The sequence below is a fragment of the Leopardus geoffroyi genome, chromosome C3 (genome assembly GCF_018350155.1).
Source record: "Leopardus geoffroyi isolate Oge1 chromosome C3, O.geoffroyi_Oge1_pat1.0, whole genome shotgun sequence".
NCBI classification, from domain to species: domain Eukaryota; kingdom Metazoa; phylum Chordata; class Mammalia; order Carnivora; family Felidae; genus Leopardus; species Leopardus geoffroyi.
This window is the reverse complement of record NC_059338.1, coordinates 56,365,163-56,509,341: the sequence shown is the minus strand read 5'-3', so window position 1 is coordinate 56,509,341 and position 144,179 is coordinate 56,365,163. Positions and strand designations below refer to the sequence as shown.

Genomic DNA, 144,179 nt, shown 5'->3' with positions numbered 1-144,179 from the left:
TTTTAATTATCATAGTTGGTAAACTTCTGGTGATCTTCTGAATTGCAAGTATTTTTCCCAAATAAGTTCTATGAATGTTTTGGGATATATTATGTGTAAATATTTAATATTTTAATATATAATAGATGATAGATAATATTTTGTCATTCAAAAAATTTAATTTTTGTATCATCAAAATAATTTTTATGCTGCTGAGTCTCTCCTGTCCCTGGATTATACTGTTATATACTAAATTTTCCTGCTCTATTTTATTATTTTTATATACTTAAAGGTTTTAATCCATATGGAATTAATATTTGTATAAAGTTCAGTTTCATTTTTTTCAGATGGGTAACTTTTTGTGCCAGCACTATTTATGAAATACTCCATTATTTTCCCTCTTTTCATATATCAAATCATGTATTTTCCGGGATCCTCTATTCTGTTCTGCTGGTTTCTTTGTTTCTTCCTATGCCTATAACCATATTAATTCAATGTCAACTGTTTTAACAGTATGTTCTGATTGTTAGGCAAGTCTCTATTCACTATTCATCTTTGTCAAAACTTGTTTGGCTATTCATTGAAATGTTTTCTTCATGGTAAACTTACAAGTTTTTCTATCCGCTTCCCCTAAACTTCTGTAATGTTAAAACTGATATTACATCAAATTTAAGCAATAATTTTTGGCAAGTTGACATTCTTATTATATTTTAATCAAAGAATATGGAAAGATTTCATTTTTGAAAATATATCTTTCAATTGATTCTGTTTTTTTCATGTATGTTCTATTTCTTTAAAAACATATCTACACCTATTAATAGTTTCTTCTAACTGATTTACTTGCTAGTGGTTACCTCTACAATAATGTTCCATAATAACAGGGTTTGTACCCACACCTATCTTGTTCTTGATTTTATTGAAATGTCTTTAGTGTTTTGTCACTTAGGATAACCTTAGCTGCTGGTAAAGTTTTTCAAAATTGGGAAATACTGCCAAAGTGATGAAATGACTTTTTAACATCTAATAATATAAATAAATTAATATAATTTTACCTTCAGATTTCTTATTATGGATTATCTTGATAATTATTGAAATATCCCTTCATCCTTGCAATGAACTGTCCCTGTAAAAATAATTGTTTGTTCTTTTCATATAGCACAAGATTATGTTTGCTTATATTTTGAATGGGTTTTTTTTGCATCATTATCTATGGGTGAGATTGGTCTTTACTATTACTCTTTTGTATTTCTAATTATTAGATTTTAATATGAAAGCCATGTATAGGCTTTAAAAAATAATTTGGAAAATGGAATAGTAAAACCAACATTGGAATTATCTTTTTAAATGGTTAGCTAAAATAGTTATTAATCCAGCTGTTCCTGGTACTGTTTTAATGGTAAATCTTTAATCATTTGATGATCTCTTCTGTGGTAATTGATTGTAGTTTTCCTGGATCATGTTCAGTAATTTTACTTTGCTAAGGAATTATTCTTTTTGACATCTCCAAATTTATTGTTAAAAGTTGTATGAAATACTCATTTATAATTCTTTTTATCCTTCATGAATATATGATATGTCTTTTTAAATTCCTGATCATTATTTATTTATACTTTATCTCTTAAAGTTTTAGCAGTTTTGTGAGAAAATTTTAATCATATTACTACTATTTTTCTTTTTAAAATATCTACTGGGTTTATGTCTTCTCTCATCAGTCTTTTTAATTTGCAGATTAGACCTCTATTTGAACTTGAGGGAAATCTTCTATTTTTTTTTTTTTATTGCTTCTCCTCTTTTTGTGCCTCCTTCTTCCAGAACTTCTATCATTCACACGTAGGGCTCCTGCTGTATCCTTCAATTTCCTGTGTGTGTGTGTGTGTGTGTGTGTGTGTGTGTGTGTGTACGCGCGCGCGCACGCGCACCCGTTTTCCATATTTTTGAGATACGATTTTGTGCTTTGAGCTATTACCTTTACTTGATATTCCAGGCTACTAATTTGAGTCTCAGTGGTAACCAACCATTCCATCATTCTTTTACTTACTTGCCTAGTTCAGAAATTAGGATTTTACATACAGGAAGTATTCGAGCGCTGCCTGAATCTTTACGAATTGTCATCTGTCCTTCAACACCTGTGTGAAATGTACACTGTATTATGACCTACCGTGTTCTTGTGAACAATTGGACTCTCCTCAGCTGATTGTTTTTCACGATGAACTCATTGTCTGGTTATTGGAATACAAGTGATTACAGCTCTTGAACTGTAGAAGCAGCCTTCACAAACAAGAGGCTGACTGCTCTTGAGAGACTGTGAAAACCATCCTGCTTCTAGCTATCCTCCTCTCTTCCAGTCCTAGGGATAATGAGAGTTTAAACAATCTGCTTTGCTCCTCCTTGGCTCTTTTTTTTTTTTTTTTAATGAGAGAGAGAGAGAGAGATAGAGAGCAGGAGAATCTTAAGCAGCAGGCTTCACAATGAGCATGGAGCCTGATGCAGGACTTCATCTCACAACCCTGGGATCATGACCTTAACCGAAATCAAGAGTCAGATGCACAATCGACTGAGCCTCCCAGGGGCCCCTCTCCTTGGCTCTTACAGGCCAGAAGACAAGACACCTTCAAAGGAATAATACCACACTTCTTCCAAGGATCCATGCAGGCTTAGAACTAGGTGCTTTCCAGGATCCATAGTTTCTCAGTTTTTACCTCGGGGATCTCCAGGTTCTCCCAGACACAGAAAAAAAAGCCCTGTGTGAGATTTCTCCTCTGGGTGTCCCCTGGAGCTTGGGTTTATTAGCACATGAGAGTATATCCGTCAGCTTTAGGGGTCTGGAGGCTGAAAGCAGAATACACTGATGCCAAACTAAAAGGGAAAACAGAATACATTCAGGTTGCTACCTTCCTAGAAACTTTCCACTCTTTTCTGTAGAAATCATTGAAATTCGGAGAACAAAGTAATAGATAGGGACTGTGAAAAATGGGGCACACCATCCAGTTATTGCCAAGTGACAAGGAAGGCCCTGTTGTGGCATCTTCTCATTTTTCTTTGTAAAAAAAATTTTTTTTTAATTCATATTTATTTTTGAAAGAGAGAGAGAGAGTGCAACTGGGGATGGGAGAGAGGCAGAGAGAGGGGGAGACACAGAATCCGAAGCAGGCAGGCTCCAGGCTCTGAGCTGTCAGCACAGAGCCCAATGCGGGGCTCAAACTCTCGAACCATGAGATCATGACCTGAGCCGAAGCCGGTCGCTTGACTGACTGAGCCACCCAGGTGCCCCAACATCTTCTCATTTGTAAAAGAGAAATCATAAATCCAGAATTTTGTGTATTATCTTCCCATTTCAAAATATTGATGACTTCTGTGTGTGTGTGTATGTGTGTGTGTGTGTGTGTTTTGTAAATACTTTGTGAAACAAGCCAAATATGTCTTTAGGTTGAATTTAGCCTGTGGGCTCCCAGGTTAGGATTTCTGGAGCAGATGGTGGATCTCTGGATGCTAGATGGCCGTATCTAACTCTGCACTTCTGCATCACGAAGGATAACTACCATGCCTTCTTTTTAGGCAAGCTTCTTGCAGGCAGAACCATATCCTCTGCTTTGCATTCCAAGGTTCCAAGTGTAGCAGAAGGTAGGCACAGAACACTTAATGTACATTTATGGAACGAAGAAGGACAGTTGTTGGTTCCACCATCAGGAACTAATGGACCATTGGTCTGGCTTTTGTGAATATAAACAGTCCTGCAGTAAAGAAGCAGCTAATGTGGCGATCGAAAATGAAAGAGGGATGAGGCCTGTGTTGTGGAAAACAAACTCCCTGAAACTGCTTTTAGTGGAGGTGAGTGGAACGTATACTTGGGAGTTGTGCAGAACACAGAATGTTTGCAAAATCTCAGCTGTCCAACTTTTCTGTAGCAAAGAGCTAGCTGAGCAGTGAATACTGATTAAGGAGAAGGACAGGAAGTTTTGTCCCAGCCATGTGGATTTGAAGATTTTAGAGTCTAACAACCACCTAAATGCAAACTCTTGTCCAGTAAGGTAGGGTCTGAGGATGAACTCAGAACTGTTGTTTTGGTTTTTTTTTTTTTTTTTTTTTTCCTATTTGCCATGCTTCTCTCAAGAGACTTCTGTAGGGAAAGAAAAACAATGGAATCATTGTCAGGAATCTATTATAATGCTGCAAAATTGATTGTCTGAGATGAGGGCTCAAACATGATTTCAAAATTTGAGGGAGAAAGGCCAAAACTCCAGGGTTTGAATTGCAAACCTACTTAACCCCTGATTGGGCTCTGATGGTCTATTCACCATAGTTCTGCCTGTATTAACCTGAGCCCCAGTCCTAATTACAACCTGCCTTTGGTGTTCCTAGACAACATCAAGATGTATGGGATTAATAGAGAGTACCAGGCGCACTGAGTAACATTTGTGACAAAACACCATTTTCCCCCAAGAGCATGGAGAGAGGTCAAAATATTAATGTCTAGACTTTCGAGGCTGCTGATATTATTCTGAAAAAAAAAGTGTCATTCTGTTGAGTTAGTAGACTTGTCCTGGGCTTACCATTGAACCCATCTCATTTTACTCTCTAATTTTAAATTTCTTTGTTAATTTTCTCTCTCCGAGAGTTTGAAACATGAGTTTCAAAACAGACTTATTAACCTCAGAGACTATTGGATCCACTTATCCATGAGAAGGAATATGGAGTGTATAATAACACTACACACTTATAATCTGCCTACTTTCAAAGAAAGGATTTGAGGCATGCTATTCAGAATAAATGAAAGAGATTCAATCAGCCCTTTCTGTCTGGGAATTTGAGAATCTGAGTGTACTCAAAGAATGCCCAACATGGCAGTTTTCTCCAGGACTGTCACATTGCCCTACTTCCAAAGTCTATGACACCCAAGGAGTTCACAGCTGTGCTGTCATCACAGTTTCAGATTTGATACTGGTGATATCATAAGCACGGAAAATAATTTTTTAGAAATGTCATAGGTGAGTGTTTACGTTACGCAAATTGTCCTTAAGAACTGAGCTCCATGGAGTTTGATAGAGTCTACCAACGCTGAAGGGATACACAGGAAGGGAATTTACTTTATTAAAGAATCTGCCATGTCAAATTATGTTAGCCCCGATCCCATTTAGCTTCCTAAGAATCCCATTAACTAAGTGCATTATTATCTTTATTCTATACATGAGCAACTGGCAGTTTGAAGAGGTTAAATACCTTCCCCAAATTCGCACAGCTGGTAAGTGACAAAACGAGGAAGCCGACCTAAGTCTACCTGATTCCGAAGCATGTGCTCTTTCCATTACAATCGGAATGTTTGGAATTCAGACTGAACTCTGTTCGGGCCTGAATTAAAGACCTACCCTGTGGCACCTCTCAGGAATCGAATGAAATAGAAGCTAATGCAAAGAGCTGATTCACCTCCTAACAAAGCATAGCACAGCACAGTAGCAAGGGATAGGGTCTCACTACTGGCCATAAAAATTAAGGCAGGAATGAAAACTCTCTCAGCCATCCCTATCATAGATGCCATGAGTTCTAAAAGTCCACTGCGAGTGTCCCATCCTTATGCCCTTTTTAAAAAAAAAAGAAAAGAAACCACAATTATTTCTCTGCAGAACAGGAAAGGCTTATACATGAAATAAATTCACACTCAGGTATTTGGTACATTCTCGGGTGTAAATATGTCATCTTATGAGAGGAGAAGAAAAGGTGGTCGAACACATTTTGGTGTATAGAAGGCGGTGGGGCAGAAAAGAAGGATGGAAATCTGGAAATGAGAGAATGTCGTTTTATCTCCTGCTTAGGTCAAATCTTAGACTCAGTACTTGGGGAAAAAAAGGAGAAAATAAGATTCTGGTGTATTTTTCTGTGGGTAACCTAAAAACTTGCAATGGGTCTGAAATTTATAGCCATGTCCTTAATTTGAAGGAAGCCTGCCTGAAGATAATCATAATTTTTTTTATTCTATTCTAGTATTCACTGATGATTTGTATCGTTTTAAAAGTCAAGCACTAGCATCAGGTTTTTTTCTGAATTATTTGCCTTTACAACTTTTATAATCCTTTACACGAAAGGTACACTGTGAAAACCTAGGAGGTGATATCTTCCCCGCAGCCTTGTGAATTTGGCCTTTGAACTATCATTAAGTTTGAAGCCCAAATTATGGATTTGACCAAGACAGGTACTACACGGCAAATTATGTAAAACCACAGGGGAAAAGAACCCAGTGAGGCGTTCTGTCTCACTGACTTTCCTACTCAACTGAACTTTGGGTGTAACGGAACTAAAAATAGACGGTACCACAGACCGTAAGGGTTAAAAGACAAGAGGCAAATTCTGAGCGCTGCCCATAGTTGGCAAAACGCAAAGTTCCAGTTTGCAACAACTTTTTTCAAGGCTTCTAAAGAATTACTCTGCGCTTCAGGAAGCACTGCGGAGCCCTGTCACCACGAGACAAGCCTATGGGGCTGGCAGCCATCTTGTGCAGTGAAAGACGAAGTGCCTGGCCCTGAGCCAAGGAAAGCCAAAGTGATCAATATTACATTCTGAAAGCACCAATGGGCCCTTTGTCCCAGGACTAACGCTTCTGGGAGATGTGCCAGAAGATTCACGTGTGCACATATGTGCACACACAGTAACATGATGATTCAGGAAATCCAGTCATATGGGAAGATCAAAAGCACAGCAGGATATTCCTGTGACTCTGGCATCGGTCAGCAATAGTTCAATGTCCACATCCAAATATGAAGGCAGCTTAAAGAGTCTACAGATGGAAGATAAACAGAAACTTGAAAAAAATGCACCAAGGCAGCTTATTTTTCTCCCGTTGTCCTTCCACCCACCACGAGCAACCCCGGTGCATTGTCAATCACTCCCTCGCGCCACTTTGAAGCATGACTGCGTCCCCGAATCCTACAGAGTGGATGCCAGCCTGGCCTGATCTCACCTCTTTAAGCCTTCTGCCCTCCAGCGCGCTCACAAGTGTTTGGAACATATATTGGGGGTGGAAGGGAATCTGATCCCAGACCCAAGTCCAGACGGCTACTAGAACATGTCATGTGTCTGGCACTAAACAGGATCACATTGCCAATTTAAAACCAACTAAATGACCTCAGTTTGCTTGGGAAAGAAAAAAAGACCGTGTGGCTGATGAGCGAACAATGAAAAAATATCTGACACACACAAAGATCATTAATCTGAAAATCAAGGCCACATTTGGGGTTGAAAAATTCATATTTAATGGATGGCGTTATCAGAAGGGCCTAATGAGATACCCTTGCTACTGTTGTCCTTACGAATAACTTTTAAGGACACATTGAGCCAGGGAGGAAATAGATACTCAATTAAGAACTTTTTCATACATTTAATATCTGCGTCTCTCATCATGTTCACAATTTTTACAGTCTTTGTTATGAATAGCTTCTCATCACATTTCTGTGAGGGAGAACATCATAATTACAACCTTATGTTATGGGAGAGCAGAAAGAAGTGACTTGGCAAAGGTCATGTGGCAATGCAATGTCCTAGACAGGAAGGGAACCGAAAGATCTGGAAACCATTGTGAATTGTACATTCCAGTGTGCCTGGCAGAAAGCTACGCTCAGGTTGCCCCAGCCAAAGCTTTGAGCTTACTGAGAAACATGAGTGCTTGATGCGGATGTGATGTCACTAAGCAAAAGAAATCAGACTTTAGTAGTAATAACTTGAGCAAAATCTCATTGGAAACAATTTCCAAAATTACTGGTACCATTGTGAGCTTTAGAAAGAAGACAGGGAAAGGATGAACTGCCCTTTAATACTGGGGGCATTTGATTTGGTATTTAAATTGCTACAAAATCTACCCTTACCTAACAACCACCCTTTGCCAAATCGTTACACTAAGTTTTGTGAAGGTGGTATCTCTTTCCTGAGACTCGCCAAGGGGCTGCTTCCCTGTGTTCTAGTGTCATCCACGTGGCCTTTGGATTAACTAAAGCTTCAATCCTGAAATGCCACTTAGCAGTAGGAACTAGGTGTTTAAATAGTTTTAGAAATGAAATATGAAGTTTGTAATTTCTGAACAGTGAATGAGCCTTTTCTTTAAATCTTGCTCAAACCGATAGCGTTCTTTTCCCGGCAGAGACTTAAATTAAAAAAAAAAAAAATTTAAACAAGCAAAACAAAATCCCAGAAAACAACAACAAAAAGAAACACACACACACCCCCAAACTTCCCCTGTAACGTAGAAGAACGTAAGATTGAAAACTGAAGTGAGAGAAACATAAGGAGCCTTATAATCAATATCATTTGGGAAGTAGCTAGAAATCCCTGTTGTCAGGTGCGTAAATCTCCTTAGAAATAAAGTTGATTTAAAAAAACTGCACTTTCAGGGTGCCTGGGTGGCTCAGTCTACTAAGCATCCGACTCTTGATTTCAGCTCAGATCATGATCTCGCAGTCATGAGATCGAGCCCTGTGTCTGGGTCTGCGCTGAGTGTGGAGCCTGCTTGAGTCTCTCCCTTCCTCTGCCCCTCCCCTGCTTGCTCGCTGTCTCTCTCTCTCAAACAAAACAAAACAAAACAAGACCAAAAAAAAACAACAACAAAGCCCCAACAAAACAAAACAACACTGCACTTTCTGTGTGAACTCAATGTGTAAAGTGGAAAAACAAAAGTTTTCTGTAATTAATATTAAAATTCTGATGTATGGAAGTAAACATTTAAATTCTAAGGTACAGGACAAAAATTTCATTGGATAAAGAAAAAGTCTGCTAAAGGAAAATGTGACTCAAATTGGACAATGAACTCATCTTCCTCGACCAGCTCTGAACAAGTGGCTTTCCCCAGGTGTTCTGTGCAGAGGAGTTAAATGTCAATATCCCATATAGTTTGTGTTTCTAATATTTTTAAAAAGCTGACTATTAAATATTGCAAACAGTATATAGCAAACAGTATACTATCGCCAGCTACAGTTTACAGATCTTAGCATCTTGCCAGTTTGCTTTAGATGTAATTGTTTATAAAGAAGAGGACAGAGCAGATACACTTGAACCCCACAATGGAATACCGCCCTCCACACGGCACCCTGCAATTCAATTTCTTCTTGTCCCTCCTCAGCAATGACCTGATACTGGTGTGTATTCTTATTGCTGTTTTCATGCTCTACTTGTATGCAACAAACAATATTATATAGTATCGTGTGCACATTTTTAACTTTGCCCAAATGGCATAATGTTTACATTCTTTTCTACTTTTTTTTTTTTTTTTACCTCTCCACAATGTTTTTAACATTTATCCAAGTTGGTATACGTATCTAGTTTAATCATTGTGACCATTAACACTGGTCTGCTTATGTGTGGGTAGGGGTGGGGGCAGGGAGATACCATCTAATGATAGTCCCCTATTATCATTTTTCATTTGTATTGTACATTTTATTTTTCTATTTTATTTTGTGTTTCCTTGATCATAATGATGGTTTGTTCTTTCTTCCCCTGGGTTTTCTTCCCCTGGGTTTTCTTCCCCTGGGTTGTTTTCTTCCCCTGGGTTGTTTGACTTTTTGAAATTAGTTTGCAGCCGTTCTTGATAGATTCTAGATATCAATTCTTTGACAGTTATGTGCCTTGCAAATAACTTCCCTGTAGTATGCCTCTTCCTGTACATAATGTTTACATATTGATATGCCCCACCTCTCTTCTTTAAGACAGCCCAATCCACCAAGAAGAAATGCAACAATTTCACTTTGCTTTTCTGTCAACTCTTTTCTTGTCAATTCCAGTTACACCTTGCGTTTGACCCTTGGCTCCCTATTCTTTCTGTGGGCCTCAAATGATTTTTTGTTTGACATTTGAACTTAGATATTTGATGTTCTATGGCCCCTAAAAATGTTGTCCAGTGCTTAAACTTTGTCATCTCATCTTTTTTCCTCATTACGGATTTTTCTGGATTTTCTATAACTTGTGTCCCATGTTCTCATGATTGTGGTAAGCTAAGTCCTTTAGTCTAGCCCTGAACTTCTTAGTAAATGCTCAGTGTTTATCAAGCTGGTTCGTTTTCTCCAGACACACCACTATCCTAAATCATCTTGTCCACATATTCTTTCATTCTTTATTATCTGTTTCATTCCTTTCCATCCTTCTACCACCATCTAAGCTTCATGAGATCAAGGACTTTGTCTTTTTACAACTGTATTCTCAATATTTGTGGAATGAATGAATGAATCCAGATGTTCTTTTAAAAAATTTTTTTAATGTTTATTTTTGAGAGAGAGAGAAGAGACAGAGCATGAGTGGAAGAGGAGCAGAGAGAGAGGGAGACACAGAATCTGAAGCAGGCTCCAGGCTCTGAGCTATCAGCACAGAGCCCGACGTGGGGCTCGAACCCATGGACCGTGAGATCATGACCTGAGCCGAAGACGGACGCTTAACCGACTGAGCCACCCAGGCACCCCTGAATCCAGAACTTCTTTGCACTCCTTCTGAATCTTGGAAAGCTAATTCTAGCACAAGTCTTTCCAACTAAAGCTCCATACGACTCTTACACCATAAAATGTACCTAGTTGATCTTAACTAATCGTTTTTGTTATTATTTGATTCTCTCAACACCTTTAATAAGTATAGCAGTTTTTAAAAACATGGCTGTAGAGTCTTTGGTATTTTTCCCATAATGAGTCTATGTCCCCTCCCCTTGATTTGGGTGAAACTGTGATACACATGACTTCTCAGAATAGGTGATAAAAGGGCATTACATTCCCACCTTGCTGGGACACTTGCTCATGGAATCCTGAACCATCAAGAGGTCCTGCCACCTAGAGGCCTCCCTGCTGGGAGGAAATCCAGGCCATATGGTCATATGTAGGAGTTCCAGCTGACATCCCCAACTGAGTCAGCCTTTGCATTATCCCCGATGAGGTGCCAGACATGTAAGAAGCCTCCGCATGATTCTGTCCCCCTGCCGTTCAAGTCACTCCCAGTCATTGGAGTGTCTCCAGCTGAGGCCACACATACCATGGAACAGAGACAAGCCACGTCCACTGTGCTCTGCCTGAATGTCAAAAGATACCTGGATGAGAGGGATGCCAAATTAATTCTTGAGGTCAACGTTCTGGTATTTAAAGTGGATAGACCAGATAAATAACATCTTAAGATTTCTGACCAAGTTGATGATCATGTGGATTTACCCCAATAAAAACTCCACTGCAATAGATTCACCATCTGAAGAGGAAATACTGCTTCCTATGCTTTTGGGCTATTTTCCTACTTCAGGAGGTATAAAAGAAAAATAAAAAATAGAAGAGCTCAGAAGATCTAGGTCTGCGTCTAAGATTTCTGATTTAAACAAATCATCCTGAAAGAACACCTCATCAAGTTGACTATGACTATGATTTGCTGACGTGACTATGCCTCCAATCCAAAAACACTCTAGAGCTTGTGTATTTTAGGTGCAAGACCTCATTATAATGATAGAAACTCATTGTTTATCGACACCGAAAATTCCCAGAAAAGTTTCGTAATATATACATGGATGAAAGGTCAGGATAAGTGAACCAATATTCGGGTTTTCCTGATACCTGTCTGGCTTTTTCTTCTAAGTCTTCTGTGGGACACCCCTTCCTAATGCCTACTCCAAGCACTATTCTCAATCTTCTGTTTTTCTCAATGCTATTCGCATGAGTGGCTTAATCTACCTCCTCTATGCTGATGACCTTCACTTTTCTACACTTCCAGCTCAGAGTTCTCTTTAAGCCAGATACATAGTCCACTTCTGGGCCTGTTCTCCTAGGGATAGAATCTCCTTTCCCCCAAGGGTGGCTTGCTGCGTGGTTACTAGTCAGAGACCAGAGCCTGGTTCTGTGTGTGGACTTGCCTAGACCTGAGAGAAGGTGAATGGAGTCTGAGGCATATTTCAAGGCTTAATTCTGGACTTGGACTGGACATCTAGAAAGAGGTTAATTCTCCAATAAATTTTAGAGAATCAGCAGGAAAAAAAGCTATCTACAAAGCTGCTTCCTACACATGTCTATATTGATGATCCATAGGTGCCTCAACATTTCCAAAAAGTTGGATTTGCTTTTAGACTGTAAGGTGTATGAGAACTTTGTCTAATTCGCTCAGTATTATATATTATCCAGCACTTAACAGAATGCCTGAGCTTTCTGTAGGTAGATTGTCAGTATTGATGAACAGAAGAATGAACAGATCAAGAATGAAGTATTCTCAAAACAGTTTCCTTCCCAATTTTCCCTGTTTTCAGAATGGAGTCATCAGATCCTTCCATTTTCCCATGCCAAGGACCTCAGAGTATTCTCAGTCGTCCTCCTCTCCTTGTCCTCCCATACCCAAATGGTCATCAGTTCTGTCAGTTCTGTTTGCCGAATATCTGCCCTTCCTTCCTATCTCCAAGACCACTGCTGCCCACCTCGTCTTCTGCATGACTATCAGAGGGTAACTCTAAACAGAAGTGCCACTCTGTCACACTCCTACCCAGCTCTGCCACTGAGCTACATGACCTTGGGCAAGTAATTTAACCATGCTGTGCCTTAGAGTGGGATGTGGTGGGGCTTAAGTGAATTATTATGTGTAAACCATTTAGAACCGAGCCTGGGATATGGTCAAGAGTCAATAAATGTTACCTAGTATTTTTGTTATTATAACTCGGTGTTCTTCAGCGAACCTGCACTGCCTGTAGAAAAACAAAAACAAAAGAATACAAAACAACCCCTTTGCCAGGCATGCAAGACCTTTCCCATCTGACTCTGCCCACTGGCCCAGCCTCACTTCCCATCCTTCTCCTCAGTCGGAATTCTAATCATACCAAATCGCTTTGCTTTCTCTATACATTTCATGCCATCTTTACAATGTGTCATCCCTTTGCAGGCTCCTCCTACCATTAAAGTCTCAGCTTTAACGCTGTGTCCTCTCATCAACCTTGCTAGACAACTCTAGATAAAGTCAAGCCCTTCCCAGAAAGCATCACTTCCCTTTGTGCTTACGCCACTTATAGCTATTTATTACCTTAGCGTACTATTAAATTGTAAGCAGTATTTCTCTGTCTTCAGTAAATTGTATACTTCTTTTGGGTAGACATAGTTCTTTTGATCTATTTTTTTCCTTTCCCCTAGTGCCAGGGTCTGGCATTTAGTAGATTTTCAATAATCATTCATTGAACAAAGAAATAAAGCTCCAGGAATGACCTATAGTATTGATGGGGAGTAACATTTCGAACAAAGGAAAAACGTATCATTGTTATTCATGACTCTCTGCTGAGAGAGCACATCCTTTGAAGAAGATCCCACAGTTTGTGATGTATTTTACCTTCATACATTCCTTCTCTAACACTTTCTTTCTTTATGTAGATCCAGGTTTCTGAGCTCCATCAGTTCCCTTCTTCCTAAAGAATTTCTTTTAATAAGTCTTGCAAGGCAGCTCTCCTGGCAACAGATTCCCTCAACTTTTGTTTATCTCAGAAAAATCTTCATTTCTCTTTCACTTTTGAGGGCTAATTTCACGGGGTAAATAATTCTAGATTCGTAGATCTTTTCTTTCAACACATTAAATATCTACTTTCTCTCTACTTTCTTCTTGGTTGTGTGACTTCCGAGGAGAAGTTTGATGCAATTTCTACCCCTGCCCCTCAGTAGGTAGGGTGGATTCCCCCCCACCTTCCTCTGGTTTCTTTCAAAATTTTCTCTTTATCTCTGATTTTCCACAGTTTGTATTATAAGCCTTTGTGTAAATTTTTGGTTTTTATCTTCCTTGGTGTTCTCTGAACTTTCTGCATCTATGGTTGATGTCTAATTTTACAAAATGCTCGGTCATCATCGCTTCAAATGTGTCTCTGTTCCCTCTGTATGTATGTTACGTGTTTTTTATATGTAGTAATATATATAAAATTGGCAACTGCCCCCATGGTTCTTGGATATTCTGTTGTCTTTTTCATTCTTTCTCTTTGCATTTAAGTTTTAGAAGCTTCTATAGACGTGTCTTCAATCTCACTGATTCTTTCCTTGGTTGTGTCTGGTGTATTGAAGAGCCCATCAAAGGCATTCTTCATTCCTGGTGCAACGTTTTCACTTCCTGGTACTTCCTTTTGATTCTTACTTGAAATTCCCACTTCCCTGCCTCCATCACCCATCTGCTCTTGCATCCCGTCCACCTTTTCCATTGCAGCCCTTTCCGTAGTGACCGTGGCTGTTTTGAATTTTCAGTCAAACAATTCCAGCCTCCTTGCCATGTCTGACCCTGTGGTGCTTGCTCTGTCTCTTCAAACTGTGGTTTTTGGCTTTCAGTATGCTTCGAACATTCTTTTTTTATTGAAAGTTAGACATGATATACGGGGTAAAAGGAACTAAGGTAAACAGGCTTTTTGTGTGAGGTTTTACATTTACCTCACTAGGAGTTAGGTTGTGTTTAGTGTTTGTTGTATCTGTAGGTGTCAGAAGCTAAAATTTCCACAAGGTGTCCTTGTGTTTGTCTCCCCGGCTGACTTTGGGTTTTCCTTCTTAAATAACATCTGACGAAGGCTGTTCTTTCCATTGTATTCCCCACTTATTATACATGAACTTACTGGTATGGTGGTAAGGTGTGGGGAGTGGGGAGGGTCTTGTAGTCCTGTGATTAGGTCTCTGTCTTTGAGTGAGCCTGTGCCCCTGGGCTGTGACCTTCATAAGTGCTTCTCAGTCAGACCCTCCCCCCACTTAGGTAAGTCAGGAAGACAAGAATGGACTGGGTTGGGAATTTCCCTTCTCCCAGGCCATTCAGTCTCCGATAAAGACCCCACTTAGCTTGGGGGAAAATAGTTTATTTTGAGGGCAAGTCTTGTTGAGAAGTACAGAATACTCTGGGTGAATTTCAAAATGGTCCATTTTCCTCTCCCTCCGCTGAAAACACAAGGAGAATCTTACTGGATCTTCACTGTGAGAACCCAGCAGGACTGCTGGAGGTAAAACTCTCAGAAGTGTGAGGGATCCCCTGAGATCAGGCCCCCTGGAGTTTCTAATGCTCAAACTTGCCACCAAGACTAAGCCTTCAACGATTTGTCAATTACAGTGTAAACTCTTATGCTGCCACTTGTTCTCACAGAGGTCGTATGCTCCCGGGCTTCTGCTCTGGTAAACTGTGATTCTCTGTATTCACTTGTTACTTCAGTTTGGGGGACAGTGGTTTGCCCTGTGACGTTAATTTTCTGATGGATCTAAAAAGAGTTGTTTTCAGTTTGTTCAGCTTTCTCCCTGTCGTGAGGATGGGAGTTGTGGTTTCCAAGCTCCTTACATGTTGGACCAGAAACTGGAAGTCTAATTTATGATACATAAAATTACAAATACATGCTTGTTACAGTTGGCTAATTGTTTGTTCCTGAGATAACAGTGAGCCCTTATTTATCCATCTGTGCCCAGATGACATTATTTCTGAGAGGTGAAAAAATAATATTTCAGTGTTATCTGTAATTTCATCTTAATTTCAGTTCCACTGCATCAGACGAATACTTTTAGCAACAGTGCTTATATCATATACACTATGATGTCAGAACAGAGATTCTAAAGTCAGCAACTCTTTAACAACTTAAAAATGGTTCGTTGGGGGGCGCCTGGGTGGCTCAGTCGGTTAAGCGTCCAACTTCAGCCCAGGTCATGATCTCACGGTTCGTGAGTTCGAGCCCCACATCAGGCTCTGTGCTGACAGCTTGGAGCCTGCTTCGGATTCTTTGCCTCCCTCTCTCTCTCTGCACCTCCCCAGCTCATGCTCGCTCTCTGTCTCTGTCAAAAATAAACTTAAAAAAAAATTTTTTTTTAAATGGTTCGTGGGGCACCTGGGTGGGTCAGTCAGTTAAGCGTTGACTCTTGATCTCGGCTCAGGTCATGATCTCACAGTTCATGAGTTCCAGCCCTATATTGGACTCTACACTGACAGTGCAGAGCCTGCTTGGGATTTTCTTTCCCTCTCTCTACCCTTCCCCTGCTCACTTTCTCTCTCCCTCTCTCTCTCTCTCTCAAAATAAATAAACTTAAAAAAATTTAACAAGACGGTTCTCATTCTGGTGAGTCAAATGCTATGGAATGACTTTTTCTGGTAGACAATGAAGCAGCTAAGGAATGTGTGGCTTTTGGAGGGAAAAGTATGGAATAAATGAGTGATCCTTATAAGGCCAGCATTCTTTGCATACACACACACACACACACACACACACACACACACACATCTCACACCTTTCACAGGGTGACTCCAGTGCAGACTGAGACATGCAAGTCTGAAAAGCAACTGTAATTTCCAAATTACTTCTGTTTTTACCGGAAAATCTGATGCTTTGATAGAATGGAGAGTATTCCATTGGCCCATCCTTTGCTGATGCTATGACCAGGATGTCAATGGTATACAAGTTACACATAGAGTCTAGAAAGTGGGGTCTCAGTGAAGCACTGGGGAATTCCGGAGTCACCAGATTCTAAACTGAAGGGACTTAGCACATGCTCAAAAGATGAAAATAACTATTGGTAGGTTTTCAATTAGGTCAGATTTCATTGGTCCTTACCCCAGCGAGACAATAAACAACTTATTGGCTAACTCTGGATATGATCTCTTTCCACGATGTTAGCTTTCATATTAGTCTTGGTTGTCACTTACCGTGGATGACAGTAACTGGATTGAAAAGCCTGTGCCTTAATTGTGTACCTAGAATAGTATTTTGTGGTATTAACTATTTTTTTCTCTTTCCATTTTCCACCATTTCTTCTCCACATTCAAGGTTGCCCTGTTTTCATCACTTCAGGGGAGATGACACAGAGTAGGGAAGGAACCAAAAATGGGCCCAAAGGCATTTTGCTTTTCCAAAAGCCTACCCTTTAAGAGAATTGATTGGTTATGGAGTTTTATGAGGAAGTGGAAAGAAGGAAATTCAAGGGCACAGAACAGCATGGTGCAATGGAAAATGATTTCCACCAAACTGAAAATAATCCTCTCCCCCCCCTCCCCCCACACTGCAAGCTAGGGGATGGAAAGAGAAGACAGAGATTTGTGAGCCCACAGAAAAAGGATCTACATTCTGCTTCTCAGTAGCAGCACAGGGAACGTGCTGATAGCTCCCGAGAGGGAATGGCTGGAAGGTGGAAGAACAGCCCACCTCACCAAGAAAGAGGTACACCCCCCAAGATGTAGGGGAGCGGTAGGAATCTGCTGGTACTTTCTGAAAAGGTCATGCAGCCATTTCAGTGGCTATCAGTGAAGCGGAAAGACTGAAAACCAGATGCCCCCCCCCCACCCAATATCTTCACTCTATATAAAATTTAAGAACAAATATAACACAGGGTGGAGAAGTCCAGGTGCTTATGTTTTCTGCCTTATGGAATGGAATCTGCTTAAGACATGAATTAAATTGATTTATGATGAGGGAGAAGGAAGTAGCAACATTTCTTTCTGACCTGAATTTGTAGACATATTTACACTTTTATAAGATCCCTATGCTCTTGTTCTTTAAAATAAAGGTACACATGGGGCGCCTGGGTGGCGCAGTGGGTTAAGCGTCCGACTTCAGCCAGGTCACGATCTCGCGGTCCGTGAGTTCGAGCCCCACATCGGGCTCTGGGCGGATGGCTCAGAGCCTGGAGCCTGTTTCCGATTCTGTGTCTCCCTCTCTCTCTGCCCCTCCCCCGTTCATGCTCTGTCTCTCTCTGTCCCAAAAATAAATAAACGTTGAAAAAAAAATTTTTTTTTAAATAAAGGTACACATCTAGCATGTAGCGAATAGTTTCAGAAAGTTGTTTATCTTTCTTTTATGCAAGATTTTTTAAATGTTTACTTTTTGAGAGACAGAGACAGACAGACAGAGCGCAAGTAGGGGAGGGTCAGAGAGACATGGAGACAGAATCTGAAACAGGCTCCAGGCTCTAAGCTGTCAGCACAGAGCCCTTCGCGGGATTCAAACTCACGAACTGTGAGATGATGACCTGAGCCGAAGTCGGATGCTTAACCGGGACTGAGCCACCCAGGCGCCTCTCTCTAACTTTCTTTTTACAGGATTCACCATTGTCAGAAAAGTAATAAATATGGAACACAGAGGGCTTCAGCAAAGTAGACTTTATTTCTACAAAATCCCCTTTGGATTAAACCCAACCTAAATTAAATCAGTGTAAAGCTATAGGAAGGAGCTCAAAAGAAACAAGAAAAAAACCAAACAACCAAATTATAACCAATAAGGAACTCAAAAGGGTCAAACATGCTAATACCAAACGGTATTGTCATCTCCTAATTATGAACAGTGCCACAACTTGGCCTTGTTTATGTCATTACTACCACAGTTCCTCCTCCTGTCCAACGTCTCTGCCCCTTCAAATGCTCTTAACCCAAACATTACAGGGGCTATGTGCATCACATAAAAAGTTATTGTAATCACTGCCATTTCAGCCCAGGAATTATTCCAAATTTCTGATCATTCTGAACTCTTTGAGCCCCCTCGCAAATTGGCTATCTTAAATCTCAAATCTCCCCTTGCCTTTGGATCTGGGATTTCTCATCTGTTGGTCACCTGACATCAAACCAACCCTCATTGTGTCTTTGTGTTGCCCCCTCCCAAAGATGTGTTGGAGTCGCGTCTCCCAGTAGCTCAGACTCTGACCTGATTTGGAGAGAGAGTCTTTAGAGAAGCGATCCAGTCAAAATGACTGGTGTTGACCATGACTTAGTGTCCCTACAAAACGGGAAAATTTGGACACAAAGACACAAGTGTATGGTGGGGAGATGATAAGAGACACGGAGGGAAGAAGGCTAGCTACAAGCCAAGGAGGAGCCTGGAACAGAGCCCTCCTTCCCAGCCCTCAGAAGGACTCAGCCCTGCCAACACCTTCATTTCAGACTTTAGCTTTCAGACTGTGTAGGCTACACAATTTTGTGGCACTTTATTGAGGCAGCACTAGCAAACTAACGCACCTGTCTTTATCCGACATCACCTTAGGATGCTGCTTCTGATAACTTCGTTTTTTTTTTTTTTTTTTTGCTCCAGGCACAGAAATCAGATGCAGGATGCCTCCCAGCCCACGAAACACAGCAGCACAACAACATTCCTTAGGCTCCCACTTATCAGGAAAAGTAAACTGAATAACCACACCTTGGGCTTCAAAAGCATTTTGCTTTATGCCTACTTACTACTGATAGTGACAACTAGTCTTTTTCAAGACACATGACGGGCTATTGTATTTACTAGCAACTGTGGTCGAAGATGTTGTTCGCCCATCACCATTATCCACATGAAATCCCGTGTGAGAAACTTGGGAAATTTCGTGCTTCACAATTTGGCAGTATCTATAAAAATGAAAAATGTGATGATAGTCTATGAGCAAGCAATTCCTCGTGACCCTCACGGTGAATACAAGTTTGGAGTGTGTGAAGATCAGGGAAAAGGCCAGTCTTCGTTTTTAGGTGTGTCACGATGTGAATCTTTCAGAAACGGTCCGCTCTTCCCCTTAGTGAACGATCAAGAGCAGAATGGAGTGGAGTGAGAAATATCCCTAAAACGTCAAATATGTTCTGCTCGACCCTTTTGGCTCCGCGGAATTTAGAAGGTTTAGAATGAAGCCTCAGTTGAACGTAGACCTCTCTCACACCAGGTAGCTGTGACCTTTCACTTTGCAGTTCCTCAAACATGAGAGGAACGATGACGCTGAGATAGGACTGAAATGTTCAGTCCCAGACCCCCATTGGGTGTGTGTTTCGAAGGAGTTCTATCGTGTAGCTAAGACAGCACTCACCCCACACATATGACAGTAATGATAGGCTTCTCATAAATTAGTAATAGAAAAACTCAGAGGCCTTATTACACACCCAGAAGAAACAAATAGTGTGCACCTGCTTCTGTAATCCTTACGTAAGTGAGGGAAGAGCTGTGATTTAGACCGTTTTGTGGTTTCTTTGGCCTCTCTTTGCCCCCAAAGAAAACAAATACACACACAGCTGTTATAGCACTTGCTTTCTGCTCCAGAAAAGGGTAAGCATGGAATAGAAATTTTGAGTGCCTGCAGACATTGCCTAATAACTAAAAAGTGACAACACAGCAGGTCTCTCCTGGTTCCCAGTAAGGAGGCAGTAATTCATTATAAAAGCATCTCTGCACCTGCAGTGATGGCTGTTTCATGTTCATTTGTGCAGTAGAAGCTGTCCTTGCATAACTGCGTGAGTCTGAAGCTGAGGAAATAACATCACTACTATAGACCTGGACATGGAAAGCACAAGGATGATCCCAAGACCAAAAGAGGAAGGCGTCCCAAGCGTCTCCGGTTCAGAGGTAGTGAGCTGAGATGAGGTCAGTGCAGCTTCTAAGAAATTAAATATAAGCCAAAGATTTGAGAATTCTAGACCGTGACCAATTTCAGTCCTTTCAAAGGGCTGTACAACTGTGATACAGTATGGTACTTGGCTAAGATCGGTGAAGTCAATGAATTTAACCTTTATTTTGACTCTTATTTCTTGTTGCTTTTGGTGGTATTGGTCAAAGACTATGGATGCTATTTTAACAAATCCCATTGATTATGGAGAAATGAAATAGCCTTCGAAGATTCCTTTGGAAACCTCTTGTCTTTTTTTCCTACTATGAACTAAATAATCTTGTGGCGGTTTTTAATAAGAATCACTTGACATAAAATGAAAGTTTAAGTCACAGTGCCATGAAGCATTTCAGAGAAATGCATTTATGCATTCATCCAATCAGCTCCAAACGATCATTGAGGGCCAACTATATGTTGTGCTAATGATGGGGAAAATAGAGATGAATGAGAGCCATCTCTAGGGGGAAAAAGACATGTGAATTAATAAAAAGCAATTGAATGATAGATTCTGAGAAGACGGTGAACTGTGATTCAGCAGGACACAAAGATATGCATAGTCAACACTACCAGCTTTTCTAAAGAAGTAAAACTTAAACCCAGTCATGAAATATGACCATGTATTCATCAGACTTTCCAGAGAAAGACATGAATGGTCCAGATGGAGGAAACTGAACGTGTGAGGGTAGAGGCTGAAACAGCTCAGCACATTCAGAAAGCTGAAGCTAGTGCCATTTAGAATAAGGGCTGATTCATTTATTAAACAAACTCCTTAAAACAGTGAAGAAGATGTGTTCAGCCCATGCCCACCCAGATTTTAAAAGTACTATGTAAATAAATATGTAAAATTTTAAAGCACTAATTATAAGTGCTTATAAAGAAAAAAAGTGAAGGCTAAGGTGGAGAATAGAGAGGAGATGAGGAACAGAAAAACTCTTTGAAGTCCAGGAAGTACTCTTGTGAGAGGTGACTTTGGAACTGACACCGGAAGAACGATCAGAAGCTAATCTTAAGCAAAGTAGGTGGGATGACCATTACGGATGAGTAAATGGCTTAGGTACTGATATGTTAAATGGAGGGTGGGAGGTAAGGTCAGTCTAGTTCATGAAAGGAAGTGCATGCAATCACTTTACTAAGGTGTTTATCCTCCCGTAGGTAATAAGGAACCACTGGATAATGCCAAAAGAGGCAAATATGATCATATTTGCAATTTAGGAAATTCACTTTCTTGGCAGAGTAGAGGGGTATTGGCCACAAAATAACCAGTAAGGAAATTGCTGCAATGGTCCAGGCAGTGGAGAAAGGATGAAGACAAATGATATTAAAGAAAGAAAGGAAAAATAAACAAAAAAATAAATGAAAAATAAAAAAGGAAAAAAAAAGGAAAGAAAGGAAAACTGACATTACTTAGTCTCCTATAGCTATAGAATGGCTCCTTTCTATTTCCTTTATTTGCCTTTTGTGTTTTGTTTATAATACAAGAAATATATGTAATTTTGGAAGAAATAAACAATCAAACAAAAAATAAGACAATTAAAATCACTAAAAGATTCCGGCACTTAAAGATGACCCTTCAATATCTCGTGTGCTTTCTTCTGGTCTCATTTTTATGCAAACAGAGATTTGGTTTATAAATATTTTTGCCTAATTTTCACAAGACTCCTGCATTATGGAGAGAGGCTTGGGGCAATGATGGAGTAGGAGGACCCTAAGCTCACTTTCTCCCACGGTGCCAACTAGATATCACTCACATCTGAGTAAATAAACCAGACTGCGATCTAAACACTGGCAGAACAAGGGCCACAACTAAAGGTAGAGAAGAAGCCACATGGCAGAGGTTAGGAAGGGCAGACACAGTGCTCGAGAGCTGCCCACAGACAGGAGGGAACCGCAGGTGCAGAAAGGGGAAAGCACCAGGGAGCCCACATATGGAAAGTGAATCCCCATAACATCTGGCCTTGAAAACCAGAGGGGTGAGTTTTGTGAGCTTGTATATCCAGCGGGACTTGGAGCCTGGAGCTTTATTAAGTCAGCTGACATGGCACCAGGCAAGCCGAGAGGGTGAGTGATCACTGGCTCCCTCCCATAAAGAGACAACAGCCTGAGGAGAGGCAATGTGCAAGCCATCGTTTACACAATGGGCAGGAAAGCTGTTTATACAGATTTCAGAGCAGGTCGGGATAACCTCTCCAGGAGCAAAGTTGCTGGCAGGTGCCATTTTCCTCCCCCACTCCCCTCCATCTGTGGGAGGTGGCACTGCACAGACATGAGCTAGTAACCTGCTGGTGCACCCCACCCACGAGCTCCCACCCACTCCAAGCCTGCTGGCCTTGACCCTTAGGCTCAGCACAAATTTTGTTAACGCTGTGTACTCCCCACCTCCTTGCTGCCTCCATGTCATGCCCCTGGTGGCCGTTGTATTTCAGGGGATCTGGCCTAGGACCAGTGGCTCATCGCACACACTGCACACTGCCTGCCCAGCCACCAGGTGCGAAGACACCACACACGCCCCTGCTGCCGATGCTCCTGGCTGCCAACACCAACACCGAGTGCTGTGCCCGCGGCAGCCACCAGGCTGTGGAGGATCTGACCTAGGCTCAGCAAAAATTGTTCTACACCACCACCCTGCCTCCAAGCTCTTTTAATGTCGCACCCCCTCAGAGCTGGCCTGCCTGGGTATCACTCGCAACACAGCAAGCACAGCCACGACAGGCAGAGAGTCAGTGCATATGCCTGAACTGAAAGGAAAAGTGACTCAGGCACAGTAGCGGGACACAAGGAACACACATATGAGACTTTCCTGAAGTGCCAGGTTCTAGTGAGCAAGGGAAACTGCACCCCAGGGCATTACAGGACCTCTTCCTCATAAAGCCACTATTTTCAGGAGCAGACGATGTAGCTGACTTTCCGAACACACAAAACAGAGACCTAGACAAAATAAGGAGACAGAGAAATATGTCTCAAATGAAAAAAGAGAACAAGGGGCGCCTGAGTGGCTCAGTCGGTTAAGCGTCCAACTTCGGCTTCGGTCATGATCTCGCAGTTTGTGAGTTCTGAGCCCCTCATCGGGCTCTGTGCTGACAGCTCGGAGCCCGGAGCCTGTTTCGGATTCTGTGTCTCCTTCTCTCTCTGCCCCTCCCCCACTCGTGCTCTGTCTCTCTCTGTCTCTCAAAAATGAATCAATGTAAAAAAAAATTTTTAAAAAAAGAAAAAACAGGACAAAATCATAGCAGAAGATCTAAGCAAAACAGATAGAAGTAATCTGCCTGATACAGAATTTAAAGTAGTGAACATAAAGACATTTGCTGGACTTCAGGAAAAGGTGGAGGATATCAGTGAGACCTTCACAAAAAGATAAAAAATATCATTTCAGAGATGAAGCATTCAATAAATAAAATTAAAAATACAATAGATGGCATAAAATGTAGGCTACAGGAAGCAGAGACATATTAGCGACATGAAGAATAGCGTAATGGAAAGCAACCAAGCTGAACAGGTGAGAGACAAACAAATATTGCATAACGAGATAGACTTAGAGAACTCAATGGCTCCATGAAGGGTAATACATTTGTATTATAGGGATCCCAAAATAACAGAGAGAGAACGGGGCAGAAAATGTGTTTGAAGGAAAACTAAAAACTTTCCAAATCTGGGAAGAGAAGCAGAGATCCAGATTCAGGATGCACAGAGATCCCCAAACAAATACAATCCAATGAGGTCCACACCAAGACACATAGGAATTAAAATGGAAAAAATAGTGATAAAGAAAGAATTTTTAAGATTGCAAGAGAAAAGGAGCCAATTACATACGAAGGAAACCTCATAAGGCTATCAGCTAATTTTTCAGTAGAAAGTTTGCAGGCCAGAAGGGAGTGGCATGATGTACTCAAAGTTCTTAAAGGAAAAAATCTGCAGCCAAGGATAGTCTATCCAGCAAGACTATCATTCAGAATAGAAGAAGAGATAAAGAGTTTCCCAAACAATACTTAAAAGAATTCATGACACTAAATCAGCCTGATAATAAATCTTAAGGAGGACTCTGTGAGTGGAAAACAAAAAGCAGAAGTAAGAGTAAGAAAAATATGGGGCACCTAGGTGTCTCAGTTGGCTAAGCATCCAACTTCAGCTCAGGTCGTGATCTCGCGGTTTGTGGGTCTGAGCCCCACGTTGGGCTCTGTGCTGACAGCTCAGAGCCTGGAGCCTTCTTCGGATTCTGTGTCTCTCCCTCTCTCTGCCCCTCCCATGCTCATGCTCTGTCTCTCTCTGTCACTCAATAATAAATAAACATTGAAAAAAAATTTTTTTAAGTTTAAAAAAAAGAGTAAGAAAAATAGGAAGCAGAAAATCAATAACAACAAAAACAAAAAAAATTAAGTATATCTATAAAAGTCAGTCAAGAGAAGCACAAAATAAAAGGATGTAAACTATGATTCCAAATATCTGAAATGTGGAGGGGAGAGAAGTAAAAAATGAATTCAAAATTAAGTGACCGTCAATATAGATTTCTATACGCAAAAGATGTTATATATAAACTGAATGGTAACCACAAATCAAAAAATTAGTATATATGCATAAAATAAAAAGTAAGGAATCCAAATATATCACTAAAGAAAATCAGCAAGTCATGAAAGAGAGAAAGAGATAAAAGGATCAGAGAAAAACTATAAAAACAACCACAAAGGAAGTAACAAAATGGCAATAAATACATACCTATCAATAATTACTTTGAATGTAAATGGACTAAATCAAAAGACATAAGGTTAAAGAGTAGATAAAAAAACAAGGCCCATCTATATGCTGCCTACAAGAGACTCATTTTAGACCTAAAAACACCTGCAGATTGAAAGTGAGGGGATGAAGAAACATTTATCCCACAATGGAATGTAAGAAGAAAGCTGGAATAGCAATACTTACATTGAACAAAACTAACTTTAAGACAAAGGCTTAAAAAAGAGACAAGGACAGTATATAATAATAAAGGGAACAATCCAACAAAAAGATATAAAAATTGTAAATATATATGCATACAACATGGAAGCACCCAAGTACATAAAACAGTTAATAACAATATAATAACAACAACAACAATAATAGGAGGAGGTTAACACCCCACTTACATCAATGGACAGATCATCTAAGCAGAAAATCAATAAGGAAACAATGGCTTTGAATGACACACTGGGCCTGATTGATTTAACAGATATATTCAGAACATTCCATCATAAAACAGCAGAAAACACATTCTTTCCAGGTGCAGATGGAACATTCTCCACAATAGATCACATATTCAGCCACAAAACAAGCCTTAACAAATTTTTAAAAATTGAAGTCATACTGTGCATCTTTTCTGACCACAATGCTATGAAATCAGAAATCACCCACACAAAAAAAAATCTGGAAAGAGCAAAAATACATGGAAGTTAAATAATATGGTACTAAACAATGAATGGGTCAACCAAGAAATCAAAGAGGAAATCCAAAAGTACAGGGAAACAAGTGAAAATTAAAACAGATAGTCCAAAACCTTTGGGACAAAGCAAAGCTGTTGTAAGAGGGAAGTTTATGGCAATACAGGCCTACCTCAAAAAGCAAGAAAAATCTCAAGTAAACAGCCTAATCTACACCTAAAGGAGCTAGAAAAAGAACAAAAAAGAAAACCTAAAACCAGAGAAAGGAAAGAAATAATAAAGATTAGAGCAGAAATAAATGATATAGAAACTAAAAACAAAGACAAAATAAACAAACAAACTAAAACAATAGAACAGATTAATGAAACCAGGAGCTTGTTCTTTGAAAAGATCAATAAAATTGATAAACCTTCAGCCAGATTCATCAGAAGAGAGAGAGAGAGAGGGAAAGTACCGATAGAAAGGAGAAATAACAACCAACACCACAGAAATGCAAAGGATTATAAGAGAATATTATGAAAAATTATATGCCAAAAAATTGAACAATCTAGAAGAAATGGATAAATTCCCAGAAATATATAACCTACCAAAACTGAAGAAAGAAGAAATAGAAAATTGGAACAGATTGATCGCCAGTAATGAAATTAAAGCAGTAATCAAAAAAACTCCCAAGAAACAAGAGTCCAAGACCAGATGATTTCATAGTCAAATTCTACCAAGCATTTAAAGAAGAGTTAATACCTATTCTACTCAAGCTATTCCAAAAAAAATAGAAGAGAAAGAAAAACTTCCAAATTCATTTTATGAGACAAGTATCACCTTGATATCAAAACTACATAAAGATACCACAAAAAAAAAAAAAAGAGAGAGAGAGAGAGAGAACTATAGGCCAATATCTCTGATGAACATAGATGTGAAAATCCTCAACAAAATACTAGCAAATATACTCCAAAAATACATTAAAAAATCATTCACCAGGATCCAGTGGGGTTTATTCCCAGGATATAAGAATGGCTCAGTATTTGCAAATCAATCAACATGATACATCACATCAACAAGACAAAGGAGAAAAACCATATGATCAGCTCGATAGCTGCAGAAAAAGCATTTGACAAAGTACAACAACCATTCATGATAAAAGCCCTCAACAAAGTAGGTTTAGAGAAAACATACCTTAGCATAATAAAGGCCATGTATGAAAAGCCAACAGTGAACATCATAGTCCGTGGGAAAAAACTGAGAACTTTTCCCCTAAGGTCAAAAACAAAACAAGGATGTCCACTTTCACCACTTTTATTCAACACAGTACTGGAAGTCCTAGCCCCAGTAATCAGACAACAAAAATAAATAAAAGGTATCCAAATTGGTAAGGAAGAAGTAAAACTTTCACTATTTGCAGATGACATGATACTATATGTTGAAAACTCTAAAGACTCCACCAAAAAACCTACTAGAACTGATAAATGAATTCAATAAAGTTGCAGGATACAAAATCAATGTGTAGAAATCTGTTGCATTTCTATACACTAATAAGCAACAGAAAGAGAAATTAAGAAAAACATCCGATTTACAATTGAACCAAAAATAATAAGATACCTAGGCATAAACTTGATCAAAGAGATGAAAGACTTATATTCTGAAAACTATAAAACATTGATGAAAGAAATTGAAGACAACACAAAGAAATGGAAAGATATTCCATGTTCATGGATTGGAAGAACAAGTGTTGGCAAAATGTTGATATTATCCAAAGCAATCTATGCATTTAATGCAATCCCTGTCAAAATACAACAGCATTTTTCACAGAACTAGGATAAAAACAATCCTAAAATTTATATGGAACCACAAAAGACCTCAAATAGCCAAAGCAATTTTGAAAAAGAAAAGCAAAGCTGAGGGAGCCTGAGTGGCTCTGTCGGTTGAGTGTCCAACACTTGATTTCAGCTCAGGTCATGATCTCACGGTTTGTAGGATCGAGACCTGTGTCAACCTCATCGCTGACAGCATGGAGCCTGTTCGAGATTCTCTCTCTGCCCTTCTCCTACTTGCACACGTGTGCTCTCTCTCTCTCTCAAAATAAACATTTAAAAAAGAAAAGAAAAGAAAACCTGGAGGTATCACAATTTCTGACTTCAAGTTATATTACAAAGCTCTAGTAATCTAAATAGTATGGTACTGGCACAAAATAGACACATAGATCAATGGAAAAGAATAGAAAACCCAGAAAGAAACCCACAATTATGTGGTCAATTAATCTTTGACAAAGCGGGAAAGAATGTGCAATGGGAAAAAGTCTCTTCAATAAATGGTATGGGGAGAACTGGTGAGCTACATGCAAAAGGATATTGGACCACTCTCTTAACACCATACACAAAAATAAATTCAAAATGGATTAAAGACCTAAATGTGACACCTGAAAGCATAAAAATCCTAGAAGAGAGCACAGCCAGTAATTTCTCTGAAATGGGCCATAGCAATTTTTTTTTTAGATATGTTTCCTGAGGCAAGGGAAACAAAAGTAAACTATTGGGACTACATCAAAATAAAAAGCTTCTTCACAGCAAAAGAAACAATCAACGAAACTAAAAGGCAACCTACTTAACGGGAGAAGATAGTTGCAAATGACATCTGATAAAAGGTTAGCATCCAGAATATATAAAGAACTTATACAACTTAACACCAAAAAACAAATAATCTAATTAAAAATGGACAGAAAACATGAACAGACATTTCTGCAAAGAAGACATTTGGATGACCAACCAACGCATCAGCATCAAAAGATGCTCAACGTCCCTCATCATCAGGGAAATGGAAATCAAAACCACAATGAGATATCACCTCACACCTTGCAGAATGGCTAAAACCAACAACACAAGAAATAAGTGTTGGCTAGCGTGTGGGAATGCAATTGGTGTAACCACGGTGGAAAACAGTATGGAGGTGCCTCAAAAAGTTAAAAATAAAACTACCCTATGATTCAGTAATTGCACTACTATTTACTCCCAAAATACAGAAACACTAATTCAAAGGGATATATGCACCTCGATGTTTATAGCATCATTATTTACAATAGCCAAATTATGGAAGCTGCCCAAGTATCCATCGATAGATGAATGGATAAAGAATGTGATATTATATTCAATGAATGTACTATTCAGCCATAAAAACAACCATAAAATTTTTTATTCAACCATAAAAAACAACGAAATCTTGCCATTTGTGATGACATGAATGAAGCAAGAGAGTATATTCTAAGCGAAACAACTCAAAGAAGGACAAACGTGAAATGATTTCACTCATATGTGGAATTGAAGAAACAAAACAAATGAGGAAAGCCAGAGAGAGAGAGAGAGAGAGAGAGAGAGAGAGAATGGCAAACCAAGAAACAGAATCTTAACTGTAGAGAACAAACTGATGGTTACCAGAGGGGAGGTGAGTGGGAGGATGGGTGAAATAGGTGAGAGGCATTAAGGAGGACACTTGTGATGAGCACTGGGGTGATGTATGGAATTGTTGAATCACTATATTGTTCACCTGAAACTAATATAACACTGTATGTAAACTATCGTGGAATTAAAAGTTAAACATAACAAAAAAAACCCTCCTACCTTGTGAACATCATCCCAAACTAGTGTACTCCAATGACTTCATTATTTTAATAGCTGCATAGTATTTAATAAATTTATAATGTATTTAATCATTATCCTATTACTTAGTTCTTTTCACATTTTTCCATTATAAAAAATACTTTTATGAATATTCTTGTATATACATTGCTGTGCTCCTGCCTGATTATGTTTTAGAAATTTATTCCTGGGGCGCCTGGGTGGCGCAGTCGGTTAAGCGTCCGACTTCAGCCAGGTCACGATCTCGCCGTCCGTGAGTTCGAGCCCCGCGTCGGGCTCTGGGCTGATGGCTCAGAGCCTGGAGCCTGTTTCCGATTCTGTGTCTCCCTCTCTCTCTGCCCCTCCCCCGTTCATGCTCTGTCTCTCTCTGTTCCAAAAATAAATAAACGTTGAAAAAAAATTAAAAAAAAAAAAAAAGAAATTTATTCCTAAAAGCTGAATTTATTATATCAAAGCATACATTTTTTGATACAATTTGCCAGAATACACTTTAGAAAATTGGACTTGTATCTTTGTTCTAGCTTAACTCTAAAATAATTTTGGAAATTGAAAAAAAAGTAACTATTGTTGCAACTACATTAAATTTACTGATTTATTCAGGACTCGTCAACATTTTTAATTTATTTTTTTAATTTTTAAAAGATTTTTAATGTTTATCTTTGAGAGAGAGAGAGAGAGTGAGCACGAGTGCGGGAGGGTCAGAGAGAGAGACACACAGAATCTGAAGCAGGCTCCAGGCTCTGAGCTGTCAGCACAGAGTCCCCCATGGGGCCCAAACTCAGGAACCACGAGATCATGACCTGAGCCAAAGTCAGATGCTTAACTGACTGAGCCACCCAGCGTCCCCCCAGGACTAATCAACATTTTTAACATATTGAGTATTTTCATCTGGAGATGTGCTATGTTTCTCCTCTTCAAAGCAAGTCTCCTTTGATTTCCTTCAAGAGTGGATTATAGTTGGCCTTTTGTAAGTCCTATACATGTCTTTTTCATTTTGTCATTAGGCATTTGACATTTTATTACCATTATGATTAGGGTATTTTATTTAATATTGTATATTGTATCTGACTATACTTGAAATGTGGGAAAACTATGGAACTTTTAAATTTTAATTTATAACTCAAAACAGTATTGAACTCATTGGTTCTAAGGGTTTTTTTCTGTTGATTTTCTCAGGCTATTCAGGTGGACAATCATATCATTTTATAACACTTGATAAGTGTGCTTCCTCTTTCCAACATTACACAGTTCTCTTATTTAATTGTGTTAGCTGGCATTTCTTGGACAATCCTACACAACCTTTGTGATCATAGGCTCTTTTCATTATTCCTGACTTTCTGTAGAGTTACATCATCATAAGACATGATATTGTTCAATTATTTTAAGCTGTGTATCTTATCATGCTAAAAAGTTACTCTCTAATCTTATTTTTAAAGCTTTTATGAGAATAGATGTTGAATTTTATTAACTGCCTCTTCAGCATCTCTTCTGATGCTTTTCTTTCGATGAATGATAGTAATACATATCCTAATATCAAACCACTCATTTCTTCTTAGAACAAATCCTGCTTAGTCATTATAGCTTAGTCTTTTAAGAAATATTTTAGGTTGTTTGGGAAATTGGTGAGTCCTTTGGTTTTTGCACTTCTCTATAAAATTTTGGTATCAGAATTTTGTTAGCTATCAAAAGAAAAAAAAATAAATTGGGAATATTCCCTCTTTCTCTATGTTCTAGAACAATTTAAAAAGCCCAGAATTATTTGTTCCCTGAATGTTTGGATAAATGCATCCATAAAATTACTTGGCTCCAGTGTCTTTTGAAGGGACAATTATTTAACAAATGTCTTTATTTATTCCATGAATTTTGATCCAGTAAATATTTTTACCATTTCTAGGGGCGGTACATTTTATTTTCATTTTCCTGAAACACTTTGCTTATTTACTTTCAAGTTATAGGATAACATTATAGGATGTATTCTCTTACAATGCTTTTACATTTTTTAATCAATGATTATAAGTTCCTTCTATCGTTCTTTATTTCTTAAATAACTTATATAATTAATATTATATATATATCTGGCACATAGAATATGTTCCTTGATAATAATGTTCCTATTATTACTACTTTATTAAATAGTGTATTCATTATTTTAGTTTTTACTTTTTCTTAGGATTTGGCAAAAATAAAACATTATGAAGTTGAAGTTGTCTTTGTTTCTTGTTCCATGATAATTTTTCTCCTTTTCACAGAGGCAATCATCATCATGAATTTGATATGACTGTCAATTCCACACCTTTAAATTTACAAGTCTACAAATTCATGAATAATATACATATACATAACATAACATACATAAAATAATACAGTATTATTTTATGCTTTAAATTTTTTTTTAACGTTTATTTATTTTTGAGACAGAGAGAGATAGAGCATGAACGGGTCAGAGAGAGGAGACACAGAATCTGAAATAGGCTCCAGGCTCTGAGCAGTCAGCACAGAGCCCGACGCGGGCCTCGAACTCCGGACCGCGAGATCATGACCTGAGCCGAAGTCAGCCGCTTAACTGACTGAGCCACCCAGGCGCCCCTCTTTTATGCTTTTAAAGCACTTATTAAAGTAGTTATAATACTACCATACCGATGTATACTTCTGCATCTTTTATATTCAATTTTCAAAAACTATACTAATGGACCTATATAGATTGATTGATATATTGATACATCTGGATATGGAGAGCTCATTTGTTTTTAGCTGCTGCATGGTATTTTGTCATGTGACTAAACCAGCGTTTATTTAATCCCTTCATTTATTAATATTTCCATCCTCTTATTTTTTAGTCTTTAGGTATAATCTACTCTTTTAAACTGAAGTATAATTGACTCATAACACTGTATATAGTTTTAAGCATAAAACATAATGGTTTGATATAGGTATATGTATTGTGAAATGATTAAAATAAATTTAGTTAACATCCGTCACCACACTTAGTTACATTTTTTTTCTTCTGATGAGAACTTTAAAAATCCACTCTCTCTTTCAAATATAAAATTTAATATTGTTAACTATGGTCACCATGATACCTTACCTGCCCTGGACTTACTTATCTTGTTAGTGCAATTTACTTTAAGTGTGTCTTTTGTTGGTATCATAGTGCTGGATTTGTCCTTTAAATATTGTCTGACCAATTTGGACTTTTAATAATTAATTTAAATCTGTTTGTAATATTTTGAGTATTGATATACTTGATTTTGTGTTTTATATTTACCATGCTTCTCTCTATACTCCCCCCCCCCTTTTTTTTTGCTTTCTATTGATTTTATTGAATTTTTTAAATTCTTTATTTTCCTCTAGTGGTTTTGGAATTATACATTCCATTTATGTTCTTTTAGTGGTTAACCTCAAATCTGTAACATTAATTTAATTTAATTTAATTTAATTTAATTTAATAGTTTAAAGTTTAATCATTATCTATATCTTCCTATTAAACAGTCTAAAAAACCTTAGAATGATTTAACTCCACGCTCTTATTTTCCATGTAATTTTTGCCTAGATTTTTGGTCAAGCTTGATTTTTAATTATAACAATTTAGTGATTATTTTTATATTTACTCATAATAAAATCACAAACATCAAAAATGAGCAAACCAACTTGAGGGAAGGCACTGGATGCATAAGTGGGAATTTTTTTGCCTTAACGAAAGATAATAATCTAAAAGAGATTAAATAAATATGTTCAGAGTATTTCAAAAAATAAAAGATGTGTTAGAAGTCATTGGGCAAGAATAGGACAGAATGGAAAAGAATCAATTAATGTAGGCAGTCATTGAAATAAAATAACTCAGATAGGTTGAACAACAAACCAGACCCTGCTCAAGAAAGAGGTCAAGAACTGGAAAATAGGGGGTGCCTGGGTGGCTCAGTCGGTTAAGCATCTGACTTTGATTCAGGTCATGATCTCATGGTTCCTGAGTTCAAGCCCTGCATCAGGCTCTGTGCTGACGGCTTGGAGCCTGGAGTCTGCTTCAGATTCTGTGTCTCCCTCTCTCTCTGCCCCTCCCCTGCTCATGCTCTGTCTCTCTCTGTCTCAAAAATAAATAAAACGTTTTAATAAAAAAATAAAAAATTAAAATTAAAAAAAAAAAGAATTGGAAAATAGGTCTGAGGAAGTCAAGTTTCTCAAAACACCATACCGAGAGACAGAGACAATATAGGATAGAGAAGTTAGGAACATGAAGGATGTAATCACCAATTCTGATATATGTTGCTTAAAAAAATTCCAGACAGAGGGCACAGAGAGAATGGGAGAGAGCCAATTATGGTAGAGATAAGAACTAAAAAATTTTCCAGAATTGAAAAAAGACATGAAAAGGAACATATCAAATCCTTAGCAGGAGCTTAAAAGAAGCTCACACATATTCAAACAGTTGTGAAATTTTTAACAATTACAGCAAAGAGAGAGGATCAAGGCACCAGAGGAAAACTCAGTGTAAGTTATTTTTCAGGAGCCTCCTTCAGGGTCTCCTTTCTGACTCAGTCATTCCTTTCATTGGTTTGGCGTTTGCCTACTCAACTTGCCATGTTTACCAGGAGTCTATATAACTTTCTAAATATTTTATAATTCTAGTTTTCATTATGCTTAGGTTCATGTATTTTTACAAATTTAAAATGTTAATTTTCTGCGGCGCCTGGATAGCTCAGTCGGTTGAGCATCCAGCCCTTGATTTCGGCTCAGGTCATGATCTCATGTTCCTGCGATTGAGCCCCATGTAGGGTTCCACACTGAAAGCACAGATCCTGCTTGGAATTCTCTCTCTGCCCCTCCCATGCTCTTGTGATGCATGCTTGTACACACTCTTTCAAATAAGTAAATAAATAAATAAAATTTTAATAAAGATTAGTTTTAATTGTCATAATTTATGTTATACTTTTATAAATGTAATTTTTAATTATATTGTCTTATTGTCAAAAAGGATCTGTTCTATTTCTGCTTTTCTATGAGTTTCTGTTTGGCATAAACGATAGTAATAAATGGCACCTGATTGTGATAACTACAGCCAGTCCAACTCTTGTTTGTTCACTCAATCACAGAAGCCAATGGAATATTCTTTGACTGTTTTATTAAACTGATAAGAACAGATACTACACTTGATCTTAGCCATAAGGCTGAGAAGCAATCTTTGACTGTTTTATATAATAGCATATAACATATTATAAAACTACAAATATGTAATCTATTTTAAATTTCAGAAGATGTATAAATATACATAATATATAATAAATATGAAAATGTGAAGCTTTCTTGTTATATTTCCATGAATGTAGCTTTCTAGTTATTTAGCGATATCCATCTACTGGAGATACCAAACAGGAACAGCAAAGAAAGAGGTGATATTCAATCACTGGCTACCCAAAATGGGATTTTTGAGTAATCTTTACGACAATATTCTTAGAAGCCAAGCATTGTAGAGGGAGCAAAATAAACCTCTAACTTTTTCTACTCTTTAAAAATCATCAAGGGCCAGGAAAGGTTGACCTGAGCATCAAATTCCCACGGGTAGAGAGAATTCAGAAGACACATGTCCTTTCCATATAGGAAAGTGAAAAATCCCACCTTCTGGAGTAAGAGATCGTGGGAAAAAAAAAAAAAAAGAAAAGAAAAGAAAAAAGAGATGGGAGGAAGTAAATGGTCAGAATCCGTTTCTCAGGCATTCTCCCATAGAGATTCCCCCCCCCCCCCCCCCCATCGCTCCAACTCCAAGGGCTTTTCTATTTCCTATTTGGAACTTCAGGAAGAGATGACCTCACAGAGTTTTATCCTGTATCAAGAAAAAACAAACAAACAAAACATGGAAAGGCTTGGTTTGCTTATGAGGCCTGAGTTAGCCCTCTGAAGGAAGACTCCCTCAATTCCTTAAGTGTATAGAAGAGACCCAGAGGTTCACATGCCAATGGTGTGGACGATGGGGGGTAAGGAAAGTAAATGAGTTGAACCATTGCACCTGTATGGTATTGTTGTGGCAAGTGATGAGGAGACTTGTAAAAAGGATCCCAGTGCTGGAGAGCTGAACCCACGGGCTGAAAACTGAGACAGGTGTGCTGGATTGCACCAAAGTGTGGCTTAGGAAGCCATGGTGAATATTGGCCTACCCATCTAAGACCAAGAAATCATACTTTCATCAATAATACCTGCAAAAGGGAAGCCAGGAATTGGTCCCAACCAGAAGCCTTGTCACAGAAGACCTAGAAATAAAAACGGGACTTATTTATGGATTGTGGATCTTATTTGTGGGTCTTAGGATCTCTCTCCTCTTTGAGATTTGAAGCCCCTCCCTGATGTGCTCAGACGCTATCCTAGAAGAAAGCCAGGGGGATGGAAAGCAAGTGGAAAGATTGAGTATCAACATCCCCAAAGAGACTGAGTTATCTTTAAGAGACTATTTGCTCCCCAGGAGTCTGAGATACCATTAAATGTTGAATTTAAGTTTTTCTTTTGGCCCTGCTGGATGAAGGGCGGGGGACAGAGGGGTGGACTAGGGAAATAGATAGATTTTATAAATTAAATAAATTACTTTTTTATTTGAAAACTATAGTTTTCAGAGGTGCCTGGGTGGCTCAGTCAGTTAAGAGTCTGACTCTTGATTTTGGCTCAGATCATCCTCTCATGGTCACGGGAGGGAGCCCTGCATTGGACTCTGTGCTGGGCATGGAATCTAGTTAAGATTCTCTCTCCTGCACTTGACCTCTGCCCCTCCCCACTCATTCTCTTTCTCTCTCTTTCTCTCTCTCTCTGAAAGAAAGAAAGAAAGAAAGAAAGAAAGAAAGAAAGAAAGAAGAAAATAAAGAGAAAAATATAGTGTCCAATCATCAACTTTGCCACACGAATAAGTTTTTAATTATGTGTTTATATCTTCTGTTTGATAGTGAGCACACTGTAGGCAGACCAGTTTTTTTGTTTATCTGTTTATTTTAATCCTCAGTGTTAGTAGGCACTCAACACATGCTGAGTGAGTGAGTGAATGAATGCATATTCAATGCAGAAAGGCCTGAGAAAGTGTTTTAAAAGTACCTATTTTGTTGGCGAGGATTGAGATAGGCATGAAAGGTACAATGAAGACAGACATCTTATCGGGAAGTGAAGGTCAGTTCTGGGTGAAGAGGTGAATAGACTCTGCAGATATAGCAAAATCAAGCCTTGCAAAAGTCACTGTGTTGAATTCTATCAAACCTTTAATCTCAAATGCCATGAAAAGCAATATGAGCGAAGAAGAAGGCTGGAATCTTCACTTAATGTGCTGCCTGACTCTCTATACTTTTTATTTGATTTTCAATAAAGGTCTCTTTGTTCTCATACATGAGTAATGGGTTCAAGGTTTTTATTAGTACTCTTGCTACAGCGGGGTGCAGGAGCTGAAATTCTTCTTCAACCTATGGAAGTGCAGATTCATTTTTCAATGAGACTGTTATCTTCAGAAAGAACATATTTCACCAACACAGTCCAAGGTCATGATAACACGTCCTTCCTACTATCTAAGGACAGGAGTCTGAGTCCCGGCAACTGAGGAACATGGGTATGACGATACTCTTCCCAATGTGACACGACAAAGGAATCTTTCATTAGACACCAAAGATTGGAACCTTTCAAACAAGAGCTGAGTAAAACGGTAAAAAGAAAAAATAACCTAAGTACAAATATCCTTTGATTTATAGACTATCTAAGCATACGTTTTGTCATTCTGAATGCTGCTGTACAACTTTTCTCTTTACTCCATTCCCAGGAGAAGAAAGCAAAGACAAGGTCCAAAGTGCTTGATGATAACCCTGTTTGGGGATATGGACCCTTTGGTGAGATAAGCAAATGAATTGAGGGCTTCTTCCTCATGATATATCTAGGTTTTTTTTCTTATTACTGCTATAGTATCTCACGAGGGTCAAGTGAGAGTAGAGGCCAAGGGATGGGAAATAGGTACTCTTAGGGCTAAATTTGTACTAAAACTTACATTTACAGTTTCAGACCATTGAATTGACACTCCTTTAAATCACTGCTACACACGCCAACATGATACAACATTTATCAAGGGAGTTACCAGCAGGCACCTGACCATGGTCAGAGTCAACCAGATTCTAATCATGGCTGAGTGACCTCTCCTGCCCTGGAAAATGATTTAACCTTGGCAAAAAGGATAGTAAAACCTACTTTCTGGGATTATTGTGAGGCTTAGCTGAGGTAATGGATATAAACACTCAGCACAGTATTTGGCACGTAGTAAGTATTCATCTAATGATAGCAATTATTACTATTACTGCAGGTCCAAAGTTATGATATCGAGATCAATGTGAACACTCATATAGCTGGAGAAACTCTCATGGCCTGTATGTTCCAGATATCTGATTTCAATGCTATATACTTAGTATATCACTTAATTAAACACACAAAAATATAGTTAAGATCCTGCTAAATGTCAGAAGGCAATTTGAAAAATATTTGATGCTTGTTAGACCAAGTAATATTCAGTTTTAAGTATTGTTTTTTACATGTTTCTACTCATCCTTACAGAAATTCTCGGTCAAAGACAAATGATAGATAAATGACACCCATTGGGCCTCCAATTTCTTCCTTGAATTATAGTTTCTGTGGAAATGTAACAAGGTATGTCTTCAGCTTGGGAAGCAGAATATGAAGGGAAGCAACTTTTTAAAAAAATAAACAAACAAAATCTGTTCTTTGTGCCTGGCGTTTTTTTACCAACATGATCTCTGTAAGACTCATTCATATTGATGCATGTAACAGCAGGTAATATTCAATTATATAAACCTAACACTATTTATTGATAACACCATTGAATATTTGGGTTATTTGCAGTTTGAATCTGTTGCAAAGAGTATTGCTTGTTTAAGAGTGTGTTTTTTAATTCGTCAATTTTCCAGTTTTCTTCTGTTGTTGAATTTTAATTTCATCCCATTGTGGCTGGAGAAAAGGATTCGTATACCTGTCTTTTCAGATCTATTGAGACCTAATTTGTGGCTTACATATGGTCCAACCTGGAAAATGCGCTATGCACATTTGAAAAGAAAGCAAGTGCTTTTGTGGTTGAGTAGAGTGTTCTGTAATGTCTGTTAGATTTAGCTGCTCTCTGATGTTGTTGAAGACCTCCATCTACTGAGAGTTAAGTATTAAAATCTTTTATTATTATAGAGCTATTTCTCCCTTTAATTCTGTCAGTTTCTTCCTATATTTTGCTGGTCTGTCATCAGGTCCACAGTGTTCATAATTGTTATATATTCTTGCTGTATTGAAACTTTTATTAATATATAGTGTTTTTTATCCTTTTAACCTGTGTTGATATAAAGACCATTTTGGCTAATATTCCTCTAGCCACTTTTGCTCTCTTTTGGTTACTATTTGCTAAAGGAACCAATTTCCATTCTCTCACTTTCAGTCTGTTTGTGTCTTCGGATTTAAAGTGAGTCTCTTGTGGGGCGCCTGGGTGGCTCAGTTGGTTGAGCATCTGACTCGATTTCTGCTCAGATCATGATCCCAGGGTCATGGGATTGAGCCCCCAGTCGGGCTTCACGCTGGTCATGGAGCCTGCTCAAGATTCTCTCTCCCTGTGCCCCCTCTCTGCTGCTCACGTGCTCTCTCAAATTAAAAAAAAAAAAAAATTCTCCTGTAGACAGCATATGGTTAGATCACGCACTTTAGCTTTTTCACCAATCTCTGTCTTTTGTTTGATTGGAGAGCTTAATCCATTTACTGATAAGGAAGGACTTCTGTCATTTTGTTATTCATTTTCTTTAGACCCTACAGCATTTTGTCCCTCATTTCTTGCATTACTATCTTTTTTTTGTGTTTAGTTGATTTTTTTTTGTAGTAAAACATTTAAATTTATTTCTCATATCCTTTGTATATATTCTATAGCTATTTTCTTTGTGGTGACGATGGGGATCACACTGAACATCCTAAAGTTATAGCACTCTAATTTGAATTTATAGCAGATTAACTTCAGTTACACACACACACTCCGCTCCTTGACAGCTCTGTCCCTACCTCTCTAGTTGTGGATGTCACAAAATTAGATCGTTTACATTGTGAGTCCCCAAACCTAAACAAATAATTCTTTTGAATGCATTAGTCTCTTAAACTATATATAAAACATGTAGAGTTACAAACCAAAGTTACAGTGATACTAGCTTTTAGACAATAATTTTTTAAGTTGATTTATTTAAGAGAAAGAGAAAGAGAGAGAAAGAAAGAGAGAGAGAATCCCAAGCAGTCTCTGCAGTGTGAGCATGGAGCTTGATGTGGGGCTCAAACCCATGAACTGTGAAATCATGAGCTGGAATCAGGAGTCAGATGCTTAGCCAACTGAGCCACCCAGGCATCCCTAGACAATAATTTTTTTTTTTTTTGAGACTAAGAGACATTAGTCTCTTAAACAATGTAGAACAGAAAAAGTGAAATTGCAAATAATACTAGCTTCCATTTAACTTTATATATATAATTTTTTTTTCCTTTAAATGGCTTCAGTTTACTGTCTAGTTTCCTTTCATTTCACCTTGCAGGATTCCTGTGAGCATTTCTGGTAAAGCAGCTCTAGTTGTAATGAACTCCCTCAGCTTTTACTTGTCTGGAAATGTCTTAATTTCTCCCTCACTTTTGAAGGACAGCTTTACCAGATATAGGATCCGTGGTTGGCAGGTTTTTTGTTTTTTATTTTTCCTTCAGGTGCTTTGGATATATTGACCCTCTGCCTTCTGGCCTCTAAAGCTGCTGATGAAAAAATCTGCTGATCATTGTAGTGAGGCTCCCTTGCACGTGATTAGTTGCTTCTCTTGGGCTGCTTCCAGATGATCTCTTTATCGTCGGCTTTTGAAAGTTTGATTATAACGTGTCCTGGAGTGAGTCTCTTTGAGTTCATCTTATTTGCACAGTGTTGAGCTTCTTAGGTGTTTCTATTCATGTCTTTCCTCAAATATGGGAAGTTTTCGGCCATTATTTCTCCAGAAAATGTTCCCTGTGCCCCCTTCTCTTCTCCTAGAACTCGTATAACATGTAAAGGGCCTGCTCGATAGCACCCCACAGGGCACTTAGACTGTATTCACTTTGCTTCTATACTTTTTCTTTCTGGTCACATGTGATAATTTTCACCTTCCTACCTTTAGATTTGTGGGTTTTTTCCTCTGCTGGCTCAAATCTGCTTTTGAATTCCTCTAGTGAAGTTTTCATTTTAGGTATTGTGCTTTTCGGCTCCAGAATTTCTTTTTGGCTCCTTTTTATGTTTTCTATCTCTTTGTTAATGTTTCCAGTGTGCTCATATATCTTTTTTTTTTTTCTTTTAACTTTCTCCACATCTTTCTGTAAGTCTTTGAACATCCTCAAGGCAATGATGGTTTTAATGGCTTTTCTAGCAGATCTTCTATCAAATCTTTTTCAGGAACATTTTGTGTTCATCTATTTTTTTACTTTGAACAGGCCTTACTTTCTTGTTTCTTTGTATGCCTTGTGACTTTTTGTTGAAAGCCAGACCTTCGAATCTAATTAATTGGTAATCCTGGAAATCAGATTCTTCCCCTTTCCCAAGGTTTCAGTTATTGCTTTTGTGTATTGTTTTTTTTATTGTTGCAGGCTCTCTGTTCACGGATCAGCCTGAGGTGCAAACTTAAGATCTTCTCAGGTCTTTCTTGAGCTTGCACCTTTCCTTGGGCATACATGGTCACTTTCTAATTTTCCCCACATAGGCAGCTGCTTTTGAATGTCCTCGTCTTTAAAAACTGTCTATCTCCCAAATGGGGAAAAAGAAAAATGAAGGGGGAGAAAGGGCACTGGCCACTTAAAACCCCTAGAAATCACTTTAGTTTGAGGGGAGGGGGCTTGCAACAATGCGGGGAGTGGAAAAATAATTGCCACCCGCCCTCTTTGTCTGCACCTCTGTGATCAGAAGCCACAACCAGCAATTAGAGCACAAATCCCTGATATTGGAGGATAGGGTCCAATAAACTGTGTGTAGCTGCTCTGGGAACATGTGCACAGCTTCCTGCCATGGGGCTGAGAAACTGACTGAAATTAACCTCAATTTACCATCCAAGCCTTACCCCTGGAAGTTTCAAGCCTTTAATAGACTCTGGAGTTTTAAATTAATTATATTAGACAGATTCTGCCAGTGCAATTGTTGCCTAGGTGGAGAGACAGTTTCTGGTGTTTCTGACTCCTCCAGTCTCCCAGAATCCTCTCTGCTTCCCAGTATTTATTTCCCTCCATGCCTCAGTCTAGATATTTTCTTCTGGTCTATTTTTCAGCTCATTAATTCTCTTTGGAACTGTGTCAAATATCCAGTTAAACTTATTTACTGGGCTTTCAAGTTCAGTCATCTTTTTCAGTGCTAGAAATTCTATTTAGTTTTTACAATTCTAGTGGTGCAATTCTCATCTTATATGTTCCTTTGGTTATATGAATTATTAATGTTTTTAATTTAAAGATTTATTTTTTTAATGTGTTTATTTATTTATTTTGAGAGAGAGAGTGCTAGCAGGGGTGAGGGGCAGAGAAAGAGGGAGAGAGAATCTTAAGCAGGCCCCATGCTCAGCACAGCGCCCAATGTGGGGCTCGATCCCACGACTGTGAGATCATGACCTGAGCTGAAATCAAGAGTCGGGCACTTAACTGACTCAACTACGCAGGGGCCCCTTAATTATTAATCAAAATTTTAAGTCCATGCCTGCTTTCCCTAATACCTGGGCCACCTACTTCTGTTGTACGTGTCGTTTCTCTTGGTCTTGTCTCTTAATATGTCTGGTTTTGCTTCTCTGTTTTAGGATCAAATGCTGGACATTTTGTATGAAAATTACGGTGACTCTGGATGTGATATTTCTTCATAGAGGATTCAACCTATCTTAAAGGACAACAGAGAGGCAAATCAGCTCAATTCATTTTGTGACTGAACTCAATGTTGGTAAGAGTCAGCCTACATCTAATTTGTTTTCTTTCTTAGGATATAGTTATCTAGATCTCCTAACAGAGAGCCTGAAGTGTTTCTCATGGATTCTCCTTGGTATGCCATGAACTTCAATTGTGGTCTTCTTGGCCCTTGTCAGGTTGCCAGAATCTCTGATCTGCTTTTTATTCACATTGCCTCTTAACCTTTGGCCTTGTGCAGCTTAACTGGCAACTACCTCGGGGCGGGGGGCGGGGTGGGGGAGAACGATTGTGAATATTGGTCTCATTTGTCTCAGTCTCCCTCTTTTATGAAATCTCAACAATCCCGGATTCACATGTATCTTCCTTTAAGGTCATACAATTGATAAAGCTCTGCCCGGACTCAAGTCCTTCCCTCTTGTTGCTCTATGCCAAAAGGTGGCAGAGAACCCAAGGATAAAGAGAGAATGGATCAAGTTTGGTTTACCACAGAAAGCATTCTTTCTGGAACATGATTACTTCCATGAGCCAACCACTGAGTTCTGGTTGCCTTAGAAGCCCTCTGATATTTAAGGTGAAGACGACATAAGTAGTTCAGATTTTTCCAGTTGCTCTCCGAGGGAACAATGTTGGTCTGCTACAAACTACCATGTCATAGCCCAAAGTGGAAATGCTGAACTATTGTTGAGTATTTACTATTTGCCAGGCACTCTGATGGATCCTTACCTGTGTTGGCTCACATTTTTTCAGCAGTTCTTTGAAATGCTGAAGCTCGGACAGACTAAGTAACTTGCTCAAAATTTTTGAGAGGCAGAACCAAGGAACGTACCTCCACAGCCTCTAAAGCTCTACTCTCTCTGTCACGCTAGGCTCAAAATAGCCTGTCTGGTAATGGCTAAAGATTAGTGGTCATTTGGTCCAAAAACAACATAAAATTGGATATCCGAGATTCTGTGTACTAATTTTTAATGGAGAAACTAAGATACCTGACAAATTAGAGCGCTCAATAAACCACACCCTTCAAATTTTGAAGGAAATGATTCAGACTTCTGGCTTAAAGAGCAGAAGATACAAGAAAAATTTCAGAAAGAGGAAAGGATCAAAAGGTGAGTGTTTTTGTTTTGTATGTTTTAAATATGTTCTGGTGTTTTAAATATGAAGCTGGACACCAGGTTCCTGAAAAGCAAAGATATGTATTGTGTAAGAGAGGTGAATAGTGACTTTAAGTGAATGGGTCCTGAGCTGCAAAGCGTTGAAATAATACATTATTTCAGACTTTAAAATTCAAAAATTCATAAATCCCGCTCTATCAATTCTTCCTTCTGTAGTGATGAAAATGAGAAAAGAGTGTCAGGAAAATGTGAGAACTAGAGGTATTGGTAGCTACAGCTGGCCTTATCTACAGTCATATCTTTTATATTAAGTTCTTCACACACCTGCTATCTCACGGTACCCTTTCGAGGTGAGCCAGGAAAAAAAAAAATGTCGCCGAAATGTGTTGCTACTGTTTACTGTAAACTTAAAATAAGGCATGATAAAAAAAAAAAATAGATATGATAAAAAATAGAAAAAAAAGAAGATAATACATATACACCTAACCTAACAAGTGTAACTGGCCAATAGAAGACACAGCCAGTTTGTTTACGTATGGGCCACTGTTAGAGGCAGAGGGGACAATGGGAGAGGAGAAGAGAGAGCCCCGTCTGGGAGTAGGGGTTTGTGCAAGGGCTCCAAAGAAGAAAGCAGGTGGAGAATGGGCCGTGCTTGGCTCCAGATTTATGAAAGCAGCAAGCCAAAGAAGGTTATCCAAAGCGGCACACCCACTGGGTATGCTATAAATAAGCACTCAAGTCAGCTGAAGGGCCTTACGGGTTTCAAATCAGCCAAACTTAGCCGGGCCCAAAGCGTTTTGTACCTATCCTGTAAGAGTCCACCTCACTTTTGCTTGGCTTAGAAACAGAGCTCCAGGGCCCAGCAGTTGGGGAGCCCGCAGAGGCAGCAAGCCAGCCTGGGACCTCAGCTCAGATGTCTTGTGCGGGGCCAAGAATCCAGCGAGCACGCAGGTTCTCTGGTTCTCAGAGTGTGATACAAAAAACCAGCAGGCTTTAGCTGTTCTGGCGCAGGAATGAAGGGTCAGCAATGGTTTCCCTGGCAGCGCTGTGTGCTGCTGCTTGCCTAGAACCCTTCCCGGTTTTCAGCTTCTTAGTCACATGCGTATGCCTGTCCTTAAAGGATTTTTCTAAAATAAGAAGATAGCAGGAATTTAGCCTCCTGTTTCTCAGTGGTGCCCGGAGCTACCTGAAGCCCCGGCCATCTGAGCCTAAGGGAAAGAGCAGAGGAAGGAAATTCACATTTGTCGAATAACGACTATGGTAAGGCACTTTGCTTTTGTTTTCTTAATGTTCCCAACAGCCATGTGTGGTCCCTCTGAATTCACCTGGTGAGAAGGGCTTGAGTTCCTCAGGAGAGAGAAGGTAGAGTACCTGCACATTCATATTTCCTCCGAGGGCATTTGGCAAGGCATCCTGACGAGTTGTTATGTTTTATGTCACGTGAACACTCTATAATAACCATAGAGCTATGCATTCGCACGTAATGTCGCCTGTTCGTTCGCTCCAGTATGACTTAGTCTTCAGTACCAATGCAACAATCACTTGGTGACTATTTGGTGACAGATTTGATGCCAGCTAGATAAAATAGGCCGACCTTAGCGACTGCCTGGATAAGCCAGAGTTGGTGTCAAAGAGGCAGGAATTTGGGGTAATTCCTTGGTTTCCTACTGGGGAAAGAGGAGAAGCATGGAACGATTAGGTCAGTTTAGTTTTGGACATGTTGAGTTTAAGGTTCCGGAATGAATGAATGAATGAATGTCAGCAAGAAGACAGCAATTTTTTCTTTCAGGGCTGACTATATGCTGAGCACTGTGTTAAATTGCTTGCATACATTCTCATTTAATGCTTGCAAATATATGCCGGTAGGGGCCATGATTAGCCCTATTGGAAAGATGAGTAAACTGAGGCGTAGAGAATTAAGTAACTTGCTCAGTTTGCCCCAGGTGACAGTCAGTAGATGAGAAAGCTTAAGATTTAGATATTAGACTCACTGTCAAACAAGAGGCAGCTAGCACATGAAAATCTATGAGATCTTATAGTAACAACGTGTTTAATGGAAAGGACAGTGAAGACAAAAGGCAGGACTCCGGAGAATATTAATATTTAAGGAGTAAGCTAAAGCAAAGGAGTGCTCTGTGAAGACCAAGAAGTGCTCAGAGAAGCAGAGGGCCAGGAGAAGAAATTTCAAAACGAGAGTGTTCGATACTGTCAATTACAGGTGAGGCACTTAACAAACTGAGGTCTGAGAATATTCATTGCACTTGCCAATGTGATTACAGATTACAGATATCTTTTTAAAAATTTTTTAATGTGTATTTATTTTGGAGAGAGAGAGAGAGAGAGAGAGAGAGAGAGAGAGTGAGTGGGGGAGGGGCAGAGAGAGAGAGAGAGAGTGCCTGCAGGCTCTAGTGTGGGAGACAGAGACCCCAAAGCAGCCTCCAGGCTCTGAGCTGTCAGCACAGAGCCCCACTCAGGGCTCGGACTCATGAACTGAGATCATGACCTGAGCGGAAGTCAGATGCTCAATCAACTGAGCCACCCAGGTGCCCCCAGATTACAGATATCTTTAGCTGAAGCTGGCCCAATGGTGCATGCAAAGTTAGTATCCAGTGGTGAAATGGCCCCGGGGAATGTATTGGGTCTCCCAGCCTGGAGTAGGATGGACACATTATCCATCTTATGGGTATGTGTTTTTAGTCCTATTTTGGAAATGTGTTTTTAGTCCTATTTTCTTTCATTCTTGCAAAATTTCAATATAATTCAATAGGGCTATTGGATGGAGGTGGGTGTGGGTAAAGAGCATTCACCCAATGCATGGGATGTTCCTAAAATGCCACGTATGGTTATAAGAACCAGAATTGGGAGGGCAAAGGAGAGTTTCTTTCAAATCTGGCAGAGAGCCTTCTTCTCAGAAACATTAAAATATGACACCCCTGTGGAATCGATCTTGCATCTCATTTTCTTCCCCTGTTTCATCGCCTATGAATATATAATATATTAGATTGTCAACCAGGAGCAGGAGAACATTTCTACCCCCAAAGCGTATTATTTGCATGAGGGTGGTATTGTCTTGTTTATGTGTCCTGGGACCTGTGACCTGTCACATGTGATTATCACGTCAGCTTATTAACACATCAGGGAGTGCAACTCCTGGTTCCCACCTCAGGGGGAGAAATGCTTAGGGTGGGGGACATTCTGCTAACCAGATGAGGCAGTGTTCTGCCAGTTCCCCGTGCCAGGGAAACCCTGGACAGTGATCAGTACCAAACCTGCCTATGAATAGGACCACCCAAGGGCACGTGGCTAGAAACCAAACCTCCTTCCTACCATGGTCTGATCTCTCGTCATGTTTCCTTGCTAGTCCCAGCTTTGCTCCCACTTGCTTATGGAGGAATCCAGAAACAGGAGTTAGTTTTCAAACAGGGCGGGGCAGAAGGAAGGGTTGCAAAGGCGCGCTCAGATGCTGGAAGGATCATGTGGAAGAGGTTCTGTTTAGCTGCATCACCCAGCGCTTCAGAATTTTAATAAAGATTGATGGATGGATGGAAGTCAAAGTGAAAGCCAAGGAAAGATCTACACATGTTCAGAGATTGTGAGTTCGAAATGCTCTCCTTCCAAGTCTTCCCAAAAGGAAATCACAGGGGGAAAGCAAAGTAGTGATTAAGGAACTAAACAGGCCACAGCGTTCTCTGGGGCCTTCTAAATTCCCAGGCCAGGCCTGCTGCCTGCTTGCTGAGATGGGCATGTGCTCCCGGCCACAGCTTCCCTTCTTCTGACATCTTTCTGCCAGATGGTCCTTCTTGAATTCTAGAGGTGCGTGGCCCTTCTGATTCCTGCAACCTGAGCCCAGAGAACTTTGATCCACCAATTTTCCCCTCCCTCCACCCCTCTAGTGAACAAGGCCTGGCGCCTGGACAGCAAGGGGAGGCCAGGCTGCGACCTTGGGTGCTCTGGAAAGGCATTCTCCTGCCCACCTCTGTGTGCCTAAAAGAGAGCACCTGGCCGCGCAGGCTCTGAGGGTCCCAGAGAGCCTTCTCCGGCCTGGCCGGCTGGCGGCACGAACCCGTGCTTTTCACCATTTTACTTGGGCGAACTGCGCTCTCCAGTCAGTCTTGAGTCTCCCTGTAGGGTTATCCCGATGGCTTTTAATTAAGATCCGGCAAATCCAGAATCTCAGCAAATGACAAATGTATGTAAACATAATCAGGATGTGGATCCAATCCACTAGCAATTGTTAATAGAAAAAAAAAGGGGGGGGGGAGAAAAAAACTAAAAAGGTGTAAACAAGTAAAAAAATATATCAATTCTGCAGGGTCTATGCCTCGGGGATTTGCTTTCTTGGGGATCCTGCCCGCTCCTTCTTCTAGCCCACCCTGCAGCCCCGACTCCCTGCGGTGATTTGGGGCAGAGGCTGGGGGATTCTGGGGCTTGACCCCTGCAACGGCGGCCTACGGGATGCCCTGGGAAGGAGCTGCCTTCGGGAGGGCTGAAGAGCTCCGCGAGCCTTCTCCTCTCCCGCGGCCTCCTCCGCAGGATTCCAGAAAAAGCGCTCTGGGTCTGCGAGACGGGGACCCTGCCTCCTGCCTGGAATCCCTGTCCCAACACTGGCATCTCTCTTTCCCAAGTTCCAGTTTCTGGACCCTGCACCCACTCCCTCACCAAGGTCCTCAAAGGCCACCCCAGTTGCTGGAGCAGGGCTCCCAGATTCGGGCCTCCGGAGCCCCTGCAGGGGCCGCTTCGCCAGCGCTGAGCGAGCCCCACGCAGGCGGCGGTATTCGAGCTCTCACTCCCGGAGACATTTTAGGGAAATGTTGTGCATCGAAACTTCTATATAATATAACATATATACACACATACACATATTTAGTCGGCAAATGTTAAGCAAATGTGTCTGATGTTTTTGTGGAAGCCGTTAGCATCCTCGTTGGTAGTGGTAGGACTGGTTGACATTATTACACGAATGACAAGTGGATGATGTTAAGGGAGTGCCTGATCCCTCCCGAGAACACGGGGGAGTAGAAGTGGAGACTTCCGACTCTGTTTCCAACGGCCCATCCCTGATCTCCCCCGTCGCTACCTCTCGGTCGGTAACCAGACCGCCCGACCGCATACCAGGGACAAGGCAACTTTCTCCGAAGGGCGATCTTCCTCGACTGACAGATCGCTGGGTCGGTCTCCAGGGGCAGCAGCACGTTCCGGGGGGCCGTCAGAAGCCCCACGGCCTCTTACCCAGCCCTTTGTCCCAAAGGGCAGTTCGGTCAGTGTCAGGACGGAAAGAAACGTGAAATTCAACTGTAAATGAGGGCGGAGAAGGCGGGAGAGGCCCGGGCCCGTTCCGGGTCTGAGCAGGCTAGGGGAGAGCGGGGGAGGCTGCCCCCGGCTGCGGGAACAAACCCAGCAGTGCCTCGCGCTCGGCGTGCGGGGAAGGGGGAGACGGCCCCTCGGCCTTTCCCCCTAAGCTCATCCAGCAGGACGTCTGGGGGAAACCTCTGCGCGATCGAGTCGCGTCCGTTCGAGCGAGCGGGTGGCAGTGCCACGTGAGGCGCTCGGCCTGGGCTCCCAGAGGCTGCAGTGCTGGAAATCCCCGCGGAGGGCGTCCGGCGCGGCGCCCGCACTCGGTGCGGGCCCACCCGGGTGCGCGTCCGCCTCCCACCGGCGTCCCGCTAGCCCCGCCGCGCCGCTCGCACGGGCCCAGACGCGGACAGATGTTTACTGCTTGGAGCCCCGACCGCTGGGGAGACGCAGCGACCCGCGCGGCGCACCGCGCGGCGCTGGCGGGGCTTTGGGCTCCCGGTCGGGGGTGCGCGCGGGCCGGTTTGGGGCGGGGGAGGGCGACGGGATGGAAATAGGAGGGGGCAGTGGGTGGACTAATGATGAAAAAGTCTCCTCCATCCCGGCTCCTTAATTAAATGCATGGAAAGAACCGAGGCGAGCACATCTGGTTTCAATCTGCAGCCCTTTGATGGCATCAAATGTTCTTTTCCCAGATCAGGGCTGGGAGTTCTGGGCTAACTATGGCCGTTTGGAGCCCAGAAAGCATTTACACACACTCGGACCCCTCTTTCTCTCCAGTAGAGCCTCTCGGCTATAGGAGGAGGAAAAAAAAAAGGGGGGGGGGGAGTCTAGTAATCAAGGCAGTGGGAAAGTGTGTGTGTGTGTGTGTGTGTATTTGAAGAACATAAAATGCCACAAATAAGCACTTAATATTTTACTTACTCGTCATATAGTAACTCATTTCTAATGAGACTATTAAAGCTGTTACCAAATTCCAACAGGTCATGAAAAAAATCCCTCAGCACCTCTCTGTTCCTTGTCAAGTCAGGGCTCAGCAGACAGACGGCAGAGCATTATCCGTAGACTTGGGGGTTCCTCTATCCCTCCGCGTCCTTCCTCTTACCCCCCCCCCGCCCCCCGCCCCCTGCCCCCCGCCGCCCGCCCAGGCACCCGGGCCGGACCCTGAACTAAGCAGGAGCCTCGCCCGGCCGGCCGCTCGCTCCAGGAGTGCCCCTGCCTTCCGAGCATCTGGGCAACGCGACCCTCCCGGCTTAGCGTCGTCGCCTAGGGAAGCGACCTTGGCCGCACCAAAGAGGTTACGAAATTGGCCAGGGTGGGGGGAGGCGAGAGCAATTATGCTACACTCGCAGAGTCCTTTCCTCCGGCTAAATAAATATGTAAATTTCCCACTGCCCTGGCCCCGGGATTCCTAGCGGCGAGAGACTCGAACCGATTCGGCGCCTTCTAGATCTCCCCTAACCTGCCTTTGGTTCGCGGAAAAAGCGTGGGAGAGCCTCCCACTATTATCGCTCCTGTTAGTTTATTACATTATTTAAGAGGCTGTCTCTACGGAGCCAAACGTAGCTTTAATTTGCTTGCTCTCTCCTTCATTCTCTCTCAGACACTCCCCCACCCCCACTCCCAAAAACTGTTAGAACTGCAGGAAACGCTAAAAAAAAAAAAAAAAAAAAAAAAAAAAAGGCAGAGAGAGAGAAGAAAATTTGATTGAGATAGTTGTGGATTTTTTTCCAACAAGTTTCCCCGCAGCTGTTATCAAAACATGCAAATGAGCTTTTCCAACAAGATCTTAAACAAATCTGGAGGAGTTAATGCCCAAGCAAAATAATCAGTCCGTTTGAAGTGACTGTGGGTTTCAGTTTGTCTTTCCTCCCCGTGATACTATTGCAGGGGAATGATAATTAGACCTTTACTTAAAAAATCCAAAGGGGCTCTCTCGCTTTCTCTTCCCTCCCTTTTCGCTCCCTCCTCCCTCTCTGGCTCCCTCCCTCTCTCTTTCTCTCTTGCTCAGATGTTGGCAAAGGGGGTTTTCTTAATCAGACTGTTTTTTGGTCCGAGGGAAAGGAGGAAGAAGGAGATTGTGATGGAGAAAGGGGGTCTGTAAAACGTCAGGCACCGCACAAAGGCTTTGCCACGTAATTACAGGCTCCTATTAAGTCGAGATCTGCCCTCCCAGGGGTCTCCAATTTTCTTGTATTCCCTACAAAGCCTCCTCTGCATGCCAGTTTGTGCCTTTTGAAGTGCCAGAGAGCTTCTTGATCCAACTGAGAAGGAAAAAGGAGCTCAGCAAGAAGAGGGGGAGAGAGAGAAGGGAAAGGGGGGAAACCCACCGCCACCCTCCTTCGGACTCTTGAAGCCCTTTTTTTTCTTCTTACGAAAAGTAAAGTGAGAATCCTGCTCTCCAATACATCTGCAAGACATCACCCTCTCCTCCTGAAACTTTAGTCACTCCTGAGAATCCACAGGAGTGCAGAGAGGGGGAACACGTTTTCTTGAAGATGTTTTAAAGCTGGAACAAGCCTTCTTCTGTTGGTGCTTGAACTCTTGCCTGGGAATAACTTTTTTAACCTTGAAAAAAAAACCCACTTTGATTCTTCTCTCCCACCCCTTCTTCTCTCTTCTTCTGTTTGCCTAACTCCCCCGCCCTGCTGGCCTCCCCTTTCCTTTCTCCCCCTTATTATTATTTTTAGTGTGTGCGTGTGGACGCTTTTGGAGAGCTGGAAGGAATTTTTTTCTCCTGACTTGAACATAGGGTGACTTTTTAATTTTATTTTTTGGTGTGGATTATCTCCTTGGACCGCGCCGGACTTGGCCTCAGGAAAGCAACCGAGGCTGTCGAAGGCTGTTGGTGCAGAACTCTGCTCCGCAGAAGGGGGTCCCCCGCCCTCTTTCCAATTTTTTTTTTTTTTTTTTGTCCTTCCCCTCCTTCTCTCTCTCTCTCTCTCTCTCTCTCTCACTCTCTCTCCACTCCCCCCTCTCTCTTCCCCACTCGGCTCCTCTCCCCCCTCGCGCCCACAGCGTTTGGTGTTGATTCGAGCGGGAAGAGGGGGGTGGGTGGGATCGGAGGGGGAGACCATGACCTCCAGCTACGGGCACGTTCTGGAGCGGCAACCGGCGCTGGGCGGCCGCTTGGACAGCCCGGGCAACCTCGACACCCTGCAGGCGAAAAAGAACTTCTCTGTCAGTCACCTGCTAGACCTGGAGGAAGCCGGGGACATGGTGGCGGCGCAGGCGGACGAGAGCGTGGGCGAGGCCGGCCGGAGCCTACTGGAGTCGCCGGGACTCACCAGCGGCAGCGACACCCCGCAGCAGGACAGTGAGTGAGGGGCGCATGCCCGCGGGAGTGTGTGTCCGGGACGGGGTGGAGGTGGGGGGTTGGGGATGCTGGGGGGTCCCGGCCGGGCGCCTGCAGCCCGCCAGGGCCAGGGGAGAGAGGGGGCGAGGAGAGGTGGTGGCAGTGGCCGGAGGAAGGGCCGGTCACAGACGGGGAGGAAAGGAGGGCTCTGACGAGGGCGTAGCCCAGGCGGCCGCTGCAGGGAGAGGCCCCGAGGTCGGGGTCGGGGACTCTGCCCGCCGCCGACTGTCTCTGAAACCCACTGGGCCGCCCCTCAGTCCGGGGCGCGCGCGGCGACGCGGGGCAACCGGGCTGGCTGGGCAAGGGTCCCCGAGGGGTGTAAAGGCAGGGAGCCTGCCCTGTTCGGGAAGGCGGAAGGTTAAAGGCGCCGAGCTGGGTCGGGGGGGGGGGGGGGCTCCTCCCTGGTCGCGAGCGGCTCCTCCCTGGTCGCGAGCGCGGGTTCGGAGGCAGGCGGGGCAGAGGAGGAGGAGGGCACGGCGCACAGCGGCGACACCCGCGCGGCCCCCGCGCGCGGGGCTCCCGAGGCCGGGCGTGCGGGAGGGGCCGCTTGGAGCGCCCAGCCCCAGCGGCCCAGCCGCTCTCTGTGCCCGGCGGTGGCCACCCTCCACCTGCGGTTGGGTTCGAGACCCCCGGCGGTATCAAAAGCCTGTGCCTGGGGAAGACTCGGCGAAGCAGAGGGAGTGTCCTTTGGGGTGAAACCCGAGCTCCCGGCCCGCACGGTCCCGCACCCGAGAGATGCGCAGCAGAAGCGCGGGCCCCAAAGCCGAGCCTAGTGTCACACTCGAGGAGCTCTCCCTATTGGCCCTAAGACCTCGAGAAAAGTCCCCGTACAGTCTCCCTTCCCCATCCTTCCCTACTGATATACCGCGTCTCCGTGGATATGTCGCTGGCCTCATTAACCATGCCTTAAAAGGTGACCCCAAATGTATCCCTACGTTCTGGGGTCTGTAACAGACCTGTCACCTGGCTCATCCCAGGTGACATGGGGCTTGATATTTCCTTTTTGAGATTTCAAGGGTCTCAACTTGGCTGGAAGTTTTTAAATGAAGCTAATTCCTTTCCGTGTCATTATTTATTTGGTCTTCAAATTGGGAACCTGTAGACACAGGAGACCCGCCGGCATTCCATGATTTAAAAAAAAAAAAAAAAAGCCAATATCAGACTCTCGGGAAATAGACAAAGCAAACAGGACCCAGAGACAGCTGGAAGCAAGGCCCGGGCAAAGGGCTGCAAAGAAGCAGGCAGCAGGGGAAGCCCCTTGCTCGGGCAGGCCGCCTGCCCCTCGCCCAGCTTCCTGGGTCCAGGCCTAGGATCCCCTCCGCGTTTTTCAGCCCAAATCGAACTGGGGTCGATCCACCCTACGTATTCCCAGAGGCAGAGGGCGACGGGGAGTTCAGGCTGATGGAAATGTGGCCTGCTCTGTTACTACAGAAAGAAGGCCAGCTCTGAGGAATGAAGACCCGGTGTCCCCAAGTCCCGGGCAATGGCTGGGCACAGCGGCGGAGGCTCTCTTGAAGATATTGGAGCCTGGAAGGGGTGGAAGGGAGGGGGGTTGCTCGCGCTGCACGCGTCCGCAGCAGGAGTTAATTGCTGGCGTACACACTTGGAGCTCCGAGAGAATGCGCGGCGGAATGTGATTGTTTTTTAAACGTTTCGCTAGGGAAAATTTAAATATGCAAAGCACAGGGAGACTAGGCTACCGAATCGCCCAGCTTCTCTGATTCCGCACCTTCCGCGGTTGTCCTTTCGCCCTGGTTCATTATTAATCGCCACATTTATCGCTGTTCGGAGAACTGGAGGCTGGAGCCACAACCGAAAACACGGTCGTGAAGAAACGGCTGCGTGAAAAGACCAGGATGGGGCGGGCGAGACCAACCAGTGTGGCTTTACCCCTAAAACAAGCAGAGGGATGTGAAAAGCAGGCCCAAGGCCGGTGGTCACAGCGAGTCCGGGGCCCGCGTCGGCCTCGATGGGCTCCGGATACAAGAGGGCTGGAGGGCTGCCGAGGGAACGCCACGAGAAGGGAGCTCGGGTTCCTGGTGGCCTCCTGGTGCGAATGGAACGACTCTGGACTGTGGAGGCCGCCTGGGAAACGCCTGAGGTGTAGGTGGTGCGCGGTGGTGGCTCCTGTGAGACCCAGACCTGGCGTGGCCAGAGGTCGCGCTGCGCACGTGGCGTCCGCCGTGGTGCGGGAGGACACAAAAAGGGCAGCGGGCGAAGTTGGGGACCGTGTGTCCGGAGGGAAGGGGATGCGAACTTCGGGAACCCGCCCCCTTGATTCTTGAACGCATCTCTGAGTTTCAAGGAGTAAGACAGGCCTGGTGGGGAGTGGGCCCCGGAGAGGAAACTGAGGCTCGGGTGCCAGCCAAAGAGAGGATGTTTAAGGAAGGATGGTGGACAGACGGTTCTGGAAGAAGGTAGCAGAAATGCAGACCGCGCTGATGGGGACAAAGTGACCGACACTTGGGGCTAAGAAAGTAGCAGAGAAACACAACAAGGCCTGGCTTTCTGGAGATGACTGGGGCCTATTCTTCCAACAAATAGTTGTTGCTCTTAGAAGCCCTGTTTCCTCAACCTCCTCACTCATCTCTGAGATGAGAATAGGAAGGTCTGGTGAGTGGGGTGATAGTGTTCAGGAGGACCCTTGTCCTCAGTCCTGGGTCCGCCATCAGGGGTCTCGAAGGAAGCTGTCGTGAGCTGCTCGAGTCGGGCCCCCCACTGGGCCCTGCTGGGCTTCCAGTGGGCAGTGGACAGTGAGGCTCCCAGGGCGAGTCGGAGAAGAGAGGAGTCTTCAGGCAGACACTAAAGCTGGGCTCTGGAGCCTGAAAGGGACGGAGAATGACCCCAAGAATCAGGTGCCCCTTGCAGCCTGCTGGTAGTCTACCCCAAAATGGGAAGCCATAATCTTCAGAGGGATGGGGCACGTGTAGAAGACCCGGGTTTACTCTCTCCGTGACATAGAAACCTGTTCTTCCTAAATATTCTTTTCAGCTCCCGTTAGTAAAAAAGGTTTCATTTACAACGATATTGCAAGTTCTCCAGTTATAACCTGGGCCGACCTTAGTAAGACCTCACTGATCTCTGTCACTCCTCAGCACAATTCTGTTTCCTCCTCGGTTGATATTCATTGCACTTTCTTCTCTGTAGAATGATTTCTTTTCCCTCTTACTGATTTCCCCAGCCCAGTAAATTTCTCAGACTTCTGGGTTCAAATGCCTTAAGTGTTAAAGAAATGGTTCTTTAACAGTTAGGAATCCAGTGGCTAATGGGGCAGTGTGGAGTGTGAAGGGGGTGGAACAGGGGAAGCCAGGGAGAGGAAAGAGGGAACAGGTCATAAAAATAGGCAGACCTACTCCTAGGACCACGGTGCATCCCGCTGTCATTTCTTAATCTGAACTTCTGCAAACTCTTAAAAAAAAAAAAAAAAAAAAAAAAGCGCCTGCCTTCCACGTTCCCAACCTCTAAATTAGTGAAACCAGATTGTCCTAATAAGACCTTTTGTTGGAAACACATGTAGTCATAAAAAGGTAGACGGAAAGTCAATTAGACACGCGTGCACACACGCACACAGTCCCAAGCCGGTGCTAAGTGTGCACCGGGCGCAGCTGGGCCCTGGGCCTCGGCGGGATGCAAATGCAGAACAGCGGCGCGGGAAATCGATTTGTCACAAAGGGAGAGGTGTAAACGCGGCGCGAAGGAGTCGCCTGCCACGCTCCCTGGGCCCAGCTCCGGCGGCTCCTCCCCGCACGAGGTACGCCCAGGGGAGCGGGAATGTTCTCTAGGGTGCTTCCTAGTTGGAATTCACATCAGAATATCAATTTCCCTGGAGTTTCAGCATTTGTAACGCCCAGGGCGCCAGAAATTTTTGCGGCACCACCCTGGGGCCCTGGAGCCGGTGCTGGCACTCTGAATTTGGGCCTCAGTGATCTTGATTCAAAGAGGAGCCAAGGAAATATATCATTTTAAAGGTAGCCTGGAGATTTTTTTCTCTTTATAGGAGGCAGTGAAATCCAGAATCAAGACAGGTCACGGAGCCCCTATGGTCGCAGGTCAAGTCCAGAGGAGAGGTGGCAAATCCTGTTTATCTGACAGGCAAGAGCAGGGCGCTGGATGGCCTCCTTCTCTTAATATTTTGGAGAATTTGACAGTCTGGTGACTTTCACCCGCCCTGGGGAGAAGGGCAGCCCGGAGTGCGAAGGTCAGGGATCCGGGCCTGTACAGTCCGAGGCTGCAGACTGCCAATACTCGCCGGGTCTCCAGACCCCCGACTGTAGAAGACAGTGAGCGAGTGTCTCCACCATTCATTTATCTGACGAAGCCCTTTCCAAGACTCCCAAGCGCCTCTGCCGCATCTTAGGCGTCAGGCACCCGTGCATTTTGCCATGGTGAACTTTAGGGTCCCCCGCATACTTAGATTAGACCGGGGGTCGCAAGGGGCCCAGCAGCTCCTTCGTCTTCCCAGCGGCGTCATTTTAGATTTTACAACACGAGTGAATAAACCATCTCCAAACGAACAAGGTGTCACATACGCTCCCCTGCCCTGCGGGGGGTGGGGAACCCCCAGCAACTTCAGAACCACAGATACCTTCCTACTCCACTGGCTCCGATAAACTGAGATCCGGGTCTTGGACTGTGTGCCCGGCCAGCAGCCACCTCGGAGACCTTTTTTCACTTTTAAATGGCATCTGTAGATTTCAACTAGAGGTCAGTTTGATTTTTATTTTTTTTAAATGCGTTTCTTTTACAATCCCTCCCCTCTACCCTGCTTACCTGCTCCCTCCTTCAGCGGGACCGCCACCCCAGCTGACCGCTAGCCCAGAGAGAACTCGGCTTCGGCTTCTTCGCAGGCGCATCGGGGACTAGGGTAACGGGATGTCGCAGATCTCTGCGAGCTTGTGCGCGCGAGGCGATCCCCGCGTGCCTCCTGTCCGTGGCTGTTCTAAGATCATATATTTATTTTTTAGTCTTTGAGAGATGGAGCTAGAAGAAGCACTAGGAGGTACTTTTTTTTTTTTTTAATAGGGCAAGTAGTGTTTATAGAAAAGAAGATAAGTCTTGAGTTTTGCTTCCCCCCCCCCCACCCCACCAAGGGGTAGAAGAGTTTCTTGGGGAAGAACTCCACCCGGAAAAAAAAGTAAAACTTGGGGGTTCAGCATCCTCTATTCAAGCCAATTCGTAAGGCAACTAACAGGATTCTTGGAGTATTCCTCTGAGCTAGAGATTAGACATTTACAGGAGCTACTTGGATAAGGTCTAACTTCCTGTGTCCACTTGGTGTCCAAACACTTACAGAACTACCTGTGAGTGCACACCATTGTAATCTGATTGGGTGCTCTGCGGTGGAATTCGGTTTTAATTTAACTCAGACCGAGTACCACCCCAAACGGTTTCCCTTCAACTCCCTTTTCAACAATACAGAGAGGATGTCTATGTCAACAGCATTAATGTTTATCCACAAGAATTTGGATTCTTGTAATTTCCACTAGCTCCAGGAGCAGGCTAACAACACTCAATTAAAAACTATCTCAAACATTAATAACAATATCAACAAACTGCTACGACCTTCTTTTTTCTAAATGCTGTTTCTTATTAAATCAAGAAAGGCAGAAATGCATTGCCAAGACATCTGAGGAAGGGACAGTCATCGGTGTTCAGGGTCTGCGGGTTTGCTTTCCACCTGTAGAAGTTGTTGAGTAAGATGTCTCCACCGTAGTCTGAATATTAGTAGATTCTTGGCGTGGTCATTTTGTCTAATATAGTGAGGCAGCCTGGAGGAAGTAGTTGTACAGAAAATTAGGAACTACCGATTTTAGCTTTAGACTTAACAAAAAATCACTACATTTCACTTGCTCTGGAACCACTTTTCTTGAAAAAATATCTAGGAAGCTGATTACAGGGACGATAGTCACTTTAAGGGTGGGGTGGGGAACAAAGACACAACCAGTGGTTGGTGAAGGAAATTTTATGAAAGAAAATAAACTTGTCAGAACAAATCAATCACACACATACACGAGTGACTTCTCAGAAGAGCCCAGGGACAATCGGAATCTTAAGGGTTCTGCGCCCCGCAGTTCTCAGATACAGGAAGAGAGTCATGACCAGAAATCAGTCCTCGGGTATTGGATGTCCCAGCCTCTTTGCTGCACCACGTAATGAGGGAGCTCTAATTCCCAAGATCTCTGAGGCTTATTTTTGCCGTTATCGAAACCCCCAGACTCAGCTTCAAATGAGGAACGAATCTGAAAAATGCGTCTTCATTTGAATCCTCATGATTCGCGTTATTAGAAAGGACAAGGACGGGTCCTCCGGTTGCTGTTTCGTCTGCTTGGAGCTGTTTGCAAGGGACTGGGAATTTTCTTAACGGGCGGGGCGAAGAGACACCATTCGGGAAACTTCTCTGCAGGAATGGAGATCGCACCCCGCCTGAACAGCAGGCTCTCCATTTGGGGGTGGGGGGGGGCGGTAGAGGAGGGAATTGATAGAGCAGAGAAATTAGATTTTAACTTTCGAAACAGAGCTTGACAGTGGCTTGGATTTTCTTGCTCTTCATCTGGGCCGGAACAAAGATGCAAACACCCCCACCCCACCGCCGCCCTCGCCTTCCCAGTTCCCAGGGCGGCGAGGCGGCTGCCCCGGGCGCCGCGGGATGTACCCGAGAGCCTGCTTGCCTTCTCCGGCCGAAAGGAGGCGCATTCCCCCCGGGGCCGGGGCGGGATGGGCCTTGCCTACCAAAATCCTTGGACTTTGGCAGCAGAGCGACCAGCTGGAAGACCCGTCTATGCAAGTAGCAACAGATAGGAAATATCTGTGTCACGAAGACACTCCGGGGACTGCATAAATGTATGCCATACACGCGTGTTCACAGAAACACGGAGTTAGCTGGTAGGAGTTCTGCCTTTCTTGCCTTTGACATGAGGGTGGTCGGGATTCCAGGAAGGCGGAGGAAGGGGGGGGGACTAGATGCCCCTGGTCAGCGGGTGCTAGGGATGAAGCCTGGGAAGGAGAGGCTTTGTCTCCGTGGAGGCCGGTGAGATGCTTCTGCACATCAACTCCAGGTGCTTAAAGAAACCGGGGCAGATGGGAGAGCGAGAGCGGGAGGGCTGGCGTGTTAGGGAGGGGCCGCCGAGCTGTGACACACACCCTCACTGTACCCCAGTCTTCACGCAGGACAGACACTGGCCACCCTAGAGTCAGGCCCTGGGGTTAGCGGAACCCTCTTTCCCTCAAGGGAAAAACAACAGCTACCCCCCAAGTCGTGTGTGTGTGTGTGTGTGTGTGTGTGTGTGTGTGTGTGTCCCCAGATCTGACCCCTGGCTTCCCCTCATCCTCCCTTTTTAGGCAAATGGCTTACAGGACATTTGAGGAAGATTCTTAACCCCCTTCTGTAAATCTTGGGTTTTTTCTACTGGGCTCCCTACCACACCCTGAACTTGGAGGTCAACAAGGCAAGGCAGCAGTGGGAGCAAGGAACGAACGGGCAGAAAGAATACTTTGTCTTCTTAGCAGAGGTGGTGGTTCACACATAGCTTCCAAGATAATCGGAGCTTGGGTGTTCACTAGAAGCAAAAGTGCCAGGCCAGGGCCGCAAGGGAAATTGCTTTCCCACAAACGTTTGTCTGAGAGTAAGAACATTCACCCTATTCACTTAATTACTCATCATCAGTCATGTCATTATATTTTTAAGGACCTCACGGTGCTGGAAGGTGCTGTGGTTATAAATAAGCATAAAAACAGATGGGCGCTCTCCCAGCACTCGAAATGTATATGGGGAGGCCAAATCTTTTCAAAGAGGATTCAGATATACAACTTAAAGGCCAAGGGGCCCAACTCAATCAAAGTTTGAGCCAGGACATGCTAAGTTTAATCAGCTTGACTCTGGGGCAAACTGAAAGGCCTCTCCAGCACTCGGGATTTTTACAGACAAGCCCATTTTCTCCAATCTCCATTGTATTTATCCACACAGATTCATGCTAGGGTGAAAAGGGCTTGGTGGAGTTGGCCTGGGCCTCGTGGGGGGTAGGGGAATCAGTGTCCAGCCTCCTGCCCTCCTCAGCCATCCTTTTCTTTTCATGCCCTGTGCCCCGACTGGCTGCCCAAGGTATGTGTGCTGCCCAGAAGACTCCTGCCTACAGACCCTGGAAATCCCCTAAATGCTGCTTTCTAGAATCCTCAGAAAAGGAGAGGGTCTGTTGAGGTCAATGGTTTATAACATAACCAAGCATTTTCATGTATTTTTTTCTCTCTGATATTTCATTTTATACTAGCGTACTTAGAGACTTCTTGGACATAGAGGTTTGGGGAACTGGTTACTGTTTTGTTTCTTTTTCAGGTGATTCATAAATATATGAAGTCGAATCTTCCAGTGGAAATAGGTATTGAATCTCAACTTTTATGCCTGGGCATTGACATATTGTCATCAATCCAGACTGGGAAGTGACACTAAATAATTGTGTACATTGTGACTTTTCTTTCATTTTCCACCAGGGCTACTGTCCCAAATACCTGTCTGGGTCATAGTAGTCCCATACCACTGGGACAGCTGCTAAACTGTTGCCTGGGCTCAGGGAATGCTTAAGTGAATGGGTGACCTCCCCATCTTTAGTGGGTCCCCTGTTCTAATCCAGCTCAAGCACTGGGCCCCCTCTACTTCCCTTCCCACTTTATACTGTTTGCCTGGGAGATCGCCCCCAGGCTCACCATTTCAGCATAGGTCTGCATACTAATGACTCCCAGGTTACAGCTTCAGGGCCCCCCTTGGAACTGCACATCCATATAGGTAGTGCCCTGTTCAACTGATTTCCATGTGAACATCACAGAACAACAACAAAACATGACACTGTGGCGCTCCCTTTTCCCAGTCGATCCCCTTTTAGCTTTTCCTGTGTTTCTGTATCACAACCCAGGATGCAAACCTCAGAAATTACAGGCTCACCCTGACTCCTTCCTTTCCACCTCTGGCCAATCCATGTTGGGATCCGAGCAAGTTTACCTTCTAAAATCACCAGTGCCTTCTGGATTTCCATTCAGGTCCCAGCAGCCTGCCCATTCACTGTAGATCAGAACTGTTCCCCTACTTTTCCTAGTGTGCTAGTTAGGCTGGGACATTTCACGTCCTCTAGTCTCTTTCCTGCTTCTCTCACTTCTGATGAGATGTCCTTTCTGTGAGCCTCTCTTTGCAAACCCACCTGTGCTCCCTTGCAAGGTTCTGCTCCCATCTCCCCTCCTTGAGACTCTTTCCTTGATCTGCTTCCTTTTGGCCTGAGTGAACCCCTTTCCTCCATGCTTCCGGTAGAAGTGATCGGCACTTTTACAAGTATTGCTTAATTCTTTTCTTTTCTTTTTTTTTTTTTTTTTCAACGTTTATTTTTGGGACAGAGAGAGAGACAGAGCATGAACGGGGGAGGGGCAGAGAGAGAGGGAGACACAGAATCGGAAACAGGCTCCAGGCTCTGAGCCATCAGCCCAGAGCCTGACGCGGGGCTTGAACTCACGGACAGCGAGATCGTGACCTGGCTGAAGTCGGACGCTTAACCGACTGCGCCACCCAGGCTCCCCGATTATTTTCTAAATGAGCTATGATTGTTAATTTACCCTGAGTATTTTCTTAAGATTAGAGAGTTTTGTAGGGAGGTGGGGAGGCATATTCCATAGTGTATATAGCAAAACTGTGTAAGTAAATAGATTTCTTTTTCTTTTCTTTTCTTTTCTTTTCTTTTCTTTTCTTTTCTTTTCTTTTCTTTTCTTTCTTTCTTTCTTTCTTTCTTTCTTTCTTTCTTTCTTTTTTTTTTTTTTTTTGTATAGTGTGGTTCTGCTGGTTTTACACTCTAGCTGAGAGTAATATTTTAGAAATAAAGCATAGTGGCTCAGTCTGGTTAAGCACCCAACTTCAGCTCAGGTCATGATCTTATGGTTTGTTAGTTCAAGCCTTGCATGGGGCTCTGCACAGACAGTGTGGAGTCTGCTGGGATACTCTCTTTCTCTCTCCCCCCTCTCTCTTCTCCTCCTCCACTCACTCTCTCTCTCACTCGCTCTCAAAAAAACCCTAAAATACATATATATATGTGTATATATATATATATATATATACACATACATATACATATGCATATATATATAGGCATAACACCAACGTGCAATTCATGCTCATTTTAGAAACTGTTCTATTGTACACTAAAAAGTTTAAATGGGAAAATAAAGTCACCCATGTTTCACCACCCTGAGGTAGACACAGTTCATAGTTTGGTGTTGAAATATTTCCTTTCTATTTTTTACACAATTTTGTATTAATGTCATCCATTACTGATTTTTCTTAAACCAACGGAGCAGTTTTGTTTTCCGTTGAGAGAGAGAGTAGGGGAGGGGCAAAGGGAGAGGGAGAGGGAGAGAGAGAGAGAGAGAGAGAATCCCTAGCAGGCTCCAAGCCCCGCATGAAGCCAGATGGAGGGCTCCTTCCCATGGCCCTGAAATCATGACCTGAACCAAAATCAAGAGCCGCAGGCCTAACCAACTGAGCCTCCCAGGCGCCCCAACAGACGAATTCTTAATCTCATTTTCAAAGATTATGTTTCCCCCACATTCAGAACATACACAAACATATAACCCACTTGCTCTCATCAGAAAAATTCAACCAGCACACGCACAACAAACAGCAACTCCTCAAGGATTGTGGGAACCCTGACGTCATAGCCATTTCCCAGAATCCTCAGGTGCCATTGGGTCCATTTCCATCCAGCAGTGAGGACCTTCAGAGTAAACAGTTGCTGTTTCTTTTCTGCTTGTTCTAGCGGGGAACCTTCCCTAGACATGAGCACATGTCTCCTTTTAAAATTGGAAAAGCCGGCATAGTAGTTAAAGGACATTCTGGGACCACAGTTGGAGGGTTACTGCTCAAAAAATTAGTTTTTACATAGTTTGGTAAGGAAGAGCTCCACACAACTGGTGGGGAGAAAGTGTCTTAAAGGACTGCACATTTTCTCTTATTGTAGATCTCTGGATCTTGATGTTTTTAAAAAAAATTTTTTGTGTGTTTATGTATTTTTGAGACAGCATGAGCAGGGGAAGGGCAGAGAGAGAGGGAGAGCCAGAATATGAAGCTGGCTCCAGGCTCTGAGCTGTCAGCACGGAGCCCAATACGGGGCTCGAACTCACGAGCAGTGAGATCATGACCTGAGCTGAAGTCAGATGCTCAACCGAATGAGCCACCCAGGCGCCCCTTGGTGTTTCTTTTCTTTTTTTTTTTTTTTTTAATTTTTTAATGTTATTTATTTTTGAGAGAGAGAAAGAGCATGAGCAAAGAAGGAGCAGAGAGAGAAGGAGACACAGAATCCGAAGCAGGCTCCAGGCTTTGAGCTGTCAGCACAGAGCCTGTCGCGGGGCTCGAATTCACAAACCCCCTTGACGTTTCTTTGAAATGTTTTAAAACTCATACATGCTTTTGTAACATAGGAGGAGGAAGGCAACATTTATTTCTCTATATACCTTGTAGAATGATGGTCAGGTAGTTAGTGACACATTTCATCACACAGCAGTGTGTTTTGATAGGAGAAGCACTTATAAAAATAAAAAAATAACGCATTTATCCGTATATGAAAGTCTACAGTACCACAGCCCTTACTTAAAGTGATAATCACAGACAAAATATAAATTGTTATTATGAAGTATACTTAAACATCGTTCCCAGGCAAATTGATGTTAAAATATTTGCCTGATGCATGCAAATATTTTCTTTAAGGCAAGTATTAAAAAGTGATGTTAAATCATGTAGAACAAAATTTTTAAAATATGAATTAGATATATCTTAATAATGAATCTCCTTCTCCTGGGAAAGGGGGGACAGAGAGAATAATCATTACATTTGAGGATTAAAAAACCACACTTGTCCAATAAAAGTTTCTGCAGTTCCCTGCGTTGCCTATTTGTGAGGGAAGAAAGGAGAACCACCCAGAGAGCTCTTTGCCTGTAACCAGATGTGCTGTTCAGCAGCCCTACTCAAGTTTGAGGGAAGACCACAGGATGAATCTTCAACACATTTAAGAAATAAAACGTAATTTAGTTCATTAATCATGAAACTGAAATCTGCAGTTTTGCTCCACATATTTCAAAGGCTGAATCCCTTCTGTCAAGAGCAACAGAAAATCCTACCATGTACACTTGACTGTTAGAAGTCTGTTCTTAGCTTCCCTCAGGGAAGAAGAGATTTTTCTGGGTGTGATCAGTTTTACTCAGAATATATGAAGCTCTATTTAAATGTATGGTTCGCGCCCCCCCCCCCCCCCCGCCTTTACCCTGACATTATCCTTTCTCAGGGTAGTAAGAATATCTGTTTTCTGCCCTGTTTTGCACTTTTTGGCTTGGAGAATCAGGGCTACCTTGAGCAGCCAAGAAATTCCAGATGTGCCTGGGTAGGCCTTAAAGCACGATCATTTTAACTGAATTACTGTATATACTCTGACTGTGGGAGGATTTAATTCTTTTCCCTGATTACTTGTGTAAGTTAATGTCTTAGTTTGTCTTAAAGAATTAATAACATTAATATGAATAAGAAAGCTTGTGGGGCACCTGGGTGGCTCAGTCGGTTGAGCGTCTGACTTCGGCTCAGGTAGTGATCTCGCAATTCATGGGTTCGAGCCCCGCGTCGGGCTCTGTGCTGACAGCTCAGAACCCGGAGCCTGCTTTGAATTGTGTGTCTCCCTCTCTCTCTGCCCCTCCCCTGCGCGTGCTCTGTCTCTCTCTGCCTCTCAAAAATAAATAAAAAACATTAAAAAAAAAAAAAAAAGAAAGCTTGCTTCACAAACTCCAAGAACATATATATCCATGCTATTATGTTTTATAAAACCCGTCCTAAGAAGCAGGTAGGGGTAGCATGATTATTTTCCTTTTACAGTTAAGAAAACTGGCTCGGAGAATTTTAGGAAGCTACTGTTAAGTGACTTGAGGATTTCTCTCTTGACCCCATTTTATTTATTTTTTCATTCTATCTCATCATCTTTGATGTCAACCAAATTCTTGTTAATGCATTATAGTTCAGTGAAACAATGCTGAGTCACGAATAGGGAGACTAGCATGCCAACTTCGTAACACATGACCATGAGGCACAATTCTCGTTTATTTCCTCTGGCTCACATTCTGTGTTATAAAGGGAACGTGTTAACCACTGTACCTGTCTTCCTCGTGGGAATGCAGCAGGCCCCAAAAGATACTGCCTTTGTGAAAACACTTGAGGAATAAAGGGCCAAATTTATCATCATACATAAGGAATCGAGTAGAGACTTTTCTAAATGAGGTCATCAAGCAAAAATTTAAAGCTAAGAAGGTGTCTCAGTAGATTGATGCCCAGCCCTCCAAAAGCAAGAATCTTTCATTCAGATTTAGGGGCATTGGGGGTTTCAAAGCCTTTTACCTTGTATTTAGAGACTTCTGTGCTAAATTACGATTCTACGATTTACTTGCTGCTTGACTTTAGATGCATCTCTGGGTCACGATTTCCTCACCTAAAAACCTGGCGCGTTAATATCTGTTACACAAGTCTGTTGCTTGGAATAATGAGGTAGTGTAAACAAAGACCCCAATACCCTATTTCCCATCCCATTGAAGGCACTCAGATAAATGCTTGCTCTTTTCCTGCTCCCACTTCTGTGACGTGTCTGACAAGTGTCACTCATTCCAGGCTCGGATATGTATTCAATGTGGTTTCCCAATCGATGTCGGAGGCCACTTAATGTCGTTAAAACTAGGAATATTCCCATACTCCAAAAGTCACGCTCTTACAACATGTCCCTTACCAAGCGACCAAATAGACAAATGTTTTTGATCTACGGTCAGGAACTGATGCCTTATGATTTTTAATGACGGGCAGAAGCCACACCATGTGTGCCCGGCAGAGCCAGGAGTCTGGCTCAGAAGTCCCGGACTGTGGTCCACTCCTTGAGGCCACCCCTTCTCCTCATCAGCATGAACCAGTAATCTAAATCTTCTTAAACTTTGAGTTGGCCCCAACCGTTTTTATTTCCACTTGCTTCATCCATCACTGCGGACTGAACGGTGACTAAAGAAGACAAATGCCTCGCCCCAGTTTAGACACTGAGTTTAATGGAGAAGATACGACATATGCTTAGGACATCAGCCATCAAGACTTCTCATCCCAGACCTGACACAGCCACGAGGTTTCCTGGACGCCAGCCCTGTTAAATTTTCTCGGTAGTGTGATATCTCTGACATAGCACTGTCTTACCACCCCTCTGAGATTTCTGGGGTTTATTTAATTTTTTATACATGAATAATACTCGCCACACTGTGATCATATGTGAAGTTGCCATTCTTGTGCCAACTTGGATTTCCCAACCAGGCGAGTAGGATAAACATCTGTCCCCCAGTTTGATATGTGACCTGCTTTCAGATATGTTGCTTCAAAATACGGGAAACCCGGAAGGTATTCAGACTGCATTTCTCTATCTTAAAGCATCCAGGGCTCTTTGTTTTTTTGCCAAACAATTAACGATGCTTGGTAATAGATGAACTTCTTTGGTAATAGATGCGCATCTCCTTGGTCCATGGGGAGAAAACGGGTCACTGGGGGTGAGGGACTTGGACGAGTTTGTCGCATGACTTGTGTGCTGGTTTAGAGAAGCAGTTTACCATACGTTTTATGCAAAAGAGAGGCAAGTCAGCTTGTAAGCATGCTCAGTGGGTATTAGTCGAGATTAGGAGCACGGATCTGTCAGGAATATATATTCTGACATATGGAAAAGTGTTTGTGTGTTTGCTAAAAATGCTGTGTGTGCTTTACAGTATTATGTAGTCTCTGTTTGGGGTGTGGATAGCTGGATTACTGTTCTCCTTTAGAGAACACGGAATCCTTCCTCATGTAGGAAAACTTTCCTTTGGTCCTTGTTTCCTGCATTTCCACCTTCTATGTGTCTCCCATATGCTATTCATTTCTAATGATTTAGAGGAAAGAGGTAAAGAGAAATAACAGATAATCGGATTCTTTCTCTAATGTGCTTACAATTGAATCCTGCATATCTTAAAGGGTGATGATGCCTGGTTCCTCTTCATCAGAATGAACTGAAATGTCTTCCAATGCAGATTCCAGGATCCCAGTCTATAGCCAGTGAATCAGCATCTCCCAAACATGTGCCTTTTGACTGCAGATGATTTTCATATGCCATAAGGTTTGAAAACACGGACGCAGACCGTGTTCTCTACCAATAGCGATTGGTCGAATGACGTCTTTTTGTGTGTGCCGTCCATTGTGTCCCGTGTGGTCCGTTGTTACTAAATTCTCCCTAAGCATTAGTCTTATCTCTTCAACCAGGTATGTAAAGTTTTCAAGACAAGGGCAGACAGGAAGATGTTTTATACGTCAGAGAACAGATGGTGCTTTTCCTATTGTAAATGACTTTAATAAGCAGTTACTGAGTAAATGAATGCATGAAGCACTCACTAGATGCCTGGTACTGTTTTAAATGCTTCACATATTAAAAAAAAAAAAAAAAGAAAGAAAGAAAGACACACCATTTAAGGTGAAACTAAGGTGATTCTTGAAGGTTGTAAAAATCCTAACTGTGGCTAATTTTAGGTGATTGCTATCTCAACTCTTTTTTTTTTTATTTTTTTTTTAAACGTGTATTTATTTTTGAAACAGAGAGACAGAGCATGAACGGGAGAGGGTCGGAGAGAGGGAGACACAGAATCTGAAACAGGCTCCAGGCTCTGAGCCATCAGCACAGAGCCTGATGTGGGGCTTGAACTCACGAACCGCAAGATCGCGACCTGAGCCGAAGTCGGACGCTCAACCGACTGAGCCACCCAGGCGCCCCTCTCAACTCTTATTCTAGAAGAAAAACCTTGTGCCAAAGACAGGGCACGCTATCACACAGACACTAACTAATATTTACAATTTGACTTTAGTTTTAAGTACGTTTTCAGATGAAAGTATGCCACATTTAGAAAGCTATATTTCAGTATTGTGTGTCTCTTTTCTTTACAAAGTCCTTCCTTGCTGTCTGATGGTTGATAAAGCCCAGTTTTCTTCCAATGTTTATGCAATTTTGCTTACTCTTTCTCTACATGATCTGAAAAAAGCCAAGTGGGTTTTTTTTTTTGTCGGTATATAGAATTTTATTAAAAACCATTCAATGAGTAGGATGGATCGCAACGTTTTCTAAACAAGACCCCGAAGCCTGAGTTGATAAGGTGCTGCATAACTTCATAAACTTATACTACAGAGGAAAACCACTGTGGGGTGTCGCATGGTAACTGACTAGGCTATCAATCAGCATGCTGGAGGCACCCCTGAGGACCCGCCAGAAACTCGGGGGGGGTGGGATTTTCAGACGGATACGGTCTTGCATTACCGAGTAGAAGCCAAGTCCAGACTCAGCCTTGGGTGCCGTTAGTTACAGACCTGTAGTTCTCCAACATTAGCACTCACCAGAACCACTGGAGGGTGTTACAACACGGAGTGCTGGACTCTACTCCCAGAATTTTAATTCAGGAGCTTTTGGGTGAGGCACCAAGTCTTTAAATTTACCCTGTTTTTCAGACACTGGCCATGAGAAGGTTGTATTTGAAATTTCAATGTAACTTTTCCAACCTTGCCCTGTTTAAAGACAAGTATATTCCATCCGTGGGGTATTAGACTTGGCATATACTAAAGCTGCATCTGAAATGTCTCCTTTTAAGGTATGCTGCAAGGCTTTTGTATTAAGCGGATTTTCTATTATATATTAAGCTTTATTTTTTCCTAATGAAGTATGTGTAAATTCACAGATTGCTTTCCAAAGAGTGTGTATATGGGGGGGAGGGGAGAATAGAAATAGCTTCTTTAAAAAAAATATTTTTTTATGTTTATTTGTTTGTTTAGTTTTGAAGGAGAGACAGCATAAGTGGGGAAGGGGCAGAGAGAGAGGGAGACACAGAGTCGAAGCAGGCTCCAGGCTCTGAGCTGTCAGCACAGAGCCTGACGTGGGGCTCGAACTCACCGACTGCGAGATCATGACCTGAGCTGAAGTCCAATGCTTGACCAGCTGAGCCACCCAGGCGCCCCGATAGAAGTAGCCTCTTAAATGACAGACCATTTAACTCATTTGGAAAAGCAGGGTTTGTGTGACTTTAGAAAGCTCAGAGGAAGAGAAAAAGAATGGAGGGCGCTTGCAGAGACGAGAAGGGCCAAAAAGCAAAGAGAAAGGCTTTTTTGGAGCCCTCTCTGCAGCAGAGACAACTGCTGTGTAACAGGCCTCCGAGCCCATCTGGGATCCTTTGGTGACATGAACTTTGCTCTGGTGGTTTCTGACATCACTGGAGCCCCCTTGGCGGAATTACAACTTCATAACTCACAGTTAGCTGTTGTTTATTTTATATTTAATCATTTGTGGAGCACACTGGCAGCATACCCAGGGGAACTGTGTGGTTATGGTCCTGCAAATCTTGTCGTTGCATAATTAAGTACGTCAGAAGTAATTCACCAAGTGTCATAACATCCCATATTTCAGACCTTTGCAGATGCTGGCCTCGGCTGTGATTGTCCTGAAAGTTGTCCCGGCTGACTCACCTTCTCAATGAGTTTTCCTTTTGCAGGAACAGTTACCCAAGACAGCTGGGCTTCCGAGTGTGAATGCAGTTTTCTGAGTTTCTATAGAAAGACAGTCCCGAATGTGATACTGACTTTGAGAATGGAACTATAAAATGTGGTTTTATTCCCAGTATCCCATAAGGATACAAAATGAATCAACCAGATAACAAAGAAGGTTTCTGGGTTAGCAAAGGGAAGGTGGATTAGTCTCCGTATTTCATCGTGTTGGGCCCTGTTGCTCAGAAATGACCCCACCTATCTAGTGCCTTGCGGGGGGGGGGGGGGGTCTCTCAATGGGAGAAGGGGAAAAAAAAGGGAAGGAAATTAAGATTCCCTAAGTCTTTTCTAAAGAAAAGAAATTAAGATTTATTGAGCACCCAACATGACCACGTAATGTGCTGGGTGATTTGTACTACTTATGTTGTTTAAATTTTCAGAATAAGGTTGAGTGGTAGATATTGTCGCCCTGATTTACAAATAGGCTTTGAGGCTCCGAAGAGGCTTAGCAACTTGCCTGAAGCCTCAAAGGTAGTCTTGACAAAACCAGAACTTGTCTTGACCCTTCTGGAACACTGTGTTCCATTGTCCTCGCCTTTACCCTCCGGTGGCTAGAAAATTGGAAGGAGCTGGTTGAGCTCAATGGCTTCTCTGCGACATTTATTGAGTGGAACACAGAACTCCGGTGATTGTAGTCCTGGACTGTGTATTGGGATTATAAGTGAAAACATGCAAATAATCCATCAGGAAATTGTATCTTTGTAAAGAAAACCCCTGTGGCACTGGATATTTCAGTGACAGTTGAGCAGCTAAACTGAGGTTAATTACGGGGCTCGGGGAACTTGAATGAAAGAGTGAGTAGGAAGATAGTACGAGAGAAGAAACCGGGTGAACCAGAGGGCTTTCCTGAAGGTGAAGAATTGATTCGGATCACGCCTCTGGCCTTGGACATGCCACCATGCCCCTTTGAACTATAATCTTATGAAGCTGGAAGAATAGCAATGTATTTTTGACAAGTCTGTTGAAGATTAAATCAGGTGTATGTGGATCTGTCTTACCTTACCTCGCAGGTGGCACAAAGCTTTGGATTTGTGTCAGTTCTAATGCTGGATTGGAATATTGAGGGGAAAAAAAAGGCAGATCCAACATTTCTGGTTCAATTCTCTTCCTCTATGGGAATGAGTGGTGCTCGTTTGTTTGTATGTGTGTTTTTAAAGTTGAGAATAGGATTTAAAATGTTTTTTAATTTATTTTTGACAGAGAGAGAGACAGAGCATGAGCAGGGGAGGGGCAGAGAGAGAGCGAGACACAGAATCTGAAGCAGGCTCCAGGCTCTGAGCTGTCAGCACAGAGCCTGATGCAGGGCTCGAACTCATGAACCACGAGATCGTGACCTGAGCCGAAGTCAGATGCTCAACTGACTGAGCCACCCAGGTGCCCCGAGAATAGGATTATATTTGAAAGATTCAGACAGTCTGATCTGGTTGTTTGGAGCCCGAAATTCATTTTCCAGATGCAATGTTGCAAGCAGTGATTAGGTTCCCTGGAAGCCCCCAAAAGGCTGGTAAATGTATGATGCAGATGAACTGTAGTGATGGTGGAGGCAGCCAGGGTGTTGCTTCTAGAAGAAAGCGTCTCAGCGGTGAGGGGCAAGGGGATGTCTTGCCCTCTTTATTGGTGTAGGACCAGTGCCGGGTAAACTTTAGACCTAAATGAATTTAATCTCCGGGCAGCCTGCTGCAACACCCACCCTGACCATCAGTGTCTGTATTTGGTGCTCCTCCTGTGTGCTCTCCCGTCACCCTCCATGGCATGGGCACGTTGCATGGCCTCTTTAAGAATGCCACTGACGTCTCGGTGCCTCCGTCATCCTGCTCACCCCTCTTCTCCAGAGTTCTCAGTGAGGAAGAGAAACAACAGAGCAAGAGATGAGTGGGGATAAAATGCTGAATGGCCATCATCTGGACAAGCGCTCAATCAGCCCTGGCCCCGTCTTTGGGGATGTGCTGATACGACAAAGTTGGAGGCCTAGGCTTAAGTCTGTTACGATTGCAGAACAGATTCCCTGTCTACTCTTTCTGTCACTCACTTTGTCTTACGTTCAGCGAATGTGTATTGAGTGCCAGCTGTGTGCCAGTCACTGTTCCAGGGCCTGGGGGTTCAGGTGAAAAACACAACTTGCTTCTTCTCATCAGCCTCACGCTCTCCTAGGAAAAGAAGGCAATACACAAGCAAATAAACAACTAGATAAATAAGTCAATCATAAATAATAATAAGTCCTATAAAGGAGACGAACCAGGGTTATTTGAGCAGACAGATATGAATGAAAAGAAGATATTAACTATGTGGAGATGAGATTAAAGAGTCTGTCAGGCAGAGCAGAAGTGAATAGCCAGTTTAAAGGCCGCCAGGCATGAATAAACTTGCTAAGTCCGAGCAACAGAATGAAGGACAGTATAGCGGGAAGATAGCAAGTGATGGGAGGTGATAGATGAGGTCGGAGAACTGGAGTAGGGGTCAGGTGACAGGGACCTTGTAGATCACAGTGAGGAGTTGGGTTTATAGGCTAAGAATGATGGCAGTGGGAAGCCATTGGAGAGATTTAAACTGGGGAGTTTTGTAATCTGATTTATGTAGTTAAAAGAACAATTTTTAAAGTTTATTTATTTATGTATTTAGAGAGAGAGTGCGCGTGGGCATGTGAGCAGGGGAAGGGCAGAGACAGAGGGAGAGAGAGAGAGAGAGAGAGAGAGAGAGAGAATCCCAAGCAGGCTCTGTGCTGTCAGTGCAGAGCCCGACGCAGGGCTCGAACTCAGGCACCGGGAGATCATGACCTGTGCTTAAATCAAGAGTTGGACGCTTAACCAACTGAGCCATTCAGGCGCCCCCAAAGAACAATCTGATTGCTGTATTGAGAATGTATATTGGGGGAGAAAGGAGACGTGATGAAGAGGCCTTTGCAATGGGGGCAGCTAAGGGATTATGGTGTTTTGAATGGCCTTCTGGGTGAGGCGCTGAGCAGACTGGGTTCCCAGTGGGCACCCAGAGTGGCCTCGCTGTAGGGGCTCAGAAGGCTGATGAGTCAGCTGGCCTTGTAGCTGCAAGAGGCCTTGCCTGGAGGACTCACTCAGGGTACTTGCTTTTCTTAGCCTCGTCTTTTCTGTATTTCTGTACCCGGGTTTTCTCTCAAACTCAAAAGCCTCTCCCTGGCGGGCTCCCTGGAAGCAGCTGACAAAGGAGAGGGAGTGGTTGGATGCATCGGGGTGTGATATGGGAGCAATGTTTTCTTGAGTTTGTTATTTGAAAAGTTAGAGCCTGTAATTCAGGTACTGCCTATAATTTTCCCAGAAAGGAAGGGTTCTGTTTTAAGTTCTGCAAAAGCAGCCTCTTTGTAATTTAGCAAAAACATCAGAAGGCAGCATCGCTAACAGCTACGATCCGGAGACGTGAAGGCTTGTGTTGCCGCAGGAAGGGATTTGTATTTCCTAGGTTAGAGTTCCTCTGCTTTCGTGTGTATGCATTAATGCCGCCCAAGGTCAGAAATCCATCAGGTCTTTTCTCCAAACAATGGAATAGCAATCCTGGTTCCCTTGAGCTGCAATCAGGGCGTTTTACCTACGACCAGTCATTCAGCTAACAAATATTTATTGTGTTCAGCCCAGTGCGGAGCACTCCCCAGGATCCGAAAGAAGCAAATGGCCATGGGCAGTGGCCAAGAGAGCCAACTGTCTAATTGGTGAGATAAATCTAATACTGGCTCTCATGTGGCTCCCCTCTGTGCAATTTTAACACGTCCAATCCTGAAATCATCAATCCTGCAAACTCGTTCCTCCTCTTTTCCCTGTTATTCAACAGTATCTCAAGCTGGGGGCGGGGATGGGGGAGGAACCAGCTCAAAAATCTCAACAGCAACCCCACCCCCTTCCTGTCTTTCATTCTACAGGCCTGTTTCTCAGGGCAGACATTTTGTGTCACAGGGGGGCTGGGTGGGATCTTTCCTCGCAGTTCCTTACAGATGGAACTTTATGACCTAGAGGAAGAATTTCAAACCTGTAAGAAACCACCAGTTGGCAAACTATCAGGAGAAATTTTGAATAGCTCTATCCTGCTTTTAAAGAAGATTTTGAGAGGCGTCTGGCTGATTCAGGCCATTGAGCACCCGACTTCAGCTCAGATCATGATCTCGAGGTCCGTGAGTTCGAGCCCCGCGTTTGGCTCTGTGCTGACAGCTCAGAGTCTGGAGCCTGCTTCAGGTCCTGGTTCTCCCTCTCTCTCTGCCCCTCCCTCACTCGTGCTCTGTCTGTCTGTCTCTCTCTCTCAAAAATAAACATTAAAAAAGTTTTTGTAAATAAAGAAGATTTTCAACCCCAAGTAGTTTAGGCATTCTGCAACTTGTAGCCCCGGCGACTTGAGAAGCTACTCATAGCTCATCTTCCGGAATATTCTGTCTGCCAACACCCCTCATGCTATTTTGAGTAATTTGGCAAATGGAAAGTTATAGTCAGCATACGCTTATAATTATGTATGCAATCGATTAAACAAACTGTGCAAACAAGTTCAGCGTTTGGATAGAGACTAGGCTTCATATACACCAAACCTCGGAACAAGATGACAGGCTTCCACGCTAGAACTCAGAGGCAATCTGAGTTCTTAATTTCTGTCTTAATTTCTTAGCACAGGGAACTGAATCCATATTTTTCCTGAGGCTGAAACGTTGGCTTCGCAAGAGGGTTTATTTGAGGTTTTATTGGGCTTCTCTCTTCTGAGCGTCCCCAAATGTCTTCATTAATGGTCTGGAAAAAAGAGCAGAGAAAATAGAGTCAGGAGAGAGCAGCTTGCCCCATATGTGACTGACGCCACCAGCCCCGACGCCTCCTGATGTCAGGGGACATGCAGGACAGTGCCAGGTGGGGAAGGCCCGTCAGAGTGGCAGGCGTGGGATGTCCTGTCAAAGGCTGATTCAAGTCTGGACTCACAGCTGACTAGGAAACGCCTCAGCAGCTCTCAAAAGGCTCACTCCCAGCCAGGGGGGGTTCGGGAGACACGTTTAGAGGGAAGATGATTGGGGACTTATAGTACTTTCGCTCAGACTAGGAAGTTTAAAAAATATTTGTTTCCAGAGATGAAGGATAAAGAATTCGGAATCGGAAAAATCTAGATTTCGGTTCTGCCTTTATTTCTGCCTTGCGCATGCCCCTCTTGGCCTCTGTCACCTGTCTATAAAATGGAACGATAATGTCTGCTGATTTTTTTATCATTGTGGCATCTCGGGGGTGCAGTGTGGAAGAAAGGAGGCATGTGGTTCCAGCTCGGATCAATACTTCTGGAAGACTCTAGTACAACAAGTGGGTAACACACTGCTAGGGATTCAGGGGGTGGACTTTTCACACCTGACAGGGACACATGAGGAAAGATTTCATGGAAGATGCGTCACCTGAATGGGACTGAAGCGTACCTGAAATTTTGTTTTACAAGTCAGACGACTGCGAGCTAAGAACAACATAAACACCAAGCAAGCAAATCTCACATGGGCACGTACCTGTTCGATCCCATAAGAACCCTTCCAAGCAGAAGGGCGAGGCCTGTGAGTTTCCTTGGCAGGAGCTGACATTGCTTCACCCTGTTATAGTTAAAAATACAGACTCTCCGCCTCCAGGCTGTCAATCTGGCACCTTTCACCAACATTAAACTCCTTTAAAAATGATTTGAAACAACATTACATTAAAAAAATAGAATTAAAAAAAGCCCGGATAGATTTTTGGTCAAGGGTACAAAAAAAACAAGTTGCTGTTTGTGTTTCAGATATTTTTAAAAAATATGGTCTGCTGCGTGGAGAATGGCAGCTTGGAAAAAATGCCGGCTTAGAGGACCAAAACCCTAAGAGGGCACCCTGCATTTTATAACCCAGCTTTTCTTTAGAAGGAGCTAGAGCGGCCCTGGAGAGGGAGGGGGAGAAGCAGAAGGCGAAGGAAGAGAAGTGGAGAAGAGAATTTCTCATTCAAATAATCCCATGGTTTTCAGCAAGGTCAAAAGTCTGAGAGTTCTCTGGTGCCTTGGGGAGTGGGACTAAGGAAAATGTGATTTGCCAAGGTCAGCAATTTCTGACACTCATTCAAATTCTAGCCTTAGGGGGGTAGCTGGTTGATGAGAGCAGAGGAAGAGAAGCCTTGAACAGATGACTTTTAACATGGGTAGGAGACAGGCGGCTGCAGCAGCTTGCATACTCAATTCCATGGGAGGCATTTCCAGAACAAACAGAATCACCTCTTAATTGCCTGCATATGGGTTCCCCGCTTGGTGGATTCTTCTTAAAATCTGCAGTTGACATTTCTAACGCGCACACGCCGGAGTTCCTTCATTTCGCTGTCAGGGAGGATGCGCTTTGAGAATCCACCGTCATCTGGAAAGTCAACCTAGGTGAAACTTTAGAAGTGTGTACCTTCTGGGTAAATGAAAGCAAGGACCCCATATAATTTCCCAGGCATAAATACGGGCTTTTGTTTGGGGGAATGGAACTAACATTCCCGGAGTACCTCGTCAATGGTTCCACCCGGCTTCTTTCCACTGGTTAGAATAATCAAGAATCGACTGGCCCCTTCCCTACCTCCACCCCAAATCCAGGTCTTTTAAGTTTTCGGACTAATGACAGCCTGTTTTGAGGGTAGCACAGAATTAAACAGAAAGCGTGATTGCAATGATATTGAGAGCTTCTTTTTTTTTTTTTTTTTAAGGTCACCTTGACCATTTGGGATTGTGTCTTTGTTTTTGTCTTTACAACTCAGAACACTGAGTGAAGAACAACACCGATGCTAAACAGGCGGCGTTCAGACCCCATATGTGAAAGCTGGTTTTGAAATGATGAGAACATCTTGGCATCGGACGCTCATAGTCTGTTGGAGTCATATTTGGTGCGTGACTCGGTTGGAGGTGCTCACTGACACTGAACAAGGATTCTTGGTCTGCGAACCCCCCTCTGCAGTGTCTTATAGGAAATGTCTCTGGTGGCTCAGCAGTACCCCATAACTTTCCTGAATTCTTTCTGTTCTTCTCTGTTCTAAGCTAACAGAGTTTGGCTCCGAGGGAGAGGGAGGACCCCGAGGCCAAGACCACGGGCTCTGGGGAGCACTCATCTCTGTCACTCATTGTTCTGTGCAGTTTCTCTGGAACCTCACCTTTCTCTGGAATGAGGATCGCATGGCCTCCCCCAGAAGGCTGTTGTCAGCATGCACTGGGATAAAGTAAGGGACACGCTTAGCGCTGAGCCAGGCATGCGACAGATCCTTACTGGATGGAAGTTGTCTTATAATAAGCACTTGGTTCCCATTGTACAACTGAGCAGACACTGTGGAGTCCTTTATCACTCAGCCATAAAAGCTGTGTGGATATTTCCTTGAAATAGTCGCAAACATCTGGAAGCAATTTAGTCCGAGGACACTTTAGGTAACTAAAGGGACTCATTCTTAAAATGAATATATAGTCTCAGGAGACTCTGGGGTCAAAGAGCAAGTGACCAACTACTTAAAAGTAAGATCCAGAAAGTTTTGTGATGAGAGAAAGGGGGGAAGAAAGAGGGTGAAAAAGAAGAGGCGGGAGAGAAATAGCTTTTGCTTGAGTCTAAGCATCAAGAATATTTTGATTGAGAAGCAACATGGTGTTTCTTATGTCATGTAGGAGTCAGAGCATCAGGCTATCCCTTCACGTGTTTGTGGAGTGACTTCTAAGTCTGCTGTCATCCCTCCCTAGCAATGTGAATTGTTACTATCATTTTTCCTATTAACCAAGAGATCTTGGGAGAGAAAATAAAACCTAGAACCCCCTACAACTTTGGACTGCGAAAGCAATAAAAAATAGCTTGAGAAAACACTAATACTGAAGGTACAGTGTGGGTCAGGAAGATGTAATGTTACATAGTGTTAGTAGATATCTCTGCAATTGGGCCATTCTTGTGGCAAAATTAAGACGTCCGATTTTTTTCTATTTTTCTTAAAAAGATTGCTTTTATTTAACCAATCCATTTGAAAAAGGAATTTGATTTTTAAATTTGATCTTAACGATAACAGAAAGCGAAGTATGTTGCAAGGATTCTGAATGTTATCCCTTCAAAATTAATTTTCGGTTTATGCTCAGGGTTATCTAGTCTTTAGAAATTTATTTACCCAGTAAAGTTTTATTTAAAAAAAATCTGAGTATCCTTATTTATTTAGCTAAGTAAGGATATTACATAAACTTCCTACCGTTTTCTGTGTATATTGTTTTAGAAAAGAAAGGACATCATAGCACCAAAATAACAAAATGACTGTAAACTCAAAACGAATGGATTTAACTTAAGAAGAAACTCACTATACTGTTCTTATCGCCCCCTCCGCATTTTATTCTGGAGTCTTGAAAACTTTGTCTCTGTTCTGAGGATTGTTGACTGGGAATCTCTGATTGAAGCATTTTTTGCTTCCTATACTTCACTATATGGTTGCTGATTTCATTAATGACACTCATTTGATGATTTCGTGGTGACCCAAGTTCAAGCAAAGTTGCTATTATTCTTTAGCTATACGTCTTTTGGTTCCTAGTTCCATGCTAATAAAATGATCATCAATATGCATGAATAACCAAATGCACAGTTAAAACCAGATGAAAGAGAATCTGAGCTAAAAGTAGACATTTGGGACATGAATTATTGATCTGAAGTTGTACTAAATCCACCAGGATGTATATTTTTCCTAATCCACTGATACCCAATCTCATATTCCCCAATGTCTTAGGGGGCAGGAAAGGGAACTTTTACTAATTTTCAGTATTTCAAGATACCTCATAATAATATATGTTTATCCTCTACAAACAAAAAAAAAACTTTAAGATTTTTTTGACTTTATCAATGTGAGTTTAGTGTGATTCTGTGGAGCCCTGAACACAGTAGGGGCTGATCAAAGAACTGAATGGATGCAGTAATGAATGATGATATTCTTGCCTGTCACAAGCTAAATTGTACTGTAGAGAGACAATTTTGAATTTAATTAATGCAAGTGACAGAATATAGTTTACTTGGTAGAAAGGGTTGCAAAACATGGAATCTATGGGGAGAAGGCAATCCATGGAGCTGAAAAGATTGAGAGCATTTCTATGTTGTGAAGATATGTGTAGAAACAAGGCTGTGCTTCGAGGGGGGTTTATACACTTAATCTTTTATGTTTGCGCCCAGAAGTCTATGCTCAGAAGGACGTGGATTTTTTGTTTTTGCTTTTTGTTTGTTTGTTTGTTTAACTTTCAGTATATAGTTCCAGGGTCCTGATATGTATCAGCTTAAAAAAAAATCATTTTCATTTCTTGGGTATTTTTCTTGCTTTAGGACACCAGGGGGCGATATGGGGTGAGGTGTGGGGAGCTTGTGTGGGGGGGGGGGCGGGGGGTGGGGCACTGAGACTGTATCATGTCATGTGAGGGGGGGGGAAGCATGTGGATGGAGATCCGGAGAGCAGATTGATCAGTGTGCATTTTAGAGACAGACAGATGAATAGATCACAAAAGGGAAAACTTTTTAAAGATTTGGTTACCTTTTGGCTGAGAAAGACGAAGTTGGCATTCATCATCTGTATGAAACACTTCTCTCATGAGATTTCAGACAATATTTCACTTGGAAAATTCAGGAGCTACCAGAAGGTCTCTAGTTCCTGCTAGTCACTCTTTTTTTTTTTTTTTTTTTTTTTTTAGTGTTTCATTATGTTTAAGATTCTCTCAACTCTCTTCCCTTCCATCCATTCTCTGCAGAACACCTACAATATTCTATGCACAACACTAGAAATATTGGGACATATAAGGTCTGGTCCCTGCCCCCTAGGAGCTCAGAGGTTAAAAAAAGAAGACGTGTGAATCCTAAATCGGCAGTATGTTATGGGTTCTAGAATGGAGTCAGGATTAGGGCAGGATAAAGAAGGGATGCAAAGGATAGAGTCGTTATCCAGTGGCCAAGCAAAAACTTCATGGAAGATATGAACTTTGAGCTGGATAGTGAAAGATGAATAGATATCCATCGCTTAGAATAGATCGAGAGAGGGAGATTATTATAATAGTTAATTGTGCCACCATGAACAATTCAAGTGTGTGTGGCACATATGAGAAAAAAAAAGTTGGTCGGGTCTTAGCATTTTTTCATAATCATGCTCGAAAGCACAATCAGTAGTTACCATTAGTAGACTAGTTTTTGAATTTGAAAACGGGAGCGAATACACATTTGGCAAAGCTTGACTTCACCACCTGTCATATGTGAGAATTTGTGTGATAAGAGTAATTATAATATAAATTGGGCTTAAATATGCAAGATTTGGGGAGGGGGGAGGTCAGGATAGATAGACACGGGGTACCTGGATTATGTGCCGGAGAGGTCCTAAAAGTATGATTTCGGGAAGAGCATGAGTAAAATAAAATTTAGAAACTATTCAAACAGATGGAAATTTCAGAAAATGCAAGGGCCCAGAAGGAGAATAGTAAGTTGGCCTGACGCAGGCCGGTGATGTCATTGGTATGGGAACAAAGGACTGCTTGAATTGATCAGAGGCGGTCCATTAGAAGAGGCTTGACTGCAGGGAGAAGGTCCTATCTCGGCAGACCAGATGAGTCTGGTGAGGATAATGCCGTAAAAAAGGTGCTTGCCTGATCCAATTTGAGGATGCATCATACCAGTAATGTGGGTTTGGTGTGGCCGTGGAGAAAGTAAGGCAAGCCTTTCAAGCGAGAGATGCGTCTTGCTCACCACTGTTTTTTCAGTGCCAATCAACACCTGGAAAATTGTTGCTCAAAAGGTGTTTATCAAATGAGTAGTGAAATAAAGCAGATGGGTTGGGTGCCAGCCAGCAAGCAGAGATTGGGTTAATATGTTTATCAGACAACCTGAGAGTGAAATATAGTGTTTTTTAGAGACTGCTGCTGGGTATAATCAGGTAAAACAGAGAAGTGGTGAGATCCAACTTGTTTTGAGCTGCCGCTCAAATGGATTCTGACACCACTGAGAAGAAATTTCCTTCCTTCCTTCCTTTTTTCCTTCCTTCCTTTTTTCCTTCCTTTTTTCCTTCCTCCCTTCCTCCCTCCCTTCTTCTCGTCCCTCCCCCCATCCTCCCTCTCTCCTTCTTTTTTCCTTTTTCATGTTTTTTTTTTCAGGTACATGGAATTATGTGTTCCTCAGCTTCCTTCTTTCCTCCTTCTCTCCCTTTCTTTTTCCCTCTCCTTTCTTCTATTTCTCCCCCTTCTGCCTGTCTGTATCCCCTCCCTCACCCTCCTTTTCTCCCTTCCTCCTTCCTCTTCCCCTTCCTCCCCTCTTTTTCCCTCCCCTGTTCTTGTGTGAGGGACAAGTGTAGTACTGAAAATAAATAAAATAAAGGAGTGTAGTCCTGAGGGCTTAATGGGAAGTGGGAAAACATTAACCCTTGTGCTCCGGGTGGCTCACAGAGTTCTGGCAGCAGGTCTCAGGGAACTATGGGAACTTCTGTTGGGGTGGAGGACACGGTGCCTTATCACAACACTTAAGCCTGCTTTATTGCAACATTTATTCAAGAAATATTTAATGTACAACTGTATGTACTTGGTACTATGTTAAGCACTCCGGGGGATATGAAGTTCCTTGTTCTTCAGGAAACTTAAGAGTTGGTTGATGGGTCTAGAATCTAGACTCTAGGTTAGATATGGAAACAAATAAATATAATAACAAGTGGAAAGGGATACTATGAAAGAGGAACAGACTATATGATATGGGAGTTATCTTTATCTTGGCAGTTCAAAATTGGAATAAGAAGGATCTGTTCTGGAAATACATTTCCAGGAAAAACATTTCTATACATTTCCAGGAAAGAATAGGTGTTTATGTTTACAATTGTCCATGATCAGGAAGTCCTTCCAATAACTTCCAATAATCCTTATGAGTTAAGAACTAATTTCTTATTTTTCCATGGTTCTAACACTTTTCATTAAGTTAATTGATTTGAAAGTTTTATTTAACTCAAAAGAAAGGCCTTAAAAACCTCAATAAATGGGAGTTAGTAAATGTGTCAGAATACCCTTTCTTGATTCACTGTTGAATTGTGTATTTTTGTGTAGCTGACTCTATAGAATATAATTAAAGGATAACCTTGCATTATTATTGAGTATAACCTTACATTATAATAAGCATTATAATCTTACATTATTATTAAGTTGCTGTATTACATGTATTTGATGGAAAACTAAAACTTTTTATTTCAGACCACTAGCATTCTCTTATTATTTATTGGTCAGATTTGTCCTGGATGTAGAATCATTTTTTCAAGATAAGAAATGAGAATCTACAACAAGTAATGAGGTTTGGAATGGGTCCAATAGAGAACCTTTGTGGAAATAAGTGAAAGAAACCCTTAAATCAATCTCTCTCCCTCTCTCTCTCTCTCTCTCTCTCTCTCTCTCTGTCACACACACACACACACACCCCTACCTCTCTTACATTTTTCTTCATCTGGGGCTTTTGAAATTTTTATATCATCAAGAAGGCTTACCTTCTGCAGAAAGCCCTTGACCCTGAGGTACCTTGGGAAATTTTAGGAGCTGGCCTAATCCTATATATATTCCAGGCAAATTTTGACAGCCTTATTGCTTTTCATCATTAAGCGATCCTGGAACTTTTCCTAAATAGTCGGGCATATTAACACCGGCATCTTGATTCAGTTCCAACCCAGCCTTCAATTTATTCCACTTGGGCTAGTCACACAGCATTCTCCCCCACCCCTCCTGTGACCTGAGCCATTCCGGGAGACCCATGTGCGTGCTGTTAATATATGTAGAGTTCTCAGGAGACAGAAGCTACAGAAAAGCCAAATACCATGGTTTTGTTATTATTTCTAATCACAGGGCTCTGCCTCAGCGGAACGAAGGTGAGAAAAGATGAATTAGCATTGATAAATGACTTGCAAGCATAGAATATGCTGTAGAAAGGTTCTAAATATTACTCTAAGGAGTGGAGACAGCATGCAAATGTGATTAAGGAGGTGGGGTCAGAGGGCAAATGCTGGAATAGGGGTGCACTTAGGGTCAGTGTGACCGAATTCTGCAATGATGTAATTTCCTGCACATACCGATCTCAGAGGCAGGCTCTCAGGAAACAGGATATTTGATATGGCAGTCCTGCCTTCCCTATGAAGGGGACCAGGAAAGAATAACAGTTGACTTTCTTGCTGGGCTGCGATCCCCCACCTCCCCATCCCCCACACCCACTGAAGTCCACAGTCAACCATCGTAAATAATTTGCAATTTTGTGTTGCCGGGAAAAACTTGCTCAGCCAGACTCTTCAAAGGAAAACTCTTATGAATAAGAAGTTGGGTTGTATGGGTAGCATGATGGAGAATGGACAATAGGGGGAGTGGGTCCATTTATTCCTTGCGATTTCTCAGAGACTGAGCTAGAAAGCTGAGAAACTCAGATCTGGAATTGGACTACATTTCCGGCTGAGACAAGGGATCCAGGAACACGTATTGTCGCCGACATCTGATCTTAACTGAAGGCGAGATGTAGCAGCGAAGCGATGCTTCCACATTCTGTAGAACTCAGGTGAGTTTCTGCCCACCAAGTAAAACGGTTGGGAGCAATAATCATCTTACTTATAAATATTTACTTCCTAACGTTCATGTCTTCTGCTTGTGAGAAGTGGGAATGGTATCGTGTACCACCCAGAGATCCCATGAGGCAAATCCAGTTTTTGTGTTCCAAAGTACTTTGCAGTTTTCATTGAGGAAGGGGATGACCACGAAGGACTTATTCCACGGACTTTGATTCCTGTGTCCAGATGTCAGTACTGAGAAGTTTCCGTTTCTCACATGGGTTCGTTATAGTACAGGCCAACACCTGACACACAGGTGGAAGGTTGGATCGATTTTTTTTAATGGATTTAGGAAAAAAATAGTGACTTCAGGGAATCCGTGAATTCAAAATTGAGTTCGTAAGTGGTCGAATCAGATCTACTCTAGAATCTAGAACCCCTTCTCTGGTATTCCTGGCAGACGGAAGCCAGGCTTGCTTAATTAAAGATGTTCACAGATAGGGAGGACACCATCTCACAGAACAGCTGTTTTCTTTGTATGGTGCAAATTATTTTTATAAAGTTTATATGAAAATTGTGTGTATGTATATGCCTGTGTGCATGTATAATACATATGTCCTGTAAGGGGCATATTTTTTTTTATAACGTTTATTTATTCTTGAGAGACAGAGACAGAACGTGAGTGGGGGAAGGGCAGAGAGAGAGAGAGAGAGAGAGAGACATAGAATCCGAAACAGTCTCCAGGCTCTGAGCTGTCAGCACAGAGCCCAACGTGGGGCTCGAACCCCCAAACCGCGGGATCATGACCTGAGCCGAAGCCGGATGCTTAACCGACTGGGCCACCCAGGTGCCCCAAGAGGCATATATATATTTTTTTTATGTAACTGCATTTTCTCTTTGAAAAGCTGGTCACGTGGGCTGAGAAGTGTGAGCGTACTTATGGGGAAAATAAGAGAATGGGGACAGCACTTAAAATCTGGGAAACATGCCCACAGTATTTACCAGTGTTTTAAGAAAGCCTATTTATGCTTGTAGAGACAAGCGCATCTTTTTATTGATTCAGGGACTTCTATTATTTCACAACGAAAGCAGATTGTAAATAAAACTTAACTGATTTCCTTTTTTCCTTTTCCTGGAGTCACCAAATACTTCAGCCACTAGAGGATAATGACTAACAGCTGTGCTTCAAGTAGTTCCTATAGATAAAAATTAAAGTACGGGAACATCGAAGGATGTTTTTGTTGTTGGAGTAACAATGCGTATAGAAATTAAGAGGTGGCTAAAGGCATCAGCTCTTCTGATTTGTCCTTCAGGCTCTTCCTGCAACAAATTCGAAAACTGGCAGAGAGCGAGAATCCAGTGCCCTGGGAAAGATGGCATGCTGTTGGGTCGGGTTCCCCCACTGGGATGTCTTTGGGGTCCTGATTTATAAGCTATCTGATGTTAGAATGGCTGAAGGCATTCACTGCACCCGATTGACTGTCAGAGCTGAGAAGGGGCTGCCGAGGGTGGTCTACCCAAGCCTCTTATTTGCAGAGCGGGAAACGGGCCATTTGCACAAGACCAGCTAGCTAGTTGCAGAAGTGGGGCTGGAGCTCGAGCTCCCATTCAATGCCCACTACGTTCCACCAATGGCCTCCCATAGCTGCGTTTTGGTTGTGACCACTCAGAATCAGAGGCTCTGTCAGTATTATGCACCCATGCATTCGATCACTTGCCCCCATCCGCCCCCTTCTTTTAGCAAAATCTTCATGGAAAGTATTCACATATGCTTGGTGGAGGAAGGGAGTGTCCTTGGGTGGAAAGTTCACTCTTTCATGCTGAGAATGTATACACGCGGGAGAGTCACAGCCACACTTAGGTAGAGGAGAGTGTTTTCTTTTCCCGAGTCAGGACCAGAAGGAAGCCTTTTCTCTTGCCAGTTGTGCCTGAGTTCTTTTCACTTGGACATACAAGCTCCCAGCCAATGATAGTTTCTGTTAGTTCATATCACCTCAAATTCAACAAGAAATCTGGCAGAGGTAGGAACTTGAATCTTTTCCCCACGGCTATCCTGACCCCCTCTTCTCTTGTCACTTCTTTACCTGGGTATATTCTTCTTCTTTTTTTTTTTTTTTTGCTCTATTCTTGGGGACCTTTGCCGGAGTCCAGCACAGGCTTAGACTAACTTAAGATGATTTTTCTGGGACCTTCCAGATGTTCAGTGTGGAGAAATAAAATGGAGACCTGCTGTCCTCTAGATTTCAACATGAAAGGCTTTGGCCTTTCAGGTTGCTCTGTCGGTGGTGGTGCACATATCCAAAATCCTGTACGAGACAGAGACAGAGAAGATCAACCCCTCACACCTGGCCAGTCACTCATTCAGGGTACGAGGTAGGCAGGAGCAAAGGAGAGAGTGACCCATGAGAAGTCCCAGGGCCATGTGGCAGTAAGACAAGCTGGGCACGCTTTTCTGTGGCTATTTAGAAACTCAGTGGGTGTTAGTCCCACAATGCAGGAATGATGGTAAATGCGTCACTAGCCGCGACCAGCAGAGACACGCCTGTATCATAGAAAAAGAGGCAACCTTGAATCTCAATATCGTATTTTAGGTCTGTGGTTGGCTGTCGCCTAGTGTGTGGTTCTCAGATGGGAACGTACCACAGTATTCCAACAGTTATGAAAAGATAACGCAAGGTGCAGCCGGCAGTGCAGAAGGATGTGGTTAAGATTTGTCAAGTCATTTGAAGTTCTTTATACGTAAAAATACCGCCCCCAATGACTCTTATGAATCCAGTTTTCCAGTGTAAAAAGGGCGAAGGACACGTTTTGCCATTTGTGCTAGAGATTAGTATCTTTATTTACATGCAAATTACTTTAAAAGCTAGGGAAACCTATAAAATTTTAAATGTCCCACACCAGGGGGCTTAAACTAAGAGTCTTTGTCAAATAAAAGGAATTCTCCGAGATCTGCTTGGAGCTACTTTCTTTGCGTCTAAGCACAGCCTCTCTTAGAGGAAGGAAACAGTAAAGTTCTCACAGAGAGAGAAAACGTTTACCACTCAGTAAAAATCCCTGGGCTTCGCCGTATGAAAGCTTTAATTTAGCTCAGCTCACTCCTCCATGAGTTAATTTAGAGCACCAATAAAGGGAGATTATTTTTGGACTGAGAATCTGCCTGGCACATTCTTTGAACCTAATAGAGCTAAATAAAGCTATCCAAACTCCTGTGATTTTTAAAGGAGGTCACCCACAAGTGATAGCCCTGTGAGAGTTTTTATCCACATAGCATACTGAATGTGCAGGGCATGCTCTAATCTGGAGAGCTTAGGAGCTTCATACACGAATAGACCCACTCCTTAAACACGCATTAACTGGAAAAGATGTGGAATGTGAACGTGCCTGCAATCGTGCGTGAGTGCGCACTTGCGCCCATGTTTATATACATGCACACGTGTGCGTGTGCACGCACACACTCGTTACTCCAGGAAGCAGCAAAGAGGAAGGGTTTTGGTTGCAGCACTGGGCAAATCCACTGGACTCTCAGTTGCTTTATTGTGAAATGGGAACAATTGTCTCCCATGAAGAGTTATCCTCTTGGATATAAACAAGTGTGTACATTCACGATCACCTGGCAAGTATAATGTTTTAGCTTTTATCCTTGCCTTGCCTGTAACTTTTCTATTTTTTGTATCTATTTTTTCCTATTTATTTTTTTTCTCGTAATCAACGTAAGGCAAGCTCATCAGAGAAAATGAGAATAGAATACGGAAAAGGCAATAAGGGGAAAATATCCCTTAGTGCATCTCTCAGAGGTGAACACTCTTAACATTTTATTTCCTTCCAGTCTTTTGATTTTTTGCTGAATATTGTTTTATATAGTTAAGAATACACCATATGTGTAAGTTGTATCCACATAAATGGATACAAATATACATGCATGTATACTCACAGGTGCTCTCATAGTAAAACACCTTTATAAATATAACTATTCATATCGCGTATCCCCCCTCCTCATCGTTATAAACATCACCAACATCATTTATTGAACACTCTGTAGCAAACCATATATAAGTAATTTACATATGTTATTTTACTTCATTTTCATGAAATATTGATGTTTGTGTACTGAGACAAACATAGCCAATAAATATAAAATATCGAAGAAAATGATAATATTAACCCGTGAGCCTCTGAGAGAAGCTTCAGGACTATATAAATTGATTTAACTGGCAACAAAGTGGTGGTGACGTAATGACCTCAGACTTTGGACAGTTAAAGCCAAGTAAGGATGTATACGTATGTTTCTTAATAAAGATCTCTTGCCACTTATATAAGCACTTGAGAATACATTTTTTAAAAAAAATTTTAAAGTGTGGAGAACAAAGCATCTCTTTGTTTTTCTGTTCCTAGGGGATGAAATCATTTAAAGATGGGTCGATGCCTCAGTGAAATGCAAAAAGGCTTCTTCCAAGAATACATAGGCACCATTCAGTGTTTGGGAGGATGTCTTAGCATCACAGTAGAGGCCTTTTGCTTATTAAAATCCACTGTTTTTCTGACCATTGACCCACTAAATGGAGCAGCTGAGAGGAATAAGGCCATATTATTTCTTTAGCTTTGGGAAATCAATCTTGCAATTTCCATATTTATCAACAGAACACATTCAGAGAGCAGAACTGGAGCAAAGTTGCTGCTGACTTGACTTGGCCAGCGATCCTCAGGCACTGACTTCCACAACCATCGTCCAGGCTTTCTGGGGAAGGCTTGCTGGTCTACCAGCCTCTGCTGGCAAGGCGAAGGGAGAGAGCAGCTGGAGGTGGGAGAGTCAGCCCGCACAGGGGAGGAGGGTGGGTGAGGCAGGGTGTTGCGGTGGGGAGGGGGGTCCCCGGAGAAGGGGCTCCTGGCCCTTAAGTTTCTAATCCTCCCTTCAGAGAGGCCCGCTGGCCCCCAAGGCTGTTGTTCTCCCGCGTGCGGTGTTGATGGTCTGTAATCTTTTGTCAGAGTAATTGACGGTGAAGTCTGCACTTTTGCAGCTAATGATAAATAGGGCTTTTAAAGGTTGTAATTTCTTGTTTAACCGATGCCAGTTGCAAATTCTTTGTGCCGAGGAATAATTCCTCTCTGCCAAATAAAATACAGGGGAAGTCTGTGGCGTGTTTTTCAGTGCATTGTTAGTCACAGCTTGCCTGACAGAGCACTTTCTGTGCAGGAGACAAATGTGCAGGCCGTCTGGCTGCCAATTTCAGTACAGAAAGGACTTTTCTCGTGGAGAAAGCGTTTCTGTTTCCCCGGCAGACATTAAGAAGGTTTTGTGTTCCTTTTTTTTTTTCACTTTTCACTTTGATTCTTTCGCAAAACTCTTTCAGAGAGGTAAATGTTTGGTGCTCTGAAAGGAGGAGGATTCTTCGAGTTTTTTCAGGGTGTCTCGCTTCTTCCTCTGCTCCATTCTGGAGCTCTGGTTCGCCTCCGGCTCCTCCGGATGAATGGCAAGGAGGAGCCTCCCCTCAGCCTGGAGAAAAGCGTATTATGAGCGGTGGAATCCGGGAAGAGAGTCTCAGGGGGTCTGCCCGTCGTCACAAGGCCCGAGCGGAGAAATGACAGTGAAAGGGGCTGGAAAGTGGCAAAGAAGAGAGAAATAAGGGTTCCTGCAGCCTCGAATGGAGACAGGCTTGCTGAGATCTGAATTGGGATTACTGCCTTTAAAAATGAAACGAAGTGACAAAAAAACACAATGGGAAATACTAGTTTCCCTCAGAGTACAAATGGATGTGTTTCTGGGCTTTTCCTATATATGAAACTGTATTTTATTTTCTTTTTTAATTATTGTTTTAAAAGCATGTCTAAGTATTTCTCTTTTTTTAATGTTTATTATTGGAGGGGGGGAGGGGCAGAGAGAGGGAGACAGAGGATCTGTGCTGACAGCAGAGAGCCCGATGCTGGGCTTGAACTCAAGGGAACCGCGAGATCGTGACCTGACCCGAAGTCGGACATGTAACCAACTAAGCCACCCAGGCGCCCCAATTATAGTTTAAATGTACTAGTGGAGTTAGCAATTTAAAATATACTAATGTCGGGGCGCCTGGGTGGCCCAGTCAATTGTGCACCTCAGTCTTGATTTCAGCTCGGGTGACGTTCCCAGAGTCGTGGGATCAAGCCCTACGTCCGGCTGTGCACCGAGCGTGGAGCCTGCTTAACATTTTCTCTCTCTCTCTCTCCCTCCGCCCACCTCCCCACTCTAAAATAAGAACAGTATATATCCTGAGATCAATTTTTGTCACATCCGATATTGTGTCTTTGGAGATTTTCCTTTTTTTATGAATCCAGTGGCTTAAAGCGAGGCTCCTCAGAGTCCGGGCAGGTTCCGCCGGTCTCACTCCGGGGGAAGGTTAGAGGGCGGACACACTTCCGGTGGGTGTAGAGCCTTCGGTGCACTATGTTACTGCAGGTTTCCCACCTAGGGGTGCGTGGGCTTTTCAGATATGTATCTGGACGATTTGGAACGTCCATACATTAAGAGTCATACTTCTTTGTGTCTTGAACGTGTACTTTGCGTCTTTAGTAACTTTGATACATACGTACTTCATAGGTCGGAAGAAAGATGAGCAGGAGAGTTAAAAACAGGCCCAGGTCGGGGAGATCGTGGGAGACGGTGGACAGTGAAATATTATGGTGGCAGTTTAGGAATCAGAGAAGCCTCAAGCATCCTGACCACTAAAAGTAGCCAGATGGGCCGCATTATCTGTGCTAACTTTCTGAATCTATAAAGCACGGATGTTTGTCTTGTGCCCAGCCCAAGGCAAGCTCTGTGCCCTTCCCAGGATGCTGTCTGAAAGGCACACGTGTTCCTGTTGCCCACTACCCAGCCAAAAAATCCGTTCTTGACCCCCCTGCACTTAAGAATGAAGTTGCAAGGCTCCTTGTAAGGGCTCTCCAGCAGCTGGCTCTGCTTTCCTTCCAGCTCTCCCTTTCTCCTCTCCTCAGAGCTCCCCCATGTTCAGCTGTGGCAACGAGCGAGAGTCAAGATCCTCTCACCTCCCAGCCCTGCATTCTTGAGATGTCTCCTTCTCTGAACCTCTAAAATGGGGACAATGACATGCCCCAACACAGCACCCTGGTGAGGAATGAATGAGGTGAAAATCCACTATTAAGAATGAGTAATACTGCTCTTTATCAGTCTGCTCCATCCGTTCCAGACTTTTCCTCCCCGTCACAATGTGTATTTTTCCCTCGGAACTCAGTGCGATTACTCCCTCCTTTTCTGTGACTCTTTTCTCACGTATTAAGATACAGTTAATCCCTCCTTGGTGCTGCAGCTTTACGGTGTCTGCCTCCACTATTTTAGTTAGCTCATTTAAAACACTTACTTGTGTATATATCTGTTTTTCCCACTACACTGTGAGCTCCTTGTGGGGCGGCAGGGAGGCCACTCACCTTTCATACCCAGCAGCCAGTAGGTGTTCAGTAAACATATGTTACAATGAATAGAAAGAAAATACAAGGTAGGAAAACTTAATTTCAATTGCATGGTTTAAGGGTTCAAATAAGCCTTGGGCATGAACTCATTTTAATTTGTGGCCATCTGATCATTCCATCTCTACTAAGGCCAAATGCTTCGCTTGCTGGTTTCAAGAATTACCCATTTGTCGCTCCTGGGTGGCGCAGTCGGTTAAGCGTCCGACTTCAGCCAGGTCACGATCTCGCGGTCCGTGAGTTCGAGCCCCGCGTCAGGCTCTGGGCTGATGGCTCAGAGCCTGGAGCCTGTTTCCGATTCTGTGTCTCCCTCTCTCTCTGCCCCTCCCCCGTTCATGCTCTGTCTCTCTCTGTCCCAAAAATAAATAAACGTTGAAAAAAAAAAAAAAGAATTACCCATTTGTCAGGCTCCCCTCCCCCCGCCAACCCACGAAGTTGGCATGTGTGTGAGGTGTGTGTGAGGGAAAACCAGACCCACATTTCTGCTAACTAATGTAATGTTCATCACCAAAGGACAGAAAAGAGAACTACCCAACGTCATTGCTTAATTTCTTAGCCAGTTCCTTCGTGCCTGCGCATGCTGACGTTGGAAGACACAAATTTTGTTGGGTTTTCTCGTGTTTTCCACCGTTGTGTCACATGAACATCCTCTGAAGGGTAAACACTCAACTTTTAAATTTTATTTTGACAGCACTTAAGGCAAAGACAGTATAATATGGTTCTTCCATAAATGGCAGTCGTAGAGTATTTCAAACAACTTGGGGATTCCAGAAAGCTGAGGTTGTGGCAGCTCGGTGATTTATGGTGCCGAGCGTAATGGATGGGTACTGGATCCACGCAATTATCTCGTTCCCATTGGCCTCGTGCATAATCGGATTTATGCTCCCACGATTCGGGGAGAGTTCTGCAGCTAGATGATCAGGAGGAGAATAGAACTAGCTTGCAGGTCGTAACTTCAATTCTCAATTTCTTGCCAAATCAGATGTTTAGGAGAGTTTCTCAGAACTAAACACCTCTCACAAAAATCGTATGATTGCAAACCAATCACATCAAGAAGTTGGCCTCTTTATTTCAATTTCTGGATTGACATGATACCCAACACGCTCTCTCCAATTCTTGTCTACTTCTTAAAAGTTCTTCCACTTTTTAATAGTTTGGGAAGCACATTTCCTAACCTCCGCATTCATTCCGGACCGCGGGTTGTAGGAGAGGAAGGCAGAGGAAGCCAACTTTCAGAAGTTGGGCTTCGTGGCCAAACTACCAGGCGTCAAGGAGCCTCAGCCGTGTGCCCTTGGGAAGGCTGCTCATCCTCTCTCAGCCTCTGCCTCTTCATCTGCAGCACGGGGATTAATAATAACATGACCTCTTGGGGGAGCGAAATACGAGAATATTCCATGTAACACGCTTAACAGTGGTTCCTGGCAAATGGTAAGTGCTCCAGTGATTGTTACCAAGAAACGTTTATTAAGTCCTTACTTGGGAAATCGTGTTCATCCAACATCAGATCCTAGAAAGTATGTAAAAGAGGCACAAAATATTGTCTCTGCCTTCACGGAGTTTACAGTGATACTGCCTTACTTATCTGCCTCGTGCTTTCAGAAAAGTCATCTCACTTGAACTTCACTTGAAATCCTTGAAGACATTTCAGACTTTAATGTCACCTTTTCGTAGAAACACTGGAGCGTGGGAAGGATGAGGGAGCTTGCCGACAGATAAGGAGCGACAGAGGCAAGATTGGCACCCTGGAGTTCGGCCTTCTAGTGCCATTTTCAATATACCCCAGTATCTCTGCTTAGTAGCTCTTGAGACTCAAACCCATAGAAAACAAAGAAGACAATATGACGGTGTGTAACAATGTACTAAATTGTCAGACTCAAGCACTTAGTGCAGTTAGAGTTAAGAAAAGAGAGTAATTAATGTGATCTGGAGAAGCTGAGAAAAGTAAAATAAAATTAAGATTTTCACTAAAGGTTAAACATAATGTACCCACCTACTGACCATTTTTTTCTCCGCATGTTAGTAGATGTTGGCTTCCCCTCTATATTAAATTTAATAAATGCTACTTTGCTTAGTTTTGCTAAACTCTATAAATTATTCGTACATTTGTTTTGTTGAAACTGCATTGTGCTCTTATACCATAAAGACGTTTGAAATATAAACGAAATAGCATATGTGAGGTGTTTTATGATCCTTGGAAGAAAGGCACCATATAAATGCAACCTCTCAACTGCACAGTTATGAACACAATTACATTGTCTCTCTCTAATGGAATTCTGTCCTCCCCAACTGCACTGAAAATAAAGTGGGGAACAGAGATTTTCCTGAGGTTCAACAACCTCTAGGCTGCGGTTAATTTTTGGCTCGAGACCACAAAAACACACTCCAAATATTCATCATACCCAAAGGTTAAGTAGGGTGCATGTAATTGATTCATTGGCCTTTGGTCGCTGAGGTCATTGTACAGGACTGTATGCATGCAAACTTGTCTTCTCAGCTGTACTAGTTCTTAAAGAAACTTGAGAAGCAAGATAGACTTTGGAAAGCCAGCGATACATACATCCTCCTGTCGTTTGTTTCAAGTTCCCACATGGGATGATCTTGGAGAAACTCACCTTTGTGATAGTCTTTGTTGAAACAAATAAGAGGGTAAAACAGATTTGCACCAACAGATGTGCACCCTGCGTATAATAGGCTATCTACCAAACTTTTCTCAATCCTCAATGTTGGACCTCCTCTCCTAGTCCGGGGAATATGGTGTTTTTCTGGATACTCTGCTTTTGGAAGAGGCATCAACTTGGAATCTAACTAACAGGCCTAGACTCTGTTGTTACTGGATCCTTTGTAACATCATTTTTCCAGCCCTGTCAAAAAACTGCTTTCTAGAGGGACCAATAAAACTTGCCTTGTAGCTTTGTCTGGACTTTGAAACACATACTGCAAATGGTTCCAAAGGCTCACATATTACGTGGGTCCTGGTGGGATGGTGTCACTTTGGAAACTCTCAGAGTTTCACGGAAGAGTATCCTTAGGGATTCATCTTTAATGCACGCACACTCTTTTTTTTTTTTCTTGCCACTTTCCCTCCGCCATGTCTGCGTTATGCAGCGATTTATGGCTCCGTTGATATAACACTTGGTTGTACCAACCAGCACAGCTTGGCAATTGACTTCGCTTGGAACATCACACACTCCGCCTTGCTTTATTTAAATTTGAAACATCTGAAATATCTATTTTAAAATACTGTGTGTGTGTGTGTGTGTGTGTGTGTGTTTTGTTTGCAGCTGACTCCAGCTGGCATGGATATCACATGAGCCATTGTCTTGGAGCGTCTACCTAGAAACTGATATGTCAAAGTGCGTTACCAGACATAGTTGGCATGAGACTAGGTAATGATGATAGGTCTCAGCAGTTTTAGTGGGCTCTACAGAAAGCCCAAACAAGTAAGATCTTTCACAGTGCCACAGGTTTGTCCTTTTCCCTGTGGGCAATTGGATTTGCTTCTGGTTCTCGTGTTTATAGCGCTGTTATAGTTCAACCCAGGATTCTCTGAGTTGAGTCACACATACGCTCGTACAGACACCCACATGTGCCACGTATGCGTGCACAGGTACGCAGACATTTTATGAGAAATATGTCGCCCCATCCTTCAGTGTAAAATTATTTTAAAATTCAAGAACTTTGCGAAAGCAGTTTTTCATCTTTGCTGTCTTCTCAATTGTTTGAATACCTGCCGGATCTGATCATTTTCTTTAAAACTTAACTTAAAAGAAAATAAACATCCATACAATGTTGAAATAACCCTGACATCTGCAAAACTCGACAGCAATGTTATTTAGGACATCAAGAACATTACATATTTGACTATAGAAATCTGTAGCTGTGGAATTGTATAAACTCTAGTTAATCCATTGTTAAATTAGTAGATTACAAACATGGAGTAAACATATTATTATTAGATTTCTCCATTGGTCAAGTATTTGAAAAGGAATTTGTAAGTTAAAATCAGGAAGAGATATTTGAAACAATCTAGTGCAATACCCTTTTTGACAGCCATAGAAATGGAAATCCACTTGGCAAAGTTACATTCTTAAGATAACATGGCTGGAAAAAAAAATCACATGACTGTTTAGGGACAGAGTGAAACCCCACATTGTCTGACTTCTAATCCACTGAAGCCCCACCCCCAACCATTATGTAAAGCCTTAATGATAAAATTCTATGAAAAAACTTTTTAGAATATTGAATTGTGGAAAATGTGAGAAGGGGTATAAAACTATTGAATAAATCTGGTCTGGGGCTGTGACTAGAGATAAGCTTTGATATTAAAAAATGGGCTCTCTCCGGTCAAGAAGTTAACTATCTCATATTATTTGGTGACCACCTAACCACAGCGGCCGGCAAAGCTAGTGTCCCTTTAGCCTTGGGAAGAGCTGGGACTCAATCTAAAACTGAAGTCTTCAGGAAAGAAAATCACAAGGATCCTTCTAACCAAGGAGCTTTATCCCCAAACTAACAGATCTGTAGTAAAGGAAGAAGTTTACTGATGCTACCAAAGGAGGTGTGATCACTATCCCTAAAAAAAACCTTGATAGAAATAATCAAATGAATAAGATGAAGGAGCCCAGCAAGGGTCTGCAAAACATGTCTGAAGAGCCAAAGAGGAGCAGACGTCCTTGTAAATAACTCCCTCGTTGGCTACATAAAAAATTGTACACGCTAAGATGTCCCCACTTTTGCATAACCCCCTGCCATACACATACTTTCCTTTAACCAATTTATGGCAAACAGTTTGCTTATAAAATCTGATTTTCCAAAATCTCTTCTTCCACCTACCTACCGAATCAGTATATGTCCTTTACTGGGGTCCCTTGAGTTCATAAAATCTTCCAGTTTATCCTCGAGACACTTTATTTTGAATGTGCTGACTTCCCAGTAAGTTAATCACATCATTAACTCTGTGCCATTTTAATTGGAATTGCAGAGGAATGGAAGTGTAATAAGAAGAAAGCTGGCAAATGAAAGTCCTATCGATGGCTGGGGAATGGCTGTAGTGGGATTACACACTGGCCTGCCCCTGTTTGTCCTTCCTCTTGCTTCAACATATTGCTATCAAAGTCCTTTCTTGAAAGTAATTTACAAGTCTGAAAGCCCTCTAAAACTAGGGGAAATCTGGAAAAAGACTCAAGGTTGTGGAAGGAAGAGCACCTGTGTTAGCGCCAGAGGCACATTGGAAACAGATGCCAAGGAAGAGAATGTGTTCGGTGGCGACGAAGAAGCCGTTGTTCTTACCTTGGGTTAGCCTCCTTTTCTGGTATCTTTTGTTTTTTTAATCAATAAAATTGGTTATTAGGTCTTTCCTCCATCCTGGCTTCTTCCTGTTATGAGTTGAGCAGTCTGAATTCTTCTTGCCAACTTTCAGATGATGGGGAGTTGGAAGTGGTGGCCATGACATGACTCACAGTGACACATAGATTACTCATAGGTTTCCACTCCAGGCGGACAGAGTCACCTATTAACAAGGAGTTCTTTAGGGCTGTTCAACAACAGGGGACATGATTCAGTGGACTAAGATTATTCCGCATGGAGTTTTGAGTGTTTTGCCCAAAACTTTTTTTTTTTTTTTAACTTCATGTGACCTTAGTGCATCAGCTTTCTTACTAGTTAAAACAGTCACACATCCTTGGAGAGGAAATCACCGTATAATTAAGGTTTAGGTGTGGTTGGCAGGGAGTCATGTCGCTGTATGGTAGAGAATAAAGTAGCCAGGCTTTGGCCCAAGCTCCTTCTGCCAGTGAAAAGGAACAGAAAACACAGTGACTAGAAATGACTAACTAGAAGAAAACACAACCCAAAGCTAAACATATTTTTTGGCACATAGACATGACCGTGCCAGGGCATGTCCAAAATGGTCAATAATTCCATACGGGTCATCATTATCAAAGCCAAGCGTTTATTGGGGGCTGCCAAGATGTAGGGGGCTCCATTCTATAGGCTTGGCTCACCCGCCTTCCAGGCTTGCCTTCTAATTTGGGGAGCTAATTACTGATGCAAAGTCTCGCACGGAGAAAGTTCGTGAAAGACCTGGATAACACACGCTCTTGGAATTTACGTGTCTTATAAAAAGTGAAGTAAACCTTCATCTCAGGAAAATTTGTGTGCCAAGACTTCACCTGAAACTCATCCCCGAAGGGGCTGTCAGGTTTGGTGGCTGAATGTGAACCGATCAGGCTGTGCCAAATAGGCATTTTCACCAAGCACGGTTAACATATTCATTCAGTCGTCCCAAGAAAAGTACCTAAAATGTACCAGACACTAACGCCAGATGCCGGGATGCTACAGGTAACGAGTCAGAAATCGTCGCTCGCGGAGCTTGTGTTCGAGTGAGGCAGTCAGCAACAGTAATGACAGATGGTCAGAAGGGTTGTCATAAAGCAGATGGTTCAGATGCTGGACAGAGAATAATGATAGGAAGGCTGCTTCTGGTTGGTGATCAGAGAAGGTCCTTGTGAATTGCTGACAGGTAAACTGAGGCTTGGAGAAGGACAAGGAGCCATCGATGTAAAGAGTCAGTGGATACAGGTAAGCTTGTGGAGTTGGGCAGAATCAAGGTGAAAGAAGAATGTAAATGAAAGACAAGGAAAATGTCACCACTGTCTGCAGCACAACTAGAGTAGGGTGATGGAGTGACATGTCACAATGTGGCTGAGAGAGGGATGCTGGACTTTCACAGGACAGAGAAAACCTCTACAGACTGTCTTTGGACCTACCACTCATGCTGCTGTCTCTGCCCTCCTCCTTTGCCTATCATTGGCTCTGCTGGCTGCCACCCCTCCTGGAATATCTCTTGGTTACTGTCACTTTACTTTTCAAGTACTTGTGACTTCTTTCCCCAAACCAGGGATGAAGTTCTTGAAAGGGTTTGTCGACATTTCTCAGAGCACGTATTTGCCTGGGACTTAGCACATGCTCAGTAAATATTTGTTCAAATGAATGAACTGGGTGCTAGTGAAAACCTGTGAAGGTCAAGATTGAGTGTGACCATTGTTAGTGATGTCACTTTTGGGATTAGCCTAAGGTGGTTGATATAGACAGTGTTCTCAGCAAGCCCACGGTTAGCTAAGCCGTGGTTAGGAGGTCAAAGCTGGTAGAAGAAAGAAGAGAAATAACAGTTATTCTCATTTCTGTTTGGCAAATTTAAAGATTAAAATAGCTGTCTCTTTAGGAACCTCTCAGATTTCCTCTTTCTCTAGACTGTGCTTAAAGGTGACCGGATTTTATTTATTTATTTATTTATTTATTTATTTGAGAGACAGAGTGTGCAAGTGGGAGAGGTGTAGAGGGAGAAGGAGAGAGAGAATCTTAAGCAGGCTCTATGCCCCGCACAGAGCCTGACGTGGGGCTCAACTCGGGGCTCAATTCCACGACCCTGGGATCATGACCTGAGGCGAAATCAAGAGTCAGCTGGTTAACTGACTGAAGGAGTCAGACCGTTAACTGAGCCACCAGGCACTTTCTGACCCCCTGCTTTTTAAAATTTCTTTTAAAATAGTCACATTGACTCCAGCTTGGAGACTGACCTCTGCAGTATGCTCTGGATATAGAGGAACAGGTCAATCACCTGGGCTTTCTCCAGGCACGGGTAATTACAGTATAGTCTTCTTCCAATATAACACCTAGTGAAGGATGTTCCAGAACAAAGACAAAACGAAACAAGGCAAAACAAAAATATGACAACGATAACAACAAAGGACAAGATTCAGACATTGCCTTAAATAAGCAATTATTCGTACTTTTCTATTGGGCAAGATATGGAAAATATAAAACAATTGTAGAAACCTGCAACGTTGGAATTGAAAGAGATCTTAGTCACCTACTCCAACCTGTAACTTTGCCCGTAAGTCTGCCGAGGCTTTACATCACGGATTTGGCCAGGAATGCTGCTGGGGTAGAATGTGAGCCTCCTGATTGCCACTCCAAAGCCCTCTCCACAATTGCTCCATAGTAGCATTTAAAACAAAATAGAAGGGGCACCTGGGTGGCTCAGTTGGTTGGGCATCTGACTCTTTGATTTTGGCTCAGGTCATGACCTCACGGTTCATGAGTTCGAGCCCCGGGATGGGCTCTGTGCTGAGCACTGAGCGTGGAGCTTGCTTACGACTCTCTCTCTCTCTCTCTCTCTCTTTCTCTCCCCCTCTGCCCCTCCCTGGCTCAGGCATGCACTCTCACTCTCTCTCTGTCTCTCTCTCTCTCAAAATAAATAAACATTTGAAAAAATTCTTATCTTTAAAAAATAAAAAAAAAAATAGAAGGAAATGTGCATGCCTAATCATTACAGTTTTAAAAACATGTATTGTTTATATCTCAACACAACCCATTCGACAGATGAGAAATTTGAAATGCAGCGATGTTACGGTGTGGCATATTCCTCCAAAAAACATTCAGCTTTATATCACTGTGTGGTTTTTCTTATTCTTGAAGGACAATTTTTGATTTCCTTTCATTTAAACATTACTTAAAAATACCAAGCCTCTTATGTTGACCATTTTAGTATGTTTCGGTCTTCATCTTAGTCTGATGTCAAAGACTGGGGCAACACCTGAGAGGGGCTTTTATTTTCTCTCCGGCCTCCCTCTTCCACTCTATGTGGTGTTGTTACAGAATTACCTTGGCCCCGTCTTTTATTGCAATGAAACGTGAATTCTCTGTCCCCCGTGGCTTTCTCTCTTGTGGGCTTGTTGTCCTACAGTTAAAACTTGAGGTGAAAAAAAGAGAAAGAGAGAGAAAACCCTTGAGATGACAAAGTTAAGGAAGTACAAGTCACACCCCTACTCTCAAGTATTTAAATGCCTCATAATTGCCTCATAATTGTCTTTTTCTCCAACTAAAAGAGTTGTTCCATCGCTACTGTCCTTCCAAGAGCTGAGCTTCCTCATTAATGAGGTACATCTCCTTCATTCCTCCTGCTTTTAGTTGTGCTTTTCTAAAGCTGTTTTCTTTTAACCAGCGTTTTCTTTAAAACCATTAGAATTTATTGCCAAAAAAAAAAATGAATCATCAAAAAAAAAAAAAAAAAACCAACACACGGTGGTTACCTCCCATGAAGACACCAATTTCTACTGCTCATGTCAAGATTGATGTTGTGTCATTTACAAGATGACAACAGTCTCACTACAAAGGAAAAAATGGCACCAGAAGAAGGCAGGAGCCTATGGCTCATCTAGAGCTGTGTTTGTAATCCTGCTCAAAACATCAGCACTTCCAAGGGGACCACACACCTGGAATACTGCAAGTTTAGAAAGCTTTTAAAATCTCAGTCAGAGCTCGCTCTTTTCCCAGAACTTTGCCTTTCTTGGTTTTCTTTTCATCCCTTTGGCATTTACCAAAGTGCTCAGACATTTAGAAAAAAAGAAGTCACTGAATAAATATTGAGTAATATGACCCAAGTTTTGTGTTTTTAGACATGTGGCAACCAAATTAGTCAACCCAAGGCAAACAGGCTGGGAAATCATTGAATTTTCATAGCCTGCTATAGCCCTTGGCCTTCTTCCTTTTTCCTGTCTGTCTCTTTTTTAAAATTCATTTCTGGGATTACTTGTTCAAGGTACCGATGGCTTCCCTGTCTTTGAGTGGAGAGTCGGCCTGCTTTCTGAATGTTTCCTCAACATTTGAAGTGAGGAAGGAAAAATGTCTTGTTAGAAAGCCAGGATTGACTAACGACAGAACATGTCCCGAATGAGGCTTTTTGGACAAATGTCTGTGCATGACTTCTATGGTACAATTTTTGGTCAACCACCATGTCTCAGATCTTGATTTTTTAAGGCTTTTGCTCATTTTTCAAGCTCCCTAGGTCTCAGTCCTGCCCTCCTTCAAACGAACGAAGCCCTCTCACACATGTGAATGGTTTTCTCGCTTTCTGCACTGTTAGGCTACGATAGAAAGCTTGCCGATTAAATACCAACAAACAGTGAACAGAAGGAAAAAAGAAACAACAGCAGGGGTTTTGAGCAGCCTGTCTCTGAGGGGTAACGAAGTAGCTATATAATCCACCACTTACCAAATGCCTACTATGTGCCAGACTTTATGCCTACTGTGTGGTCATTACATTTCCAAATGACCCTGGGAGGTAGGTGGTCTTCCGTTTTATTGTTTTGGAAACTGAGGCTCAGAGAAGGGAGGGGTCTTACCCAAGACCACACAGCCAGGAAGTAGCAGGGCCTGTGGGAGAGCACGGGTCATCTTGCTTCCGAAGCCAGTTCAACTTCTGCTCCCTGTCACTGTGCCCACCTGCCAGTGGCAGTTTAGTGGGTCTGATGGAAACATTCTTATTTTTCAGTGGTTTTTTTTTTTTTGACATCTAAAAATGAATTGAAAATAAGTGTATACGTGATTCATCCACAGAGACATTGGGAGTAGGTTACATATCTGAAGCCAGAATTTTATTTTTCATCAAAGAGAAGGTAACTTGTTCAGCAGCTGAACTCCTGTAATAATAATTCCAGTATAGGATATTTTACACCTGATTACTAATTTGTATTTATTGAGTATTTTTTTTATTTAAAAAAAATTTTTTTTTTCAACGTTTATTTATTTTTGGGACAGAGAGAGACAGAGCATGAACGGGGGAGGGGCAGAGAGAGAGGGAGACACAGAATCGGAAACAGGCTCCAGGCTCTGAGCCATCAGCCCAGAGCCTGACGCGGGGCTCGAACTCACGGACCGCGAGATCGTGACCTGGCTGAAGTCGGACGCTTAACCGACTGCGCCACCCAGGCGCCCCATGTATTTATTGAGTATTGATAAGAGCTTCATTTGAGTACGAACATAAACTTTGTACTCTGAGGTTACTAAATCGGACTCAGGAGTCGTTATGTAAGAGACGAATCACCAGGTTCTACTCCTGAAACCAAGATGACCCAGTATGTTAACGAACTCGAATTTGAACAAAAAAGAAATACATGAATAAATAAAATAGACTCAGAGCCACGTGGGAAATGCCAGCAGGGGGAAATTATGCACCTCGTCCCAAAAGAAAGCTAGGGTTCCAGTATGGGACTGCATGAGGAGGCTGGCTTTATATTGGGTCTCATTGGGGTTCCGATCAGGAATCTTTTCAGAAAAGTGTCTTAAGAGAGGTAAAGTAGATAAGATGATTGAGAATTATGTCCCTTGGAAAAGGATTGTATTCTCCAAAGGACAGATGGCCCCAAAATTACATTTAACGTGTTTTCATGCTCGTTTCTAGGGTTTAGGACTGATACTTGACTGAAAAGAAAGAGTGGCACTTGCCAAGTTGACAGGAAAGAAAAAAACTCTACACATCAAGGACCGTCACACGACATTCAGGGTCTGGCAGCTGCACCCTAAGGTGGAAATAGCTTGCACGTTGGACACTTGCGTTGGCAGAGACCCGGGCACTCTTGACAGTTGCTGGGGTTCAGGGATGGAAGGTACCAGGTCTACTCTTGAGAAGGTGTAGATGTGCTGCTACATTTGGCTTTGGTCGTTGTGACGCACTGAGCTCACACTGCAACAGCCATCCCCGTTAAGTGACCCATGTGCCAGCTATCGGGGCGCGTATTAAAAGGACGCTGCCTCAATTGCAATTGCAGCTTAGTGTAACCAAAGAAACTCAAACGAATACCACGGCTGTATCTTGCTGCTTTTCATAGGCCTTGCAATAAAAGCTAAACAGTTTTTAGTGGCTTTTGCAATTATACTTCCCTTCAATTCTCCAAAGGTTGCCGGGCCTGAACCACACAAATCCCATTAAAGTAAGTAGTTGTTGTGCAATGGAAGTTCCTTTGAAAACATTCTTCCAGGCCCATAAAATGATCAGCGGGCTGCTCTTTAGATCCGCTTGTCTGCCATGTTTTCAACCCAAAGGAAGAAGACACGCTTTGATGTGGTGGTTGGTTTCTGCTACTGAAGCTGGCGTTTTATCTTCTTGCATCAGATTTCTTTCCAAATTGATGTGACTCAGGCGTACGAAACACATTTTTCTTCAGATTTTATTCCTAAAATATGTTTTTGCTCTACCTTTAAATTACATTTGGCTGACCTATTTGGAATCTCCGAGGCATCTCCCACCAGATGCAGGGCAGAAAGAGGGCCGAGGTCTTTGGGAGTTAATGAAGCCTGCATGGTGAGTGCGGCGCCCTAGTGAGTAGGGGTCACGGCGTGCCGCCTGGCCCTTCTGCTTGAGGATGGCCCTCCTCACGCCTCACGCTGTCTTCTCCACCCTCTCTCCAGGGAGGCTCCGGCAGCCATATGTGGAGTCCACTGTGAATTTCAGCCCAGAACCAAGGACAGAGCTGGTGTTCCCTTTAACTACTGGTTGAATGTACAAGGGACGTCCCGCCTAGGACTTAGGGGCTCTCTTTTCTGGAGTGTTCTAACATCCTGATCCATTGCAAACACCTTTAGCACCTCTTTCTCGCCTGTGCTTCCGCTTGTGGAAACCATTCATTTATCTCGGAGCTGCTTTTCTAGTAAGGAATAAAAATGAAGGACTAACTCCTGCACTTACAAAGGAATCGGAACCACACAGATTTTTCCCAGGTCTAGATCTGATGACGACTGACCTATCCGAAAAAGAAACGGTAAATGTTTTCTTTCCTCCACCGGTAAGGTGATCCAGAAACAAAAGAGACTGTTAACCTAACCTAACCTAACCTAAATGGTTACTATTTGCTAGCCTAACTATTTGCTATGGGCTGTTAAAAAAAATAATTGGAATTCAGATATCATTCAGCCGTTTAAAACCAGATGAATCACCAAAGCTCTGATTTTCTGAGACTGCTTCTATGCTACAATTACTACCACGACTCTTACGTTTTTATTGTCATGCCATTTATCAAGGGACCCCCTACCTTTTCTACAGGAATATATGAGTGCCTTGAAGTGACAAAACATTTACACAGAAAGGATGAAACCATAATTTTTTAAAAAAGTATTTGGTTAGGGGAGCCTGGATGGCTCAGTTGGTTGAGTGTCCGATTCTTGATTTTGGCTCAGCACATGATCCCAGGGTCGTGGGATTGAGCCCTGAGTCGGGCTCCCCCCTGAGCATGGAGCCTGCTTAAGATTCTCTCTCTCTCTCTCTCTCTCTCTCTCTCTCTCTGTCTCTCTCTCTCTTTGCCCCTCTCCCCTCTCTAAAACAAAGTATTTGGTAATATACTAAAATATATGTGGGGACTAAGAGAATGGAGAGATCAATATGGATAGAAGTCATCAGCAAAGTCTTAGAGGAGGTAACATTTGGGATGTGCCACAGGAAGCAGAGATGTTGAACTGTGTCCCAGAACGAAAGGAAAAGAAGGACTAATATGGATGTGGAGAGAAGATGGAAGACGGGGTTTCCTACTGTGCAAAAATCCCCCTGCACATGTTTAATTGATGAAGCAGGGACTTATAGAAGCCATTGAAAAAGAAAATTCAAGAACATCTGGATCAAAGTAGCTATTCTAGATGAGACTGTTTACATTTTTAAATGTTCTGGTAGGAATGACAACATGTGATACACATGCACCCCCTATCTTAGACCCTCTTTATGTAGCTCATATGGAAAAACCTGTGTTCCCCAGAAAATTTTCCCAGAATAGGGGTTTTTATTTATATCTCTGATGCTTCATACAACATGACTATTGTCATTTGTACTTGAGACTGGAGTGGAATTAGGAGTCCTGGCTTCTAGCTCTGGCTCAGTCACAGCTGGTAGTGTAATTTGGGGTAAGTCACTTCATCCTTCAAGCCTTCGTTTACCTCATCTATACAATAAGGGGGTTGAATTAGGCAATTTCTCTGGCTTCACTTGGTGCCAATGTTTTATGACTCGTGAGTCCAAGCTTTTTATTAGAAATCATGGCAGTAACTGTATACTTGCAATTTACTAGTCATCCACAGCATACATAAAAATACAGAATCCTTCATAAAATCCATAAACACCTTGGAATAGAAATATTGATTTTGAGACGAATCCGTCCGTGTCCTCTGTGGTTATTCTGCAGCTTGGTGATTCCTACCCACTTCAGAATTTCAAAACAGGAAATGCTTCCCGAAGTCCAATCGGACATCAGTATCCTTGGGCAGCAAGGGTATCAAAATCAACTTTCGAAGCAACTGGTTTTACGAGAAAGATGATTTACCTGCAGTGGTAAAAATACACTGCATTCTCTCCCCTCCACTTAACCGGAGTCCGGAATCTGGTAAAAGAGCTTATCACAGGTCCTTCAGATGCCCCACATTTGTGAACCTCTGCAATGTTTACGTTTCCTCTCGTGCTGCCCGGGAGACTGTGTTGGGTCCTGTCTTCGGAGTTCTTGGAGGAAAACAGGGAGCGCGCAGCTTGTGGATAGTGAGCAAAGACAGACGAGCCAAGGACTGCCGCTCAAGCTGTCTCTGTTGCCCACTCAGTGTCTCTTTCCATTATCCTTGCACTTTGAAAGACGTTTGCCAGATCCAGAGTCCGTGGACCCCTGTTATTTGTGTGTCTTTTCTCACCTTGCACGTGATCTGGACTGGTGTTTTCATTTGTTAAAAACAACAAGAACATTCACTGGGAAACTTTTGCTGGAATTGTTTCAGGCCATCATAGCTATTTATTCTGTGTCACAAACTATAATTCTCCACTTCCCTTACTCCCACGTCGGGGGAGCTGGTGGTTTATGGTGGACAGTCGGTGGAATTTGAGTGAACAGTGGACGATTTCAAAGAACTACCAAGAGATTATGTAGCAGGTTGTAGTACTAAGAACAAAACACAAAATACCCTTGTTCTTGATCAGAGTGTGGCAGCACAAAAAGAAAAGGCTTACAAAGCAGAAGAAAGGATTTAGAATTTGTGGTTATACCTGAGGAAGACTTCTTTGAGGGAAGAAATAGATCATGGGATTGGCTTAAGAAGGGATTTCCTTGATAGGAATAAGAATAATAGCCGAGGGTCTAATTGGTCTCAGTCCTGGGCAGGTATGGAAACTAAGGATTTTTTTTCCCCCAGACTTTGGCTTCGTAGGAGCATGAAATCCAGATGGTGGCACTGTGAAAAAGGCCTAGACGACCCAGAGAGACCTGAAGTGCAAGACAGATCAAACTGTAGACAAAGAGATTTGGGAAAGAGAATGAGACCAACAGGAAAGCCTCCCAATATTTAATAGGAAGGAGAACACAGATGTGAGGCAGGCGCTGAGAGTGGTTTGACCCCAGGTGTGTGAATTCTAGTGTAGATGTAATTGCAAATGGGTTTCGCTGGTAGCCGAACAGGATGCTGGGTGGAATGTTCCCAGCCTTGATAGATCCCAGAGATCACGATGATTAGATTGGCTTCATTCTCAGGATGCCACTGGTCTGACATTCTTATTGAAAATGTCACAGCAGCATCTTCAAAGCAGGGCTCCTGGTTGGGGTACCACGAATGGAAGAAACCAGGGGGGTGGTCAACTGTGAATCACAACCCCAAAGCTGACAGAATGGGTGTCGGCACCTTCTTAGCTGGAAGAATGGGATTGGGATCATGTGGTTTCTTTCAACAGTAACAGTTTTCTAAAGACAAGAAAAGTTTCACATTTTCCTTGAAAACAAATGCAACAAGTACTTACTCTATCCGGGTGCTTTAAATATCCGGGGGATATGCGCAGTCTCTACCCCAAGTATCTATTCTGGGAAGGCAGCACTCATGAAAACTCTGATCAAGACCATTTAGAGGCCTCAGTTGTCAGGCGCTCAGAGATCTGGACCAGGAGCTCTTGGATTCAAGCTATGCTTTGAATGCACACCCAAATCTAGATAATGCTATAGCTCAGGTAGGCATCACTTTTCTTTGGGACATCATGATTCATGCTGGTCCCTTTCTTGAGTGGGTTGTATGTTTATGGTCGGAGAGGATCAGGATTTCCAACCTCACATGTTGGAAATAAAACTGGCTGAGAGCTAATCTGTACTGAACGTGGAGCAAATGCCCAAGCCCTGCTTTCCCACTCATTCCTGGTTTTCTTTGGGCCGAGACTCTTAGGGGAAGACCATTGGAAGTGTGAGTCCAGTTCCGCAGGCAGAGCGTGTGTCTTAGGCCTCAGCACCTCTGAGAACTACATGGCCTTTACCGTGGTTTGGACCTCACCTGGATGGTGGTCATGGTAGCACAACAGGTGTTCCTCTTGGATTCACACATCCGTCATTCCTGCTTGGACTGTGTCAGGCGGCAGGATGGGAGCATGCTACCCTCTTACTTCCAAGAGCATCCTGGGTGATCAGTTTGCCAAGGTGCCTTTGGGAGAACTCAGCGGAAAACAAGGCAGGGGGGATCTTGACAGGTGAAAAATTGGGGTCCCGATTCTCCAAAGGTTCCTGAGATCTCAGGGCCCTAGAACTCCAGTTTGGGGTGAAACTGTTTCAGAGATCTTTCAGTACTCTTCCCCGTGCTTGCGTTTTCCTAGGGCACGTCCCAAGCCGATGCTGGCTTTCGTTGATGGTGTTGGAGCACCATCCTTGAACTAGGCTGAGGCCTCCCTAGCCAGCCTTAGCGAGAGCAGATGCAGTCAGAAATGACTTGAGGTTTCTGGGAGAATGCGTGGTAAAACAGGAATCATCCTAATCAGTTTGAACACATTTTTTCCCTCCGTAACTCTGCATTTGTGTTTGTGTGGGTATGTTGAGGAGAAGGAACCAGGGAATAGTTGGTTTCCTTGGTTGTGAAATTGTATGAATGAACATAATATAAGGCAAATAAGGTCCAAAGCAATCCACCCTTCTTCCCTCATCTCTGGAGAAGTCTAGGGATCATGGGTAGGAGTAAGATTTTCCTTTAGCCACCTTTGACAGAACAGGGTTCGAGGAACGTGCAAGAAATGTCTCCCTGTCGGTTCGGGTCTGGTCCCAGATTTAGAAGCAACAGCCAAACATCAGAACTCCCTGGGGGTCGTCGGCTTGTGAACTCAAGAGCGCCGATGCCCGAATCTGCCCCCTGAAAGTGGCATTTGGTTCCAACACTTTGATAAGAATGTGAGCGAATGCGATGATCCCTTACCATAGATATTCAGCCAGAGTGTACCTGGGGACTCTGACATGACTTTAGCTCCTTAGCATCAATTTCTTCTGCTCCAGATGACCAGCTGAACTCCGAGGAAAAGAAGAAGAGAAAGCAACGGAGGAACCGGACGACCTTCAACAGCAGCCAGCTGCAGGCTCTGGAGCGCGTCTTTGAGCGGACACACTACCCAGACGCCTTTGTGCGAGAGGACCTCGCCCGCCGGGTGAACCTCACCGAGGCCAGAGTGCAGGTAACCAAAGTACCACCTCAGGGGCACACCTCTGCAGACTGCTCGAAAACACGGGTCGTTGGTTTCAAACAGGGGCTGCTGCTGAGAAAGATGATAAAGGGGCAGCACGAGGGAGAATCGGATCCGAGCTGCGTTTCTTTGGGCAGCTTAGTATTTTTAAAAATCAGATGTGAGCCCTTAGGTGGGCAGAATATGCCTCGCTACAGCTCTGACTTCTCACTCCTTGTTGCCCGCCCTTTCAGATTCATGGTATGAACGTTGTACTTCGGAGCATTTGACTCGGCCCTCCCCCCCCCCACCCCCCCAACCCCCAGCTTTCAATTTGAGCTCTAGGGTGGCCACGGAGATGAATTCTCCGTTCCCCACGTCGGTTTTCCTTCCCAGACTTTGGGAACATGCAAACCTTCAAGAGACGTGTTACAAATATACACGCTTATGGACCCCGGTGGCAATAGAAATGAGCCCATCAGAGACCTTGCGTTTAGGAACTGCGTTAAGAGCACATTCCGGTAGATGATTCTGTGCTTCTGTGAAGCGATGAAGAGCAAAGGCACGTAAGACCGCGTAGAGAGAGAACAGCAATTCTTTCTGACATTAATGCCATGACACATCAGCTGCAATCCAGGCATCTAGAAATAACACAACCCGGGATTAGTACTAATGAAGGTAATAATGTAATAATAACACTACTTGAACCCTTATAGGCCGAGTAGTGTTCTAAGTCCTTTATATAAACTGTCTGTTTAATCGTCCTGCTGGTTCAATGAGGTGGATAGTATTCTTCACCTTGCAGACGTGGAAACTGAGACACAGACAGGTTACACTATTTTGCCGGGCCTCACGCAGTTAGGGCGTAGCTAAGCTCGGATTTGAGTGCAGATATGCAGAGTTCATACTTTTAAGCATGGAGTCGACTTTGAATAAATAAGAGTCTGCTGGCTAAGTGCTTTTCCAGGGGCCCTTTGCTACCTCTGCTGGAAGTAAAGATCTCATTGTCCTCTGCCTAGCCGGGGGTGGGCCGCCATCTTGGTAAGAGTGGAAGGGGACCAGGCCAGTCTGTCTTGTCTTCTTGAGGAAGTTATTGTTTGTATATTTGTGTTCAGTTTGGGCTTGAGGGATTCCCTTCTGCAGATGACAGATCTCTCGACTGACAGGCGCTTGAGCTAGACCCTCAGGGCGTTGAGGCTGTGTCTGTGCCTTGACAGGAGGTGTACCGTGAGGGACACTGGTTGAGTTGACGGAGAGGGTCCTGGAGGTCCCTTCAGCCTGGCGAGAAACTTTGCAAGAGTTCTCCCCATAGGGACGCGTCCGCCCCACCTAGAAGTGCTCCCCAGGAGAACAAAAAGAGGTCGGCCACCAAAGGGGAAGTGGCCCAGACCCCATGGCGCCACGTGGGTCAGGAGAAAGCGTGAGGCACTGGGCACTGCGTGGCAATCCCTCACGGCTCGGGTGAGAGAGACCGGCAGGATGTGCAGGGATGGGACTCGGTTTTGCTGCCTGGATCCCACCATCCAAAGCGAAATCCTGAGGTCTGCCTTCCCACATCCTCGTCCCCTGTGCAGCTAACCACAGCTCTCCAAACACGCTCCGTATTTCCACTTTTCAATCCCTTCCTCTCCCTTCAAAACCCCCATAGCTTCTGTGCCCCAAGCTTGGCCTACAGCGGTGTAATGAGTCATTTTAGACCAATAACCGCCCCCCACCCCCCCCCGTACCTTGAAGTACCACTTCTGCCGTGGTGATCTGAATTGTAAATAAGGAAACCTGGATGGGGCAAAGCCGGAAAAAAAGAATTTTTTTAATGTGAAAGAGCAGTTTGTGAGTTGGTCTTCCTCCCAGTCCAACAATGAACGAATGCTTTCTTATATGTTGAAACTATTTTCTCCTCCTCCTTTCCAACCTCTCATGCCTCTCAGAGCTGCGGGCGTTTCATACACGAGCAGGACAGAATTCTCCCTGTGCAACTTTATTCCTCCTCCATGAAGTCTTACCCTTCCCCAGCCTGAACCAGTCCCTTGTGACTCTGGCTTTCTTTGATGGCATTTATCACATGACACGTATTATATTGACTTGTATGGGGGCCAGCTTCCCCAACTAGACTGCGAATCCTCTTGGATGGAGGTCATAGCTTATCATTTTTGCAAAAGTCATTTTTCTTCCTCTTTCTTTTTCCTCTCCTTTCCCCACCCCCACCCCCAAACACTGATCAGGCACCTGTTATACTCTTGGAACTGTTTTTGGTTTGCCGGGGATGAGTAAGACATTGGCCCTCTCCTTTAGGGTGTTGTAGACTGGAGGCAGAGAAGACAGATGGGCATACCACACTGTTATGATATAGTAAGATGATTCCTACACTGAAGGAATATACAAGAAATAGCGATAGACCAGAGGAAGGAATGAGCAAACCTGCCCGGTGAAAAAGGGTGAAAATACACGTATGTCAGGCACCCGTTCTGTGCCAACTCTCAGAAGAGCCCTGTGAGTATTATTTCCTCCATTTAGGTAGGAAACAGAGGATCAGAGACATTAAAGAACTATTCAATGACAAATTTTGAAAGTAATAGGGCCAGTATTTTTATCCAACTCTGACAGACTTTAAAGTCACATTCTTTCCACTACACCACTTTACAAAGGAGGGGTGATGTATTAAATCTTGAAAAACCGGGGCACCTGGCTGGTTCAGTCAGTTGAGCACCCGACTTCGGCTCAGGTCATGATCTCACTGTTTGTAAGCCCGAGCCCCGCATCAAGCTCTCTGCTGTCAGCACAGAGCCCGCTTTGGATCCTCTGCTCCCCCGCCGTCCCTCCTCTGCTCCCACTTTCTCTCTCTCTTAAAAATAAGTAGACATTAAAAAAGTTTTAATCTTGAAAAACAAGTCTTTTGATACCTGGACAAAGAGGGGGAGACCATCGCAGGCAGAGGGAGATTTGGTGTGAATACACAGAGGTGGCAAATCACTGAATACGTCTGGTAGTCTTGAGTCCAGGATAGGAACTGGAAATGATGGAGGGCCAGTGTGTGAGGCCCAAGTGATGCACGATGTGGCCGGGTTGGTGGACCAAGAGCTAATTCCTGAACAGCCTTTGCTCTATGGTAAGAAGTTTTGATTTTATTCTGTGAGTAATGGAGAGCGAGTCAGTGGATGCTATGAAGCAGGGCACTAACACGATTCCATCTGCATTTAAGATGAGAAATCTAATAGCCATGCAAAGGACACATGAGAAACGAAAGAGCCAGGCACGCGCGAAGCCAGAAAGAGATGTCCAGATTCTCCTTTACCGAGATCCCCCCGGGGCCCTTCCAGTGACGCGACTCTGCGGGGCACCAGCCCCATGCTATTTTATAGGAATGTTGCTCCCAAAGGCTGTGCACCTGTCCCACTCCACACCAGAGAATTTCTTTCTCCCATATCTTGTCATGCATTTCTATAATTGTACCTAAAAGACTTGTTTGGCGGTTTTTGACATTTGCATGCCTGCCTTCTTTTAATAGACTATGAGCTGCTTATGAGCAGAGAGTAAATCTCATGTCTATTCCCGGCAATTAGCACAGAACCTGGAACACAGCAGGAACTCCATAAAGATTTCTTGAATGAGTAACCGAGTGAATAGAATTCCGTGGCGCTCTGGAGGAGTTGTATGATCATGAGTCAGATGTCCGTGAGCACAGACACGCAGCCACTTATGTGTGAAGTTCAACAGACGAATCTCATTGAACCTGTTTCCTCAGCTCCGAAGTAGAAAACAGTGCAACTTAAAGTATGGAATGGCCACGATAACTGGAAGTAATGTATGCCATGTGCTCGCGTAATTCCGAGTCCTCGCGGCACTTGATCAATGCTGCTGTGTCATCGGGTGCAGCCCTTGGTGGCCAAGCTGCCCACATCCCTCAGACCCTGCCGGGAAACGTGCTCCAGTCCACTTCCAACCTTGGGTATCTGCATTTCTATTTTACGTGTTTCTTTCTAGAACGTCAGGGGACTGCCCTGCCTGTGTTCCGCATGCTAGAAGTGCTGGAACATTCATCACCCACGACTGATGGGAGCCAGCATACAAATCGTGGGCTCTCTCACCCCGGCTGGGCCCTGTGTCCTGCACTGGTCTTCAGGGCCCCGTGGCTGGGCCATCACGGGGGCGCTGCCTGGAAACTCACTTCTAGAAGCTGCTCTTCTTCCCTGTTACTTCCTTTTACTTCCTTTCACCTCGCTCTTATACCGACGCTCCCCGCACCTTCCAAGCGGGCCACTTGCCTCGTAAATTGTTGCCACACGCCCCTTTGGTGAGATGGAGAGACTTTTCTTTAAATGTCCAATAAGTACTTTGAAAGCAGATGGTATTGTCACATTTTGAAGAATTTTGAAACAACTTAAAAAAGATGTCGTTGTATCCATGGCCGAACTCTTATGAGGTTTGTCTCTTTTCCTTGATTACAAAGCAACAGGGGTCACAACCCGTATGTTAGCCGTGGATCTCACCTCTGGAGGCTCGATTAGGGAAGTACCTCAGGGTCCGGTTGTAAGAGTCTTGGCCCTCAGTGGCCCTCTAGCTTGGCCCACCGGGGAAGGACTGCGGCATATTTGTATTGCTCTGGGAAGAATCCGGTCCCTGGCCTGTGTATTCCTCGGGGACGCATTTATAGGGTCAGTCAGCCAGGACGTTATTCGTGTAACCTCTTCTTCTTTGTTTCCCTCTCCCTCCTCACGCCCTCCTCTCCTCCCCATGCTGTTCCAGGTGTGGTTTCAGAACCGAAGAGCCAAATTCCGCAGGAATGAGAGAGCCATGCTGGCCAATAAAAACGCTTCCCTCCTCAAATCCTACTCAGGGGACGTGACTGCCGTGGAACAACCCATTGTACCTCGTCCTGCTCCAAGACCCACCGACTATCTGTCCTGGGGGACGGCCTCTCCGTACAGGTGAATGATTGGCCCGCCCTCCCTTGCTCCGCTTCCATGCGTTTCTCAGCGCTCGGTCACGTGCAAAGCTGCTTGTGCAGCTGGCTGACATTTCTTACTGGGTTAACCTCTTCAGAGACATTCAACTTGCTGACACCCCCAGATTTTCACGGGAGCTTACTAGTTGCCCCAGGAGCAGGGTTTGGGGCAGAAGAGAGAGGGGCAGGCCATCAGCAACCTTCTCTTGGACTCAGGAACTCTTGCAAAGGTTTCAAAGATGGGGAAGAATCTAAAAGAAAAGATTGATAAGCTATGCCCAGAGTCCCTCTTGCAACCATGCAGGAACAAAACTTGACTCCATTTCCAAATTTAAGAGAGATTGGTTTCGCCATGCTCAAGTAGAAATTTAACTTGAAAGGCTCTAAGTGTAGGCTCAAAGGCAAATTTCACAGTAAAACTGGTTTTGAATCCAAACCAGGAAAGGAAGGAAAGAGAAAGGAAGGGAGGAAGGAAGGAGAGAGGTGAGGAAGGAGAATCCACAATCATCCCGATCACCCTCACGGCCACTGTCCTTGTCAGTAGGTGTGGACGTCTCATGATCTAAAATACCTTCCTGTTCTATTGCTAATTCTTATCTACTTACCTGAAGTTCTTTGGGGGTCGGTTTGTGGGCGTGGAGTCTTTAAAATTAAAAAAAAAAAAACAACAATGTATGATTTACGCTAAACTTTTATATTAAAAAGGTGAAAAGTTTTAAAGAAGCAACTAATAGAGTACTATTTCAATCTCTTGGAGAGGTTTTCAACCTCCTTTTATTACGCTGTTCAGGTTATTATGATACAGGTGAATGCTAGAGGGAAGTTGAGACGTGAGTGCCTGAGACATTGTCATTGATCCCAAGTGCCTTTCTTTGAACCTAAATCTGAGTACTCTTAGAAAATGGGTCAAGGCCGTGTGCTGTCTCTGGCCATTTGCAGTGGAGGAAGTATTCACAAATTCATTTATTGTCCATTTATTGGCCTTTTTATTGCTATGGTTAATTAGCGGTTTAAGGAGAGGTCTTAAACTAATCATAGGAGATTATCTCCCAGCTAAAGCTGAACTCCTGATGTGAAATGCCACGTTTTCGAAATGTACAAATAATTTTCAAAAGTTGATGGTTTTAATCGAAGCATGAGGCCTCCCCTAAATGTTCTTTCTGTTCCAAATCAGTTCCTTGAAAGAAATGCCATAAATGTATTTGGGATTTTTTTTTTAAATCCCCCATTGTGAAATCAGCCTGAATTACGTTGGTCTTAGAACTCAGAGACCCCTATACATGGGAAATTGGAAATTTCTATCGCTCTCCGATATAGTAAGCCTTGCTGATTGCCAGAGGTTAGTCACATCTGTATGTCTTACTTAAAACGTAGACTCTTTTCCCATAGGATTTACTAAAAACACAGTTTGGAGACCGTTGTAAAAGCACGTGTTCTTTAGTCTTTTAAACAAGGGGAGGACTGCTTTGTCTCTCTGATATATTGGTAGCTCATAGACTCGCTACATGGCTTGGGAAATGGATGTGATTCAAAGCTTGATGTTTCAAGGGCTCTGGTTTGGATTTGGTCACAACCAGGAAATAGTGCTCCTTTTTCCGCCTGGGTCCCCGTTAGGAACTTTTCACCTCAGCTCTGAACAGTGCAGTTGGCTGCTGTGTTATCCTTACCAGTGAGAGTCTAAGGGGACACTGCGCGGGTGGGGATGAAATCCTTCCTGCGTTAATATTGGATTAGATTTCCTGCACCTCAGCGGAAGTTCAAGTTCCTTTGCCTCCATCGTATGTATTTTGTATATGGGCATCTAACTGAAATTATTAACGTGCAGTTTGTGTGTGCCTTTTTGGGAAATGTTCTATTTTTATTTTGAAAGTTTATGGAGAAATAGTAGGTACATTTAAAAAAAAACCATAATTCTACCATTTTTACATGACGAGTTTGTTTATTTTTGCCATTAGAGCACAGTATTTTATATAGTGTAGCCTTAGTCTACATATTTTTGTATTCTGCTGTTTTCATTTAAAATCTTATAAACTAGTGCTTTTTACTCATTTCATGGTATACTTTTATATAATTTTTCTCTTAGATACAGAATTTGTAAAAAAAAAAAAATAATTAAAAATTGCATAGAATCTGATTGTTCATATTCTGTGTGAAGAATAAATTAATCTCCAGACAGAAGTAGAATGATGGTTTAAAGCAGTAATTTAATCAACCTCAATGTTTTTGACCCAATGTTGACTGAAGTGTTTCTATTTTGATGAATTTCTAACAGTGGCAAAGCTATTCTGTTACTCGGAGGTTTTTCTGCTATGTTCAGAACCAAAATACATTATGGTTTCACATATTGAAGCTTGGTAGGAAACATGTCTTGTTTAGGAAACATAAAAGAGAAACACGTGACGAAAAGCGAAGGCAATGATAGACCTTTTGTGTTATAAAAAAAATTAATGGGCTATTTCTGTTGGCACTATTATGTCAAGTTAGTTATCTCACGTGTGACATTCATTAAAAGGCATTTCTTTCGGTCAATCCTTGGAACGCGCCTGTGTGCGGCTCTGTCCTTGCTTTGGTTCCAAAGAAGAAACTGAACAGTGGCCCAAGGTTAAGCTTCAGCAAGCAGAACGAGACCCAGTGCTCGTGATCCCTGTTTCGGTCCAACATATTAGGCCACATAACCATATTTTCATTCAAATTAAACCTTATGTTACGTTGGACGTAATAAAAACTAGAAGATCGGGAGACTGTGTGATCATGCCGTTTTGATTCAGGCTCGGTCTCAGATCGGTGCAGCATGCCTACAGCTGACAGCCACCTTCCGGGGTGTGTGAGCCTCCCCTCGGATGTGGCCTGGCCTTGCAACCCAGGGACAGTGAGCAGTTTGGCCAGGGGGGACGGTTTGCTGACTTCCGCGACTCTCCCCTGGAAGAAGAGAGGAGGAAACCAAGACTCAAAGCAATTGTTTGCATCTGGGCAGAATTATGGGATGGGAAGCAGCCAACCCTTTTTCTTTCTGGGTGTTTTTTATATCCAGAGTGGCGGCTGTACAATTTATCATCCAAGCTGGGACACTGTTGAGAGTGAAAGGGGACCGCTGTGAATAGTTACACCAGGACAACAGGCGGAACCGGGACATATGGTTCATCCTATTTATAGCACGGCATGGCCTTGTCCGTTCCCTTGAGCATGTTACAGGTGATGACATCAGGCAGGCAACTGAGTCACCAGGAGGAGGGAAGCGTTCTCTGACGACACAGACACTACTGTCCCAGCAGGTGTCTTCTTTACTCACAGCCGGTTGAGGGAAGCTTGTTTTTGGCACATGGGCCCGCTGCTTAGCTCAGATCTGTTTTCCATAGGCGAAGGAGAGCTTGCACCACACCAGAGGTATTAAGACTCACTAGTCTAGTGGTGCTCTGCCTCCTGGGGAGCAGTGATCGACCAAATCCTAGGCTTTTAACTGTTATTTTCCGTGAAGTGGTCAAGAAGCCCCTCCCCGGAGACATCCTCTCCTCTGGGAGGTAGAGAATGGCCTGGATCTGCAGCGCTGGGTCTGTGGTGCCCATTCCAGAGGGGGGGCTGGGCTTCACAGAAAAGTCGAGACAAGCAAAAGAGAGGCCAGCTATCCTTGTCCACGGCTCCCCTCCCCCGCCCTTCTCCTCCTCCCCCATTTGATCGTGGTCACGGTGCTGCCTGACATCCGCTGAACGCATTTGGCTCATTTCTCCCTTTCACGCTTTCAAAAATAGATCCTCGTCCCTCCCAAGATGTTGTTTACACGAGGGGCTTCATAACGGATTCTAACGGAAGACACTGAAAAGGTAACTTGTCAGAGGGGGAAGAGGGTGGCTGCTGCGGGGGCAGGGTTTCAGTGGGAATGAAGCGTGTTCGAGAAAGCGGGGCTTGCAGCTGTAGCAATGGCAGCAGTGAGGTCCTCAAGTGGGGGATACCCCCGGGAAACCAGAGCCGTGAGCATACGTGTCCCTCAAGCTAAGGGTGGTCTGATGGCCTGGAGCAGGGCTCCTCGAAGATCGCTGAGCATGTGAATCACCTGGGAGCGTGTTACAGGGCAGACTCTTTCTGTGAGTCTGGAGCAGGAGTCGGGGTCTGCATCTCTAACGTGCTTCCACGTGGTGCTGATGCTATCGACACCGGGTGTTCGATGACTGCTAGGATATGGGGCAGGGGTCCGAAGAACTGCGTTCTCATCCTGGCTCCTGCTCTTCCCCAGGCCAGTTGGATCATCGGTCCCTCATGCAGCCTTGCATCTAAGGTTGAGCTAGCAACGTTTCCCTACTGCGTATCTGCCAGGGGCATTTGATTTCAGGTAGTCACTGTACATTTCAAGCAGGAGATAAGAAAGTCCTTGAGACGAAAGACGCAAGGCTCCAGGTACAAAGACGTGTCTAGAAAGAACATTTAAAAATGGCAGAAGGCTCACAGAACCTTCAGTGCAAACTCCAGGCTCGCTTGCCAATGAACTGTGGTCCAAGTGTACCTACTTTAAGAGCTAAATACGCCCTTAAAAAAATCAGCTCCTGAATTTTAAAAACGGAATTAGAAATGCCTATTTAAGTCACGAAAGATGGTTTCCGAAAGGATTTATGGGGTCTCTCTTTATAAGTAAATGTCCACAGGAAAGCTGGTATTGAGTTGTCTTAGACGGAGCAGGTCTACCTCTGTTCTTGCACGGACGAGAGGACAAGCCAGAAAGATGGTCTCCAACCTCCACACCTCTCAGACAGGGTCACACATGCCTCAAGCTCTACAGCCTTTGGAAAAAACCCTAAGCTGGGGAAACCTTAGGATCTCAGGATGACACATGGGCTTCTTGGGCTGACAGATTTGTCTTTGGGGGGAAATTTTCAACAGCTTGTCATCATTTGTCCAAAAGGGCCAAATAGAAAACAAAGTTAGAGTTGAAAATTGAGGCAGGTATTATTCTTCCCCCAGTGCTCCTCAATTGCTTTGTGATCTGTGGGACATAACACCACGGGTGATTCGAAAGCAGAGGGGCAGATGTCCATAAGTTTCCTGGCTTTAAAATCATACCGTATATAGAATTTTCCATGCTTCCTTGGTGTTTGGCAGTCACTAGAACACGTTCCTCCTCCCGACAACCTTTCGGGGTAGGTTGAAATGATCAGAAATGATTTGTCCCCAGTGCAAACAGAACTCGAACCCTGCTGGTGGTTAGCATTCTGCTGTCTGTGGCCGAGCTCCATCTGTTAGGAATCTCCAAATAAGGAGATGGAAAAATTTCAAGCTTGCTTCAGTGTGTCAGGTCTGTGCAAGTCCCGGTGCAGATCTGCTGAATCGACAGATGGGATACAAGCATTTCCTTTTCATCTCTAATTCCTCCATGCATTGTATTTGGCAATGCAGTTTCTTGGTCACAGACACAAAGAACATACATTCTTCAAACCTCAATAGAAATGATGCTTCGGCCAAATCCCATAAGCCCAGTCCCTGTACTCAGCTCATGTCTGCATCCTGTTAGAGGAGCAGGTGATTCTTAGAAGGCAGGACCAATGCGCAGGATCTCTCAGGGTTGCTAAGGAGGCTCTTGGAGTTATCATGTGCTTTATCTATACAAATCACTTAGTTTCTGTCTCACTTTCTAATCTCGGGAAGCTTGATCCTGTATAGGAACGAGCAGGTATTTCACCTTTGGAATGTGCCTATAAAATCTGTCCAAAATAGCTAACTATTCTCACTTGTTTCCATCCTGTGAGAAAACGTTTCAAGGTTCCCTTTTCCTAACACAGAGCTTTATACGTTTTGATGACATGGGAAACAGGTGGTCACAAACAATCTTTCACTTTGGCGGCCATTCAAGGCTCTCCTGCATCTGTTGTCACTTTAGGAAGCAGGTCCCTCCCCAACTTACTTTTCATGCTGTTTTTAAAGTATGACTAAGCTGCTCTAGAGTACCCACTCACTAATTCTGTCTTCTCTGACCTGTCACAAGTCTTGCTTGCCACCGGGGTGTCAAAGGACTGTTCTCTGCTTGCCTCTATGGCTCTCTCGGTGCAAGTTGAAAAATGAGACCCATGTCAAACTACCGGAGGAAACACGGACTTGTAATTCTTTAGTATGTGCACAAAATCTCCCTATGGTCTCTACTTGCAGGATTATATATTCTAAACATTGGTTTAGAGGCCATGAAGTAAGACTGCCTCTGTTCTTTTGTCCTATTTCTTAGGGTTATGGAAGGTGCTGGAGTACGTTGAATCCATTTTTGAAAGTTAATAATTTTCCTAGACATTTATCAAGTGCAAATGTTATCATTTATTAAGCTCCTAGGGAATGGCAAAACTCGTTAATATCAGCTGCTTTTTTGTCTTCAAGCCCCACTAACTTGAGGGCTACCTACAAGGCATCGTCAGAGTATCGCTAATACAGTGCTGTCCTTAGAGTGGCACCACAGTACAGTCGGACAGGGGTACTTACTCAACTCTAGCAGCTCAGGCTGCCATTTAAGGGAAAATGTTCCAGTGAAAATCCAATTTCCAGTGTGACCAGTGCGACATACAAGTCTAATTTGCATTGATTTGGTTTTGAGATGGAAAGTGGACCAACATTCATCTCATTTGGGATGTTAATATCTGGCCCGCATTAGAGAATCTCAGTATTTCTAAGAGATGTGTTACCATATGAAGTCTTCAAACCAGACTGTCAGATGAAGTTAGTAAACTATGATGCAAGAATGGCAAAAATGACTCTACAGTAGATGAAACTGAAGTCACAACTCTAGTAGACATTTCTAGAAAACAATAGTAGCATCTTCACTTAATGAAAATAATCCCCCAAGGTTCCAGTTCCCTTTGTCTGCCAAGGAAAATGGACCACACCTTTGACCATCAAAAAAGGAGGGAATCTCTATTAAATAGGACTTTGCTTGTCTAGAATCTCAAAGGCTGGAAAACAGACTCCTTGGAAAATTAGGTCAAGTGCTTAAAAATGCAATACTCTATGACATTCTACAATTTACCATCAGGGAAGGTTTTTCTTTATGCTGTCTCATAAAGTTTTAGCCTTCTGTTTTCAGAAGTCTTTCATTTTGACTCTCAGTGTTTAACAAATAATACAGATAACTCACCATTTCAGCTTCTCTCCTGCACATGTTGAATGGTACTAAGAACCGTCTTTAGGACTTAATTCTCTCACAGAAACCCGGTTGATTTGGTTCACTTTATAATCTATAACTTAGGAACATTTCCCAAATTCACTTCTCTTTTCTTCACTATTTACATCTTTGATTTCACTGAAATCTTAGATTTCAGTATATCCTAGCAATTTCTTGAGTGTAAGATTTACAGGTTTGCTTAGATTTCTGGTAGTGTTTTGAATGGAAGCATGTAATTCATATAGGAATTGAATGATATGTGTATGGGTTTCGAAAACAAATGAGAACTTTGGGGATATTACTAAAAAAACCTTGCCCCATTTTAACAGGTTATTCTGATCATTTATCTGACTCCTAAGTGAAAACTACCTTAACTGGGGTCCCTTCTGCCTCATTCGGTAGACGGTGGTAGAGTGATGGTCTGTTGAGTAGGTCTAACCTGCACTGATATTTGTTCATTTTTTAACTATGAAAAGATATTTTTAATGGATCAAGAATATGCAATCATCAGCCCCTGCTTGATCAATGACACTGAGCAGGAATCAGTTTAATTATAGTAGCTATTTCTCAGTTATAAGACACACACACACACACACACACACACACACACACACACCAGTGCTGTAAGGATTTTAAGTTAAGGATGTGCATTTCTGGAAAAACCTAGTGATCTGGGACTAATTACATTTCATTAACCTAATTTTCCTGGGTTAATTGCTAGTAACTGAAATAGGCTATTGTGAGTCTTGACTATAAGTCTTGACTATACGGTCTCCCAGATGAGTATTCATGATACAGTCTTTCTATTTGTAGAGTAGCTTTACTTTTTCTCTCTTTCTGGTCTGTCACTTGATCCCCAGAGCCACAAACTCCTGTGTGGCCGATAAAATTGCACTGGAATGCAGGCAACAGCAAAGCACATGTCATTCCATTTATAAGTCTATCTCATTTCAGGCCTCAGTTGAAAAGGATTTTGCTAATCTTAGAAACAACTAGAAACATTTTCATTTAATTAACATGAGCTCCCTTTTAACTGTTTAGTACACAGTAATGAATAATTTACATTCAAGGCTAAGAAAGCACTGCTTTTTCCTTTAAAAGAAATTCATGGATGCAATTAGCAAAAAAAAAAAAAAAAAAACAACCCCAAGTGCACATTTCTGTCTAGTTATATTTCTAGGTTTTTAATTACAATCTCTGACAATGTGAAACAACCTCAGGTTTTTCTCCAGAATAAGGACAGAGGGAAATCGTTACCTCTGAGGTCAGGGATCCTGAAACCGGCTGGAACCTCTGCTGGTGTATCTAGGGGATTTCAACATTTCCCAAATAACTGACCCAGAAGACATCGTGAGCTTCTCATGTACTTTTGAGAAGAAGCTATAAAGTCAAGCCCAGTCGGGATAAGAAGCTCTTGATTTGGCTATACTTAGCGCCACTCACCAATCAAGAATGGGCTACTGAACTGGTTCTCAAGTACACTATTTAATATGGTATTCATTGATTACCTAAAATGTGTTAGAATTAAAGGCCGCTACTCAGAGCGAAGAGGACAAAATGCCCTTTAGTTCCTTTTCAAATGCCTGCTTCTCTGGCTCGCCGCTCACCCAGGCTGGCGATGTAAGCAGGAAGAGAGATTCAATACTGTTTCAATTAGTCGGCTGACGAAACACCTGCTATTCAACATAAGCAGCTTTCTTCTCTCACCCCAGAAATAAATGATTACTCACCGTGTCCAACACAGCAGATACCTCTCCCTGCCCTGTTTCACACTCCCCACTCTCCCCTGCCCTTCCAAACACTTTCCCAAGTGCCTTAGACCAATGAGATCTGGGGCTGTAAGTAAGGGACCTCAGAGGTCATTCATCCGACCCACCTGCCCCCACCTGCCCCGTGCTGAGAATTGCATCCATCTGGGGCACAGACTTGCGGCTTCGTGAAACTAATGCCTGTTATTCTCCCTGCTCTCTCCTTTGTCCCTACAGCGCCATGGCCACTTACTCTGCCACATGTGCCAACAATAGCCCTGCACAGGGCATCAACATGGCCAACAGCATTGCCAACCTGAGACTGAAGGCCAAGGAATATAGTTTACAGAGGAACCAGGTGCCAACAGTCAACTGAGGAAAAAAAAAAATAATTAAGCAGGCCTAAGAAGAAATCAAAAACCATAAGACACCTATCCTGCTCTGTCATTTCTTCATCTGCTGGAAAAAAAAAAAATCAATAAAAACAAACAAACCAAAAACCTGAACTAAAATATTGGGACCATGGCAGAGAAAAGCAGGAGAGGAGCAAAATGAAAATTAGTTAACCAATGTTTCTCCTCCCTCTGGGATCCCACCACCACTTGTTTCTGTGTGTGTTAATTTTGTTTTTCCTTCTATTCATGCGCTTTGCTTTAATATACTCCAAGCTTCTTCAGTTAGGTTCAGCCCACCCACCCCCATGATTGTATGGGTTTAAAAAAAAAAAACCTACAGCAGCCAAAGAAATCGTATATATATTCAGAATCATTGTCTATAGTCTCCTCAGTGACCTGTTTGAACTTCAGTGCCTTACCCTTTCCTTCTTCCCAGTTCTCTGTATAGAAGCTCTAGAAACTTCTGGAAAGCCAAAGTCTTTCTGCAGAACCTGTGCCAGATACGATTTCCTTTCTCGTTGTCTCCATCTCTGTTGGTCACGGTACGGCTTTTCCATCAGCTACTGTTAACCACATCTGGCCACTGGCTTGTCAGATCCAACGCGATTGGCTGTGTCTGGCTAGTTCTAAGCTCTAAGCTGTAGATCTAAGCTCTACTTACTATAAGCTATAGATTTAAGCTCTAAGCTGTAGATGATAATAGCACCATCACCACCGCCCCTCACCCCCATCTGAGCAGTCAGCCACATTAAGTTAAAGATATTTGTTGTTTCTGAATGATTTGCTGTCACGGGCTATTTGTTAAAAGAAATATATTTCGCTTGAGAGAGGGAGAGAAATTTCTCTAGGAAAACAGAGACTGAGTTGTGAAAGGCATGGCCTACATCTCTTTAGTGCCTTAAGGGTAGTCAGATGCACACTTATATATATATACTGTATATATTTATATATTTTATATATATATATATATAAAATATTCTTGCAAGCTTGAGTTTGCAAACTCAAACACTACAAAAAGCAAGTTTCACGCCGTCACCACTGTCCTTATCTCTACAGTGATGAGATGTTTTTAGGGATCTTGTTTCCTTTCTTTCTCTACACACAATTCTCATCAAGGCCACAGAGCAACTGATAGGGCATCTGTTTGAGAACAGGTCTCATTTTCACATTTGGGCTTCAAATAAATCAGAACCTATTTGAGGCTCTGACAGTGTTCTTGAGTTTGGAGTCTGAGCTCCGGTGGAATGGGGATAGATCCTGGTACACCTCATGGGAATTACACTCAGAGGATGGAAAGCCATGTACTTTTCTGCTTCTCCACTCGACAGGAATCTGAAAGACCATGTTTAAATGGGATACTTAAAGGCTTGTCTAAGTTCCAAAAATGGAAAAGGCAACTGTGGGCCATTCTCTTTCTAATACAGTATTTTGAAATAAAGTTTAGTGCCTAGGGCTGCGAGCCAGGACTGACCTGTCTCTGTTTCTTTCTTTTCGTCTCCAGCTGTGCTTTGGTAACTTGTCAGGTGGACTAGACCAAACTACACCACCGTGCTGTGCCTCAGTTTACCTTTTTTGTAAAAATGGGTTTAACAATACTTACCTACCTCACAGGGGTGTTGTGAGGCTCCTTTCGTTTGCTCCTTCATTCTTTCCTGTACTTTCTCTTTGTGCAGCACTTTGTAGCCATGGGAGGAAAGAGACTATAAACGTACACAACGTTAATGGAAAGATATGGTACCTGGAAGCCTTGTTTCCTAGCAAGGAAATGCTACCTTGCTGTAAATACTTACAGCCTCGTATTTGGAAACGAGAAATAGGTTTATACTTCCAGACCTCTCAAAAATCACATCACTTGACCAAAGAATAATGTAAGATGCACAGAACAGACCTATTCTCGACCTATTTTGATTCCTGACCAGGTTGGTTCCAGTGATCTTAGTTGTCAGTAATTAAAAAGCTTTAGATTGGCTTTGGCCAAATATGCCAACTCTGAATGACAGGCAAGGACTAAGATGCACTTTCCTCACACATTTGCTACCCCTTCCGCCTGGCACCTTGAGTGAATGGCGGTAGTTTTTTCAGCCAAACAGCCACCGATCTGAAAACATATTTTGAATGTTGCTTCTGTACTTCTTTTCACCACGAGAAGGAAGCCCATCTTATGCATTTTGCTTTCACCAACTGATCCCCTCTTCTTTGAATACAACCATTAAACAGCTGTTTTATGTAGGCTGGCTGAACACCGCATATGACTTGCTTCCTAAAGAGTCCCTCGGTGAAGTCTTCTGTCCCGCTAGCTGCTGTGGATTCTCAAGATTCAAAGGAACGGTGTGGTCCAACAGATTAAAACATTCTTTGTGAAATCCGAGTACAATCCGAGACATTGGCGAACTCTTGGAGTTTGGACTTTGGGGAGAAGAGCCACAAGTGCGTTTGGGTGATAGTGCAGGGAACAGAAATCACACACGACAAGATGTTGCTGGATGGGGGAGTCTTCGAAGAGGGTGTAAAGGGATAGAAGGTCCTGTGACACAAAGTCATTTGAAGCTTTCATCCTGACACCCGTTTTCAGCGGTGCGCAGAAAACCCCAAACCCCAAACCCAAATGCTCTGTGAAACTGGGCAGTTTTACTACTAGAGCCTGGGAAGCGATGTCTGAGAATGTCCGAGATTAACGATGTCTGAGAATATCCGAGAATATCCGAGATCAGCCAGAGGAGCTTTCATTGATAATGAAAGCATCTGTTATTCAAGCACCTGATCAAGAAGCATACACATGGGACAAGCACTCAGTATTGTTCATTTATTATTGATTTTTTTTAAGGTAGAAGTTGGATATCTGATTTAGAGGAGTAGCCTTTTGGCTCTCAAGCCAGGTCTCAAGAGAGGGTCTCGGGACCACAAAGTCCCAAGGCATACATACCCCTGTTCCTTGCCATCATTATACCCAGGTGCAGATAATACGTACCAACTATCTGTGTCCCCAATCCCTCCCCAAACGAGATGCTGAGTTGTAGGATACCTGGCAGGTTAAAATTAACCAGAGAAGGTGATTGAATAAAAAAAAGGGAATGACACTTAGGGTATAAAGATCTCATAAGAAATGTAATATGTAAATTATATCTTGCTTTATGATGTAAAATATACATTGTTTGCGCTAGACTAGAAATGATTCCTTTTCAATAAAAAGAAGAAGGATACTACTGTGTCGTCTTTTGTTACGTACATTTGAGTCTGCTGATTGTTTTCTCTTCGAATTTCAAAAATACATCTGCTGGGACCTAAGATTACATGCAGGAAAGAGTGAAGGTAAGAGGGATTTGTAGGAGAGAACTTTTATTGGAGTGTGATAGTGTTTCCTCAAAAAGGAAAAGAATCTATTCCTCTAAAGCAAGGACAATGGTAGGAGGGACAGGGGGCCTTTATCGGTATAATGGGTACATGTAAAGTGGAACTTTTATGGGAGTTCACTTATTTTTTACCCACCACTTTAGCGCCCACAATACCAGCTAATGGATGACAAAACAGACGAAATACAAAGCACAGACTTTCATTTTAGAGTACAGAAGCAACAGGGCAAAACTTCTTAGGCAGCTGCTTACTGGGTTTCGTGCTGGGTGAATGGGCCTGGGAGGGAACTAGAAAACCAAATTGGGAGACATGGGTTCTGTTTTCATACAAATTAACCATGAACCAAGGTATGCAACAGTTCAAGACAGTAAGCGCCTGTGTCAAACAAACAAATAGTGTAGACGGGAGTCCAGGAGAGGGAGAAAAAACAAAACAAAACAGCGAGCTCAAGTGGCTGAGGGTTTCTCGGAGGACCTGGCTTGTTTCATCAGTGAATGCTGAGAGGAGAGGAGATGTTGTTGGCCTTTCAAGCCCGGGAGTAGAGATGGGATGAAGACGGGGACACAGAAAGGAGGAATCTGTGTTCAGGGACCATGGCAAGATGGGCCCAGATGGAACGGAGGGTTTGTTGTGAAGCTGAATGGAAGAAAACGCTGGAGATTGAAACCGAGTCTTCATCTTGCAAAGTATCGTGTGTCAGGGCAGAGGCGTTTGGAATTTTGCTCAGGCCATAGAAACCCACTGGAAGTTATCAAGCAGGAAAAAAAAAAAAAAAAAAAAAAAAAAAGGAGGTCATGCAAAAAAATACAACTTTAGCAGGATCATTGTGGCCAAAGAATGAAGCTATTCCAGAGCAGAACAGGAACGAGAAGCAGAAAAACAGCTGGGATGGGGGGGGGCGGGGGGTGGAGCCAAAAAGCAAAGGTTGAATAGGACACGTCTTGCAAAGAAAGAATCAGTAGGATCTTGTGGCAGGAAAGAGAGGTTAGAGTCCAAGATGATACTGGTTTGACACCTGGGAACCAGGACAATGAATCCCTCGGTGGACAAAACTGACAACCCAAGAGAAACAGGAGAGACCCAGTGACAGAGGACAATAACTGCAGTTTTAAGCGTGTGACTGAACTTGAAAACCAAAATGTCGGTGTCCAGTAAGTGAAGATATGCAAGTAGGGCTTGAAGGCAAGGTCACGAATGGAGATAGAACTTTGGGATTCATCTCTAAGGAGGTGACACCATGAGGTACCAGAGCGAATGAGTTCTTCGAGAAGAGAGAGCATCGTCACCATGCTCAAATCATGCTTCTGATAAATGGCCTTTGGAAGTCTAGTGGACGCTTGTACAACCCGTGTTTGAATTGCGTGGGACCGCTGATATGTGGATTTTTTGATAGTCCAGTGTTGTAAATGTGTTTATTCTTCCTTATGACTTTCTTAACAACGTTTTCCTTTCTCTAGCTGGCTTTATTGTAAAGATACAGCATATAATACATATCCAAAATTTGTGTCAATAGGCTTTTTGTGTTACTGGTCAGGCTTCTGGTCAAGAGTAGGCTATTAGTAGTTAAGTTCTGGGGGAGTCAAAAGTTATACATGGATTTTTTATTGTACCGGGGGTTGGCGCCCCTCACCCTTAGGTTATTCAAAGACCAACTGTAGTTTCAACCCAGGGAGGAAGCTTATACTTTGCAGAACATCTACAGTTGGAGAGAAGGCTATGGAAGACAATTTACAAGGAGCTGTTTGAGAAATAGGGGAAGATTAGCTTGTTTGTTATCCCAGAGTTGAAAAAAGAGGAATTGTCAAAGAGAAGGGAATGTTCAATATGCTCAAATGCTGTAGAGCAGACCAGCTTAATCGGGGATGTAGGAAAGGCCACTGGCTGTATGATTTTCTAGAGTACAGTTTACCACGGTGCCGGAGGAAGAAGGTGCCTTTTGACAAGTCAGGGTAAGAATAAGCATTTCAGAAAAACCAGAAACAGCGGCTTATAGGCCCCTTGCTTGAGACATTCTGGCACTGAAAATTTATTAGTAAGGATTCTTTCAGCTTCAGGTGGCAGAGACCTACCACCCGGTTCAAATTACAAGGGATTTTATTTAAAGCCCCCGAGGGCTGCTCACTGAACCCAAAGTATTGCTGGAACCCAAGCAGCTCCTGAGATCCCAGATCCTGGAAGAAGGCCCAAGTCCCTAGATCAGGCAAGATCCGCACAGTTTGTCCTGGCATCCATGAGCACTCTTCTGACTGTGCCCCTCTCCTGGGCAACGAGTCTGCAGGGCCAACTGGACGTGCCCATCTGGAACCTGCACTCCTTATTGCAGACCATCCTTCAGGCACTTGGGATTTAGGGCTCAATCATCTGAGCCCATTTTCAGGCCCCCGTGAACCAATGTTTGTGTGGGTCAGGATGCGCAGATGAATCTGGGATATGCATAATGCAGTTGCCCCCCTTTGTATGTGCAGGTCTGCTTTTGGTGCTGGGTGGGTGGATGGGAAAAGAGAAGTGGACAGGCCACAGGCTGGCTTTCGAGAGTCAGAGCGTCCCCACACTGCCGTGTTCTGGAAAGGAACTCCAAATAGTTTGAGAATTCTACATACAGCTTGAATTTCCGGGTCACTGCGAAAGTATGTTCATTAAAATAGGAGGGTAGAACAGAATTTGTTGAACGGTTTGTTAGGTTGATTTACAACAAATTTATGGATGTGAACACGCGGACTTTCATTTGTCCCCGGGGCCCAGACGCTGCTCTAGTGTCCCCAGTGGATGGGTGCCATACACCTTTTTTAAAGCTCTGTCTTTTGTGTCACTTTCTGGAGATTCCATGAAACAGAAACCCATGCCAGAAATCTTGTTGAGATGTAATTCTTGAATGTGAATCCCTTCTGGCCTCACTTTGTTTTTCCCTCTTAGAAACAGGACAGAGCTCTGCTCACCCAAGACCTCAGTTTGAAAGCCTCCTTTAGTCCTCTCCCTTGAGACAGGGTGGCAGAAGAGTTTTGGACAGTTACTCAGCCCTTCATCCTTAGCAGCATCTCCATATATGATGCTTTGCGGTGAATGGGGGGTGGGGGGGTGGGGGGGGAGCTTGACACATTGCTTCAGGCTTATGGGGAGAAGGGACAGCAGAGAGGTTGGGGAAGGGGCCGAGAAAGAACATTTCCAGTCATTTCTCTGCCCTATACTTCTAAGCCCTTATATCTTCCACCTTGTCTCAAACCTCCCGACTCTGCTTGAAAAACGAGTTTACTATTGTCTGACCCTTGGGGGTCTGGGAGGTTTGGGATTGGGTAGAGATCCTCCCTGTTCCGTGAAGTGCCTCTGGTCATCTGCGTCTAGATTTCAAGGCCTGTAATAGATAATGCGCCACTTACTTATCAGTTTCTATATCGTCAAGTACCTTTCAGTTGCAAGTGGCAGAAACTCAACTCCAATTAGGCTGAGATGGTTTCATTAGGGGATTTATTAGATGGGTAGGGGTGGTCAAAGAACAAAAGGAGGGGCTATAGGAACTAGGGTAGCTCTGAGAACCTCGGGCACTAGAACTGAGACTTGACATTGTCAGAACTCTCTGTCTGCCTCCCATCTCCACAGGCAAGTTTTCTCCACGTAGCAGGCTACCATCCTTCCATTTCACTTTGGAGAAAAGATCAGAGAAACAAGCTCCTGTTACAAAAATCCTGAGGGTGTATTCCAGGGTCCTGAATTGTTCTGTGCACAGCCATGATCCAGTCACTGTATCCTGCAGGTGGAGGCGTACTGTGCATCCGGACCAGGGTGTCTGCCTGTATCGGGCACCAACACATCTCCTCTTGTCCCCATCTCTAGTTCTAGGCACTACCGCAGCATTTGGCCCCCAGGGGACTTCAACTTCGGAAGCCATGTTTTAAAGATGGTAAAGCAGCAGAACCTGGGATCCTGAAAAGTGACTGCAGGAAACAGAGCTGCAACCTTGCTGACCAGGAACCATCTTGGCGTGTTATATGACAGAAAAATAAAGTTCTATCATGTTTAATCATTATACAACCAGGCCTATTTGTTACCACAACCTAGCTCAACCTAACTAATACACCTCCTTCCTCTCTCTTCTCTCTTAGTCTCCTTTGTTCCCTTCCTTCCTCTCCCCCTCCCGCCCTCCCTCCCTTCCTTCAGCCCATCCTTCCTTCCTTCCTTCCTTCCTTCCTTCAGTGCTTCCTTCCCTTCTTCCCTCCTTCCTTTCATCCTTCTTTCCTTCCTTTCTCCCGTACTACCTGCATTTCAAGATGCTTGTTGTAACTCATAGACATGGCTCTCAATGACCACACACTCTAATTCTCCCACCCTGGACATTTAAATATAATATAATATAATATAATATAATATAATATAATACTATATAATATTATATATTATATTGTATTATATTATATTATATTATTATATATGTAATAATATATAATATATATAATATAATATTATATATATAAATATTATATACTTATATAGCATCTTGTGCCTTTTGGATTACCCCTAATAAAGTAATTGTAAATAATGTAATAGTAAATGAATACATGAAATAACACTGTCAAAAAATTAACGCCTGACGCTCTGGACTTCCTAGAAAATGTTATTCTAGTTATAAAAAAGGAGCATTCCTGAAAGGAAGATAGCCAGGTCATCTACAAATTGAAGGCATCTGAAAACTACTTCTTAGAGTCATATATTTATTTGCTTAGTGTCACTCAGTTAAGAAGAGGTAAATCAAGGCTGGCAAAACCAGACAGCTAGAGAAACTCACCCATGTGTACAGGAAGACATGAATGAAAATGTTCATTGCAGAATGGCTTGTCATAACAAAATTTTAGAAACAAATGAAATGTCCATCAACGGGAGAATAAATAAACTGTGATATGTTCATATAATGAAATACTATTCAGAAATAAAAAATGAATGAACCATGGCTACACATATCCACTTGGATCCTTCTCAGAAACATAACTCTGAGGGGAAAAATAAGTTGCAGAAAGCTGTATGACCATATTTCCATGAAGCTTAAAAATGCACACTAAAATCATGTATTGTTTGTAAACACAAATGTAAGTGGCAAAAATGTAAAAAGACGCGTAAGAGTGAAAAACAATTTCAGAATAATAATTTCAGAAAAGCAATTTCTGAGTAAGGAGGTAGAGAGATACACTGGGTCCTTCAAACACATCTGAAATATCTTATAAAAAATACGAGAAGCCAATATGACAAGTCTTAAAGTTTAACAAAAGCTGTGTGGTAAGTACAACATGTTCATGATGTTGATCTCTGTACTTTTCTGTGCATATCATGTTTCAAAATTTGTTAAATGTGGAGAGAAAAGAATGGGCATGTATATCTTACCTCCTCGGCAGGAGAAGATGGGAGACTGAGGTGGGTGTGTTTGTGTAATTCTAGACTTTGCTGTAGCCAAGTGGGGAGGAAGAATGTTATATTTTTTAGAAGACAAAAAAAAAAAAAAAATCCTGCATATATCTTAACTCACCCAATCAAACTTCTAGGCATTGAAGAGTCAATGGCTCTGAAAGATTTCTGCCAAAAACATCTCCCTCAGTTTACTATTGTACCTAAATTTGTGCTTTCAGAATATGAGTTTCCAGGATCCATTATCTGGTCTCTATCAGGTGACCCATACCTTGAAGTTATTATTAGCCATCGTCATTCCTGCATGATCTTGAAAGAATAGAACATAGTTTTGATACGTGGAATGGGGGAAAAGAGAGGTATGTGTGTAGGGTCTGAGAATCCTGTTGCAGAATTGCAAACATTGAGGAGAACTCTACAGAGGGGAATTTGAGGGGATAACGGGATGTAATGAGACAACACAGACCTTGTTTCCGGTCCCTGCCTGGTTACTTATTTGCAGTGTGATCTTGGGAAGTTGCTTATCCCCTCTGTGTCTTTTTTCTTCTTTTGTACAATGATACCTACCTCACAAACTAAGACAACATACATAAAGCATTAGCATCCTACTGGAATCCCCTTGTGGATTTCCTTTCCCTTCTATGTTATCGAGGGGCAACTCAGAAACAGCGAAAAGAGTCCTGAAAAGGTCAGGAAGCCCAGGCTTTCTGTGTGGCATGAAAGCAGAAGGAATTTAAAGATGAGGGAAGTGTGGCAGCAAGAGGAGGAGGAAAAATGTAGAAAGGAAAAGAGGGAACATATTGCATAGAATATGGGCGACCTCACTGTTCTTCCCACAAGTATACACAAGATGGTTTTCCTGTTGCCTAGCTACTCTTAAAATTGAGGTGTTTTTACAGGCAGTAATTTCTTTGACATTGACTTCTTTCTAGACATGTCTCCTGAGGCAAAAGAAACAAAATCAAAATTAAACTATTGAGACTATATCAAAATAAAAAGCTTCTGCAGAGCAAAGGAAACAATCAGCCTTCAGAATGGGAGGAGATATTTGCAAATGACATATCTGATGAAGGGTTAGTATCCAAAATCTATAAAGAACTTACACAACTCAACACCCCAAAAATGAACAATCCAATTAAAAATGGACAGAGGACATGAGCAGACATTTCTCCAAAGAAGACATCCAGACAGACACATGAAATGTGCTCAACATCACTGATCATTAGGGAAATGCAAATCAAAACTATAATGAGATATCACTTCGTACCTGTCAGAATGGCTGAAATCAACAACACAAGGAATAACAGGTGTTGGTGAGGATGTGGAGAAAGGAGAACCCTCTTGCACTGTTGATGGTAATGCAAAGTGGTGCAGCCACTGTGGAAAATAGTATGGAGGTTCCTCAAAAAGTTAGAAATAAAACTACCCTATGATCCAGCAATTGCACTCAAAGAATACAAAAATACTAACTCAAAGGGATACAGGTACCCTATGTACCCTGATGTTTATAGCAATGTTGTCTACAATAGTCAAATTATGGAAACAGCCCAGTGGTGTCCTTCAGGTGATGAATTGATGGAGAAGATGTGGTATATGTACGTGTGTGTGTAAATTTATATGGGTGTATATATACACATATACATATATATACTTGCTTATTATATATATAATATATATAATATGTAATATATAATATATATTATATATTATATATTCGTATACACATATACATATGTACTTGCTTATTATATATAATATATGTAATATATAATATTATATATATTATATTATAATATTATATTATATATATTCATATACATATATACATATATACATATATACTTGCTTATTATTTATATATGTGTATATATATATATATATATATATATATATATATATAATGGAATACTACTCAGCCATGAGAAAGAATGAAATCTTGCCATTTGCAGGGACATTGATAGAGCTAGAGAGTATTATGCTAAGTGAGGTAAGTCAGTCAGAGAAAGACAAATACCATACGATTTCACTCATATGTGGAATTTAAGAAACAAAACAAATGAGCAAAGAAAGAAGGAGGCAAACCAAGAAACAGGCTCCTAACCATAGAGAACAAACTGATGGTTACCAAAGGTGGGGGGTGGGGGGATGGGTTAAATGGGTGATGGGGATAAAGGAGGGCACTTGCTATGCTGAGCACTGGATGTCGTATGCAAGAGTTGAATCAGTCTATTGCACACCTGAAACTATTATATTGTACACCTGAAATGTTACACTGTATGTTAACTAACTGCAATTTAAATAAAAGCTTTTTAAAAATTGAGGGTGTGTGTGTGTGTGTGTGTGTGTGTGTGTGTGTGTTTTGCCTGGGATACCAAAATGGCGCTCAGAAGTTGAGACGCCCTCTCCCCTACCCCAATGGCAATTCTACAGAACAGTGACTACAGAGTTTCAATGAATTCCTTTTTTCTCTTTAGTGACACAGAAGAGCTCAGACACAAAGCCCTAGAGCACAGAGATCATTTCTGAGGGTAGACAAGGCCCTGTAAGTGTTTTAGTTCAGTTCCGTCTCCCTAGTGTTCTTGTCTGTGCGATGCCCCTTCTCCTCAGGGATGGAGTGTCAGATGCCAGCCTGCTAGAGAACTGCCCTCAGCCTGGATGGCCCTCCCTCTTTCTCCTCACTCCCAACCTCTGCCTTCCTGGCTCCAAGCGAGTTTTTGGAGAGTCTTCTTGGAGTCAACTGTTTTTGGGTCAGTGAGGGAAAAAGCAGTCACCATGGGGACCTGGGAATGATTGTGACATGTCCTTCTTTCAGCCTCGAAAAACTGAAGTCTGGGGCTGGCTCCCACACACCCTGCAGTCTCTCTCACTGGGTACCTAACTCAGTCCCCATCCTCCCAAGGAAAGAATACACCTCTTTCCCCCATCTCACGCCAATATGAAATAAATTGCTGGTGGTCAGATGGCATTAAATAGCCTGCGAGTATATGCTATTGACAGGAGATGCATAAAACACAAGGATGGGATTTTGAAGAGAATATAAATCAGATGAGTATTAGACCAAAGAAACCTAGTCTTTCCATATGAATGAGAGATAACGTAGACGTCAAGGCAAAGCACCATTAGGGATAGGGAGCATCATTACATAATGACAAAAAGAACAATTCAACACGAAGCCGTAACAATTTGAAAGAACACTAAACATTTAATGACATAACCTTAAAATTTATAGAACATAAAATGACAGAATTACAAAAAAATTTAAAAATCCACAATCACAGTTGGAAATTCTAACGTACTTTTCTCAGCCAATGACAAAGCAGATTAAAAATTAGGAAGCATACAGAAGAGCTGAACAAGACAACTAATGAGCTTGATTTTTATGAATATTGACAATATAAAATAATTTTTAAATATCAAAGAACTCATTATATAGACCACCTTTTCATTATAAATTGGTTAAACATCATAGCATTAACTAAAGAAATATGATGGGAAAACATGATAGGCCATATCTGAAAGTCATAGACAGCAGAAGGTATTCCAGAAGCATATGTCCAGGAAGATATTACAAAGTTTTAAGGAAGGGAGATAACAGATATTCTCCCTGTGTGTGTGTAGGGAAGAAGCCCTACAGGCAGTCTATGATGATGCTGGTCTGGCTGTTGGAGACATCACAGTAATTGACCCTTGTCTTTATCCCACTCTATTGAGTTTTGGAACATACCTGGACTGAACTCATGGTGACCTATGGAGGCTGAGGGAGATTTCTGAACGTACTATGTGGAACTGTACCTAATAATAATATAGGACATTGTATAATAATCAGTTTGATAATCTCAGGCATATGTTCAGTCTGGTCTATGCTCAGGCCTGCTTTGGCCTATATAGGACCAAGGAAGCAAAGCAGTTAGGTTTCCTGAAGGCTGATGTGACCCTCACTTACTAAGATGTTATCATCCGTAACTGTACGGGATATTATGGTGTGGAAATGTGCCCTTCCATTTTTCCTGGAAAATGTGCTGTGTATTCTAACAGTACTAACTTCCTTAAGGATCCTTTTAAAAAGTGAATCCAGCTTGATTTATTAAGTAATGTTTGCATTTGGTCTTTAGGTCAATCCAAGCCCCCTGCTAAAATGTATTGTCTTGTTTTGTTTGTTTCCCAGAAAACTAGTAAATGGATGCTTTTCTAGAAAAAGATAAAAGTGAATATGACAAGAGGATAGGATGTGTTGATTATGCTCTTTTAAATGGGCAGGATTAGTAAACTGGTAGGTTAGGATATTCTAAAGTACTTGTCACTTTCCTTTTTGAAGACCTTTTAAAAATTAAGAAAGCTTTTTTTAAAGATTTTTAAAGTTTATTTATTTTGAGAGATAGAGAGAGAGAGAGAGAGAGAGAATCTCAAGCTGACAGCACAGAGCCCAATGCAGGGCTTGAACCCACAAACCATGGGATCAGGACCTGAACTAAATCAAGAGCTGTATGCTTAACCGACTTAGCCACCCAGGTGCCCCCAAATTAAGAAACTTAGTATGGTAGGGATTCCATACTCTTTTACTTGATGGCTTTATCCTCAGACTGGTAGCTACAAAGTTGAAGATGCCCAAGAGGATTTTTTTTAGTAAGTTTCTCATTTGTCAACAACAACAACAACAACAACAAACAGAGAAAAATGAGATAGATAATGACAGAGTGCAATTGGATATGATTTTTGACTGGCTGAGAAACCATATCCAAAGGTTATCTGTCTTTATTAGCTTATCTCAGAACTTGGGACTAGGTCCATTTTTGCTTAATCATTTAATCGGTTACTTGTATGAAGGTAAAAAAAAATGTAAGCTTGTCAAAATCTCAAATGACCCAAAACTTGAAAGAATAGCTCATGGACTTCAAGCACAGAATTCATTTCAAAATGGTCCTCATTGTTTATATATTTTAGATAACCAGTTAGTGGACTTCTAGTTCCAACAGAACAAAATCTATGTAAAGCAATGTCTTTCACTGGTGTGGTTTCCACTACCTACCCCCTAGAATGGCTACAACGAAAGAGATTGTCAATACCAACTGTTGGTGGGGTTGTAGGGCAAATCTTATACATTGCTGGTGGACATGAAAAATGATATAATCCTTTTGTAGAACATTGTGTTAGTTTCTTATCAAGCTGAAAATACAGTACCATGTGACCAAGAAATTCCACTCCTAGGTTTTCTTTTTTAAAATTATTTTTTTTTAACGTTTATTTATTTTTGAGACAGAGAGACAGCGCATGAACGGGGGAGGGTCAGAGAGAGGGAGACACAGAATCTGAAACAGGCTCCAGGCTCTGAGCTGTAAGCATAGAGCCTGACGCGGGGCTCGAACTCACGGACCGCGAGATCATGACCTGAGCCGAAGTCGGCCGCTTAACCGACTGAGCCACCCAGGCGCCCCCCACTCCTAGGTTTTCATCCAAGAGAAATGAAAACATTTAGCTATGTAAAAACTTATACCCAAATGTTTATAGCCATTTGATTCATAATAGCCCCAGTGGAAACCACCTACATGCCCACAACAGGTGAATGAATAAACATACGTGTGGTATATATATACAATCAAATACTACTTGACAGGGAGAAGGCCAGACTACTGATTCATGCTACAACACGAATGAATCTCAAAAACATGTTGACTGCAAGAAGATACAGATAAAAGAGTGTCTATGTTTGCTTCCATTACGTGAGACTCTAGAAAAGACAAATCCAATCTGGAGGAGTATAAATTCAGTAGGTTGCCTGGGGATGGAATTGGGAGGATTGACTGCAAACATTACAAGGGATCTTTTTTGAGGTGATTGCACTGTTCTCTCTATCTTGACTGGGATGATAGTTACATGACCGCACACGTTTGTTGAAGCTCTTCAAACCACATGCAAAAACTAAGTATATTTTCTTGTATGTAAACTATGGCCTCAATAAAGTTGATTTAAAAATAGCCTGACTGTAGAACTCTAAGAAAAAGTTAGAGACACCAATAAAGTATGTAGTAGCAGAAACAGAAGCTCCTGGAACGACCCTGTGGTGAAGAGTTTGACTTGTAGGAAGTGAGATCTAGGAACTGTTGTTGATCAATGGCTTGAGCTGCAAAGTAATGGTTAAACTCATGGTGTGTGTTGATCAACTGATGGAACATCCAGACCCAAAACAAAGTTCCCACTATCACTTCTGAGAATATTATATGTTCAGAATTGTCCTCAACGCCTCAAGAACTAGGATCTGCAAATAAGCAATGATAACCATTATTATAATCTTTATTACTTATTCTTGTATTTATACTTCTCTTGATGATTAATATATCTGTATGCGTACCTTGAAATTTCCTGAAATTTAGGCACCATCTACTATTGGAAGGCAACCATGTTGGTACCAAATACAAACTGAATCTGATTTTCAGCATGAGATAATATGCTTACATTTCACACGAATGCGAATCATCTTGCCACATAAACTCTCGTTTTGCATTACAGAATGATGATTGTAAGGAAAACCTACAGTCTCACTTTAAAAAATTAAAACTCAAGGGGCGCCTGGGTGGCTCAGTTGGTTGAGCATCCAACTTCGGCTCAGGTCATGATCTACAGTTCATGGGTTCAAGCCCCACATTGGGCTCTGTGCTGACAGCTTGGAGCCTGGAGCCTGCTTCAGATTCTGTGTCTCCCTCTCTCTCTTCCCCTCCCCTGCTCATGCTCTGTCTCTCTCTGTCTCAAAAATAAACAAAACATTTAAAAAAAATTAAAAAAATTAAAACTCAAAAAGAAAGACATCATACCACAGAATAGGAAAGCCAGAAGGTAATCTAGGGCAAACCACAGACTGACCCCTGATGATTCTGCTCAAATTGTCTCTGCTAAGAGACAATCAGGTTGGTTCTGGGAGCCTAGGTTTGTTCTTGCCTAAAATAAGAAGAGTTCCCTCATGCTATCTCCAGATGGAGGCTTACCAGCTTGAGTGAGGTTTCTTGTTGTGAGTGACTTCTACAATTCATTTTCAGTTTGATTTGGATATCTATATGAGGATAATTTATTTTTTATGTTTTTATTTAAAAAAATTTTTTAGTGTTTATTTATTTTTGACACAGAGACAGAGCGTGAACAGAAGGGCAAAGAGAGAGGGAGAGACAGAATCTGAAACAAGCTCCAGGCTCTGAGCTGTCAGCACAGAGCCCAACGCGGGGCTCGAACCCACGAACTGTGAGATGATGACCTGAGCCAAAGTCAGGTGCCCCAGGATAATTTTAAATAGACGTTTTATACCACTCTGACATACTTTCACTGCTTGAGTGGCCTAGCACTGAAACAAGCAAGGTGCCAGCTTCTGGTTAGCTAGCGGGTCCTTGGGGACCCTGTGGGGCATGCCATCTCTCCAGTTTCTTTGCATTTCCAAGCCTTTTATGGCAAAATGAAACCCGGAAAAGAAAAATACCCACATATTGTGCTGGCGGGGCAGTCCTATCGCATAGATTTCAGAATAAAGCCGTTAGTGTTGATGAATTTTCCTAATTATGCTTCAGACCCTGACATGCCGTTTTGAGAATGGCTCCACATTGTGCTGGCCAGTTCGAACTCTTAAAAATTGTCCAATTGCTAAACCAAACACACTCAGGGTTTTCCAAGGAAAATAATCTATTTTCCTATTTCCTGTGCTCCATCAGGGTACAAAACATAAAATAAGCCAAAATTCCTCCACAGTGGGCTTGCAGTCTTAGGAGACCATTATTTTCTACACAGAAAGTCAAATATTTTTTCCAGCACCAATTTTCTTGCTGACCACATTGAGTATTGAGAAATCAGGGAGAGCCTTCTTGGGAAAAACTGAACCAAAGGAGGAATTTGGCTTTAGAAAACAGGAAGTGGGTTTCTATTGCTGTGTATGGCCAACAGAGAATGGGACTTCTGGACCACATTGTCAAAGGTGCGTGAATAATCTCCAAAGACAGTGGCCACTCCTTCTGATGCTTACCGAAACCAAAGCAAGTTGTATCCATTACTCCTCCTTTGAGGACAAAGCTCTAGGAGAGTACCGAAGGACTTTCTTGCATTTTCTCTCTTTTCAAAGAAAAGGAGATTGAGTTGGGAAAGATCAGTTCAACACTTCTAAGAAGTCTTTAGTACAAACATATTTCATCCATTAGGGTAATGTTTTCCTCAGGCTTGTCCAGGAATAAATCCCAACCTTCTCCCCTTCAGATCCCAAAGACACAGCTGATTTGTTTTCAGTTGGGGCAATGAAATGTTGAAATGGGAAACACATGTCCATTTGGTCTGGAGAGGACAGGCTAGGAAGCTTCTTGTTTATGAGGCCCCCACTCAGCAATAATCTGACGGCCACAGAAAGACTGAACAAGCAACAGCAATTAACTCCTAAATAATAGTTCTTCCTGGGAAGACTGGATTTTAAGTCCATGTAGAACGCTTATTACCTAATATGAGGCTTAAAGCATTCTTTACTTAAAAACAGGAAGTGCTTTTAAAAACCTTAATTATTGCCCTTCTCTTTCTCAGAACACAAATAATTTGACCTAAGGGCTCCGCCCAGACGCTTGCGATCCTGGATCCCTGCCCGGCACAGGTAGTGTTTCATTTGGAAATTTCTTCCAGTGTACCTTTTACCTTTATCGTCTTTTCTAAATGAATCCCAAGGAAAATAGGCTGAGAAATCAAGAAAATGGCGAGAAATGTAGTATCTCCTGAGAGATTTAAACTTGATCAGCAACGCAGAGATGTTGCTGAGTCGAAGGAATCTCGGGAAGCAGGGACGTGTGGAGGGCAAGTGCAAAGGCAGCATCTTCACCAGGAGGGCGGCAGCACGCAGGAGAGATCACAGTCTGATCAGCCTTGCTTGTGGTCGGACCACGGTCTCTGTGCTGCGAACAGAGTCGTTCCTGTAAATAAAACAAATATCAGTAAGTCTAATCACGTGGAATGTTTGATACAAATTCTTGGAATAGCGTTTCTAGAAATAACAAGTTGGGGAGGCGAAATGAGTCCTTCAGCTGATAATACTGACATGCGATTCTATGTACTGCCATTATCCTGTTTTGAAAAGCCAAATGTTACTTCATTTAAAGAGTACCCAAGAATGTTCTCTACTGTTTGAATATCTGCTGTGGATCATAGTTCTTGCTGGTACAACCAAACTTAATATCTCTTACTTGTTAACAATCAACATTGATAAATCCATCAGCAATAGTAAATATATTTATTAAACAAGCACTTTTAGACGTCCATGATGAGTACAGAGGATAAAGAAGGTTGGAAGTATTTTAAGAATACCTTATGACTTTGGGAATTCCTAGGAATTCGGATTTCTTGTTCCCAAGTCCCTAAGATTAATACCTGTTGGGAATGTAGAACACTGGCCTTGGATAAATTTAGGAAGGAATCTCATTCTAGAACGGAATCCTGGAGCTCTGGTGTTAAGTGCCCCAGCAAAGGATGGTGGAAATATTACACATTTGGAAACTGGAAGAGCTATATACAAGCTTTCCTACACAGACTCGCCCTCCGGGCAATCCGGGGCAAGCCACTTGGCAATACAGATATACTAACACTTTCCTGGAAAGGTTGATAAGATCAAATAAGATTAGGAATTTTATTTTGTACTTTTAAAAGTATTTTAATTTGGGGCGCCCGGGTGGCTCAGTCGGGTGAGCGTCCGACTTCGGCTCAGGTCATGATCTCACAGTTTGTGGTTCGAGCCCTGCGTCGGGCTCTGTGCTGACAGCTCAGAGCCTGGAGCTGCTTCGGATTCTGTGTCTCCCTCTGTCTCTCTCCACCCCATCCCCACTCGTGCTCTGTCTCTCAAGAATGAATAAATGTTCAAAAAAATTGAAAAAACAAAAGTATTGTAATTAAAGGGTATAAATTCGGGCAGTTGTCTCGAATGATCTTTGCTAAAATTTTGCATGCACAGGTCTAAAATTGGGAAGAGCAAAAGCTTGGGTGGAAAGTCAACTCGAAATTGGTAGAAAGAGCTTTGTGGTTCCGTTTTCTGCCCCTAGTAAAGAAAGAGTCTTCTCCATCTGCAAAATAGAGTCAGGAAAGGGTAGGGTGAAGGGGTCCATCACGGACTGTGGGATCTTGGGATTTCTGGGGACTACCAGACTCCAGATTCAGTGGACTTTCTTTTTCAAAACTGGAAAACCTTGTACCAGACAAGTAGGAAAACACAAAAAAGGGATCTTCCAGGACAAAAAATCAAAGGTCAGATGTGGCCCAAGAATGCTACCCAAATAGATAAGGGCATTAGGACACCTTAACCATTCAGTTTTGCACGGCTTCCAAACTTCCATCATGTAAATACCATCTTATGCTTTCTACAACATCTGCATACCATCCGTACTCTTATTTACTTAATATTTTTCTTTAATTCAATCCATTTTTTTAACTTAGCCTTGTCCCAAACAATAATAAACATGAAGTTATTGATTGATGTGCAAATTGTATTTCCCTAAAGCCTATTTGCATAACTATTACATATATCATAACACATTGGTACATAACCATTACACTAAACAAATGTCCATCTGTGCACCATCTAAAATCAGATTGTCTACCACTGAACCACACTTTGGGAAAGAGTTATAAAGACCATTTCCACTGAGTTGACTAACAAAGCCTGTTGGAAAGGCATCTTGTCTTAAGTGAGGAAAAGGAAGCATACCTGTGCCATCATGCAGGACCCCATGCTCAGAAGGACCCCAGGCTTGGCCCTATCTCCTTCCTGGGATTCTTCATTTTTGAACAAGAGGCCCCACACTGTCATTTTGCACTGGGTGCTGCAAGTTGTATAGCCAGTCCCAAAAGGATAGAGGAATGTGAAAAGGTTGGCATCAGAACATGGCTCAGTTGTGACCCTGAAATTTGCTTTTCGTCAACAACTTTGTGCAATGAATCCTTAAGTAGTTGCTGGAAAAACCACCACCCTAAAATTATGCAAGACATCCATGGAAGATAAAAAATAAATGTTAGACATTTATTATCTTACATTAGAGCTAATAGTCAGGTAGGGGAGTTAAGACGATATTCATTAATCAATTCAATAGTCTAATTAAGAGCTAACCTCTATGTTGTGGCCAATCATCATAATAGTAGCTTGGAAAAGAAAGGCATCTCTGAGAGCAGGAGCAGTTGGAGAAGATATGAAAGAGGGAAGTTTGAGCCATTTGACATCTCACAAATCTATTTTTAGAAAAGTCTATGCCAAGCTTTTCATGTAAAACCCTTCACAGTCTGGACCCAGCCTTTCCAGCTCCTTCTCTAACCAGTTTCCCCAAAATACAGACTTGTCTCTAAAATTTATAAAATGCAGATCAAGACTATCAGTGGAAGTTCATATAACAGGCATTTAGATATTTAAAGTTATAAAACAAGGTAACAGACTGTTAAATAATACATGCTGTACTATCCCACGTTGAGTATCCTGCCTTTACAACAATCTGGCAGTCTACCTTCTAAATTAGATTTCTTGAACTCTTGTGAGTTCCACTCTTAAGCATGTGGGGTGGCTGCTCCCAGCCCCTGGTTACAGCCGACACTCGGCTTCAGCCACAGAGTGAGGGACCTCATACATACCACGTGGACTCTAGCTCATGCATCCAAGCTTGACCACACGCTCACCCTCTTTGGCTTCATCTCAGCCCATGGGTGCTCTCATCAATCGCGTGGTCTGCATTTGGAAGGATGGATTTGGGGGAAAGGCCTTTGCAAGCTCTCCAGTATGTTTGGGGGCCATTTGGACAGGGGCATTTTGACCCTGGGAAAGCAGACTGTGGTCTGCAAAGGATAAGGGTAGGGTGGTGGGGAGGGCATGGGTATGAGCTCTGAGTGAGTATGTTCTCTTTCCCAAGGACTTCTTGGTTCATGGAAGGTGTGTAGGTGGAGGCCGACTGAAACCTGGTCCTCTAATGTACAGGACCTCGAGAAGGTATAGCGAATATACCTCAAGTTCTACTCCCCTCCTAATTTCTCATTTTTTCTAAAAAGTGCTTTTAAGAATGTCTTTGTCTTCCTATATGCTACTCCCTGACTTTCTTTTTCACCTGGAACACCCACGCCTACTCTGCTGACGTGTCACAAAGCCTGGTTCAAATGCTACCTCATCTTTGAAGCTTTTCAGGCTCTGTTAGGCAGAGATAGCTCATTTCCGCTTTGCGTTCTCTTGGCATTTTGTTTATGTCTTTATGATAGACTTTATTACCGTGCATTATAATCACTGTCTTCCTGAATTAGATCATGAGGACTTTGTATATGTTTGGTCCCTTGTACCAGAACAGTGATTGGTGACACATAGTTCTCCCTCTTACAAATGTGTTTACTGAGCGAAGGAATGAATGGAATACACTTTTGTGGCCCCAAATGCGCCATGCTATGTAAAAGTTTATTTATCTTGGAGCATTACTGGCCTCTATGAGTCAGTGTAAGCATCTACATGGCACCAAGCTGGTGAAAACTGGAAACACTCAGGGATCCAGATGTTTGGTGTCATGTGGATAGATCCCTAGATGATTGACTGAATTTTTCAGTTCTCATCGGGATGATTGGCATTGCGTGTATATGGTCTTGTGTTACCAGTCCTTGTACCCCCACCACAGTGGGTTCTAAAAGTGACTATTACAGACTCAAATGCTCAGCAAGCTGGTAATGGGATGCAGGGTGCCTCATCACATGCAGCTCATGTGAAAGCTGACAAGTTCAGTGCCAAAGGTGATTTCAGTTCATCAGTCCTCATTGTCATTATCAAGTAGCATTTATCAGGCACTCACATGTGCAAAGCACATTTTCAAATGAAAGACATCATGACAAACATTAGCTGATGAGATTTTCTTAAGTTGTGGAATCAACTTCCCTGCAGCCTACCCAGCCATTTTATGAGATTTCTACCAAAAGGGAGTTCCAAGCATGTACTATATTTTGATCAGTGAAATCTCACTGTCCTTTGTTTCCCCAATACTCTGTCCCTTGTCATGCCTTTTCCTTGCCTTGTGTCCCAAACTCCATTTATTGAGCGTACAATTTGTTTGTTATATTCTGCCTCTTAGCCTGGGTAGCTGAGGCATGCTGGAAACACAATGTACTGAGCATCAGAAGCCCGAGTTCCACCTTGCCTTTGTCACTTGGTAACTTGAGGAAAATCACTGAACGTCATACCTGCCTTCCAGAGTTGCTGTGAGATCGAATGAGATAATGCATGAGAAGATACTTTGAAAACTCCTCAGCAATACAAAAGTATTAGAGGTTGTACGGTTATTTGCCTTAAGCACACCCTTTCCATTTGATTTGAGGTGTTGTTTCACTTCCAACACAATCTCAGATGGTGTCTGAGCAATTGTCCTTTAGCGTATCCAGACGGACGGCAAAATAATGTAAAGCCAATAAGAATTTAATAAACAGTAACGATGGT

The 144,179-nt window shown here is 42.8% G+C and overlaps 1 protein-coding gene and 1 pseudogene across 3 annotated transcripts; one reads left to right on the top strand and one right to left on the bottom strand.

Annotated features, from left to right (window-relative positions):
- Positions 1 to 34,288: 34,288 nt before the first annotated feature.
- On the bottom strand, positions 34,289 to 34,469 carry LOC123587134 (annotated as a pseudogene).
- Positions 34,470 to 48,439: 13,970 nt separating this feature from the next.
- Positions 48,440 to 129,376, top strand: PRRX1 (paired related homeobox 1). 3 transcript variants are annotated; one of them, XM_045452965.1, is made up of 5 exons: positions 48,440 to 51,924; positions 107,628 to 107,803; positions 112,535 to 112,716; positions 116,480 to 116,551; positions 129,182 to 129,376. In XM_045452965.1, the coding sequence occupies exons 1-4, from the start codon at positions 51,684 to 51,686 to the stop codon at positions 116,532 to 116,534; spliced, it is 654 nt and encodes a 217-aa protein (XP_045308921.1). In that variant the 5' UTR covers positions 48,440 to 51,683; the 3' UTR covers positions 116,535 to 116,551; positions 129,182 to 129,376. The 3 variants fall into 3 exon arrangements, with proteins under 3 accessions (XP_045308921.1, XP_045308920.1, XP_045308919.1); XM_045452964.1 differs by lacking the exon at positions 116,480 to 116,551; XM_045452963.1 differs by lacking the exons at positions 116,480 to 116,551; positions 129,182 to 129,376 and adding an exon at positions 121,845 to 125,202.
- Positions 129,377 to 144,179: the final 14,803 nt, after the last annotated feature.

Coding starts and splice junctions, on each gene's coding strand:
- PRRX1 (XM_045452963.1), top strand. CDS start 51,684: ATGACCTCCAGCTACGGGCACGTTCTGGAGCGGCAACCGGCGCTGGGC. Junction 51,925..107,627: donor CGACACCCCGCAGCAGGACA/GTGAGTGAGGGG, acceptor CTTCTGCTCCAG/ATGACCAGCTGAACTCCGAG. Junction 107,804..112,534: donor TCACCGAGGCCAGAGTGCAG/GTAACCAAAGTA, acceptor ATGCTGTTCCAG/GTGTGGTTTCAGAACCGAAG.